The sequence below is a fragment of the Rhinoderma darwinii genome, chromosome 1 (assembly GCF_050947455.1).
Source record: "Rhinoderma darwinii isolate aRhiDar2 chromosome 1, aRhiDar2.hap1, whole genome shotgun sequence".
NCBI lineage: Eukaryota > Metazoa > Chordata > Amphibia > Anura > Rhinodermatidae > Rhinoderma > Rhinoderma darwinii.
Genome location: NC_134687.1, coordinates 318,277,002 through 318,421,180, shown reverse-complemented (window position 1 = coordinate 318,421,180; position 144,179 = coordinate 318,277,002). Strand labels below are relative to the sequence as shown.

The 144,179-nt window shown below is 42.7% G+C and overlaps 2 protein-coding genes across 2 annotated transcripts; one reads left to right on the top strand and one right to left on the bottom strand.

Moving 5' to 3' along the window:
• Positions 1-32,285: 32,285 nt before the first annotated feature.
• LOC142649807 (THAP domain-containing protein 1 B-like) lies at positions 32,286-50,207 on the bottom strand. Its single transcript, XM_075825556.1, has 6 exons — positions 50,055-50,207; positions 49,798-49,848; positions 48,490-48,588; positions 47,380-47,470; positions 35,001-35,196; positions 32,286-33,987 (listed from the first exon to the last, which is right to left on the bottom strand). Exons 4-6 carry the CDS (start codon positions 47,445-47,447, stop codon positions 33,697-33,699), a joined length of 555 nt encoding a protein of 184 aa, XP_075681671.1. The 5' UTR covers positions 47,448-47,470; positions 48,490-48,588; positions 49,798-49,848; positions 50,055-50,207; the 3' UTR covers positions 32,286-33,696.
• A 114-nt stretch (positions 50,208-50,321) lies between these two features.
• On the top strand, positions 50,322-121,459 carry LOC142649791 (uncharacterized). The gene is made up of 6 exons (XM_075825555.1): positions 50,322-50,390; positions 72,562-73,710; positions 78,840-79,009; positions 100,974-101,100; positions 107,426-107,534; positions 117,534-121,459. The coding sequence occupies exons 2-6, from the start codon at positions 72,638-72,640 to the stop codon at positions 117,882-117,884; spliced, it is 1,830 nt and encodes a 609-aa protein (XP_075681670.1). The 5' UTR covers positions 50,322-50,390; positions 72,562-72,637; the 3' UTR covers positions 117,885-121,459.
• Positions 121,460-144,179: the final 22,720 nt, after the last annotated feature.

The window sequence follows — 144,179 nt, the reverse complement described above, 5'->3', positions numbered from 1 at the left end:
TCCTTTCGGGAGAGTTGTAGGCTTTACTTTCGTTTAAAGCCTCATTCCTCAGGTTCTGAGAGCCAGCGGGTGGGTATAATTATGTCCCGGCTCCAGGAAGGGCCCCAAGAGTGGGCCTTCTCCTTGGCTCCTGACGCCCCTGAACTTTCCTCCGTTGATTGTTTCTTTTCTGCTCTCTGACTTATTTATGACGAGACTGACAGGACTGCCTTTGCCGAGAGTCAGCTGGTGACCTTACGTCAGGGTAAGAGACCTGTTGAGGAGTATTGCTCTGACTTTCGGAAGTGGTGCGTAGCTTCTCGGTGGAATGACCCTGCCTTAAGGTGCCAGTTTAGGTTGGGTCTGTCGAATGCCCTGAAAGACCTGCTAGTTAGCTATCCCTCTTCTGACTCCCTAGACCAGGTTATGGCTTTAGCGGTACGACTTGACCGACGTCTCAGGGAACGACAACGTGAACGTTTATGTGTTTTCTCCTCCGACTCCCCCATGATGCCTCCCGAAGCTCCGTTGCTTCGTTCCTCCCCGAAAGATTCAGAGATACCTATGCAACTCGGGGCCTCCGTGTCCCCCCAACAACGTAGAGAATTCCGCAGGAAGAATGGTCTCTGCTTCTACTGTGGGGACGACAAGCATCAAGTGAACAACTGTCCTAAGCGTAAGATTGCAGCCAGAGAACTTCCGCGTCTAAGTGATCATCGGGGAGGTCACATGGGCGCACAGGTATTTCCCGTAAATATGAAACGTACTAAGATCTTGCTTCCCTTTCAGGTCTCTTTTGGTGGTAGGTCTGCTACCGGCAGTGCCTTCGTGGATTCAGGGTCCTCTACTAATATCATGTCTGTGGAATTTGCTATGTCCCTTGCTATGCCTCTGATTGATTTGCCTAAACCTGTCCCGGTAGTGGGTATCGACTCCACTCCTCTTGCTAATGGTTATTTTACACAGCATACCCCTGTTTTTGAACTCCTTGTTGGCTCCATGCATTTGGAGCAATGCTCTGTACTGTTGATGCAGGGATTATCGTACGATTTGGTTCTAGGTCTTCCCTGGTTGCAGTTGCGTAATCCCACGTTTGACTGGAATACTGGGGAGCTAACCAAATGGGGTAATGAATGTTGTACGTCATGTTTTTCTGTTAATTCTATTTCTCCCCCTAAGGAGGCGAATACGCTACCCGAGTTTGTTCAGGACTTCGCTGATGTTTTCTCTAGGGAGGCCTCCGAAGTGTTACCTCCTCATAGAGAATACGATTGCGCTATCGAATTGGTACCAGGAGCTAAGCTTCCTAAGGGTAGGATATTTAATCTTTCTTGTCCCGAACGTGAAGCTATGAGAGTGTATATCCAGGAATCCCTGGCCAAGGGTTACATTCGTCCCTCTTCTTCTCCGGTAGGTGCTGGCTTCTTATTCGTGGGGAAGAAGGATGGTGGTCTTAGGCCATGCATTGACTACCGTAGCCTGAATAAGGTCACGGTAAGGAACCAGTATCCCCTTCCTTTGATTCCCCTGATCTCTTTAATCAGGTTCAGGGGGCCCAATGGTTTTCTAAATTGGATCTACGGGGGGCGTATAACCTTATTCGCATCAAAGAGGGGGATGAGTGGAAGACTGCGTTTAACACGCCCGAAGGCCATTTCGAATACCTCGTCATGCCCTTTGGGTTGTGTAATGCCCCTGCGGTCTTCCAGAATTTCATAAATGAGATTTTGAGAAATTACCTGGGGGTTTTTCTGGTAGTGTACCTTGATGACATACTGGTGTTTTCCAAGGACTGGTCCTCCCACATTGAGCATGTCAGGAAGGTGCTCCAGGTCCTTCGGGAAAACAAACTGTTTGCCAAAACCGAAAAATGTGTGTTTGGGGTACAGGAGATTCCATTTTTGGGTCAAATCCTCACTCCTCATGAATTCCGCATGGTCCCCGCCAAGGTTCAGGCTGTGGCGGAATGGGTCCAACCTGCCTCCCTGAAGGCGTTACAGTGTTTTTTGGGGTTCGCTAATTATTACAGGAGATTTATTGCTAACTTCTCGGTCATCGCTAAGCCCCTTACGGACCTCACTCGCAAAGGTGCTGATCTCCTCCACTGGCCTCCTGAGGCTGTCCAGGCTTTTGAGGTCCTTAAGAAGTGCTTTGTCTCGGCCCCGGTGCTGGTTCAGCCCAACCAAATGGAGCCATTTATCGTGGAAGTTGACGCATCTGAGGTGGGAGTGGGGGCTGTCTTGTCCCAGGGTACCAGGTCCCTCAAAAACAGGGGAGTTGGATCCAGCGCTGTGAATGCGATGTCTGTTAAAACGGGAATCTGTTCCCAAGTTTTATTTTGTCTTAGTTAAAATCGTAGCAGATGAGCTACGAGCAGCAGTTTAGTGACAAGTGGGTATCGTCCAAAGTGCAGAGGGAAGAAGAAAGATAGGCGGTAGCCTACGCGTTTCAGACCTTCGCTAGGTCCTTAGTCATGGCTTATGGTAAGTCTGACTATGCAGTCTTCACCTTTTATATCCTGTCTGTCTTGTGTGTAATTAGTTAATTGCGGTTCAGAGCCGAAGGGACAGGGAGGAGCCCCGTGGAACGCAATCTTTTATCCAATTTCCTGGGAGAGATGTCCGTATTTATTTGTGGATAAGATATTACTTTTTTTTGCATTATAATCCTATATCAGGAAAAACGGAAAAAACGCTCTGTATTTTAGTCATATCTGATGTTTTCCTTTTTGCAGATTCAAAAGAATAGATGGAGATGGAAAAGTTCGGAAGATTTTATTAGATCGTTGTTCCTCTTAGGTAACTATGTTTATTTACACATTGTTTGTCTGAGATATTGTTATTTTAGTAGAAAAAATATCCTATTATAGTGACCTCAGAGACGTAATACGTCTGAAGACTGGCTTAAAAAGTGAAAAAACGCCTATTATTGACTTGGATGAAAAACAATAGATTGTGTATAGATGTAGAAAAGACGTACATTTAAAATAACAGAAAAAACACTGGTATTAAACATCTTGATATACATTAGTTTTTAATTTTTCTATTTTCGGGTTTTCCTTTTATGAATTATTTACTTTTTTAATAGTTTTTTTTCCCTTGTGCATTTTTTATAGATTTTTGTGTGTGAATTGACGGAATATCTTAATACAACAACTATATATCTGGATATATTGAGATTTATTGAAGTTTCCGATGAGACTAAGGAACTTCTTGTTGATTATATATGTCCAGATGTATTTTATTTATAATTGGCGGCTCTGTTTTAAAAAAATATGTGTAATTCCGAAACGGACAAATAGAGGTTTTATTAGATACTGTAAAGGTAATCTATTAAATGGTTCCCAGTCCATATTATTTCTTTGGCATTTTAATTCATAACTTTTGTTATTTAATATAATATTTTTAAATATAACATAAAATAATTTTTTATTTATACCATGGTATTTTTTATATATTATATAGACTATTATGAATATATTTTTATTTACTACTGATCTAATTATTTAGATCGGATCTGTCTCATTGAATCAATTTTAGTCCTGTCACTGTATCCCTAGGGTCTATTTGAAAACATTTGGTTGGCATGAATGTTAACTGTGTTTTAAATGCTGGATTGCATATTGTAGATAAAAACAACGAAGACCGAGATGTCACCGTTTTACCTCTAATAGTGGAACATAAGATCTTTTCTTAAATTTAGGCCTTTTGGGACCCTTGTTTGGAGGCTGAAAATCCAGAAGGCTTCTCTTGTTTGTGTTATGTGTTTAATATCACCACCTCTTTTTGGGTTATATATTTTTTCAATCGCATAGCAGGAAAAACTGTTAATTGTTCTGTTATGTTGAGTTATAAAGTGTTTTGCTACATTTGATGTGTTAAGGATGTTAGGGTTACGGATGTAGCCAAGGTGTTCAAGGATTCTTATTTTAAACTTCCTGTTTGTACATCCTATATATTTTAGGTCACATAATGTGCATTCAATAATGTATATGACCGAGTCGGTGTTACAATTCATATAATTTTTAATAGGATGTGTATCAGTGTTAGTTGAATTTGTAAATACCTTTTTTGGTATTACATGTGAACATACTTTACATGGATTGTTTCCACATTTAAAGAATCCTTTTTGTTCTAGCCATGAACCTTTTGTTTTGATGGGGTTGAAAAACGATGGAGAAAGTGTCGTGGCCAAAGATGGAGCTCTACGTGGGACTATTCTACATCCGTTCCTGAGGATGTCTTCCAGAGCTGGATCTTCTCTGAGCATAGGTAGGTGTTTATTCACAATTCTTTTTATACTGTTAAATTGACTGCTTTGTTGCAAGACTAGTGTGGGTGTATTAGATGTTGGTTTTAGATGTTTATTTAGGGACAGAAGGATGTCTCTATTTTTCTTAGCTGTTATTTTGTCTGCTCTGTCTAACGACCAACGTGGGTACCCCCTGTTAGATAGTCTATTGTGTATAAGTTGTGTTTCAATTTTGAATTGTGCGTCTGAGCTACAGTTGCGTTTTGCTCTGCATAGTTCGCCCACTGGGATCGAGACAATAGTCTGTTTGGAATGGTTGCTACCTGCATGTAAGATGGTATTACCAGCTGTTGGTTTTCTATAGGTTTTTGTTTGTATTTGTATACCATCTTCGCCTTTTAGTTCCAGGTCTAAAAATATTATGTTGGTTTTAGCAGATGTATGTGTAAACCTGAGGTTGTACTCGTTAGAATTGAGGAAATCCATAAACTCTTTGATGGTAGATACATCTCCCTCCCAGATGAACAGGAGGTCATCGATGTATCTACCATACCAGTTGATATTGTCTCCAAAAGGATTTTCTGTAGAGAAGATAGTTTTTTCCTCCCACCACGCCATAACTAAGTTCGCCAAGGACGGAGAAAATTTTGCCCCCATTGAAACCCCCCTTAATTGGAGGTAATATTTGGTATCAAAGTAGAAATAGTTGTGTGTTAATAGAAAAGTGAGGATTTCCAGGATGTATATTTGTAATGAATCACTGTAGTTGCTATGTTTGTTCAAGTGATGTTTTATGGCAACATGAGCTATATTGTGAGGTATACTCGGATAAAGAGATGTAACATCACATGTTAACCATGTGTAATTATTTGACCATGTCTTGTATCTGAATGCACATAGGACATCTTTGGTGTCTTTCAAAAAACTTGGTGTATTTTGTGCAATGGGTTGTAAGAGGGAGTCTAGCCATTCCGAGATTTTTTCAGAGAAAGACCCTATTCCCGAGACTATTGGTCGCATGGGGAGAGGGATAATATTTTTATGCGTTTTAGGCAGGGCATGTAGTATTGGCGTGATAGGATGTTCTACAAACATGTATTCTGCCTGCTTTGGTGTTAGGGAACCATTATCCAATCCTATCTTTATCAAATTTTTTATTTCTTTTTGAAATCCAATGATTGGGTTTTGTTTTAGTATTTTATAGGTGCTTTGGTCTGATAGTAGTTCCTCTATTTGCATTTTGTAGTCTTCCCTCTTCATAATGGCAATGCTGCCTCCCTTGTCCGATTTTTTGATGATAAGGTCCTTGTTGTCTTCAAGCGATTTTTTGGCTTTTCTCAGTTTGCTTGGGAAATTGTTAATTCTTTTTTCTTTATTGGTGGATTCAGACAGTTGTTGTAAGTCCTTTTCTATCAAAATCTGGAAACGATCCATTGTTTCAGTCCTTGATGTGACCGGGTAAAATTTAGAGTTGATGGTTTTGAAATTAGTTGACGTGTGTATGTCCTTATTTGGGGGTTCTGTATCTAGAGTTTCCAGGCATAGAAGAGTCTTAGATTCTTGGAAAGATAGTGTGTGTTCAGACCGGTCTTTTGCTTCCAGAGGTTCCATTTGTGGATGAAAATCTGCAATTGGATCAGTCGTTGTTGGAGTTGTACATTTGTTCGTTTCAAAACTATCCGTCTCATGAGTGTGAAAATGTCTTCTTACGGTTAAATTTCTGACGAATTTATTAACATCTAATAATGTACTAAACAGGTCGAAGTTTTTAGTTGGTGCAAAATTGAGGCCAAGAGATAAGACTTCAGTTTGTTCCTCTGTAAGACTGGTTGTGGAGAGGTTAGTAATATTTAGGTTAGATTGTAGTTCCTCCGGGTGCGGGGGCGAACGCTCTGTTCTTGATTTACAGGGTTTGTGTTTACGACCACCCCTCCTGCCTCGTTTTTTGACGTATATTTTCTGTCAAATCTGGGGTTGTTTTTTGATCTATCTTTGAGATTGTCAAAATTTGGATCATCATGTTCACCCTCTCCTGAATCAGGTTCAGTGGAGCTGAAGCTCACTCTATGTTGGTATTGGCCGTATCTTCCTGAGTTTTTCCTTTGTTTTAAAATCGGTCTGAATTTGTTGAAATTTCTCCCCTTATGGTTCCAATTATAAATTTCCTGATTAGCGTAGTCCCGTAGATCTCTTTGGAACTTGGTTCTTTTGATTTCTGCCATTGACTTATCGACTTTGTCGATACTGTTGGAAGTCCGTGTTTCTAGTGTGACATAATTGGGTGAGCTGGCAAATACTTCCAACTTTTTTTTGGTTGTTGAAATTTCGTCTTTAAGTTCAATTAATTTGAGTTCTTCCTGTGAGATAATTAATTTCATTAATTTTAACGAACAATCAGAAAGGGTCTGATTCCATTCGGTACTGAATGCTTCCGAATATTTGAATGTAGGTGTTTTTTTCATACGTAACCCTCTTGGAATCATGTCTTTGGCACAATAATTTTTTAAGGTTGTAAGGTCCCACCAGACCTTTGTTTCATGAATCATAGATTTCTCCAGTGTATGAAACAGGTCTTCCATTTCATAACAGTTTTCCTTTATGTTATCTATGGTACCAAAAACCCTTGCTGCCAAATCGGCACGAGTATGTTGTATTTCGTTCGTCATCTCTTTTTGTACAGTAGGGAAACCCAAAGTATTTTCAGAAGAAACCAGTGTGCATAAATTTAAAATATAGAATTAAGCCTTTGACAAATAACTTAAATATTATCCTTGTTCCAATATGTCATGGATATTGTTACTCTTAGGTCACCTCTGTACTAAAAAGTGAATTTCCACTGATCATCAATAATGCAGAAAAAAGATGATAAATATGGGGGTTTGGACACCCATCAATATCCAGATAAGATTGAGACACGTAAGGAAAATTTTTCAACCGATAGTAAAGTACAGAAAAAATGTAGAAAAAAATCCTCCAGCTCACCTTGTCACAAGAAAGTCAGCACACGGATCCTCGTGTCGGCACACGCGAGAAACACTTCAAAAACAGGGGAGTTGGATCCAGCGCTGTGAATGCGATGTCTGTTAAAACGGGAATCTGTTCCCAAGTTTTATTTTGTCTTAGTTAAAATCGTAGCAGATGAGCTACGAGCAGCAGTTTAGTGACAAGTGGGTATCGTCCAAAGTGCAGAGGGAAGAAGAAAGATAGGCGGTAGCCTACGCGTTTCAGACCTTCGCTAGGTCCTTAGTCATGGCTTATGGTAAGTCTGACTATGCAGTCTTCACCTTTTATATCCAGTCTGTCTTGTGTGTAATTAGTTAATTGCGGTTCAGAGCCGAAGGGACAGGGAGGAGCCCCGTGGAACGCAATCTTTTATCCAATTTCCTGGGAGAGATGTCCGTATTTATTTGTGGATAAGATATTACTTTTTTTTGCATTATAATCCTATATCAGGAAAAACGGAAAAAACGCTCTGTATTTTAGTCATATCTGATGTTTTCCTTTTTGCAGATTCAAAAGAATAGATGGAGATGGAAAAGTTCGGAAGATTTTATTAGATCGTTGTTCCTCTTAGGTAACTATGTTTATTTACACATTGTTTGTCTGAGATATTGTTATTTTAGTAGAAAAAATATCCTATTATAGTGACCTCAGAGACGTAATACGTCTGAAGACTGGCTTAAAAAGTGAAAAAACGCCTATTATTGACTTGGATGAAAAACAATAGATTGTGTATAGATGTAGAAAAGACGTACATTTAAAATAACAGAAAAAACACTGGTATTAAACTTCTTGATATACATTAGTTTTTAATTTTTCTATTTTCGGGTTTTCCTTTTATGAATTATTTACTTTTTTAATAGTTTTTTTTCCCTTTTGCATTTTTTATAGATTTTTGTGTGTGAATTGACGGAATATCTTAATACAACAACTATATATCTGGATATATTGAGATTTATTGAAGTTTCCGATGAGACTAAGGAACTTCTTGTTGATTATATATGTCCAGATGTATTTTATTTATAATTGGCGGCTCTGTTTTAAAAAAATATGTGTAATTCCGAAACGGACAAATAGAGGTTTTATTAGATACTGTAAAGGTAATCTATTAAATGGTTCCCAGTCCATATTATTTCTTTGGCATTTTAATTCATAACTTTTGTTATTTAATATAATATTTTTAAATATAACATAAAATAATTTTTTATTTATACCATGGTATTTTTTATATATTATATAGACTATTATGAATATATTTTTATTTACTACTGATCTAATTATTTAGATCGGATCTGTCTCATTGAATCAATTTTAGTCCTGTCACTGTATCCCTAGGGTCTATTTGAAAACATTTGGTTGGCATGAATGTTAACTGTGTTTTAAATGCTGGATTGCATATTGTAGATAAAAACAACGAAGACCGAGATGTCACCGTTTTACCTCTAATAGTGGAACATAAGATCTTTTCTTAAATTTAGGCCTTTTGGGACCCTTGTTTGGAGGCTGAAAATCCAGAAGGCTTCTCTTGTTTGTGTTATGTGTTTAATATCACCACCTCTTTTTGGGTTATATATTTTTTCAATCGCATAGCAGGAAAAACTGTTAATTGTTCTGTTATGTTGAGTTATAAAGTGTTTTGCTACATTTGATGTGTTAAGGATGTTAGGGTTACGGATGTAGCCAAGGTGTTCAAGGATTCTTATTTTAAACTTCCTGTTTGTACATCCTATATATTTTAGGTCACATAATGTGCATTCAATAATGTATATGACCGAGTCGGTGTTACAATTCATATAATTTTTAATAGGATGTGTATCAGTGTTAGTTGAATTTGTAAATACCTTTTTTGGTATTACATGTGAACATACTTTACATGGATTGTTTCCACATTTAAAGAATCCTTTTTGTTCTAGCCATGAACCTTTTGTTTTGATGGGGTTGAAAAACGATGGAGAAAGTGTCGTGGCCAAAGATGGAGCTCTACGTGGGACTATTCTACATCCGTTCCTGAGGATGTCTTCCAGAGCTGGATCTTCTCTGAGCATAGGTAGGTGTTTATTCACAATTCTTTTTATACTGTTAAATTGACTGCTTTGTTGCAAGACTAGTGTGGGTGTATTAGATGTTGGTTTTAGATGTTTATTTAGGGACAGAAGGATGTCTCTATTTTTCTTAGCTGTTATTTTGTCTGCTCTGTCTAACGACCAACGTGGGTACCCCCTGTTAGATAGTCTATTGTGTATAAGTTGTGTTTCAATTTTGAATTGTGCGTCTGAGCTACAGTTGCGTTTTGCTCTGCATAGTTCGCCCACTGGGATCGAGACAATAGTCTGTTTGGAATGGTTGCTACCTGCATGTAAGATGGTATTACCAGCTGTTGGTTTTCTATAGGTTTTTGTTTGTATTTGTATACCATCTTCGCCTTTTAGTTCCAGGTCTAAAAATATTATGTTGGTTTTAGCAGATGTATGTGTAAACCTGAGGTTGTACTCGTTAGAATTGAGGAAATCCATAAACTCTTTGATGGTAGATACATCTCCCTCCCAGATGAACAGGAGGTCATCGATGTATCTACCATACCAGTTGATATTGTCTCCAAAAGGATTTTCTGTAGAGAAGATAGTTTTTTCCTCCCACCACGCCATAACTAAGTTCGCCAAGGACGGAGAAAATTTTGCCCCCATTGAAACCCCCCTTAATTGGAGGTAATATTTGGTATCAAAGTAGAAATAGTTGTGTGTTAATAGAAAAGTGAGGATTTCCAGGATGTATATTTGTAATGAATCACTGTAGTTGCTATGTTTGTTCAAGTGATGTTTTATGGCAACATGAGCTATATTGTGAGGTATACTCGGATAAAGAGATGTAACATCACATGTTAACCATGTGTAATTATTTGACCATGTCTTGTATCTGAATGCACATAGGACATCTTTGGTGTCTTTCAAAAAACTTGGTGTATTTTGTGCAATGGGTTGTAAGAGGGAGTCTAGCCATTCCGAGATTTTTTCAGAGAAAGACCCTATTCCCGAGACTATTGGTCGCATGGGGGGAGGGATAATATTTTTATGCGTTTTAGGCAGGGCATGTAGTATTGGCGTGATAGGATGTTCTACAAACATGTATTCTGCCTGCTTTGGTGTTAGGGAACCATTATCCAATCCTATCTTTATCAAATTTTTTTATTTCTTTTTGAAATCCAATGATTGGGTTTTGTTTTAGTATTTTATAGGTGCTTTGGTCTGATAGTAGTTCCTCTATTTGCATTTTGTAGTCTTCCCTCTTCATAATGGCAATGCTGCCTCCCTTGTCCGATTTTTTGATGATAAGGTCCTTGTTGTCTTCAAGCGATTTTTTGGCTTTTCTCAGTTTGCTTGGGAAATTGTTAATTCTTTTTTCTTTATTGGTGGATTCAGACAGTTCAGCCCAACCAAATGGAGCCATTTATCGTGGAGATTGACGCGTCCGAGGTGGGAGTGGGGGCTGTCTTGTCCCAGGGTACCAGGTCCCTCACCCATCTCCGCCCCTGTGCCTACTTCTCCAGGAAGTTTTCGCCAACTGAAAGTAACTATGATATTGGCAACCGCGAACTCTTAGCCATTAAATGGGCATTTGAAGAGTGGCGCCACTTCCTGGAGGGGGCTAGGCACCAGGTAACGGTCCTTACCGACCACAAGAATCTGGTTTTCCTAGAATCTGCCCGGAGGCTAAACCCGAGACAAGCTCGATGGGCGTTATTTTTTACCAGATTAAATTTTTTGGTTACCTATAGGGCTGGGTCTAAAAATATTAAGGCTGATGCACTGTCGCGTAGCTTCATGGCCAGGCCTGCTTCGGAGGAAGATCCTGCTTGTATTTTGCCTCCAGGTATAATCATTTCCTCGATCGATTCTGATTTAGTCTCTGATATTGCTGCTGATCAAGGTGCAGCTCCAGGGAACCTTCCTGAGAACAAGCTGTTTGTTCCCCTGCAATTCCGGCTAAGGGTACTTAGGGAAAATCATGACTCCGCACTATCTGGCCATCCAGGCATCCTGGGTACCAAACACCTCATTACCAGAAATTATTGGTGGCCTGGGTTGCCTAAAGACGTTAAGGCCTACGTCGCCGCTTGTGAGGTTTGTGCTAGGTCCAAGACTCCCAGGTCCCGAGCAGCGGGCTTACTGCGTTCGTTGCCCATTCCCCAGAGACCTTGGACACATATCTCCATGGATTTTATCACCGATTTGCCTCCATCCCAAGGCAAGTCGGTGGTGTGGGTGGTGGTGGACCGCTTCAGTAAGATGTGCCACTTTGTGCCCCTCAAGAAACTACCCAACGCCAAAACGTTGGCTACCTTGTTTGTCAAACACATCCTGCGTCTCCATGGGGTCCCTGTCAATATTGTTTCGGACAGAGGGGTACAATTTGTTTCATTGTTTTGGAGAGCCTTCTGTATGAAGTTGGGGATTGATCTGTCCTTCTCCTCTGCCTTCCATCCTGAAACCAATGGCCAAACGGAGAGGACTAATCAATCTCTAGAACAATACTTAAGGTGTTTTGTCTCTGACTGTCAATTTGATTGGGTCTCTTTCATTCCCCTCGCCGAATTTTCCCTTAATAACCGGGTCAGTAACTCGTCAGGGGTCTCTCCTTTTTTTTGTAATTTTGGGTTTAATCCACGGTTCTCCTCCGTTTCACCTGGTAGTTCCAACAATCCCGAGGTAGAGGTCGTTCATCGGGAACTGTGCACAGTCTGGGCCCAGGTTCAGAAAAACCTAGAGGTGTCCCAGAGCGTACAAAAAACTCAGGCTGATAAAAAACGTTCTGCTAACCCCCTGTTTATGGTCGGGGATCTGGTGTGGTTGTCGTCTCGGAACTTGCGTCTCAAGGTTCCGTCCAAGAAGTTTGCTCCCCGGTTTATTGGGCCGTATAAGGTCATTGAGGTCCTCAATCCTGTCTCCTTCCGGCTGGAGTTACCCCCGTCTTTTCGGATACACGACGTGTTTCATGCCTCCCTCCTCAAACGCTGCTCCCCGTCCTTGGCTCCCTCGAGACCTCCTGTTCCCATCCTCACCCCTGAGGGGGTGGAATTCGAGGTGGCCAGGATTGTGGACAGCAAGATGGTCCAAGGCTCCCTCCAGTACCTGGTCCATTGGAGAGGATACGGGCCCGAGGAGAGGACTTGGGTACCCGCCTGGGATGTTCACGCTGGGGTATTGGTCAGGAGGTTCCACCTGCGTTTCCCCAGTAAGCCAGGTCCACTTAGAAAGGGTCCGGTGGCCCCTCATAAAAGGGGGGGTACTGTAAAGGATCTGCCAGGCACAGCTTCGGGGTTAACTTCCAGAACTAATCAGTCAGCACCTGAGAATACATCCCTGAGACTGACTCCTGCTTCCACCATTCAGGCTGGCAGGCTTAGGAGTGGGAGAACCTATCGTAACCTGGCCAGACTCAGCTAGCTCCCGCCCTCGGTCTATTTAAGCCTGCACTTCCTGTCCCTCGGTGCTTGTGATTCTTTCCTTGTGGTTTCCTGGCCCAGCTACAGCTCCTGCTATTTTTGATCCTGCTCCATACAGACCCTGGCTTACCGACTACTCTTCTGCTTTTCGTTTTGTACCTCGCACACTCCTGGCTTGACTCGGCTCGTTCACCACTCTGGTTGCTCACGGTGTTGCCGTGGGCAACGGCCCCTTTTTCTTGCTTGTGTTCCTTTGTATGTTTGTCGTGTTTGTCGTGCACTTACTGAGCGCAGGGACCGCCGCCCAGTTGTACCCCGTCGCCTAGGGCGGGTCGTTGCAAGTAGGCAGGGACAGAGTGGCGGGTAGATTAGGGCTCACTTGTCCGTCTCCCTACCCCCTGCCATTACAATAGGAGTCTGAGTCCTGAAAAACTATCCATTGAGAACAAGTTTGGCAAAACCTGGAGCTTGAGTCGTGAATAACGGATGTCAAGTCCTCCATATGCATAATGTCGTTAAACTGTGAAGCCCAGAGGGATAGCGTGGGGGGAGAAGGATCCTTCCAACGTAGTGGGATGCAATGACGTGCTGCCATCACTAGAAAGTGAAGCAGAGAGCGTTTATATATGTTCGCTGGAATGTCGCAGCGATGAAGAAGGAAGAGGGCCGCATCCAATGTTATACCTGTATCTGTGACTTCAATTATCACCCATTTTATGCCTTCCCAGAATGGGGTAAGAAGGGGACACGACCAGAAGGTGTGTAGGAGGGTACCAATGTCTTGCCCACATCTCCAGCACATAGGGGACGCTGTAGGGAAGATGCTATGTAGGCGGGCTGGGGTCCTATACCAGCGAGAGATGAATTTGAAGCTTGCTTCTTGGTATCTTGAACTGATTGAGGTCTTTTGGGCCATGAGGAGTATACGCTGGCCTTGTGTGGGAGAGAAGGAGATCTCCAGATCCGCCTCCCATTTAGAAATGTATGCAGGGGTAAGCAAATCATGGGGATCCATAAGGAGTTTGTAAATTGCGGACAATGTATGTCTAGCCAACTCTGAGCCAGTACAGAGGTTCTCTAATGGGGTCTTGTCCACTTGGTAGGAAGCAGGAGCTGAGATAGAGGCGAAAAAGTGTCGTAGTTGCAAAGATCGCCAATGTCCCAACGGGGGGAGATCAGGAACCTGGGACAAATCCGCAATAGAGAGCCATTCATTGTCCGTCAGGAACCGATCTGCTCGAAACCATCCCGAGGTCTGCCATGTACGGAAAACTGGGTCCGTCATGCTAATGGGAAAGGATGGGTTGCCCAGTATCGGATACATTGAGAAGTGGAGTGGCAGGCAAGATGTCCTTACTGAAGGGAGAAAGCAGCACAATAGTGTTGGGCCTATAGTGGGATGATGGTGGAGGTGTTTGAGTCGGCTACGGTGTAGCCAAGTGAGAACCGATAATGGAATAGAGGAGAAACTCTGCTCCAGGACCACCCATAATTTAAAGGCCGCATGTCTGCACCAATCAACTACCCGAGCAAGGTGAGATGCAATGTAATAAGTGCGGACGTCAGGGAGTGCTAGCCCTCCTGATGCCCTGGATCGACACAACAGTGTGCGGGAGAGTCGCGGAGTCTTACCATTCCAAATTAAGGCAATCTGAAGAGAATTGACCGTTTTGAAGATGGTACAGTGACCCATCCATGTAAAGGTGCCTTTGGACCATCTGGCGCAGTCCGCCTTGAGTTCAGCAAGGAGTGGAGGAAAGTTCAGGTGAAAGAGATCTCTCAGATCTGATGATAAGCGAACCCCAAGATATTTCAGAGCTGACGGAGTCCATTTAAAACTGAAAGATTGTGTCAGGGCCGCAATAAGGTGGGACGGGAGGGAAACATTCAGAGCTTCTGATTTAGAAAAGTTAATCTTAAAGTTGGATAAGCTTGAAAAGCGATGAAATTCTCGCATGAGATTAGGAAGGGAGACGGTTGGATTGGTAAGGAAGAAAAGCAGATCGTCCACGTAAGCAGCCACCTTGTTAGCTGAGATATTCGTTTCTAGTCCCGTCACATCTGGATTCGCACAAATATGGTGGAGAAAGGGCTCCAGTGTCAGTACAAAGATCAAAGGTGATAGGGGACATCCCTGTCTGGTGCCATTGTGTGTAGGGAACCCATCTGAAAGAAGTCCATTCACTCGAACTCGAGCGGATGGGCATGAGTACAGGGACATTATCCAACCCATCATGTGGGATCCAAGACCAAGGCGTGAAAGGGTTTCTTCCATAAAGGTCCAGTTGACTCTATCGAACGCTTTTTCCGCGTTTTGAAGATGGTACAGCGACCCATCCATGTAAAGGTGCCTTTGGACCATCTGGCGCAGTCCGCCTTGAGTTCAGCAAGGAGTGGAGGAAAGTTCAGGTGAAAGAGATCTCTCAGATCTGATGATAAGCGAACCCCAAGATATTTCAGAGCTGACGGAGTCCATTTAAAACTGAAAGATTGTGTCAGGGCCGCAATAAGGTGGGACGGGAGGGAAACATTCAGAGCTTCTGATTTAGAAAAGTTAATCTTAAAGTTGGATAAGCTTGAAAAGCGATGAAATTCTCGCATGAGATTAGGAAGGGAGACGGTTGGATTGGTAAGGAAGAAAAGCAGATCGTCCACGTAAGCAGCCACCTTGTTAGCTGAGATATTCGTTTCTAGTCCCGTCACATCTGGATTCGCACAAATATGGTGGAGAAAGGGCTCCAGTGTCAGTACAAAGATCAAAGGTGATAGGGGACATCCCTGTCTGGTGCCATTGTGTGTAGGGAACCCATCTGAAAGAAGTCCATTCACTCGAACTCGAGCGGATGGGCATGAGTACAGGGACATTATCCAACCCATCATGTGGGATCCAAGACCAAGGCGTGAAAGGGTTTCTTCCATAAAGGTCCAGTTGACTCTATCGAACGCTTTTTCCGCGTCCGTAGATAAAAGCATTAAGGGTACATTGGAGACTTTTGCCTTGTGAATAAGATTGATGGCTCTAGTTGTATTATCACGTGCCTCTCTACCTGCCATAAACCCCGCCTGGTCTGTGTGCACAACATCTCCAAGCAGGGGTGCAAGCCGAACCGCCAAAATCTTGGCAAACAGTTTGATGTCCGTATTAAGGAGGGATATTGGTCTGTAGCTAGCACATTGCGTGGGGTCTTTACCAGGCATGGGAATCACCGCAATATGTGCCCTAAGAGCGTCGGGAGGGATGGGGGAGGAGGCGAAATAGGAATTGAAGGAGGCTAAGAAATGCGGTCCTAGTGCCGTCAGAAATTTTTTATAATATTGGATTGTAAATCCATCTGGGCCAGGGGCTTTGCCTACACGGGAATGTTTTAGAGCGTATGAGAGTTCTTGCGTAGTAAGTGGTTCTTCCAGGCTAGTAATATTATCTTCCGATAGGGCGGGTAGACCAGAGTCTGCAATATAGGTAGAGATATTAGACCTGAATTCACGGGATGCTACGGAAGGATTAGTAGAGTCCGTATTATAAAGAGCAGCGTAGAAGTCCCGGAATGCAGAAGCTATATCCAACGACAATCGGACCCGTGCTTGCGAGGGGGATACAATAGAGGGTATATAATTCTGGGTTTGTTGAATGCGCAAGGCTCTAGCCAGCGATTTGCTACTTTTGTTGCCATATTCATAATAGTGACGTTTACATTTAGAGAGCGTAGCTTTGGCTCGGGCCATCAGCAAGGTACGAAGTTCCTCTCTTTTGCGGAGGAGGGCAATCCTAAATTCCGGGTCACGGGAACGTTTGTGTGAGATCTCAAGGAGCTCAATCTCGGACAACAAACGGACAGTGGCCACCGCCCGTTCCCTCTTCAGACGGGCTCCATGTTTGATAAACATACCCCAAATCACGCATTTATGAGCCTCCCAAATAATGCGAGGATTGGTGGTCTCTGTGACATTAGTCGCGAAATAGTCAGCTATGGAGCGCTGAATATCCGCAATACCGACTGAATCCGAAAGAAGAGCCGGGTTCAACTTCCACTGAGATTGGCGGAAAAGAGGGGAATGTAGCGAGAGGGTCAGGGTGACTAGAGCGTGATCCGAAAAGGAGATTGAGTCGATGTCCGCAGAACATCGAAAAAGAGGTCAATTCGTGCACTGCGGAATAGAAAGAAAAGTCCCTATCTGTTGGATGTAGGAGCCGCCATGTGTCCACTAATTGGTGTTCATGAAAGGATTTCAGAATGCGGCGAAGATGTGCCATCGAGAAGGATGATGACCCACCGGATGTGTCTAGAGTGGGATCTAGCGCTACATTGAAGTCCCCTCCCAGAACAATGGTACCCTCCCCAAACTCCTCCAGAGTGTTCAAGAAACCAATAAGGACTGTGCCTTGACCGGAGTTGGGCAGGTAAAATGAAGCAAAGGTGTATACTTGAGAGTCAATAGCTCCTTTGATCAAGAGCATCCGTCCCAATTCATCACTGCGAGACCCCTTGAATTCCCATGGGAGAGATCTGGAGATCAAGATACTTGTCCCCCTGGATTTCGTGTCAGGAGAAAAACTATGGTATGCATTGGGGAACCATGCATTAGAGAGTTTGAAAGGTTTTTGCTGGCATAGGTGAGTCTCTTGAAGGAACGCCAACTGTATATGCTTGCCTTTCAACAGATTGAAAAGTATGGATCGCTTTCCAGGGCTGTGTAAACCCTTGACATTCAGTGAGCCTATTCTCAGGTCTGTTTCTGTATGTTGTGCCATGTCCGCCTTGGGATGCAATGGAGGGGGGGGGGGGGAGAGGGAGGAAGCAAGGAAGGGACAAGGAGAAGGCAGGTAAGAACAAGAAAGAAAGAGACTGAGACGATACGCAAGAAAGAGGCCCAAAGGCCGACTCCTAGAAGGTACGAAAACCTGCAAAGGAAGGGTGTTAGATTCGTGGGGACCTGGAAAACCACGGGGGGGGGGGGGGGAGCCCCGGACAGCAAACACAATCATCAAATAGTAGACCATTTCTTCCATCGCTTGCCTAGAGGAAAGCGACGGAGGCACAAACATTTATAGAACCGACGTCCACCTCTCAGTTTCTAATATACCAAGGCGGGTTATAGAAATCCTGCGCTAATAGCCATGACCGCTTATGATCAACATAGAGTTGAAGCACCCGTCCAGGTAAGTATTAAAGGCTGCCATAACCGCATATCGGACAGAAATCCATCCTTATACCTGTTATGGGAGTCTGAAAACATGGCAAGCAACAGGTGTATAACTGGCATCAACAGTATCTTAAAAAAATAAGAGCTAGAGTAAGCATATAAGAATCCCCCTGTATCATAGCGCATCAGCTGTCTAATAGAACAATACAATGAAAGGGAGGGAATGAGGGAGGTAGCAGTAGGCTTGGTGAATCATAAGCTGCAGGTGGTAACACGCCCCGCAATCATCCTCGGACACTACCCATATTTATGTCGGTCTGTACGAGACACTTAAACCAACTCGGTACGATCAGCTCGCAATCCCAGAGGGCTAGGTAGATAACTGCGGCAGCCACAATATTTATACAGGAAACATGGGTGTCTTATGGAAAAGCTGAATAAAAATATTTAGCTGCAAGAAAACCTTGTTAGAAACAGAGAAAAGCATTAATAGGACAAAATAACTGAGTCCATTGGGCGACAATGATGCAGGCGGCCTTGCAAAAATAATAAGTAAAAGGATATCAGCGTGTATGTCCTCTTTTAGACCTCAGGCGGGACCCAGCGGGAGAGGTCGACTAGCGGAAGATGTGGTGCCCCCGGGATGGACCTGCTGACAAAAGGCTGGCTGGATCTGCTGGAGCGACGGCGTTGAGGTTGGTCGACTCTATCCAATGCTAGCCAGTCCGGAACTGGGAAAGGATCAATCTGAAGAAAACGAAATAGGCCCTCAAGATCCGATGAGTGGCGCAGGAGGTAGAAGCCAGAGTTGTTCTTGACGACAACATGGAACGGGTGTCCCCATCTATAAGTGGCGCCTTCAGACTTGATCTTTTCCAGCAGAGGATGTAGAAGCCGTCTCATATAGAGTGTTCGTGGTGAGACATCAGGGTATATAGTGACCGTACTCCCTTCCACTGATACCGGCCCAAGTGACCAAGCACACCGGATAATTGCATCTTTATCGGTATAGTAGTGCAGGCAACATAGCACGTCACAAGAAGACAAATCGAGCGGGCCTGGGCGCGCAACTCTGTGAATACGGTCCAAAAGGAAAGTCGCTTCTGGTGGCCGGTTTGTGAGTTTGTTGAATATGATAGAAACTCTAGAAGCTAGCTCGTCTCGTGGACCCAGGTCTGGAAGGCCCTTCAGGTGCGCGTTGTTTCTGCGTCCTCTGTTCTCCTGATCATACAACTGAAGCACCAAGGATTGCAAATGTGTTCTAGTGCCAGTGGCAGCCCTTTCCAGAGCAGTTACTCTGGAGTCAATAGCAGAAACAGTATGCTCAGTAGTAAGAGCCCTAGAGTCTATTCTGTCCACTTCCTGACGCAGGTCAGCTATATCTTGCTGGTGTGCCTGCTCAACCCTGGTCACCAGAGTGTCAAGGTCCTGCCGGGTGGGGAGGGCTTGTATCATCTCCCTCAGTAACTGTAGGTCAGCATGTAAGCTCGATGGCCCAGCCTGTACTTCAGGGGCACGTGTGTGCAGTAAAATGGCGGGCGATTCCCTCACTGGGGACATGTTGAGGGGAGAAGCAGAGCTTACCGCATCCTGGGCGCTGCTGCAAAAAGGCTCGGTATCGGCAATCGTGCCAGCATGTGCCGACTTCAGTAGAGGAGCAGGAGGAAGGGAAGCTGAAATTTCTGTGGCCGGATGTGGCGGCAATGCGTCCGCCATTACTGCTCGCGGGTCCACTGCCGTTTGTGAGGAGGAGAGGAAGTGGTCCATGCTTTTGCAGCGGCCGGAGGAACGAGGTAAGGAACGGGACGTTCATGGGCAAGTTCCCCTACGTTTTCCTGGCATCGCCTGCCGGGTTCACCCCGGGATAAATTGCTGTTATTCAGCTGCTAGTGCGGAGCTCCCCCAGAACGCGTGCTCACGGCTCCATAGCTAAGCCACGCCCCGTCACTCCAGTACATTTTTTTTTAAGCGCTAAGGTGTCCAAAAAAATTGGCGGAATTTTGTGGAGGTTATAAGCACCGCCAAGTGCATAACTAAGCTCCCCTCCCTCTCCCTGTGTTCAGCACTGCCAAGCACACAATGGAATTGGAGATCGGGAGAGTGAACTGTGCCAGAAAACTATGCCCCACGTGCCGGCTGTGGCACTGGTGCCACTGGTTGCTGACCCCTGCCCTAGGGGATTTGAACCAGCGATTGTCAGAGGCCGCCCCTCTCTTTCTAACGGTTTAGACGTCACGGTCGCTATTGGCTGTTGCAGTTACATCCAGGTGCGTGAAGGGTTTGATATTTTTTTGTATATAAACAAAAAACTTTAACTGTTTCTTACTTTTTTATGAATCCTCCTATGGGACTTGAACCAGCGATTGTTGGTTCCACTTGCACAATATACAGAGATACCAATGTATTGCAGAATACAGTGTTTTTATTTGCTTAATAGGAGCACAAAGGTGGGTACTTTCATTAGGCCCCCAGACTGCCATGAGAACCATCGGCACCCCGCGATCGCCATTGGCAGAGGTAATGGGCTATCGAAAAGGGGCCACCCCCTCTATCTAATGTCTAAGATGCCACAGTCTCTATTGAAAGTGGCATCTAAGGGGTTAAATGATAGTAACATACAGCAGACACCCACATCTTATAGATTGGGCTCAGCCCGTGAGCTCGCTCAATACTTTTCCTCCTGACTAAAATTTCCTGGTAGACGGCTGCGTTGACTCTGGACTTGATATAACACAGTGGACCAACACCAGCAGATGACATGGCTCCCCAAACCATGACTGACTGTGGAAACTTTACACTGAACCACAAGCAACTTGGATTGATGCCTCTCCGCTTTTCCTCCAGACTCTGGGACCTTGATTTCCAAATTAAATGCAAAATTTACTTTAATCTGAAAACAGGACTTTGGACCACTGAGCAACAGTGTTGGTCCACTGTGTTATATCAAGTCCAGAGTCAGCGCAGCCGTCTACCGGGACATTTTAGAGCACTTCATGCTTCCCTCTGCTGACAAGCTTTATGGAGATGCGGATTTCATTTTCCAGCAGAACTTGGCACCTGCCCGCACTGCCAAAAGTACCAATACCTGGTTTAATAACCACAGTATCACTGCGCTTGATTGGCCAGCAAACTCGCCTGACCTAAACCCCATAGAGAATCTATAGAGTATTGTCAATAGGAAGATGAGACACCAGACCCAACAATGCAGACGAGCTGAAGGCTTCTATCAAAGCAACCTGGGCTTCCATAACACCTCAGCAGTACCACAGGCTGATCGCCTCCATGCCACGCTGCATTGATGCAGTAATTCATGCAAAAGGTGCCCCGGCCAAGTATTGAGTGCATATACTGTACATACTTTTCAGTAGGTCAACATTTTTGTATTAAAAATCATTTTTGAAATTGGGCTTATTCAATATTCTAATTTTCTGAGACACTAAATTTTGGGTTTTCATTAACTGTTAGCCATGATCATCAACATTAAAAGAAAAAAAAATGCTGGAAATAGATCACTCTGTGTGTAATGAATCTATATAATGTATGAGTTTCACTTTTTGAATTTAAATACTGAAATAAATTAACTTTTTGATGATATGCTAATTCATTGGGAAGGACGCTGATTTTACTAAATAGTCGATGCAAATGACAGTCAGTATAATCTTCAAGCCATCAACCGTTGGAGTATAATGCAAATTTTATTGAACAAATCTCCTAATGATAACAGATTTTTTGATACAAGTAAAAAACTCAAAATGCACTGTTTCAAATTATTATGCACAACAGAGATCAAAACATTTTAACCCCTTTAGGACACAGCCTGTTTTGGCCTTGTGGATACAGATGATTTTTTCAAATCTGACATGTGTCAATTTATGTGGTAATAACTCCGGAATGCTTTTACCTATCCAAGCAATTCTGAGACTGTTTTCTCGTGACATATTGTACTCTATGTTAGTGAAAAAATTTGGTCGATAAATTCAATATTTATTTGTGAAAAACTTCAAATTTTAGCAAAAATTTGCAAAAATTAGCATTTTTCTAAATTTAAATGTATTTGCTTGTGAAACAGATAGTAATACCACACAAAATAGTTACTAGTTAACATCCCCCATATGTCTACTTTATGTTTGCATCATTTTTTATTTTTCTAGGACGTTACGAGGCTTAGAACTTTAGCAGCAATTTCTCATATTTTCAATAAAATTTCAAAAGGCTATTTTTTCAGGGACCAGTTCAGATCTGAAGTGGCTTTGAGGGCCTTATATATTAGAAAGTCCCCATAAATCACCCCATTTTGAAAACTGCACCCCTCAAGGTATTCAAAACCACATTCAGAAAGTATTTTAACCCTTTAGGCGTTTCACAGGAATTAAGGCAAAGTAGAGGTGAAATTTACAAATTTCATTTTTTTTGCAGAAATTCATTTGTAATAAAAAAAAATCTCTAACACAGAAGGTTTTACCAGGGAAACGCAACTCAATATTTATTGCCCAGATTCTGCAGATTTTAGAAATATCCAACATGTGGCCCTAGTGTCCTAATGGACTGAAACACAGGCCTCAGAAGCAAAGGAGCACCTAGTGGATTTTGGGGCCTCCTTTTTTTAGGAATATATTTTAGGCACCATGTCAGGTTTGAGGAGGTCTTGTGGTACCTAAACAGTCGAAACCCCCCCCCCCCCAAAGTGACCCCATTTTGGAAACTACACCCCTCAAGGCATTTTTCTAGGGGTATAGTTAGCATATTGACCCCACAGTTTTTTTGCAGAATTTAGTGGAATTAGTCTGTGAAGATGAAAATCCCCTATTTTTCTGTGGAAACATAGAATTTTTTCATTTTTACAAGGAATAAAGGAGAAAAAGCCGCCCAACATTTGTAAAGCAATTTCTCCCGATTACGGCAATACCCCATATGTGGTCTTAAACTGATGTTTGGACCCACAGCAAGGCTCAGGAGGGAGGGAGCGCCTTTTGGATTTTGGAGCGCAGATTTTGCTGGATTGGTTTTCAGTGCCATGTCGGGTTTGCAATGCCCCGGAGGGACCAAAACAGTGGAAACCCCCCAAAAGTGACCCCATTTTGGAATCTACACCCCTCAAGGAATTTTTCTAGGGGTATAGTGAGCATTTTGGCCCCTCAGGATCTTTTTTAGAGCTAAGGTGACCAAAAAACAGAGATTTTGGCGCTTTAAATTCTTTATTTATTACAGCGTTCACCGTGCGCAATAAATTAAGTTTTAATTTATTCTGCCGGTCGGTACGATTACGCTGATACCATATGTGTATAGTTTTTTTTAAGTTTTGCAGCGTTTGCACAATAAAATTAAATTTCTATAAAATTATTTATTTTCTGAGACACGCTATTCTGAGCCGTAACTTTTTAATTTTTTCGTCAAAAAAGCTGTGGGAGGTCTATTTTTTTGCGGGACGGGTTGTAGTTTTTATTGGTACCATTTTGGGGTAAATGCGACTTTTTGATCACTTTTTATTCTATATCTTGGGAGGGGTGGTGACCAAAAAATAGCGATGCTGACAGTTTTTTGTTTATTTTGTTTGCGGCGTTCACCGTGCGGAAAAATTAACATTATAGTTTCATAGTTTGGGTCGTTACGAATGCGGCGATACCAAATATGTGTACTTTTTTTTAACGTTTTCATTTTTTCCCTATAATAAATGACTTATTATAGGAAAACAAAACCTTTTATTTTTACACTTTTATAAAACATTTTTATGAACTTTTTTTTACTTTTTACACTTTATATTCTTGTTTATTAACTTTTTTTTTACTTTTTACACTTTCTTTTTTTGACCTGCAGCTCTGATCGCTGCTAGAATACATTACACTACCTAGGTAGTGTAATGTATTCCAACTGTCAGTGTGACGTCAGTCACTCTGACAGTTGGTCTACGAGGATCAGCAAAGGCTGATCCTCATAGGCTGACATACATGGCAGACTTGGGGGCCGTTGTCTGGCCCCCGGGTGCCATCACAAGCATCAGAAGCCCCCACGATTGCATGGGGGCTGCTGATGCGCTACAAACCCGCTACATGCGGAGATCGCAATCGAGCCCCGCATGTAACGGGTTAATTGCCGAAATCAGCGGCGATGAGCCGCTGATCGGCAACACTGGAGAGTGTCAGCTGTCGGGGACAGCTGATCTCCAAGTTCCCGATGCACAAGGTCGCCGACAGTGTGCATCGGGAACGACGCAGTGACTTCCTGTTACTCTGACAGGAAGCCTATCAGGACCAGCCGAAGGTTGGTCCTGATGGGCTTCCGTCCATGGCAGACCTGGAAGCCATTGTTTGGCTTCCGTTTGCCATAGTAACTATCGGCAGACCCCGCGATTGCGGACAGGGGTCTGCCGATATGCTAGAAACCCCTAAAATTCGGCGATTGCACCCGATCGCCGAATTTAAGGGGTTAATTCGCCGAAATCAGCGGCAAAGGACCGCTGGCCGGCAAGAGGGGATTGTCAGCTGTCGGCGACAGCTGACCTCCCGATTTCCAGTGCACACTGTCGCCGACAGTGTGCACCGGGAAAAACTCAGTAACTGTACGTCCTCGTGCGGGAAGTAACCTCCCGCGAGGACGGACAGTTACGTCCTGGTGCGGATAGGGGTTAAAGGTTGTAAAGAGAACTAAAATGGTAATTTGTTGCATTTGCAGCATCAGGAGGTCATATTTACAGAAATCAAAAGCTCTTTCAATAAAAAAAAACCGTAGCAGGCCAAGTTACATGTTAACATAGATATCACCTTCACAATTCTTGTATCCATTGAATTTGTGAGTATTTGGACAGTTTCTACTTGAATATCTTTGCAGGATGTCAGAATAACCTCCCAGAGCTTCTGTTTTGATGTGAACTGCCTCCCACCCTCATAGATATTTTGCTTGAGGATGCTCCAAAGGTTCTCAATAGGGTTGAGGTCAGGAGAACATGGGGGCCACACCATGAGTTTCTCTCCTTTTATGCCCATAGCAGCCAATGACACAGAGGTATTCTTTGCAGCATGAGATGGTGCATTGCCATGCATGAAGATAATTTTGCTACGGAAGGCACGGTTCTTCTTTTTGTACCACGGAAGAAAGTGGTCAGTCATAAACTCTACGTACTTTTCAGAGGTCATTTTCATACAGTCAGGGACCCTAAAGGGGCCTACCAGCTCTCTCCCCATGATTCCAGCCCAAAACATGACTCCGCCACCTCCTTGCTGACGTCGCAGCCTTGTTGGGACATGGTGGCCATTCACCAACCATCCACTACTCCATCCATCTGGACCATCCAGGGTTGCACGGCACTCATCAGTAAACAACATGGTTTGAAAATTAGTCTTCATATATTTCTGAGCCCACTGCAACCGTTTCTGCTTGTGAGCATTGTTTAGGAGTGGCCGAATAATAGCTTTATGCACACTTGCAAACCTCTGGAGGATCCTACACCTTGAGGTTCGCGGGACTCCAGAGGCACCAGCAGCTTCAAATACCTGCTTGCTGCTTTGCAATGGCATTTTAGCAGCTGCTCTCCTAATCCTATTAATTTGTCTGGCAGAAACCTTCCACATTATGCCTTTATCTGAACGAACCCGTCTGTGCTCTGAATCAGCCACAAATCTTTTCACAGTACGCTTAAGTTTTCTTGAAATATCCAATGTTTTCATACCTTGTCCAAGGTATTGCACTATTTCACGCTTTTCGGCAGCAGAGAGATCCTTTTTCTTTCCCATATTGATTGAAACCTGTGGCCTGCTTAATAATGTGGAACGTACTTCTTAAGTAGTTTTCCTTTGATTGGGCGCACCTGGCAAACTAATTATCACAAGTGTCTAAGATTGATTACAATGATCCAAAGAGCCCTAAGACACAATACCATCCATGAGTTTAATTGAAAAACTAATAATGAAATGTTTATGACACTTAAATCCAATGTGCATAATAATTTGGAACACGGTGTGTGTGTATATATATATATATAATAAATTTGGTATAGTTGAAATTGTAACAACCCGCAAATGAACATCAATATGTCCGTTTTACCGCAAGGTGAATGGCGTATAAACGGAACCCAAAAACAAAATCTTGGAATAGTTATTTTTCCACCCCCCCTTAAGACTAGACGCACTAAATTGATTACAGTGGCTCATGCTAGATGATCAATTTGGCACAAGTTTACGCACTTCTGTCTAACATTATGCTACATCTTGGTTGGCTTACTTTAAGGCTGGGTTCACACGTCCATGTTATGTCCGTAACGTACGGAACGTATTTCGGCCGGAAGACCCGGACCGAACACACTGCAGGGAGCCGGGCTCCTAGCATCATAGTTATGTACGATGCTAGGAGTCCCTGTCTCGATGCAGGACAACTGTCCCGTACTGAAAACATGATTACAGTACGGGACAGTTGTCCTGCAGCGAGACAGGGACTCCTAGCATCGTACATAACTATGATGCTAGGAGCCCGGCTCCCTGCAGTGTGTTCGGTCCGGGTCTTCCGGCCGAAATACGTTCCGTACATTACGGACGTAACATGGTCGTGTGAACCCAGCCTAAAGGAAACCTGTCGCCAGCATTTCACCTATTAAACCTGCAATAACTGGTGGAAGTAGGTGAAAAATCATTTTTATTTAACCTATTACCTTCTAAGTAGGCTCTGTAACTTTAGTATTCAGTTTTTAGTGTCCTGTGCCGCATGCCAACGAGCATAAAAGAGTCATATCTTAATTTGAAAAGAGTCAAATCTGCATTCCTCAAGCCTTTCTGAGTTTAACTTGCCTCCTTACTTTTGATTGACAGCTCCTCGCCTCCCCACAGCCAACACGAAATTCCGCACAACGGGACACCATAACGGCGCATGCGCAGTAACTAAATGTGAGGCCCGGATGAAGCAGGGAAGGGTGTCGGACCATACAGGCCGTGCGCATGCGCGCTAACTCAGACAAGATTTTGGAATTCAGGGCGGGCCAGTTTTTGGCAGTGGGCGGGCATATGAAGGGGAACGAATGAGACTGCCGGATAATTACCATAAAAGGTTTAGTACGATCAGAGGAGGAGTTTAGCAGAGGGGATAACGGCAATGGACTTTTGACAGCAGCGGCCAGTGAGGGGGTGAGAAGAGTTCAATAGCTGAAATGCTGGTGATAGGTTCCCTTTAAATCAATTTTGGCGCATCTTAAAGGCTATGTACACCTTTGAAATCGGTTTTGTTTTTTTAATAAAAAAAGGTCTATCAGTGTGTCTGGTGCAACTTTCTAAATACTTTTTTTATTAAAAAATAATTTAACATTTTGAGATACAGCTGCTTTATATCCTGTATACAGAGCAGCTGTATCTAGCGCGGAGACCTGTATGGGTCAGGTCAGCAGCACTGATGGGTTTAGTGCGTGTCTGACATGCAGGATCCACCAGTTATCGATCACATCTAAGTTATAAACTTAGATGTGATCGATATCAGCTCGATCCTGCGTGTCATAGACACACAGGAACCGCTGTCACCGAACCCATCAGTCCCACTGACCTGATGCATACAGATCTCAGCGCTAGATACAGCTGCTCTGTATACAGGATATAAAAGCAGCTGTATCTCAAAAAGTAAAAATTATTTTTTAATAAAAACTGTTTAGAAAGTTGCACCAGACACACTGATAGACCTTTTTTTTTATTTAAAAAAAACAAAACACTAAAGGGGTGTACATAGCCTTTAAGCTACGCTTTTTATTTTTTTACTAAGCCACACCCCTTGTTGAACAAATTGCAAACATCTGTTCTTCTTGGTGAATTTCATTGATAAAAGGTGTCTAAAATCATTTGCACCAAAAACAAGGCACAGCACAAATAGTAAATTTGCCCCATAGTCAGTTCATGTACCGTAATAAGGCATGGTGGCAGTTGAGGGCCCAAAATTAAACTTAGCCTCGTATTATTCACTTAGCTAACATTGGGGATTTCAATAAGAAATATATACATTTTTAGTAGGCTAACACTTGGTTTTAATATCCAGTTGACATTTTAGGCCTCCAGAGTTACAACCCATTAGACTCAGATTTCACTGCTGTTTTGGCACGTTTTCTTTTGCTGCAATTACTGCAAAATCGCAAAAACTTGCCATGGTTTTTGCGAAATTATAGCGAAAATCCACCCACCAAAACCAGTGGAAACACTCAGTCTTAGGCCTTATTCACACGGACCTGTCCATATTGCGCGCGCAAAAAATGCTGCGTTTTGCGCGCGCAAAAGGTCCGTGTGGCATCAGCATTAGGTGCGCGGCTGCATGATTTTCGCGCAGCCGGCATCATTATGACACTCTGGTTTTATGCTTACAAACAGAAAAGCACGTGGTGCTTTTGGGTTTTCATTAATTTATTTTCCTACTGTAGCGCGCATCACCCGGAAGTGCTTCCGTGTGCCGAGCGCGATTTGCACGCACCCATTGACTTCAATGGGTGCATGCTGCGCAAAACACGGCCAAATATAGGACATGTGAGTTTTACGCAGCGCGCATGCGCATACGCTGCGTGAAATTCACTGACAGTCTGAACGGCCCCATTCACTAACATAGGTCCGTGCGACGCGCGTGACAATCACACGCACAGCACGGGCGTATAACACGTTCGTGTGAATAAGGCCTTACAAATATCTTGATTTCATTGGTAGCCCAACACTCTTGTTTTTACAAACCCATTTGGGACTTGAAAATTGGGATCATATAACTACTTCTAATAAGTCATTAAAAATTATATTTAGCCTTAGTAATATCCATTCCTGGAAAGCGGGCACCATTAAAGCTTCCACAGGGGTTGTCACCCAGACTTTAATGGCAAACCTGACGCTCTTTTAATTAGCAGATTTAATCCATATGCAAAACCATGGTGACAAGCCCAGTGGAAGCTCCAATAGTGGCCATTTCCTATTGTCCTGTTGGGAAAGAGCGAGGGAAAATAAAAGATATAAGCTCAAGAAATGGCTAAATAGAATTGTTCACAACTTGACAAAAAACAAAGACAAAAAAAAAAAATTCACTTATTTTTACTGGTGATTGTTTTAAGGGGAAAATACGCTTTAGGCCTCATGCACACAAACGTAAAAACGACCCGTAATTACGAGCCATAGTTACGGGCCCATAGACTTCTATTGGCCACGGGTACCTTCCTGTTTGCTTACGGGAAGGTGCCCGTGTCGTTGAAAAATATGGAACATGTCCTATTTCAGGCCGTAATAACGGCACGGGCAGGCCCAAAGAAGTCTATGGGGCTCCCATAATTACGGGTGGCTACGTGTGTGCACCCGTAATTACAGAAGTGTTGCTAGGCGACGTCAAAGGATAGTCACTGTCCAGGGTGCTGAAAGAGTTAACCGATCGGAAGTAACTCTTTCAGAACCGGGACAGTGACTACCGCTGGAGTTAAAGAGGCTCTGTCACCACATTATAAGTGCCCTATCTCCTATATAAGGAGATCGGCACTGTAATGTAGGTGACACAAGTGCTTTTTATTTGAAAAAAAACCCGATCTATTTTCACCACTTTATTAGCGATTTTAGATTTATGCTAATGAGTTGCTCGATGGACAATTGGGCGTGTTTTACTATTGACCAAGTGGGCGTTGTAGAGGGGAGTGTATGACGCTGACCAATCAGCGTCATACACTTCTCTCCATTCATTTAGGCAGCGCATAGGGATTCTTTTAGATCAGTATGTGCAGTCTAAGGCTGGATTCACAGGAGCACATTACGTCCGTAATGGACGGAACGTATTTCGGCCGCTAATCCCGGACCGAACACACTGCAGGGAGCCGGGCTCCTAACATCATAGTTATGTACGATGCTAGGAGTCCCTGCCTCGCTGCAGGACAACTGCCCCGTACTGTAATCATGTTTTCAGTACAGGACAGTAGTTCCACGGAGAGGCAGGGACTCCTAGCATCGTACATAATCCCGGCTCCCTGCAGTGTGTTCGGTCCGGGATTAGTGGCCGAAATACGTTCCGTCCATTACAGACGGAATGTGCTCGTGTGAATCCAGCCTTATACTAACACATTAACGATACTGAATTGTTTAGACAGTGAATAGACATTCCACGGGATGTCTATTCACAATCCCTGCACTTCGTTACTGTTTCTGTGGTAGTTACAGCAGAGCAAGCGTGATCTCGCGAGATTACGCTGTAAATGACAGGTTACAGCAGGATTACGCCCCTTAAATGAATGGAGAGAAGTGTATGACGCGTCATACACTCCTCTGTACAACGCCCACTTGGTCAATAGTAAAAAACGCACAGTTGTCCATTGAGCAACTCCTTAACATAAATCTAAAATCGCTAATAAAGTGGTGAAAATAGATAGTTTTTTTAAATAAAAAGCACTGCTGTCACCTACATTATAGCGCCGATCTCCTTATGTAGGAGATATGGCACTTATAATGTGGTGACAGAGCCTCTTTAATAGTATTAAAAGTTAACTTACCTGCTTCTTCCTCCAGTCCGGCCTCCCGGAATGACATTTCATCCCATGTGACCGCTACAGCCAATCACAGGCTGCAGCGGTCACATGGACTGCCACGTCATCCAGGTTGGTCGGACTGGATGTCAAAAGAGGGACGCAAGATAACGGTACGTATGAACTTCTTTTACTTTCAATCGCTGCGGAAACTCTGCCCGAAAGGGCTGCCCCTTCTCGTTTTCCAGCACTGATAGAGAGAAGGGGCTGCCGATTAGTGCAGAGAAAACAGGTCCGTAAATACGGGTGGCATACTGGTGACACCGGACCCGTATTTACGGGCACGGGTCCGTAAATACTGGTGGAATACGGGTCGAATACGTGTGACAGGATGCCAGTATTCACAGGAGAAAAAAAATACGTTTGTGTGCATCAGGCCTTATTCTGATATTTTATTAATGATAAAGAAATATAACATTAGATTTATATCCATGAAATAAATAATTGAGATTAAAGGGTAGATAAGTTAGGTTAGCCAGACTGGCTTTACTGCTGAATAGGAGTCACAGATGGAGGGTATATTACTTTATATACATATTTATTGAGCGGGCTGTGTCTGGTATTGCAGCTCAGCCACATTCAAGTAAACGAACAAGAGTGGCGCTGTTTCTTTTAAAGAAATCTCATAAATCCGCTTCAAATCCTAGCATTACACACCATATTACTAAACGTTTTTGGGCAGATTTATAAAAACTAATAGTAAAACTGTCTTTATTGTCCATAGCAACGAATCAGAGCTCAGCTTTCATTTCTTAAGCTGCTGAGGGAAAATGAAAGTTGTGCTGTTTGGTTGCTATGGGCAACAAGCCCAGTTTTACTCTTAGACAGTTTTGATAAATCTTCCCCTTTGTCCCAAAGTAAATCAGGACATATAGAAATAACATACTGTACGACACGGATGCATTACCAATTATGCATTGTGAATGCATGTTTGTTTCAGGTTGGCACGCACACACATGCATTAAATCGGATGTATGAAAATAAATTAAATTCACATTACTTCAATTTTGCAGATTAAAAGAACTAAAAAAACAAAAACAGATTAAACCATCGTTAACAAGCCAGCTTTAGGCTGGCTTCACACTGAGTTTTTTTTACGAGTTTGACGCGGAAACCACGCCGCAAAACTCGTCAAAAACCAGCCAAAAAGGCCTCCCATTGATTTCAATGATAAGCGGAGGCGGTTTTCTCCCGCGAGCGGTAAAACAGGCTCGCGGGAGAAAGAACGACATGCCCTATCTTCGGGCGTTTACGCCTCTGACCTCCCAATGACATCAATGGGAGGCAGAGAAAGCGTATTTTGCGGCGTTTTATGCCCGCGGCGCTCAATGGCCGCAGGCGAAAAACGCAGCAAAAATCGGCGTTTAGGCAGAGGAAAATCTGCCTCAAATTTCCAAATGGAATTTTGAGGCAGATTTTCCGCCTGCAAAAAACTCTGTGTGAACCCAGCCTTAAAGAGAACCTTTCACCTGCCCATACATGTGCAGAATGTAATAGGCAGGGCTGCATAAACCCTGAGGCACTTTAAAAAAAATTCTACCCTCCTCCGTTATTTAGATATCGGTGCCGCGCGCACGCTCTGACTCTTCAGCTATCGGCAGACAAGGACAAGACTGTGATCTCTGCTGAACAGGCAAGGGGCGTGTCACTGCTACGGACAGCGTAACAGCTGGAGAGAGGAGAGCACGCATGCAGACAAGTACAAGACTGTGATATCTCGCGAGAGATCAGTCTTGTCCTTGTTTGCCGACAGCTGAAGAGTGAGAGTGTGCGCGCGCACGCACACACGCTCTCCTCTCTCCAGCTCTTGCTGTGATACTGTCCATAGCTGATTGGACAGTGTCAAAGCCATGTAACACGCCCCCTTGCCATTACACGCCCCATTGACAGATCAGGGGGTTATTTAAATATCGGGCGCCAAATATAACAGCACCGATATCTAAATAACGGAGGAGGGTAGAATTTTTTTTTTAAAGTGCCCCAGGGTTTGTGCAGCCCGGCATATTACATGCTGCACATGTATGGGGAGGTGAAAGGTTCTCTTTAAAGGGCTATGTCCACTTTAGCAAATACAGAACTATGTGTAGGCTTATACCGCAGTTATATTCCCTGCCACCTGTACCCTACATTTAGATCAGACTACAAAGAGTTTGTGTGTAGTCTGTAAGCATGGAGACACATAGCAGGCAAAACAATAGTACATTTTTGATCAAGACTATTTTCAAAGTTTTTCAACTTTCATTTTCAAACTCTTTGGAGCAATATAATAATACAAACAAAAAAAAAAGATTTATGGAAAGTGCTGCAAAGGAAAAGAGCAGTTCCCTATGGCGACCAATCAAGTTAGGTGGAATCCGATTGGTTGCTATGGACATCTTCACCACATTTCCATTGCACCAGTTTTCATAAATCTCCCATTAAACTTTTTTTTTTGTGACATTCAACTGAAAAAAATAAAATCCTGAAAACTGCACAGTGGAACCCATATACTTTGTTTTTTTGACTATCCCAAGACAGCACAAATATTTTGCTTTGTTGTTTCGTGCAGGTTTCTACGGTGCCAATATAGGAAGCCACGGTATGGACAGTATTATTGTAAGATTAAGACATTTACTTTATTGCTTAACAGAAGTAGTCGAACCATATAACAAAAAACTGTTTGAAATGCTTACTTGTAAGGCTTCTCGTGCCGGGGTTCCGTTCATGGGTTTCGTCAGACCTTACAGTCAGGGGAACCCATAGCTTTCAGTTTGCATTACCATTGATTTCAATGGTAATGTTTCCGTTGCCAATGGTTTTTGTCTCCGTTCTGTAAGGTTTCAGGGTTTTTTTGGGGCGGAATCAATAGCGTAGTCGACTACGCTACGGATTCCACCGAAAAAACAGAAGCCTTACCGAACTAAAACAAAGGGAAACTATTAGCAACAGAATCATTACCATTAAAATCAATGGTAATACAAAACGGAAAGCTATGGTTTCTGTTAATGGGTTCCCCTGACTGAAAGTTCTGAACAGAACCCTGACGCAGATGTGAATGAAGCCAAAGATATTATTTTGCCCAGTGTGACTCAGTAACTTGATGATGCGATGCCCCTCTTCATACAGCCAAGATGAAAAGCATGGTTCACAATTTCATTGTGACAGCAAAGGTGGAATTATTAATTGGATATCATAAAAATGAAACACTATATTCCATAATTCCTTATTTTCCTTCAAAAAGTTTGACCGGTTGGTACAGTACAGAACACAAAAAGTAATCAATAAAAAGTATAAAACTCTGTATATACATAGCCTTACTAAGGAGCTCATTTCAACAAATGCATATAAGTACAGATGAAGCAGGGTATCAAAGCACTTGTACACTTTGTAAGGACAAAGGAAAAGGGAACCATCTCTACACAGGATCTTCAGTTAAATCAAGTGACTGAACCTTAAATTTCAGCCTCCTGAACTTCTGCTGGGTGATTTTCAGCCTCCTTTTCACATTGTGAAGGCTGCTTAAAGCCTCATCAAGCCTCTTTTTTAGAGCCTTAGGACTGTCTGTAATACAATAGTCATGTTCCACTGTAACACGTTTGTCAGCTGGCTCTGGAGTAGGGATCTTCTCTGGAAGCGAAGGGAGTGGAATAAATAACTTCTCCTCAACATATTCAAGCACTGGAGCAGAGATTTGTGGTTTTCGATCCTGTAAGAGAGATAAGCCATTCAGGGTCTGTGAAAAGCTAGATGACAATCCCTATCAGCACTAGGGATGCACGATGCATCGAAACTTCGATACGGTTTCGATACTTTGCACCCCCAAACGGTTCTATACCGTTATTTCATGTGTTTCGATACTAAGCTGCGCAGCCTCACAGCTCAGTATAGTAACACATGAATGCATGATAGCGGGGCTGCGGCTGTGTAATACACGTGTGATACAGTCATTGCCCCGCTCCTGAGTCCTGATAACAAGTGCACGGGGTCAGGATGATGCGATGTGACCAGCGCTGCACTAATGAGTGGCGGCACGGAAGACAGAACATGGCGGGTGCGTTACAAAACACCCCCCATGTTCTGTCTTCAGTACCTCTTAGTATTGCAGCACCGGCCGCATCACCTCATGCTGACTGCGCACGCACTTCCTGTCAGGAGCGGGGCAATGACTGTATTACACAGCCGCAGCCCCGCTCTATAACCGCGGAGATCAGAGAAACCTCTCATCTCCGCCGTTATTCCCGTGAATGCTGCGATCACAGCGGACTGCAGCATTCAAGAGGAAAGCGAGAAGGGGCGGGGGATGCCCCTTGGATCACGTCACAGGAATTCCTGTGACGCGATTGAGGGACATACCATATATGGGCAGACAGCCAAGGGTCCATTGAAGGACCCCAGGGCTGTCTGACCATATTTCCTGTTAGGGCATACTTCAGCTCATACTCGATACTTAATTAACTTAAGATGTTTGGAATATGTGGCTTCCTTCTTTTTTATCATTTGGATATCATTATCATGTCTATCGATCCTGTGATTGCCACAGTTCTAAAAGAGGAATATATATATATATATATATATATATATATATAATGCACACAACCATGCAGTGTTTATGGTCAGACATTATCCTGTAGGCATTAAAAACAGTCGACCTGCCCCCTACATGCACTTGTAAAATAGTTTGGTGTGATGATAATGTTTTAGGAACAAACAATTACATACCTTTCTTGTTTTCCCAGGGAAAGCAAACACTGTTGGCACAGCATCCACCCTCAGCCGAATGGTCTGACCAGTCCGGTCAAAGCAGTATTCCTCAAAATGGTCAGAGCACAGCACCGCTTTAGAAGATGGTTTAAAGGTATCACGTCGCATGTTTGTTACCCATTTTTTCAGAATTTCTGGTCGTCCATGTGGAAACCTTTTTAACAAAAAAAAATTAAATAAAAAAAAAAAAAAAAAGGGTTTTATCGTCGAGTGGTTTCTGCAAATTTAGGAGAAATTGTAGGGAACAGCTTAGATTTAGGGTTGCACCATGCATCGAAACTTCGATACTGTTTACATACCGTGCCCCCTGAGGCTGGGTTCACACGACCACATTAACGTCCGTAATGGACGGACGTATTTCGGCCGGAAGTCCCGGAGAGCCGGGCTCCTAGCATCATAGTTATGTACGACGCTAGGAGTCCCTGCCTCTCCGTGGAACTACTGTCCCGTACTGAAAACATGATTACAGTACGGGAAAGTTGTCCTGCAGAGACTCCTAGCATCGTACAGAACTATGATGCTAGGAGCCCGACTCCCTGCACTGAGTTCGGTCCGGGACTTCCGGCCGAAGTACGTCCGTCCATTACGGACGTTAATGTGGTCGTGTGAACCCAGCCTAAAACAGTTAAGTACTGTTATTTCATGTAGTTAGATACCAAGTTGAGGGGCCACACAGCTAAGTATAGTAACACATGAATGTTGCAGGTAACGATACAGGGCAGGTTCCAGCGAAAGAAATTTCATAGAAGATAAAGCGATTAAAATGGAAAATATTCCAATTTTATTTAGACCGTAGTAAAACTGGGAGACATTATCCCACGGAGAGAGGTGGATGTAAAAAATACACGCAGCGTGGGGTCTAAATGCTCACAATACCCCTAGAAAAATTCCTTGACGGGTGTTTCCAAAATGGGGTAACTTGGGAGGTTTCCACTGTTTTGGTCTCTCCAGGGTGTTGCAAACGTGGCATGGCACCGAAAAACAGCAATCCAGCAATCCAAATGGCGCTCCTTCCCTTTTGAGCACTGCCATGGGTCCAATCAGCAGTTTATTACCACATATGGGGTATTGTCGTAATCAGGAGAAAATGCTTTACAAATGTTGTGGTTCTTTTTTTCCTTTATTCCTTGTAAAAATTAAAAATTTCTATGCTTTTTCAGAAAAAAAAAATCTATTCTCATTTTCACTGCCTAATTCCACTAAATTCTGCAAAAAACCTGTGTGGTCAAAATGCTAACTATACCTCTAGAAAAATTCCTTGAGAGGTGAAGTTTCCAAACTGGGTTTACTTTTGGGGGATTTCCACGGTTTTGTTCCCTCCAGGGCGTTGCAAACGCGGCATGGCACCAAAAAACAATCCAGCAAAATCCGTGCTCCAAAATCCAAATGGCGCTCCTTCACTTCTGAGCCCTGCTGTGGGTCCAATCAGCAGTTTATTACCACATATGGGATATTGCCGTAATCGGGAGACATTGCTTTACAAATGTTGGGGTGCATTTTCTTTATTATTCCTTGTAAATTTTCTATGTTTTTTTCAGAAAAAAAAAGTCGATTTTCATAGACTACTTCTAATAAAGTTAGCGAAAAACCTGTGAGGTCAAAATGCTAACTATACCACTAGATGGTGTTTCCACTGTTTAGGCATCACAAGACCTCTTTGGCTGGGTTCACACGTGGCAGAATTTCACTTGAATTCCGCTGCGGACACTCCGCAGCGTTAATCCGCAGCGGAGCCGTTTCTCCATTGACTTCCACTTTAATTTAGAAGTGTTCGTTTAGACGTTGAGTAAAATTCCGCTGCGGAGCATAGGCTGCAGAGCGGAATTTGGTGTCCGCAGCATGCTCTGTCTGTTGCGGAGCAGTGGCGGACTGGTTGCGGACTCATGGCGGAATTTCTCCATTGACTTCAATGGAGATTCTAAATTCCGCAATGAAGTCCGCAGCTGTCATGCACATGTTATGTGTGCTGCGGATGCGTCTTGCTTTTTTAACATGACATTTCTTCATTCTAGCTGGACCTATGTATTTCTAGGTCTACAGCCAGACTGAGGAAGTCAATGGGGCTCCCGGAATTACGGGAGCGTTGCTAGGAGACGTCAGTAAATAGTCACTGTCCAGGGTGCTGAAAGAGTTAAGCGATCGGCAGTAACTGTTTCTGCACCCTGGACAGTGACTACCGATCCCAATATACAGCAACCTGTGAAAAAATAGAAGTTCATACTTACCGAGAACTCCCTGCTTCTGTCTCCAGTCCGGCTTCCCAAGATGACGTTTCAGTCTAAGTGACGGCTGCAGCCAATCACAGGCTGCAGCGGTCACATGGACTGCCGCGTCATCCAGGGAGGTAGGGCTGGATGCCGAAAGAGGGACGCGTCACCAAGACAACGGCCGGTAAGTATGAAATTCGTTTACTTTCACTAGGGAAAGTGCTGTCCCTTCTCTCTATCCTGCACTGATAGAGAGAAGGGAAGCACTTTTACCGCAGTCCGCAGCAGCTAGTCCGCATCAATTTACTGCACATTTTGTGCAGATCCGCAGCCGTAATCCGCAACCCGGATTAGGTGCGGCATTGATGCGGACAGTTGCGGAGGAAATCCGCCACGTGTGGTCATGCCCTTCAAACCTGACAAGGTGCCTAAAATATATTCTAAAAAAAAAAGGAGGCCCAAAATCCACTGGGTGCTCCTTCGCCTCTGAGGCCTGTGTTTCAGTCCATTACCACACTAGGGCCACATGTGGGATATTTCTAAAAACTGCAGAATCTGAGCAATAAATATTGAGTTGCATTTTTCTGGTAAAACCTTCTGTGTTACAAAAAATTTTTTTTATTTGAAATGAATTTCGGCAAAAAAAATAAAATGTGTAAATTTCACCTCTACTTTGCTTTAATTCCTGTGAAACGCCTAAAGGGTTAAAACACTTTCTGAATGCTGATTCGAATACCTTGAGGGGTACAGTTTTCAAAATGGGATGACTTCTGGGGATATTCTAATATATAAGGCCCTCAAAGCCACTTCAGAACTGAACTGGTCCCTGAAAAAATGGCCTTTTGAAATTTTCTTTAAAATATGAGAAATTGCTGCTAAAGTTCTAAGCCTTGTAACGTCCTACAAAAATAAAAGGACGTTCAAAAAACGATGCAAACATAAAAGTAGACATATGGGAAATGTTAACTAGTAACTATTTTGTGTGGTATTACTATCTGTTTTACAAGCAGATACGTTTAAATTTAGAAAAATGCTAATTTGTGCAAATTTTTTCACAATTTTGGTGTTTTTCAGAAATAAATACCGAAATTATCGACCAAATTTTTTCACTAATATAAAGTACAACATGTCACAAGAAAACAATCTCAGAATCGCTAGGATAGGTAAAAACATTCCAACGTGATTACCACATAAAGTAACACGTCAGATTTGAAAAAAATCGGCTGTGTCCTGAAGGCCAAAACAGGCTGGGTCCTGAAGGGGTTAATTTTTTTTTTTTACTTTACAATAAACATTAAAAGGAGTCTCAATACATAAAATATACACATATTCGGTATAGTCAGGACCGTAATAACATTTATAGCGTCATTTATATTTATGCTTTCATAAAATAAAAAACTGCTCTCTTTCACTTTTTAATGTGAGGCACGAGGTATTATGAATTTTTAACCTTCATGTGCCTCACAGTAAGGGTATGTTCACACGGCCTATTTTCAGACCGTAAACGCCCGAAAAATCAGTAGCAGAACCCCAACAAACATCTGCCCATTGAAAATCAATGGAAAAAACGGCATTATGTTCTGATGGGCGGTTTTTCTACGCGGCCGTTTTGAAAAAAACGGCAGCGTAAAAAAACGGTCGCGAAAAAGAAGTGCAGGGCATTTCTTGGGACGTTTTTGGAGCCGTTTTTCATAGACTATTGGAAAAAGCTCCAAAGATGGCCGTATAAAACGCAGCGAAAAATGTAGCGAAAATCGCGAGTGGCTTAAAAAACACGTCTGAAAATCAGGAGCGGTTTTCGCCTGAAAACAGCTCCGTATTTTCAGATGTTTTTGGTCACTGCGTGTGAACATACCCTAATAGTAATTAACCCCATCATGTACCTCACACATTAACCCAACGTTGTCCATTATGACTGGGGAACATGATGGGGTTAATTACTATTAATGTGAGGCACATGGAGATTCAAAATTCATCACATCACGCGCCTCACAACAGAAAATGGAAGAACTTTTTCTTTATTATTATTGTTGGCAAAGTATTGTTTTGGTATCTAGTATCGGTATTGAAATCCAAATTCTGGTATCGTGACAACCCTACTTAGATTAGATGGGTCTTATTTTGAAACTCATTTTATTGACTTCTGTTGCAGTAAGCAGGTACAAGACAATACAAGTCAAACATCTGACATCGAGATAGTCCAGAAAATAAATCAAGGCTTCCTGCAGGAAGGCAAAAAGCATATCAAATTACATCTACATATCTGTAGAGTGAACTTGACCATATGCATTCCATTAATGTCAATATGACCAGTAAAAGTATACATAAAAGTTAGAAATAGAAAACGAAAAAAACATAGCCAAAGAGAAAGGAAGGGACTTTTGTGCTTGCTCAGAGGGGAGTTATTCCAAACATCACAGACTTTAGAGAATTTATCGGGGCAGCGGGTTTTGATACACCAGTTTTTCATAAGGAATGTCAGAAATAACCAAATTTTCAATTTTCTAAAATTTGGAAAACTTTTATTCATCCATTGTTACATAGTCTGTACGGTTGAAATACATATGCCCATCAAGTTAAACCAAGGGACGGGTAAAGGGAAGCAAAAAATTTTTACACATAAGAGCCTATATTTTTTTTTGTTCTAGGAATTTGTTTTTTGAGGGGGTTTTACAAGGAACAGGATTTCACCATATTTTTTGTATGTGCCATTAATATATTTATATAAAAGTTAATCATGTCCCCCCTTAGTCGTCTTTTTTCAAGGCTTAATTCTTTTAATCTTTCCTCATAACTTAAATTCTCCATGCCCCTAATTAGCTTCGTTGCTCTTCTTTGTATTTTTTCCAACTCCAGGGCATCCTTTCTATGAACTGGAGCCCAGAACTGAACTGCATATTCTAGATGAGGCCTCACTAATGCTTTGTAAAGTGGCAATATTACATCCCTGTCCCGCGAGTCCATGCCTCTTTTAATACACGACAATATCTTGCTGGCCTTTGAAGCAGCTGATTGACATTGCATGCGGTTATTTAGTTTATTATTTACAAGTACACCCAGATCCTTCTCAACAAGTGAATCCGCCAGTGTAGCTCCCCCTAGGACATATGATGCATGCAGGTTGTTCATACCCAGGTGAATAACTTTACATTTATCTACATTAAACCTCATTTGCCAAGTGGGCGCCCAAACACTCCGGCAAGTGAAACGAAATCTCGTTTACCTCCATAATCTCGAGAGATTTCGTTTCACTTGCCGGAATCTCACAAAAAAGATTCAGAAGTGTCAGGATTCTGAATACACATGACGTCCAGGCTGGATTTCATGTGTATTCATTATCAGGACACTGTAGTAATGTTAGGGTTTGTGTATGTAGCTGCACATAGTGATATATCTATATCGCTAGTGCAGTGTAAATGAATGGAGAGGAGTGCATGATGCCGATTGGTCAGCGTCATACACTCCTCTGTACAACGCCCACTTGGTCGAAAGTAAAAATACGCCCACTTGGGCATTAAAGAGGCTCTGTCACCAGATTTTGCAACCCCTATCTGCTATTGCAGCAGATAGGCGCTGCAATGTAGATTACAGTAACGTTTTTATTTTTAAAAAACGAGCATTTTTGGCCAAGTTATGACCATTTTCGTATTTATGCAAATGAGGCTTGCAAAAGTACAACTGGGCGTGTTGAAAAGTAAAAGTACAACTGGGCGTGTATTATGTGCGTACATCGGGGCGTGTTTACTACTTTTACTAGCTGGGCGTTGTGTATAGAAGTATCATCCACTTCTCTTCACAACGCCCAGCTTCTGGCAGTGCAGACACAGCCGTGTTCTCCAGAGATCACGCTGTGACGTCACTCACAGGTCCTGCATCGTGTCTGACGAGCGAGGACACATCGGCACCAGAGGCTACAGATGATTCTGCAGCAGCATCGGCGTTTGCAGGTAAGTCAATGTAGCTACTTACCTGCAAACGCTGATGCTGCTGCAGAATCAACTGTAGCCTCTGGTGCCGACACGATGCAGGACCTGTGAGTGACGTCACAGATCTGCACTGCCAGAAGCTGGGCGTTCTGAAGAGAAGTGGATGATACTTCTCGTCAGAGCGCCCAGCTAGTAAAAGTAGTAAACACGCCCCGATGTACGCACATAATACACGCCCAGTTGTACTTTTACTTTTCAACACGCCCAGTTGTACTTTTGCAAGCCTCATTTGCATGAATACGAAAATGGTCATAACTTGGCCAAAAATGCTCGTTTTTTAAAAATAAAACCGTTACTGTAATCTACATTGCAGCGCCGATCTGCTGCAATAGCAGATAGGGGCTGCAAAATCTGGTGACAGAGCCTCTTTAAGAAACTCATTAACATAAACCAAAATCGCTCCTAACGTTGTGAAAATAGATTGTTTTTTTAAATAAAAAGCATTACTGTCACCTACATTACAGCGCCGATCTCCTTATATAGGAGACAGGGCACTTATAATGTGGTGACAGAGCCTCTTTAAATCCGCTAGCAATTCACGAACATCTTCCATAGACTGAACTATACTACATAGCATGGTGTCATCTACAAATCTAGAAATAGTGCTATTAATCCCATCCTCTATATTATTAATAAATAAGTTTAATAATAGTGGTCCCAACACGGAACCCTGGGGTACACCACTCATAACCGGGGACCATTCAGAGTAGGAATCATTAACCACAACTCTCTGGATACGGTCCTTGAGCCAATTCTCAATCTAATTACAAACTATACTTTCTAAACCTATAGTCCTTAATTTACCCATTATACGTCTATGAGGGACAGTGTCAAATGCCTTTGCAAAATCCAAAACACTATATCCACAGCGGCCGCCCAGCGTCTTGTTTTTATGAAGAGGTGAGCAGAAGCCTAATCAGGTTGGTTTGACAGCTTCTGTCCTCAGTAAAACCGTGCTGGCTGTCACTTGTAATACTATTTATTGTCACATAATTCTATATATAGTCCCTCAATAGCCCCTCAAACATTTTCCCCGCAATGGATGCTAAGCTTACTGGTCTATAATTACCCGGGTACGACCTAGAGCCCTTTTTGAAAATAGGCACCACAATTGCCCTGCGCCAGTCCCTTGGCACTATATCAGTCACTAGTGAATCTCTGAATATTATGAAGAAGGGGACTGAAATAACTGAACTAAGCTCTTTAAGAACTCTAGGGTGTAACCCATCTGGTCCCGGGCCCTTGTGTACATTTATTTTGTTTAATTTAGCTTGGACCGTATCTACATATATCCAATTCAGTATATCAACTGATATATTAACAGCACTGACACCGGCTACATCAGCTGCTCTTTCTTCTGTTGTATATACAGAGCTAAAGAACGCATTTAGTAACTCTGCCTTCTCTTGATCCCCTGTGACCAACTCCCCATTACCAATATCTAGGGGTCCTACACGTTCAGACCTTGGCTTTTTTGCATTTATATACTTGAAGAATTTTTGGGGATTTCTTTTACTATCCTTGCCCACCTGCCTTTCATTTTGTATTTTTGCGGATTTTATTACCTTTTTACAAATTTTATTAAGCTCTTTATATTTTACAAAGGCTAGAGCTGTACCCTCAGATTTGTATTTTTCAAATGCCCTTTTTTTGTCACGTATTGCCCTTTTTACAGAAGGTTTAAGCCATGTGAGTTTTAATTTGAGTCGTTTATACTTGTTACCTATAGGAATAAATTTTGCACTATAATTACCCAAAGTAGATTTGAAAATCTCCCATTTATCATTTGTACCATTATTTGACATTAGTTCTTCCCAGTTTATAACCTGAATTGCAGCCCTCGTCCTCGGGAAATTGGCCTTCTTAAAATTAAGTGTTTTTGCCCTCCCAGCCTGTGTTTGTTTTTTACAGTATAGGTAAAATGTAACTATATTGTGATCACTGTTACCGAGGTTTTCACGAACATTGACATTCCCAACAAGCTCTGCATTATTAGAAATGACCAGATCCAGAGCTTCACCTCTAGTCGGGTCTTCCACAAACTGGCCCATAAAATTTGCCTGCAACAGGTTGAGGAAATGTCTCCCCTTTGCAGTTGAAGCCGAACCATGACACCAATTAATATCCCAGAAATTAAAATCTCCCATTATCACTACAGTACCCGCCTGTGTAGCCCGCTCCATCTGTTTATATAGCTGACCTTCCATCTCCTCCGTTATATTGGGGGCCTATAGATTACACCAAAAGTAATTTTTTCAGTGTTTACCTCCCTTTGTAATTCCACCCACAAGGTTTCAACCTCCTCACAATCTTCACCCTCTTATGTCTCTTTCACACTCACCTTCATATCACTTCTCACATACAGACATACACCGCCGTCTTTCCGAAAAAGTGTAAAACCCTGTAGATTTACAGCCCAGTCATGAGAAGAGTCTAGCCATGTTTCAGCAACACCCACTATATCTATATTTTCCTCCAGTACCAAGGCCTCCAGCTCCCCCATTTTGCTTGCTAGACTTCTGGCATTTGTGAACATACACTTTAACTGGCCTTTAAATATTTCACTTTCAGTATCAGAAATGTGATTATTTGGGCATTTTTATTTTCATTGCAGTTTTGTAACGAAAGGATCTCCTTATCTTGTTGCTTAGTCCTCTCCCCACATGTAGAAAAAAAAGGAGGAGAAGGGAGGAAACTTCCAGCTCACCAATCCTGCATCCCACACTCGATCCCTCGCTCGGATCCCCGCGACGGCCCACGGTGAGTAATATGAAATAGGAAAGAAGATTTGATCCAGCGCTGTTTGAAGATAAAAGGGAATACTGTGTTCCCACTTTTATTGGTACGAAAGAATTGTTAAAATTGGAAGGAGATGCAGGCATCTGGCCGGATGAAATTCACCTTGTTACTGCGTCTCCTTCCAATTTTAACAATTTTTACCACAGAAACGTTAACGAAGTGTCGGGATTGTGAATAGACATCACGTCCTGGCTGGAAGGAATGTCTATTTACTGTCTAAACACTTCAGTAACGTTAATGTGTCAGTATAAGACAGCACATCGTGAACAATGCAGTGTCACTATGCGCGGAGTAAATGAATGGAGAGAAGTGCATGACACTGATTGGTCAGCGTCATACACTCCTCTGTACAACACCCACTTGGTCTAAAGTAAAAACACGCCCAGTTGGGCATTAAGAAAGTAATTAGCATAAAGCTAAAATCGCTCCTAACGTGGTAAAAATAGATTGTTTTTCTAAATTACAAGCACTGCTGTCACCTACATTATAGCGCCCATCTCCTGATGTAGGAGATAGGGCAATTATAATGTGGTTACAGAGCCTATTTAAGCCATGCATTTAACTCCCTGAGCTCCCGCTGTCTTTCCTGTGATGCGCATGGCACAGGCAGTATTCCTGAGAATACAACCTTGGAGGTCCTTCCCTTCAGCTTGTAGCCTAGTTCTTTCAAATTATTCTTAAGGCTCCTCCACCTACCATTTATTCGGTCGTTGGTACCCACATGGACCACGACAGCTGGATTATAACCAGCCCCTACCAGCAATTTGTCCACCCGTTCCACCACATGCCCTACCCTGGCACCAGGGAGACAGAAAACCATTCGGTTGAGGCGGTCTTGGCGACAAATTATTCTATCCGTAGTTCCCGATTATAGAATCCCCTACAACTATCAATTGCCTTGGCTTACCTGCATTACCATCCCACCGACTACTAGCTGGGCTGTTCTCCCGGCTATAGGGAGATCAGTATCCACTAGGGCTGCCATTTCTGAGACTGACACCCTCGCATCATCACCCAACTTGGCAATTTTGCTTGGAATATCAGAAACAGGATTGGCCTTCCTTTTCTTGAACCCCTTTCTACTGCCCCGAACTACATTAACCCAGCTACTCGACTGATCCTTCTGGCCCATGTCTTCACCCTCCAATTCTACCCCACTAACGGCTTGTTCCGTCAGCAGTATGCTCCGCTCAAGATGGTCGATCGTCCTCAGTGTTGCATTCTGCTCCTCCAGATCTCGAATTCGAGCTTCCAGGTGACCAACATGCTCACATCTGCCACAGAGATATTCACCCTGGAACTCTGGCTCCACTCGTGCATACATATGGCAAACGGTGCACTGAAGAAAACCTCCAATCTTGCTATCCATTATCCCAGTTACAAAAAAAACTGTGAACAATTGTTAGGGTATGTTCACACGCACTGTTTTCAGACGTAAATTGTGCGTTTTACGGCTCGAATTACGCCTGAAAAAACGCCCCTAATACGCCTACAAACATCTTCCCACTGCTTTCAATGTGTTTTTACGGTGTTCTGTTCCCACGAGGTGTAATTTTACGCCTCGCTGTCAAAATACGGCGCGTAAAAAGACGCGTGCGAAAAAGAAGTGTATGTCACTTCTTGAGACGTTTTTGGAGCCGTTTTTCATTGAGTCCATTAAAAAACAACTCCAATAACGTCCGTAAAATACACCGCGAAAAACGCAAGTTGCTACAAAAACGTCTGAAAATCAGGAGCCGTTTTCGCCTGAAAACAGCTCCGTATTTTCAGATGTTTTTGGTCACTGCGTGTGAACATACCCTTAAAGTAAAAGAAAATAAGAGTATTTACAGGTGCTTTTGATCCTCTTTATAACTCCGGTTTTATAACTCCACTTATATCACAAGCCACTTAATACACCAAGCTCAGAACAGGGGGGTTATTGTTATCCTTGCCAAAAATAAAGTTTCTCTCAGAAAAATTAAAACGTGGTTTTGCCATAATTCTACGTCTATTAGAAAGAGACAGATTTGGGAGGGATTGGAATATGTAGCAAAGAAGATAGGAGAGAAACCACGAGGGCAAAAGTCCATATCATGTGCCAAAAATTAGCACCAGGAGGAAGTCTGAGGAGGGCAGTCTACGCATACGTAACAGTCTAGAAGGGGTCAAATAAGATTGATGTATAATACATAACTGGACCATTTTATTGTTCGTTGAAGGACACACACAGAGGTGCAATTCTAGTACATCATTCCAATCATCCTGTTGGAGATCTGGAATCAATCATTTCCATTTAGATTCTATAGGGAGATGGGAGGAGTTAAGCGTAGCTGATAAAAGATAGGTATAAAGCGCTTAGATGGGACTTTTGCTTTGTAAAAGCTCCATACAATTTTTATGTGGCTGCCAGGGATAGTGCTCGGCTATGAATAGAGCACTGGCCGAGCATGCACAGTACACTCCATTCACATAGGGCATCCCAGTTCTCGGGCATCGGTGGGGGTCCCAGTACTCAGACCTCCACCTATCAGACATTTATCACCAATCCGGTGGATAGGTGATAAACGAGGATTATAGGAAAAACTCTTTTAGCAATAATCAAGGAGGCCAACTGTCACAAAACAATGAGGCCATCAGAATTTCTTCCTTCACTGATAAATCACGTTCACATTGGTATTTTCTGGCCACCTTGCCCTATTTTGAGAGATATGACAACCTATGTATTCCATTTCTGCTCAGTTGCTGCCTGCTTATTAAAGCCTGGACCAAAAAGACCAGAAATAGATCCACAGAATGGCACCCGCACAATTTCCTCTTTTCACTTCACCTCACAATGGTGTCGATTTTTATTTTATACTTCAGCCGCCAAATGTGGAGATTTATGGAGTTTCCATAGTAAAACAAACTAGAACAAGCTCTCTATAGACTTTCCTTACAATGTTCTATGCAAGGCTGAGAAGGCCAACCTTGCTACCTGAAGTACCTTCGATTAGGACCTTGTAACTCCTACTTTTATAGAGCCAGAGCCATGGTTGCCACCTTACAATGATAAATGCTAAACAGTTGTGTGTGAGTTGAAATAAATGGCGCTGTACTTATTAGGCTGGATCTGTGCGACAATGCAGCAGTTCTGGGTGCATAGTTTGCTACCAAGTGGATAAAGGAACACGTCGCTGGTCTATGCCCATTGTCCAAGAAGGAGTATCAATGTCCATGTGGTGTGGATATGTGATGGAAGGAATTATGTGAATACCTGGTGTTATAAAAACGCTTTGTTGTGTCTTACAGTGTTCTGAAACAGTTTCACACATGGATGGGAATCTACCAGAAAGAATTACCACTTTGTAGCTATTTTACACATACCGGTGAAACGACTTTCCACATCCACGAGTCTGCCGGCTTGTGCAATTGATGGCAGCACATGCGGGCATTGTTAGATGCCATATAAAGCAACCTGCAGTGAAAATGAAAAAAATATTGAACACTCAAGTAATATTTTTTCTTTTTGGAATTGGAAGATTCGAGATGAAACAGATTTGTATGGAGGGAAAACAATACAAAAATTAAATGAGTGCATGCCGTTGACAACAGCGAAGGAAAAAAAAATTATAATAAAAAAACCCTGTGATGTTAAGATACATTGCCAAAGCCATATAAAATCCCTCTAAGTTCTGGAGAACACATAGATTTGATGCAGTTTTTGTCTGTTTTTTGAGCCAAAGCCAGAAGTGGACCCAAAAGGAAGGAAAGGTATAAAGAAAAGACCGATGCAATTTCTTTCTAGTGTGTCTACTCCTATGTTTGCCTTAAAAAACAAAAAAAAACCTGAGCCAAAAACTGCGTGTGTGATTCTGGCATAACAAGGTTTAAAATAAATTAAAGAAGGAAGAAGAAAGTAAAAAGGGAGATGGGTGGGAGAAGGAAAAACGTGCAACCTAGACAGTTTAGGGCACTAGCTAATATATTGAGAAGAAATCCAAATACGAACTTCTGAAGAATCTTTGAAGTGGAACAATCCGGACCATACCCTATATAACATTTCAGCGGTGCCTCTCTCCGTCGCTATCATGCTTTCCCTTCTCATGCTATAGTTCAACGTATCAGCCCGTTGGGCCTTAGAAGGGCGATCCGGTCACCTCTGCCGCAATGGAATTGCTAACTTACTTTGTCATTTTATTATCGCTAGCAGTATCAGTTTGATGGGGCCAGCAAATATGGAGTGCAATGCTATCTCAAGCAAGGTTAGACCCTGTGATTTGCAGACTCATTGTATAGGGGGAAACATAGTGCACCCTAGAGGATGAGCCTTCAGACAACTCCGCCAAATATGTCCCATTGTGCCCGATTTTCAGAAAGGCACCAAAATACCCTATGAAGCCCAAAAAAAAATTCTGCAACAAAACTGCCGCAGGTGAACATTATTTTTATTGTACAATGTATGTGTAGATAAAGCTGGATAACTCAAACACGAACCTGTAATATATGTATTTAGAATTCCTGTTGTGCTGTCCCAATATCAACCATATCTTTTATTCCTTTTGCGGAGCCGCAGAGTTGGTCGAAGATTCAAATCTATTCAAAAGAAAAGAAAGATATATAGGGGAAGATGGTGCAAAGAAAGTCAAGGAATTGCCTATATCAACCAGAATGCACATTTATTTATTTTTTTAAATGGAGCTGGAATCCGATTTGTTGCTATAGGAAACGGTTCCTCTTTTCCCTTACACGCAATGCTTACGATTTTGTTAGAAAAAAGCTTAGCTAATTTATTGACATATGTTGTGACAGATTTAGGACTGCATGTACCCTATTTGATAAATCTGTCACAACCGCCGTTAACTTTCACATTGGCTAAAATTATAGTGCTTTGTGAAGTAGAGATGTGATTTTTTTTTTGTTTTGTTATAAACGTGTCTAAATTCTGACCAAGAAGTAAGCCGAGTCCAGTTTTCACTTCAGTTTTACAAACTATCCTACATGGCGCAAATAGCAGTAAATTCTGTTGCTGATGGTTAATAAATATGTCACACAGCAGATCAGACACTATTTTAGAGTAAAATACACAGTCATAAAAACAAACAAACCTCAAATACAATGATAAACGTGGGCCACTATGATCTCCCTCCTAGAAATGACGGATGCTTGAGGAGGTTTTCTAACTGTAACCGAAAACTACCCCTATTTAAGAAGAACAAGTCGGCGTTGCTAGGTCCGGCTTCCCTAACCCCAGACAATCACCAGAAGAAGCAGCATCTGGCCGCACATTCCCCCGGCCGCAGCCGCTGAAGGTTACATGCCAGCCACTCCAATTAATGGCCGTTCACGTAATGCATGGACGCGCCAAGTCTGCCAGAGCGGCTCTTCGTCCTAGCTCTTAGAAGGAGGGGGGTGTCTATCAATTTCAAAAGGGATTTTCTCTCGACACCAAGCCCTGTCCATATACCATAATAACGCGTATGGACAGCGGTTGTCGTCATGATTCAGCTATGTATAAAGGATTTTTTCTCATGACAACTCAAAGGTTATTCTGCCTTCCCAGATTCCAATATGGTAGGTAAAATCAATCACTACAATATTGATTGTAACCCGGCTTTCCCAGAAAAAGATAGAACTAAGAAGTGGCTGAAAGCCAATCGACAGATCAATACGTGGATTTCGTTTTTTTTTTGGGGGGGGGGGGGAAGGGGTTACAATTTTAATAAGTGTTCTACATCAAATCTTTTTTTCTGCATCAAATGTCACACAATATTTATAAAGATAAAACATAAAAGATGTATTTACCACATGATCATTCTTCGCATCCCAGGAAGATGTGGAACTGCTTGGACACTGCTATAGGTTTATAAGACACGTAAAGCACATAATACATTACACACACGTATTATATGGCTTCATTGATATACACACACACAACTATATTTACATTATTACCAACATTAAGAGAAGCATAATCCATATATCCTATTACACATTACATACTTCCACAGCCCGTTTTGTACGGCGCCCGCACCTACTGTCCCCACCCACAGCTAACTCACCTCCCGCACAGTAGCCCCTCACGGTCTAAATTGTACAGTCGCTTTCCTCCTGTATTATGACAAGAGATTCAATTTTGGGGAGCCTCAGCGCAGGAGAGGGTGTACCAAAATGGCGCCCGAGATCAACTAAAAAGACCTAAATGAGACGGCAATGGCGCTATCACGTCACTGAAAGAGAACAGCGAATCAGCTTTCCTTGAGACTTATGATGTCACTGAGCAAAATATACTTTTTTTTTCTTCAAACTTTATTTACAAACAACTACTGGTACAACGCCCACCTGATTGCGTCAGTGGTCTAGTGTGGTAGCGAGGCTGCAATAAGAAGTGAACAGAGGTGAGTCCATAACATGTAATATATGTGTGTTCTGACGCTAGAGGCCACGGGACTGGATATGCCTGTATGTACGTACCGTTTGTGTGCCGCTGTTCTTCTGCGTTTGAAAATATTTTATTAATAAATATGGAAATGTCATTGTTCATATGTTTTATTCTTATATTATTCCAAATACAGTTTATTATCATAAAAATTTTTATACTAATGCTTTCTGTGGAGAATAACCATGCAACCAATCAGATTCAAGTTCTAATTTTTAGGAGGCAAATTGGAAAATGAAAGTGTCAACCGGATTGGTTGCTTTTGGCAAGTTCTCCAGGTTAGGTCTGCACTAGTACATAAGGCCCAGGATCACGTACTATAGAGCTGTCATCAGTACTACCATACCTCCCAACTTTTGAATTTGGAAAAGAGGGACATTTTAAGCCACACCCAATATCCCGCATCAACACATCAAATAGCGCACATTCTCACTGCGGATCTCTAGACTGTCTGGATATCACAGATATTATGGATCCGGTTATATCGTCTTTATGTTACTTTTCCTATCTTGGGTATAACATTTGCTCATCACGGCAGCAGCTGCAGGACAAACCAAAAGGCTGAGAACAATGAAAGTCAAGAGGGAGACCCTGTGGTGGATGACTTTTCAATTGACAGGTAGCAGAGTTACATGATGGGGATTTTTTTTTTCCAGTTGTGTAACTCTGCTACCGGTCAATGGAAAAATCATCCACCAGAGCCCCCCTGTAGATCGCTCCACACACAGCCCCCCCCCCCCTGTAGATAGCGTCAAACACAGGCCACCCTGTAGATAGCGTCACACACAGGCCCCCCTGTAGATAGCGTCACACACAGGCCCCCCTGTAGATAGCGTCACACACAGGCCCCCCCTGTAGATAGCGTCACACACAGGCCCCCCTGTAGATAGCGTCACACACAGGCCCCCCTGTAGATAGCGTCACACACAGGCCCCCCTGTAGATAGCGTCACACACAGGCCCCCCTGTAGATAGCGTCACACACAGGCCCCCCTGTAGATAGCGTCACACACAGCCCCCCTGTAGATAGCGTCACACACCGGCCCCCCTGTAGATAGCGTCACACACCGGCCCCCCTGTAGATAGCGTCACACACAGGCCCCCCTGTAGATAGCGTCACACACAGGCCCCCCTGTAGATGGCGTCACACACAGCCCCCTGTAGATAGCTCCACACACAGGCCCCCCTGTAGATAGCGTCACACACAGGCCCCCCTGTAGATAGCGTCACACACAGGCCCCCCTGTAGATAGCGTCACACACAGGCCCCCCTGTAGATAGCGTCACACACAGGCCCCCCTGAAGATAGCGTCACACACAGGCCCCCCTGTAGATAGCGTCACACACAGGCCCCCCTGTAGATAGCGTCACACACAGGCCCCCCCTGTAGATAGCGTCACACACAGGCCCCCCTGTAGATAGCGTCACACACAGGCCCCCCTGTAGATAGCTCCACACACAGGCCCCCCTGTAGATAGCGTCACACACAGGCCCCCCTGTAGATAGCGTCACACACAGGCCCCCCTGTAGATAGCGTCACACACAGGCCCCCCTGTAGATAGCGTCACACACAGGCCCCCCTGAAGATAGCGTCACACACAGGCCCCCCTGTAGATAGCGTCACACACAGGCCCCCCTGTAGATAGCGTCACACACAGGCCCCCCTGTAGATAGCGTCACACACAGGCCCCCCTGTAGATAGCGTCACACACAGGCCCCCCTGTAGATAGCGTCACACACAGGCCCCCCTGTAGATAGCGTCACACACAGGCCCCCCTGTAGATAGCGTCACACACAGCCCCCCTGTAGATAGATCCAGATACAGCCCCCCTGTAGATAGCTCCAGATATAGCCCCGCTCTAGATAGCTCCACACACAGCCCCCCTGTACATAGCTCCAGATACAGCCCCGCTGTAGGTATCGCCAAACACAGCCCCCCTGTAGATTGCTCCACGCGCAGCCCCCCTGTAGATTGCTCCACGCGCAGCCCCCCTGTAGATTGCTCCACGCGCAGCCCCCCTGTAGATTGCTCCACGCGCAGCCCCCCCTGTAGATTGCTCCACGCGCAGCCCCCCTGTAGATTGCTCCACGCGCAGCCCCCCTGTAGATTGCTCCACGCGCAGCCCCCCTGTAGATTGCTCCACGCGCAGCCCCCTGTAGATTGCTCCACGCGCAGCCCCCTGTAGATTGCTCCACGCGCAGCCCCCTGTAGATTGCTCCACGCGCAGCCCCCTGTAGATTGCTCCACGCGCAGCCCCCTGTAGATTGCTCCACGCGCAGCCCCCTGTAGATTGCTCCACGCGCAGCCCCCTGTAGATTGCTCCACGCGCAGCCCCCTGTAGATTGCTCCACGCGCAGCCCCCTGTAGATTGCTCAACGCGCAGCCCCCTGTAGATTGCTCCACGCGCAGCCCCCTGTAGATTGCTCCACGCGCAGCCCCCTGTAGATTGCTCCACGCGCAGCCCCCTGTAGATTGCTCCACGCGCAGCCCCCTGTAGATTGCTCCACGCGCAGCCCCCTGTAGATTGCTCCACGCGCAGCCCCCTGTAGATTGCTCCACGCGCAGCCCCCTGTAGATTGCTCCACGCGCAGCCCCCTGTAGATTGCTCCACGCGCAGCCCCCTGTAGATTGCTCCACGCGCAGCCCCCCTGTAGATTGCTCCACGCGCAGCCCCCCTGTAGATTGCTCCACGCGCAGCCCCCCTGTAGATTGCTCCACGCGCAGCCCCCCTGTAGATTGCTCCACGCGCAGCCCCCCTGTAGATTGCTCCACGCGCAGCCCCCTGTGGATTGCTCCACGCGCAGCCCCCTGTGGATTGCTCCACGCGCAGCCCCCTGTGGATTGCTCCACGCGCAGCCCCCCTGTGGATTGCTCCACACGCAGCCCCCCTGTGGATTGCTCCACACGCAGCCCCCCTGTGGATTGCTCCACACGCAGCCCCCCTGTAGATTGCTCCACACGCAGCCCCCCTGTAGATTGCTCCACACGCAGCCCCCCTGTAGATTGCTCCACACCCAGCCCCCCTGTAGATTGCTCCACACCCAGCCCCCCTGTAGATTGCTCCACACCCAGCCCCCCTGTAGATTGCTCCACACCCAGCCCCCCTGTAGATTGCTCCACACCCAGCCCCCCTGTAGATTGCTCCACACGCAGCCCCCCTGTAGATTGCTCCACACGCAGCCCCCCTGTAGATTGCTCCACACGCAGCCCCCCTGTAGATTGCTCCACACGCAGCCCCCCTGTAGATTGCTCCACACGCAGCCCCCCTGTAGATTGCTCCACACGCAGCCCCCCTGTAGATTGCTCCACACGCAGCCCCCCTGTAGATTGCTCCACACGCAGCCCCCCTGTAGATTGCTCCACACGCAGCCCCCCTGTAGATTGCTCCACACGCAGCCCCCCTGTAGATTGCTCCACACGCAGCCCCCCTGTAGATTGCTCCACACGCAGCCCCCCTGTAGATTGCTCCACACGCAGCCCCCCTGTAGATTGCTCCACACGCAGCCCCCCTGTAGATTGCTCCACACGCAGCCCCCCTGTAGATTGCTCCACACGCAGCCCCCCTGTAGATTGCTCCACACGCAGCCCCCCTGTAGATTGCTCCACACGCAGCCCCCCTGTAGATTGCTCCACACGCAGCCCCCCTGTAGATTGCTCCACACGCAGCCCCCCTGTAGATTGCTCCACACGCAGCCCCCCTGTAGATAGCGCCAGACGCAGCCCCCCTGTAGATAGCTCCACACGCAGGCCCCCTGTAGATAGCGCCAGACGCAGCCCCCCTGTAGATAGCTCCACACGCAGGCCCCCTGTAGATAGCGCCAGATGCAGCCCCCCTGTAGATAGCTCCACACACAGGCCCCCTGTAGGTGCCACATTGCCGCCAGAGCGGAGAGCGGTAGAGGTAGCCGGCCCTACTGTTGCCACTCTCCGCTCTGCTTTTGACGTCACTCACCGTCAGAAGTCAGGAGTCTTGCAGCGGCGTTTTCACTGGTGTCGATGCCGGCCCGAGAGTGGACCAGTCCAGTCACCTGACCGGTGAGTTCAGATGACAGGTCAGGTGACTGGACTGGTCCACTACCGGGCCGGCATCGATCGCAGTGAGAACGCCGCCGCAAGACTCCTGCCTTCTTCTGATCGCTGCTGCAGTCAGCAGCGATCAGCTGTTTGGATGCAACGACCAGCGGGACATTTTGCAGACCGGCGGGACAGCGGTGAGAAACAGGAACTGTCCCGCCGGATCCGGGACGATTGGGAGGTATGGTACTGCTTTTAATTATATGATACCTTTTCACATTTTAAGTAGTCCTGTAAATTTAAATAGAATTTCCACAGTTAAATAAAGTATATGTCACTGAGTAATGTTATTTCCCATTATATACCATATACTGGAGCACTGTACACAGATTATCATTACTCTCCAGTCCAAAACACACGCACATGCACTCAGATCTAAAAACTTCCCTGAGCACACTCACCTTCTGTATCACACAACCTTGTCCAACCCAATACACCCACAATTACAAATCAGTTTCTGGATCCCTACGATGATGGCACAAGAGTGGCCTATACCTCACAGAGCCACGAACTCCCGATAGAACTGATAAAAGCCTCACCCTGTCACCAAGTGGCTCTGTCTGAGACGTCACAGTCCTGCTTTTATGGCCCTAGTATGGAGACCACACCCCCAACTAGTACTGGAAGATACACAACATCCGCTGCCTTCCCTGCTTTGTAGCTGCAAGGTACACTCACACCTCCAAACTTATTTTCAAGGGCGAAGGGAGATTCTGCTTCTTGGAGGGGACTTTTCTGTTCCAGAGCTTTCACGTGAGGGTATCTACCTGAACTTCGGGGCGTCTCCTGACCCACCCCCAGTGCAATCTCCGGATGTTGCACCTTTGACCCCGACCACCACCAGCCTCCTTGCCCCTCTTCCCTTCAAGGCCTTTGTACCTCACTCTGTGATAGAGGCCCATGGCCGAAGCATTGAAACCCATGTATTGAGAGGTTTTACCGCCTGCAGGACACTGAAAAGGCTATTACACCCAAGCTGTGGCAATGTTTTGTACCATATCTGCCTTTCTCACTATTATCCTACCGGTAGATGCTAACAACTCTTTACTGCTGAGAGCCTACTGCCACCTCTGATTCAAGACCTTGTCTATTACCAGATCTCAACTGACACTATGGGGGAGATTTATCAAAACTGGTGCAAAGGAAAAGTGGAGTAGTTGCCCATAGCAACCAATCAGATTCCAGCTCACAAGGTCTTTTGGAAAGTTAACTGTTTGGTGACACATGACGAGTTTGCTCGTCATGAGTGGCAGGACATTGCCGCATCATAAAGAGCAGACACGTCATTCTAATCGCACGGACACAGCAAGTGTGCCGGTGTCATCAGGAGTGAGGCAACGGCTGTGAGGCAACGGCTGTAATACACCGTCGCAGCCGCGCTCTAAACGGCGAAGATCAGAGTTCACAACTTTGATTGCGGCATTCAAGGGGTTAAGAGGGAGATCCCCCTTTGATGCCTTCTAGACAGCCCAGGGTTTCATTGGAGGACCCCAGGGCTGTCTGCCCATATTTCCTGTTGTTAGGGCATACTTAGGTATGTCCTAACAACTGCCTCTATATTATCAGTGTATAGGCTAATGTATTGGCATATACAGTTAGGTCCAGAATTATTTGGACAGTGACACAAGTTTTGGCAATTTAGCTGTTTACCAAAATATATTGAATATACAGTTATATAATCAATATGGGCTTAAAGTACAGACTCTCAGCTTCAATTTGAGGGTATTCACATCCTAAGGAAGGGTTTAGGAATTACAGCTCTTTAACCCCTTCAGTACTAAGCCTGTTTTGGCCTTGTGAACGCAGCCAATTTTTTCAAATCTGACGTGTCGCTTTATGTGGTAATAACTTGGGAATGCTTTTACCTATCCAAACGATTCGGAGATTGTTTTCTCGTGACATATTGTACTTTATGTTACTGGCAAAATTTGTTCAATAAATTCCGTATTGGTTTTTGAAAATCACCAAACTTCAGAGAAAATGTGCAAAAATTAGCATTTTTCTGAATTTAAATGTATCTGCTTGTAAGACAGATAGTAATACCACACACAATAGTTACTAATTAACATCCCCCATATGTCTACTATATGTTGCATCGTTTTTTGAACATCCTTTTATTTTTCTAAGACATTACAAGGCTTAGAACTTTAGCAGCAATTTCTCACATTTTCAAGAAAATTTCCAAAACCTATTTTTATAGGTACCAGTTCAGTTCTGAAGTGGCATTGAGGGCCTTCTATATTAGAAACCCCCATAAGTCACCCAATTTTAAAAACTGTACCCCTCAATGTATTCAACACAGCATTTAGAAAGTTTCTTAACCCTTTAGGTGTTTCACAGTAATTAAAGAGGCTCTGTCACCAGATTTTGCAACCCCTATCTGCTATTGCAGCAGATCGGCGCTGCAATGTAGATTACAGTAACGTTTTTATTTTTACAAAAACGAGCATTTTTGGCCAAGTTATGACCATTTTTGTATTTATGTAAATGAGGCTTGCAAAAGTACAACTGGGCGTGTTTACAGTAAAAGTACAACTGGGCGTGTATTATGTGCGTACATCGGGGCGTTTTTACTACTTTTACTAGCTGGGCGTTCTGACGAGAAGTATCATCCACTTCTCTTCAGAACGCCCAGCTTCTGCCAGATCACGCTGTGACGTCACTCACTTCCTGCCCCAGGTCCTGCATTGTGTCGGCCACATCGGCACCAGAGGCTACAGTTGATTCTGCAGCAGCATCAGCGTTTGCAGGTAAGTAGCTACATCGACTTACCTGCAAACGCCGATGCTGCTGCAGAATCATCTGTAGCCTCTGGTGCCGATGTGTCCTCGCTCGTCCGACACGATGCAGGACCTGGGGAAGTGACGTCACAGCGTCATCTCTCGAGAACACGCTGTGTGTCTGCACTGCCAGAAGCTGGGCGTTGTGAAGAGAAGTGGATGATACTTCTCGTCAGAACGCCCAGCTAGTAAAAGAAGTAAAAACGCCCCGATGTAACACATAATACACGCCTAGTTGGACTTTTACTTTAAACACGCCCAGTTGGACTTTAGAAAGCCTCATTTGCATAAATACAAAATTGGCCATAACTTGGCCAAAAATGCTCGTTTTTTAAAAATAAAAACGTTACTCTTATCTACATTGCAGCGCCGATCTGCTGCAATAGCAGATAGGGGTTGCAAAATCTGGTGACAGAGCCTCTTTAACCCCTTAGTGTCTAAGCCTGTTTTGGCCTTCAGGACCAGCCCCATTTTTGCAAATCTGACATGTGTCACTTTATGTGGTAATAACTCCAGAATGCTTTTACCTATCCAAGCGATTCTGGGATTGTTTTCTCGTGACATGTTGTACTTTATGATACTGAAAAAATTTCGTCGTTAAATTCAATATTTATTTGTAAGAAACGCCAAGATTTAGAGAAAATTAGCAAAAATTAGCATTTTTCTAAATTTTAATGTATTTACTTGTAAAACAGATAGTAATACTACACAAAATACTTACTAGTTTATATTTCCCATATGTCTACTTTATGTTTGCGTCGTTTTTTGAACATTCTTTTATTTTTCTGGGACGTTACAAGGCTTAGAACTTTAGAAGCAATTTCTCATATTTTTAAGAAAATTTCAAAAGGCTATTTTTTCAGGGACCAGTTCAGTTCTGAAATGGCTTTGAGGGCCTTATATATTAGAAAGTCCCCAGAAGTCACCCCATTTTGAAAACTGCACCCATCAAAGTATTCAAAACAGCATTCACAAAGTGTTTTAGCCCTTTAGGTGTTTCACAGGAATTAAAGCAAAGTAGAGGTGAAATTTACAAATTTCATTTTTTTCTTCAAAAATTCATTTCTAATACATTTTTTATGTACCGCAGAAGGTTTTACCCAAGAAATGCAACTCAATATTTATTGCCCAGATTCTGCAGTTTTTAGAAATATCCCACATGTGGCCCTAGTGCGCTAATGGACTGAAACACAGGCCTCAGAAGCAAAGGAGCACCTAGTGGATTTTGGGCCTCCTTTTTTTAGAATATATTTTAGGTACCATGTCAGGTTTGAGGAGGTCTTGTGCTGCCAAAACAGTGGAAACCCCCCAAAAGTGACCCCATTTTGGAAACTATACCCCTCAATGAATTTATCTATGGGTATAGTTAGCATTTTGAAACCACAGTTTTTTTGCTAAATTTATTTGAATTAGTATGTGAAGGTGAAAATCTACTTTTTTTGTGAAAATACGTAGAAATTTTAAATTTTTACAAGGAATAAAGTAGAAAAAACACCCCAACATATGTAAAGCAATTTCTTCCGATTATAGCAATACCCCATATGTGGTAATAAACTGCTGTTTGGACCCACAGCAGGCCTCAGAAGAGAAGGAGCACCATTTGGATTTCTGATTTTGCTGGAATAGTTTTCAGTGCCGTGTCGCGTTTGCAATGCACTGGAGGGATGAAAACCATGGAAACCCCCCAATAGTGACCCCATTTTGGAAGCTACACCCCTCAGGGCATTTTTCTAGGGGGTAAAGTTAGCATTTTGACCCCACAGTTGTTTTGCTGAATTCATTGGAATTAGTCTGTAAAGGTAAAAATCTACTTTTTTTCTGAAAAAAGGTAGCCATTTTTAATTTTTACAAGGAATAAAGGAGAAAAAGCACCGCAACATTTGTAAAACAATTTCTCCTGATTACGTAAATACCCCATATGTGGTAATAAACTGCTGTTTGGACCCACACCGGGGCTTAGAAGGGAAGGAGCGCTATTTGGCTTTTGGAGCTCAAATTTAGCTGGAATAGTTTTTGGGTGTCATGTCGAATTTGCAAAGCCCCTGAGAGACCGAAACAGTGGAAGCCCCCCAAAAGTAACCCCATTTGGGAAACTACACCACTTAAGGAATCTATCTAGGGGTATAGTGAGCATTTAGGCCCCACACGTCTTTTGCAGAATTTATTAGAATTAGGGCGTGAAAATTAATATCAACATTATTTCCACTAAAATGTTGATTTTTTTCAATTTTTTTCAATTTCACAAAGGATAAAGGAGAAAATGCACCCCAACATTTGTAAAGCAATTTCTCCCAAGTACAGCTATACCCCACATGTGGTCATAAAAGTTTTTTCATTCGAAAGTAATTAACCCTTTACAAACTGATTCATGTTTTGCTTTTTCGTTTTTCCTCCCCGCTTTCCGAGAGCCACCACTTTTTTATTTTTCTGTCAATAGAGTGGTGTGAGGGCATATTTTTTGCGGCACGAGCTGTAGTTTTTATTGGTACCATTTTGGGGTACATGAGATTTTGTTGATCACTTTTTATTCAATTTTTCGGCAAGCCAGGTGACCAAAAACCATCAAGTCTGACAATGATTTTTATTTATTTTTGACGGCGTTTACCCTGGGCTATAAATGACTATTATACTTTATTCTGCGGGTCGGTACGATTACGGCGATACCATATGTATATATGTTTTGCAGCGTTTGCGCAATAAAATAACTTATTTAGAAAATAATTTATTTTCTGTGTCACCATATTCTGAGAGCCGTAACTTTTTAATTTTTTCAGTCAAAAAAGTTGTGTAAGGGCTTGTTTTTTGCGGGACGGGTTGTAGTTTTTATCGGTACTATTTTGGCGTACATGCGACTTTTTGATCACTTTTTATTGTATATTTTGGGAGGGGTGGTGACCAAAAAATAGTGATTCTGGCATTGTTTTTCGTTTATTTTTTTTGCGGTGTTTACCGTGCGGGAAAAATAATATTATAGTTTTATAGTTGGGGTCGTTACGAACGCGGTGATACCAAATATGTGTACTTTTTTTTAACGTATTCATTTTTTTTCCTATAATAAAAGACTTATAATAGGAAAAAAAGCAGTTCTTGTTTATAACTTTTATTTTTACACTTTTTTTAAAACATTTTTATCCTTTTTTTTACTTTTTTCACTTGTCCCACTAGGGGACACTTAGACTTGCAGCTCTGATCGGTGCTGGAATACATTACACTACACACGTACTGTAATGTATTCCAACTGTCATTGTGACGTGACAGTCACACTGACAGGAAGCTTACAACGACCACCCTCGGGGTGGTCCTCATAGGCTTCTGTACATGGCAACCCGGAAGCCATTGTGTGGCGTCCGGTTGCCATGGGTACCATCGCCAGCCCCCGTGATTTCACATGGGGGCTGCCGATCGGCGCTAAAGACCTTAATTGTGGCGTTCAAAATCGAGCGCCGCAATTAAGGGGTTAACTGCCGATATCAGCGGCGACAGGCCGCTGATCGGCAACGGGGAGAGCAGGGCTGACACCCTGCACAGTTAACCGCCGCTGCGGTGTAGCGCCGCGCGGCGGTTAACTGTCAAAGCACTGACGTAACTGTACGTCAATGTGCGCAAACTTACTGCTCACCTTGACGTACAGTTACGTCATGGTGCGTTAAGGGGTTAAAGCAAAGTAGAGGGGAAATTTACAAATTTATTTTTTTTGTCGGAAAATCCATTTTTAGTTTTTAGAAATATCCCACATGTGGCCCTAACGTGCTAACGGACCGAAGCACCGGCCTCAGAATCAAAGGAGCACCTAGTGGATTTTGCGGTCTTCTTTTTATTAGAATATATTTTAGGCACCATGTCCAGTTTGAAGAGGTCTTGTAGTGCCAAAAAAGACCCCATTTGGCAAACTACACACCTCGAGGAAGTCATCAAGGGGTATAGTGAGCATTTTAACCCCACAGGTTTTTTGCTGAATTGAGTGGAATTAGTTAGTAAAAATTAAAATGAAAAATTGTTTCCAATAAAACGTAGAAATTATCAACTTTTACAAGGAATAAAGAAGAAAAAGTGCCCTATATTTGTAAAGCAATTTCTCCTGATTACGGCAATACCCCACATGTGGTCATAAACGGCTGTTTGAACACACGGCGGTGCTCAGAAGGGAAGGAACACTATTTTACTTTTGGAGCTCAAGTTTACTCAATTGGTTTTTGAGAGTCATGTCGCATTTGCAAAGCCCCTGAGGGAACAAGTGGACACCCCCCAAAAGTGACCCCATTTGGGAAACTACAGCCCTAAAAAGAATTTGTCTAGGGGTATAGTGAGCATTTTGATCCCATAGGTTTTTTGCTGAATTTAGTGTAATTAGGCCGTCTACTGTTTTTTTATTCTTTTTTGTTTACGGCGTTCACTGTGCGCTATAAATGACATATTTAATTTATTCTGTGGGTCGATGGGATTACGGCGATACAATATGTATATAGGTTTTTTATGTTTTACGGTGTTTGCACGATAAAGGCACAGTTTAAAAAAAAATTATTTCATTTTTGTGTCACCATATTCTAAGGGCCACAACTTTTTTATTTTTCGATCAGGAAAGCTGTGTCAGGGCTTGGTTTTTGCGGAACAAACTAGTTTTCATTGGTACAATTTTTGGGAGCTGAAGTGACTCAAAATAGCGATTCCGGTATCGTTTTTTTTTTTTTTTATGGCGGTCACCGTGCGGGATATATCGCTGGATGTCAGCGGTGTTACAGCTGACTGTAATGGCGGGGAGCGAAATGAGCTTCGATCCCCACCATTAACCCTTAAATGCAGCGCTCAAACGCAATCTCTGTCACCACATTATAAGTGGCCTATCTTGTACATAATGTGATCTGCGCTGTAATGTAGATTACAGCAGTGTTTTTTATTTAGAAAAACTATCATTTTTGATTGAGTTATGACCTATTTTAGCTTTATGCTAATGAGTTTCTTAATGTACAACTGGGCGTGTTTTACTATATGACCAAGTGGGCGTTGTGGAGAGAAGTGTATGACGCTGACCAATCTCCCCATTCATTTACACAGCACATAGTAATATTACTAGGTCACTATGTACACACACACACACACACACACACACACACACACACACACACACACACACACACACGTCCTGACAATAAATAGACCTCACTACCAGCCAGGACTTGATGTCTATTCAGAATCCTGACACTTCGGTAACGTTTGTGTGAGATTTACAGCAAGGCAATTTCGTTTTAAATGACAGTTTACAGCGTAATCTCGTAAAAAAAAAAAACTTAAAAGAACTATAGCAGAATTTCAGTTTTTTTGGTCACTTTGCCCTACAAATGTTGGAATAAAAAGCGATCAAAAAGTCGCACGTATCCAAAAATTGGACCTATAAAAACTAAAGCTCGTCTCGCAAAAAACAAGCCCTCGTACAGCTCCGGCGACTAAAAAGTTAAAGATATGGTTCTCACAATTTAGAAAAAATACATTCTTTTTACAAAAGTAATTTTATTGTGCGTTGTAAAACATGAATAAGTGCTATCAATTTGATATACCAGCAAAAAACAGCCCTAATACCACTACGTCTGTGAAAAAATTAAATTAGTTAAGGCTACAATAAGTCAGGAAATAAAAAATATGCAGTTGTGCAGGTCCGAGGGGAACATTTCTTCTGTTTCAAGAGGCGATTTATCAAGGCCCTAAAATTAGGGAACCAGGAAGGGTAGGGCCCAAACATAACCGCTGGAAGCGACGGTGCCCGTATTATACCAGGACAACACTTTCCCAGCAAAATTCCCCAAACTGCAAAGGTGCGGAGTGTGGATCAAAAAGGGGATAAGAAAGGACACCATTTATCAGTGCGACACCGGCCTGTGCAGAAAGGATTGCTCCGCAGCGTAACACGCATATATGGATTATTTTATTGTTTTTTTTTACCCCATTATTATACCACCTGACTATGCCCCTGATATACTCTGCCCAGCTTACATGTACCCCCACATTATAAACGGAAACACCAGCAATACTCAAACAAAACTACTACCAAGCAAAATCCGCCCTCCAAAAGCCAAATGGCACTCCCTCCCCTCTGAACCCTACAGCAGTTTACTTCCACATATATGGCATCGCCATACCCGGGAGAACCCTTTTAACAATTTTTGGGGTGTGTGTCTCCAGTGGCCCAAGCTGGGCACAACATATTTGCCACTGAAATGGCAGATCTAGAGAAAAATATAAATTTTTCATTTGCACCATCTGCAGCGCATTCATTTATGGAAAAGACCTGTGGGGTGTAGTTTCCAAAATGGGGTCACTTTCTTTTTATTATTTCACATCGGAGCCCTGCAATTGTGAACCAATACTTTGTAAATCGCCAAATTAGGCCTCAATTTTACATGGTACTCTTTCATTCCTGAGCCCTGTCAAACGTCCAGGCAAAAGATTAGGGTCACATGTAGGGTGTTTCTAAAACCGGGCAACACTGCATAATAATTAGAGAGCGGTCTTGTTATGGTAGCACAAGCTGGGCCCCACATATTGGCATATCTATGGGAAAAATCCCAACATCGAGTGCACACTAATTTCTACAAAACACCTGCGGGGTTAACATGCCCACTACACCCCTAGGTGAATGCATTGAGGGGTGTAGTTTCCAAAATGTGGTCACTTGTGGGGGGTTTCCACTGTTTTGGTCCCTCAGGCGCCCAGAAACCAATCCAGCAAAATCTGCACTCCAAAAGCCAAATGCCGCTCCTTCCCTTCTGAGCCCTACTGTTTGCCAAACAGCAGTTTATGACCACATATGGGATATTGCCGTACTCCGGAGAAATTGCTTTCCAAATGTTGGGTTGAGAAAATGAAATTTTTTTAGCTAAAGCTACGTCTTATTGAAGAAAAAGGATTGTTTTTATTTTCACTGCCCAATTCTAATAAATTATATGAAACACCTGTGGGGTCAAAATGCTCACTACACCCCTAGATGAATTCCTCAAGGGGTGTAGTTTCCTGGAGTCACTTTTTGGGCGTTTTCATTGTTTTGTCTCCTCAGGTGAATAGCAAATGTGACCTGCCCTCCGCAAATCATTCCTGCTAAATGTGATCCCCAAAAGCCATATAGCTCTCTTTCCCTTCTAAACCCTGCCGTGTTTCCAAACAGTCGTTTATGACCACATGTGGGGTATTGTTTTACTCGGGAGAAATTCCTTTACAAATTTTGCTGTGCTTTTTCTCCTTTAGTCCTTGTGGAAATGAGAAAAAAAATCGCTAAACCTACATATTCTTTGAAAAAATGTCGATTTTAATTTTCACGGCCTACTTTCAATAATTTCTGTAAAAAAGCTGTGCGGTCAAAATGCTCACTATACCCCTAGAGGTGTGTGGTTTCCCAAATCAGGTCACTTTTGGGGGGATTTCCACTGTTTTGGCACCGCAAGAGCCCCTCAAACCTGACATGGTGCCTAAAATATATTCTAATAAAAATAAGGCCCCAAAAATCCACTAGGTGCTCTTTTGCTTCTGAGGCCGGTGCTTCAGTCCAGTAGCACGCTAGGGCCACATGTGGGATAGTTCCTAAAACTGCAGAACCTGGGCAATAAATATTGAATGCATTTCTCTGGTAAAACTTTCTGTGTTACAAGAAAAATGGATTAAATATAAATTTCTGCAAAAAAGTATGAAATTTGTAAATTTCACCTCTACTTTGCTTTCATTCCTGTGAAACGTCTAAAGGGTTAAGACATTTTCTAAATTCTGTTTTAAATACTTTGAGGGGTGAAGCTTTTAAAATGGGGTGACATTTTTGCGGGTTTCTAATATATAAAGCCCTCAAATCCACTTCACAACTGAACTGAAATTTTCTTGAAAATGTGAGAATTGCTGCTAAAGTTCAAAGCCTTGTAACGTCCTAGAAAAATAAAAGGATATTCAAAAAATGATGGCAATCTAAAGTAGACATATGGGGGATTAATTAGCAACAATTTTGTGTGGTATAACTGCCTGTCTTACAAGCAGATACATTTAAATAGAGAAAAAATGCAAATTTTTGCATTTTTTTCGCCAAATTTTGGTGTTTTTTACAATTAAATACTGAACGTTTAGAGCAAATTTTGCCACTAGCATAAAGTCCAATGTGTCACGAGAAAACAATCTCAGAATCACTTGGATAGGTAAAAACATTCTGAAGTTATTACCACATAAAATGAAACCGGTCAGATTTGAAAAATGAGGCTCTGTCAGGAAGGTCAAAAGTGGCCAAAGCGGAAAGGGATTAATGTAGATAACTACTGTTAGTTTTTTTGACCAAGCGATAAACATTTTAAGATTTATGCTCATTTCATCTTATTGCCCAGCGGGGCGTTTTCTTAAACTTTTGTCCAAGTGGGCGTTGTAAAGAAAAGTGTATGACACTGACCAATCCGCGTCATACACTTCTCTTCATTCCAGCCCAGCTTGATCCACAGCACAGCGTGATCTCGCGAGATCATGCTGTGACATCACTTCCTCCCGCAGGTCCTTTACCGGAGCGACGGAAGAGTGAACAGACATCGTCCATCGCCAGGACGTTTATCCGAATCTAGCGGCTGGAGGCGATGTCTGTTTAGCCTTCCATCGCTCCGGTGAAGGACTCGCGGGATGAAGTGACGTCACAGCGTGATCTCGCAAGATCATGCTGTGCTGTGAATCGAGCTGGGCTGGAATGAAGAGAAGTGTATGACGCTGATTGGTCAGCGTCCTACACTTTTCTTTACAACGCCCACTTGGTCAAAAGTAAAAAAACTCCACGTTGGGCATTAACCCGTTAGTGACCGCCAATAAGCCTTTTCACGGTGGCCACTAATGGGCTTTATTCTGATGCATACGCCTTTTCACGGCGCTACATCAGAATAAATAAACATAGCAGGGAGCCGTTAAATCTCCCTGCTCTCCGCTACCAGAGGTGGCTGGGGGCATCCCTGCTCTAACGAGTGTGAGCGATCTCACCCGTTTAACCCCTCAGATTCGGCGCTCAATAGCAAGCGCCGCATCTGAGTTGTTTTGGGGAAGGATTTGATCGCCGAGTGTCTGTGTCTCCGATGGCAGCCGGGGGCCTAATAAAGGCCCCCAGGTCTGTCTTTACTAAATGCCTGCTAGGTCATGCCAGAGGCATGGCCTAGCAGATGCCTGTCCGTTTTACACAGACAGGCATAATACACTGCAATACAAAAGTATTGCAGTGTATTATTAGGGTATGTGCACACAACCTATTTTCAGACGTAATGGAGGCGTTTTACGCCTCGAATTATGCCTGAAAAGACTGCTCCAATACGTCGGCAAACATCTGCCCATTACTTGCAATGGGTCTTACGATGTTCTGTGCAGACGAGCTGTCATTTTACGCGTCACTGTCAAAATACGGCGCGTAAAATGACGGCTCGTCAAAAGAAGTGCAGGACACTTCTTGGGACGTTTTTGGAGCCGTTTTCTCATAGACTCATGAAAACACATGAAGACTCATGAAAACAGCTCCAAAAACGTCTGTAAGAAACGCCGCGAAAAACGCGAGTTGCTCAAAAAAACGTCTGAATATCAGGAGCTGTTTTCCCTTGAAAACCGCTTCGTATTTTGAGATGTTAATGAGTTTGCTTGTGAACATACCCTAAAAGCGATCAGAGGATCACATATTAACCCCTTCCCAACCACCCCACGTAGATTAACGGGCTGCAGCACTGGTCCTTGTCCCTGCAGCCTGTTAATCTACTTGTGCTCCTAACAGAGCACACAGGCTTTCCCCGCAGCCCGGCATCTCCCAGTACAGGCTGCTACTAGCAGCCTTAGTACTGGGGGAAAATATCGGGTCGGATCACAGAGGTGATCCGAACCGATTAACCCCTTAAATACGCCAGTCAATAGCGACCGCCGCATTTAAGTTGTTATAGCAACATCGGCACTATGCGATTGCGAGGGCCAGTTGTTGCGCGGGGGGCTATTGCTATGGCAACCGGAAGCCTAACAAAGGCTTCCGGTCTGCCATCTATGGAAGGTGATTACGTCCTGCCAGAGGCCTCCTGTCAGTGTGTAACTGACAGGTATAATACCCTGCAATACATAAGTATTGCGGGGTATTATAACAATGCTCTAACAATTGGATCTTCAAGTCCATAGCGGGACTGAAAAAAAAAATAAGTTAAAAAAAATGTACAAAAGTACAATGTCAAAATAATAAAATTTCAATTTCCCTTATAAAGACCTTTTATTATTAGAAAAAAATAAAATAAACTATGCATAATTTGTACCGCTGCGTCCGTAATGGCCTGAACTCTAAAAATATAATGTAATTTATCCCGCACGGTGACTGCCATAAAAAAAAATATCAAAAACCGATACCGGAATCGCTATTTGTAGTCACTTCAGCTCCCAAAAAATTGCATAAATAGGGATCAAAAAGTCGCATGTACCCAAAAATGGTACCAATAAAAACGACACTACTAAAAACCTATATATATATATGGAATCACCGTAATCCCATCGACCCACAGAATAAATTAAATGTCATTTATAGCGCACGGTGAACGCCGTAACAAAAAAGGAATGAAAAACTATAGAAGATTTGACGGCCTTATCTAAATTCAGGAAAAAATGGGATCAAAATGCTCACTCTACCCCTTGACAAATTCTTTTTAGGGCTGTAGTTTCCGAAATGGGGTCACTTCTGGGGGGTGTCCATTGTTTTGGTCCCTCAGGGGCTTTGCAAATGCGACATGGCACCCAAAAACTAATTGAGTAAACTTGAGCTCAAAAAGCCAAATAGTGCTCCTTCCATTCTGTGCCCTGCTGTGTATCCAAACAGCCGTTTATTACCACATGTGGGGTATTGCCGTAATCAGGAGAAATTGCTTTACAAATCTTGGGGCTTTTCTTCTTTATTCCTTGTAAAAATTGATAATTTCTACGTTTTATTGGAAAAAAATTAGATTTTCATTTTTACGGACTAATTCCACTAAATTCGCAAAAAAACCTGTGGGGTTAAAATGCTCACTATACCCCTTGATGAATTCCTTGAGGGGTGTAGTTTGTCAAATGGTGTCTTTTTGGGCGTGTTTCCACTGTTTTGCCACTACAAGACCTCTTCAAACCTGACAAGGTGCCTAAAATATATTCTAATAAAAAGGAGACCGCAAAATCCAGTAGGTGCGCCTTTGCTTCTGAGGCCGGTGTTTCAGTCCATTAGCACACTAGGGCCACATGTGGGATATTTCTAAAAACTGCAAAATCTGGGCAATATATATATTGAGTTGCGTTTCTCTGGTAAAACCTTTTGTGTTACAGAAAAAAAATAGATTAAAATGGATTTTCCGACAAAAAAAAGACATTTGTAAATTTCCCCTCTAATTTGCTTTAATGCCTGTGAAACACCCTAAACGGTTAAGAAACTTTCTAAATACTGTATTGAATACCGTGAGGGGTGCAGTTTTTAAAATTGGGTGACTTATGGGGGTTTCTAATATATAAGGCCCTCAAAGCCACTTCAGAACTGAACTGGTACCTATAAAAATAGGTTTTGGAAATTTTCTTGAAAATGTGAGAAATTGCTGCTAAAGTTCTAAGTTATAAAACGATGCCAACAAAAATGAAAAGCGTAATCAAGCGATTTTTGATGTGGTTTTTGGCACGTCAAATACACAACGTGTGAACCTGTCAACTGAAAAGTCATTGACTTCACTTTCATCATTCTTAGGGTATGTGCACACACAAAATCAAAAACTTCTGAAAATACAGAGCTGTTTTCAAGGGAAAACTGCTCCTGATTTTCAGACGTTTTTTTAGCAACTCCACGTCAGAACAGAACGTTGTATTTCCCATTGAAATCAATAGGCAGATGTTTGGAGGCGTTCTGCTTCCGATTTTCATGGCCTGGAAAACGGCCGAAAATAAGCTGTGTGAACATACCGTTAGGGTATGTACACACGTAGTGTTTACAGCCGTTTTTCAGCCCATAAACGTCCCGAAAAGCGGCTGAAAAATCGGAAGCAGAACGCCTACAAACATCTGCCCATTGATTTCAATGGGAAATAAGGCGTTCTGTTCCGACAGGGCGTTTTTTTACACCTCATTTTCAAAAAACGGCCCGTAAAAAGACGCCCGCGAAAAAGAAGTGCATGTCACCTCTTGGGACGTTTTCGGAGCTGTTGTTCATTCACTCTATAGAAAAACAGCTCCAAAAACGGCCGTGAAAAACGCAAGTTTGATTAAAAAACGGCTGAAAATCAGGAGCTGTTTTCCCTTGAAAACCGCTCCGTATTTTCAGACATTTTTTTTTAGTAAGCGTGTGAACGTACCCTTAGCCTTTTGGTGTGTGCTATAGGTTCTGCCAGCTGCATTGTACAATCACTCCCAAAATGGCAGCCGGACAATGCTTAGCAATTTGAAGACAACTTTTCCTGGCTTGTAGCCAAAAATAGGGGGGGGGGGTGAGATTCCCTCCCAAATTTACGACAGCTGTGAATCAGGTTGCTTTGCCTTATTCACCTTGCTGTAATTCTGGGAAGTGCTCCCTCTGGTGGCCAACATTGGAAAACTTGTCAAATTATTATTTAATTTTTAATACTTTCCAACATGTAGAAAAAAAAAATACAGCAAAAAACGTAAAAAATATAATAGAAATAAGTAACTTACTTAAAAGAAAAAAAAAGGTTTCATTCGCGACACATTCCCTTTAAAGTCAAAACACAGAAAAAACACAGTCTAAAGTTTCTTCCAAATACATTACCAGTTATGTGTGTTCCTGGTACTACAGAACTATTACATTGCTGGAAATGACCAAACTCTACCTGACAACTTCATAATTATATCATCCGTAGCTAGATTTTTTTTTTTTGTATAAGAACACTAGAGGGCACAAAAACTATATTTCAGTATGTGTAGTCCTCATCCTTGCTGTGTGATTTCTGAGATCCGTGGTCTGAAAAGCAAATTTTACACAGTGCCCTTTATTGGCTGCCTAATTCTGTGTACATGACCATTCTACTTTACTCCACCGGGGGACTGGGTGGAACGTTTGACAAAGTACAAAATTTCAAATGTGACACACAGGGTCAACCTTTCACGACTTTGGATTAACCATTTACAAAATTTTTTGAGCTTCTATTAAATTACAGCGTTGCTTTGCAAAAGAGACCATGAAAATTATATGTACTTTTATTACATGTGATCCTTCTGTACCTGCATGTATTGACTATTATTTCCTGATATGCAACTGATGACAAGAGCAAGAAAAAAGTGATCTAAGTGGTATATATTTCCAAAACTGTTTGTGTATCTGCTTAAAGGGTTTCTGACAAGTCCATGAGAGAGAGCCTGGCTGTTGAATTTTAGGAAGGGTTGGACAGGTCACTACTGCATTAGGCAACTATAGGGTTTTGGAATAGTTTTTGCTAATGACCTACACCAGCTTTAGTGGTCACTTGAGACAGGCCCATTTTAAAGAGCAGCATCTACATGAATCCCCTAAAGTGTTAAATCAGCAGGTGCTGAGAAGACCTCCTGCTCTACCACCCAGATGCCCAATTCAACAGGATGGCAAGTTTTTTGGGGTATAATGATTGGGCTGCATGAAAATACGAAAAATGTAATGTATCACTTTAACTCGCATTGAATTTGATTCATTATCGTACTCCGGCTTCCTGACGTAACGTGATGCCCCTGCAGTGTCATGATGGATATTCTTTAACTCATCACTTTTATCCTGGGGAAAAGATTATGGAAAATTATTGAAGCGAAGTACCGTCTGAGTGCAAACAACTGTTGGTGTCATCATGTTGGGCGGTGAGAACTGGGCTCATATCTTGATAGAAGGAAATGGTGATTCAAATTTTTTGCGTCATTGAGACATGTTCGCTCTTTTATTAAGCTCTGGTAATACTGGCATCAAAGTTTTGTGTGGTCAGGTTTCCATTTGTTATGACAGGAAGAAAAGTGTAGCCTGATAGACCCTTCATAATTTACAACCGGAAGCCATAATGCCTACGAGACCAGAACCTTAAAAGAATAATCTGGGCAAATCTGATACTGTTATTCTTTTGTGCAGAGCCTGAGGGAGTTGTGTATTATACAGAAATTATCTTTTTTTGGGATATTTGAATTTTTGTGTCATGCATCACCCCCTTAGGCCCTGCACAAGGTATAACACCGAGCACCCAGAGTGTTCCTTCACCTATTCTCTACTTTTCTAAGAAATCAGAATCTGTCATTGTACAGCGGAGTCAAACAAGCTTTTTTAGAGCATGACAACAGTCCGAAATGAAACCAATGCAAATATGAGAGCAGCACCAGACTGGTCCTATAAAGTGGGAAGAGACTGCAACACACTGTCAGAATGGGTCAGTCCTCACCCATAGAGCAATATCCAGAAAAATGCAAGGATCGACATCAGCATGTCTTCACTCCTTCTACCCCATACAACACAAACACCACGTTTCGGCCTTTATCAAGCAGTATCATGGTAGCAAATGTCACATATTTATAATACAAGGTGTATAGAGAAATGTCTTCCACCACATTTTTTTTACTATAATCACGTTGGCATATTAGTGCACACATGAGTGTAAACCTATCTATTCCAATATATATAATTGATAGTGATAGTCACTGATAATATCGTAGCTCTCTACAACACTTGAGTGGCTGGACCGTAGAACCTAGAAGCATTAGTTACCATAGACCGCTATGTATAGCATAGTCTAAGTATCTGAGCATGCTCCGTTCTCGCCTCCATTCACACGAAATTTGACCTGTACTGTATGTGTTTAATGGAGCCATAAAATAAATTGTGTTCAGTATAGGTTGGATCCATTTGATGGGTCTATTTTTTTCTAAAGAGTAAAATTTATTTTTTTTCTGTCTTCAGAAGAAACCAATACAGGAAAGTGCAAACCGAATCATGTTTGGATCAATCTGTTCATTGTCAATGTCGTAAAAGAGTATGTCATGTATACCTTTGTTGCTGTAAACAGCAATTCAGTAGGCTGCACTATTCAGTACCTTAAAAAAAATAAAGTATCCAGACTTGGCAAATGTATGGCAAGTGTTTCCCTATAGACACCTATGACCATGTTGAAGTATACTTTTGCATATTTTATTTTTGTATACAAATGTTTGTCAAATATAAAGCATGAATGTGGTGTCAACCGATCGTAATAGAAAATATCATAAAACAATGGCTGTAGACTTTTATTGCATTTATGGTAACAATTGTATAATATTGGTTTGTAATTTGCTTGTCTTTCTTTCTTTTTTTTTTTTGTAGGACTAGTTTTTTTGTTTTTTACCTATTTGCCATTTTTTTCTACCTCATCCTTTTTTGAAATCAGACAAAAAACAGGATGGACCCTATGTCTCCGGAAGCACATGGGTGGTCTATTCTCCAAAAATTGAATGAACAGAAATCAATGGGCCTTTTTTGTGATGTTTCCTTGATGGTTGAGGGTAAAATATTTCTTGCCCATAAAAATGTTCTTTCTGCTTGTAGTGAGTATTTCTACGCAGCACTAAGCAGAAATGAGCAGCAGCAATTTTTAGTTTTGGACAATGTTAGCTTGGAGGGCTTTAGTCATCTTCTAGATTTTATATACACCTACAAAATCCCTACTTGTCATGTGCAAGACTTTATGCAGGCTGCTCAGCTTTTGCAAGTCAGTCTGCCACTCACGGTCCAAGTGGTCAATGTATGTAGCAGTCCACATAACACTAGTCCAAAAGAAAAAAATTGCATCCCAGATGATGATTATGAGGTGCCAAATAAGGATTCAGAGTTAAGAGAAATGGAGAGCCAACCAAGACGAGAGAGAATACGACCAGATAACCTTCAGAGTATTAACAACAGTCTGTATAATGGGGAAAGAAGACGGTTGGAAACTATGAATCAGATAAAAGAAAAAACAAAAATACACAAAAGGCCTACATTTTATAAAGAAACATATGTTGTTCGAAAGCCTGGATATTTTATGAGGAAACCACTTCCTAAGAGTGGAAGGTTGGGAAGAGAAAGTCCTGTGGATAACGGTACTGATAACGCCTTTATTAACACTGGTTATTCCCGACCGGTCCCTATTACCATTCACAATGATGGTTCTTCCGAAGAGGCGGATGATGAAGCAGCAGATATTTGCATTAATTTATGTGATGAGCCTGACATTCCTGATAGTATAGAACCTATTAACGACTTGAGATTACGTGGCGAGTCACTCAAACCTAAGATCTATTCTACTATAGTTGGGTTGGAGAATGCTATTGTGATGGAAAGAGTGGATGGAAAGAGTGGAAACCTTGCGGAAGTTGTGCACAAATGTGACCGATGTGAACTACTGTTAACATACCCAGACTTTCTAAACCACCAGGATGATCCAGGAGTAAATATTCTCCAGTGCAGCTTTTGTGATAAACAGTTCAATTACAGGTGAGAGATATGTATAATGGAAGTATCATTGATATTCATGTTGACCTAGTTAAAGAGGCTCTGTCACCAGATTTTGCAACCCCTATCTGCTATTGCAGCAGATCGGCGCTGCAATGTAGATAACAGTAACGTTTTTATTTTTAAAAAACTAGTATTTTTGGCCAAGTTATGACCATTTTTGTATTTATGCAAATGAGGCTTGCAAAAGTACAACTGGGCGTGTTGAAAAGTAAAAGTACAACTGGGCGTGTATTATGTGCGTACATCGGGGCGTTTTTTACTTTTACTAGCTGGGCGTTCTGACGAGAAGTATCATCCACTTCTCTTCAGAACGCCCAGCTTCTGGCAGATCACGCTGTGATGTCACTCACAGGTCCTGCATCGTGTCAGACGAGCGAGGACACATCGGCACCAGAGGCTACAGTTGATTCTGCAGCAGCGTCAGCGTTTGCAGGTAAGTAGCTACATCGACTTACCTGCAAGCCCCGATGCTGCTGCAGAATCAACTGTAGCCTCTGGTGCCGATGTATGTATTAGTCAAAGGTACATTTAGGAGGATTTCTTTTTTTTTTTTTTTCAGTATGTGAAGAGCATTACAGAGATTTATAACAAATTTAACCAATTTGGTAAACTGAATCTTTACAACTCCGATTAAAAGAGCTAAGGTGGTGTCAGCGTTGTGTTCCGTCAGACCTTTCCGAGGAACCCATCAATGGAAAGGCAAACGGAAACCATAGATTTCCGTTAGCGTTACCATTGATTTCACAAAGCTTTGGTTTCCGTTTGCCTTTCAGTTGATGGGTTCCCCTGATGGAAAGGTCTAATGGAACCCATCAACGGAACCTAATGCTGATGTGAACAGGCTCTCAGTGGCGTAGTAGAGAGTCTGAATATCTAGTGATCACTGTCATGCTGTGGACAATTTTAGTGAGTATAGCAAAAATATTTTGTGTTTTTATGAACCTTCAACATAACCCAAGCCAATATCAGTAATTCTAAAAAAACAAAAGTGTTAAATTACCTCTTTTTCCATATACAAACAATCAGTTTATTAATATTCACATTAAAAAAATATTAGATAAAAAGTAAGAAAGTAGTAGAGGTGGTTAGTGTATCCTAAAATCTAGGCACACTAGTATATAGAGTAGTAGTACCATATTACCCAACATGATTCACACTTGTTGAGGACTATGGTGAATGCTATTGAAAAACTCCAGGTTCTTACTTGAAAACAGCCCTTTTTTTCAGCACAACTAAATTCCATTCTTTTGGTTGCTCTTATTCTAGGAAACTTGTAATTGCATTGATAAAATGTTCTCCATAGTCCAGTTATAGAAGAAAATATAAGTCAGTGACGACAAATTTCACAACCTGACAATAAATAAGTAATATTGCATAGAAGTGTAGAAAATAATTAAAAACACACAAAAAAAAAATATTAAACAAAACAACTTGTAATAGCAGAAATAAAAACAGTGGACTCTGTTGCGTCCGAGGAAAGCTGAGAGTCTCATACATACATATTGGGCCATGTACGTATCACGTTTGTGATGTATGTTTAGCATTCTTTTGGCCTCTGTTAGGCCGGTATAGGTCAGTATGTAAAAAAAAAAAAATCATGGAATAGCATAGTAGCCTACGCCATTCCTTACAATGGTATCCGGTAAAAAACATATACCACGCTGTATATGTTTCTTAACATGATAACCTATGGGTCACAGATTTCATTGTATGGCATTTGTCTCAGGCATCCATTTAACACATACACTACTGTGCAAAAGTTTTACGCAGTTGTGGAAAAATGATGCAAAGTAAGAATTCTTTCAAAACTAGAAGTGTTAATAGTTTTTTATTTATCAATTAGCAAAATACAAAGTGAATGAACAGAAGAGAAATGCAAATCAAATTAATATTTGGTGTGACCACCCTTTGCCTTCAAAACATCATCAATTCTTCTAGGTACACTTGCACAAAGTAATGGATTTTGTAGGATTATAGTCAGGTGTATGATTAACCAATTATACCAATCAGTTGATAATGGTCATAATTTTCATATGTAGGTTGAATCACAGTCATTAACTGTAACAGAAACAGCTGTGTAGAAGGCTTAAAACTGGGTGAGGAACAGCCAAACTCTGCTACAAATGATGAATACCTATATAGTTACAGACCAAACGATAACGTTTACAATGAACGTCCACATATCACAAAAAATATAGAATGAATACCTATAACTGTACATGTGGACCCATCACACATCCAAAACAGGAAGAAAATAGAACAACAAGTACAAATTTGTACCTTGTAATAATCACAATGCTTTATTGAAATACATATAAAAACATATTGGCCATCAAGACCTAAAATAGAACAAACAGTTAAAATGCACAGATGTGGGGAGCACTAAGGCTATGACAAATGAAGTATACTCAGAGGAAGATCAAACATCTACAAAAAGGTAGCTCAGAAAGGCATGCTATATATGAAAGAATCCAAAGACCACAAGTGTGATGCGAACTGCCATGCCTATACAATAGAAAAAAGAATGAACCAACGGCGAGTATACAGAGAAGACAGCACACCACACACACTGGTATGTGTGTGAGTGTAAACATATAAGGTGTCCAGGGAGTAACCGCAGTTCAAACCCGGTCCCAGGGACTATACCAACCAGTATGTGTCATAGTTAGCCTCAGGTGAGCCCCACACCGCGAGCGTCTGATTGGCTCCAAATTTATTCTGCAGCAGGATCACGACACCAAACAAACAGCCAATGTTATTAAGAACTATCCTCAGCGTAATGAAGAACAAGGAGCCCTGGAAGTGATGATATGGCCCCCACAGAGCCCTTATCTCAACATCATTGAGTCTGTCTGGGATTACACGAAGAGACAGAAAGATTTGAGGAAGCCCGCATCCACAGAATATCTGTGGTTAGTTCTCCAAGATGTTTGGGACAACCTCCCTGCCGAGTTCCTTCAAAAACTGTGTGCGAGTGTACCTAGAAGAATTGATGCGGTTTTGATAGCAAAGGGTGATCACACGAAATATTGATTTGATTTATGTTTTTGTTCATTCACTTTTCATTTTGTTAATTGATATAATTATAATGTAGTCGTGTATTGACTTACCTGGTGCTGTATTTCACGGGACTGTGTTCTGGGCCACCATGGGTGTCACGTGATCTGTACTCTGGCAACCCGAATCTTACAGCGTCTTTTGTAGAAATCGGAGGTTAGGCTCTTAATACAAGCCTCTGACACACCGAGGCCCTCACAAACTTGCATTGAGAGCCTGACTTTGGGTCGCTACTGCAGACGCTGTGGGATACAGGGAGTCAGACTGAAGATCACGTGACCCCATGGCGGCCCGGAATTGTGCGGCTACCCTTGAAACACACGTTGGATGGGGTTGAAAAACCTGGAGTACTTTAATAAATTCTCCTTAGGTTATGTGCTTTCCCCTTAGTGTATGTGCACACTGCATTTTTTGGCAAGCAGAAAAAATCTGCCTCAAAATTCCTTCAGGGTTTTGGAGGCCGATTTTGAAATGCGAGCTTCTTTTGGTGCTTTTTTTGCCCCTTCTTCTTTCTTTTTTTTGTTTTTTTGTTATTTGCATGTTTTTATTAAGCAAATGCAAAAAAACACGTAAAAAAAAAATGCTCCAAACGAACGCTGTTTACTTTCTGCCTTCCGTTGATTTCAATGGAGGTTTAGAGGGGGAAATCGCTCCAAGATAGGGCATGACACTTTCTTCTGCGAGCAGTCCAAAAATATACAGGAAAAAGAAAAATCTCTACCTCCAGTTGAAATCAATGGAGGGAGAGTTGGGGCATTTTGGCGCTGTTTCCAAGACGGTTTTTCTCGTCAAAATTGGTGCCAAAAAACGCTGTGTGAACTGGGCCTTACACTTCTCTATTACTGAGTACCAGTTTGAAACATGATTGAAGTCATTCTGTTCTGGTCACATTGATATCCATATTTATTCTGTACATTTTTGTACCCCCTCCCTTGAAACCACCTTTTGATATCGGTTTATTCTGTTTCGGATAATAAATCTGTTCAGCAGATCCTTCTCATTTATAAAATTTAATACGTCTGTAGTTACAATCACCTCAATATGATATAAAGTATTGATGACCCCAAAAAGCTTTTTGATTACAACTATATTTATGAGCGAGTTTAATACCAAAATAGTTGCTCAAAAATCCACTAGATCAATAGGATTTTTTTGCAAGATAAACAATGTCATCTCAAAATCTCATCTGTCGGGTTCAAAGATCTGGGGGACAATGGCAAAGTTGTGACTCCCTAAAAAGTAGACACAGGAGCTGTCTGTATAGGACAATATGCCAAAAGCTGTTGGAAAGTCTGCTGGCAGACAGTGGCGGCTGGCATCCAGGAGTGGCACTCACAGACTGGTTAGACATCAGCTGGAGCTTAGAGACAGCTGGTTCAGAGAAAAAAGCAAAGTCTGCATCAAGCCATGTCCGAAACAGGAAAGCTGTCTTCTAAATCAGTAAACGCCAGGCACACAGCACAGTGGGGTTAGTAGAAACGAATATTGGAAAGGTTTTTGGTTTAAATTTGTAGCATCTTCTAGGCTCATGATGACGCCTGCTATAACAATCTCTGATCCCTCATGAGACTTTGTCTGGATCTCAAAAAGGAGAAGCGTTGGGGACGGTTGGATCCAGTCTTGTCGGGCTTGCACCCTTATCTTTTTTGAAATTCTAGTGCTGTTACCTTTTTGATCTTTGTCTGAATCTCAGTCACAAATTTCTCCCATAGCTCAGACATTGGTGGATCAGGGACAGGTAAGTATTGTGACATTGCTCCCCATTTAAAGTAGTACTTTGTATTAAGGTGGCATGCAGAGTTAATTTGGTTACTGCCAGTCTTTGCAGCATTATTTTACTTTTGACTAGCTAATGCTTAAGCAAACTGTATTAGAGATGAGGTTTTCTACCAAACGGGAATGGACATAGGATTGCTGAATGTTAGTATTGCGTTTGGATGGTGATTAAAATAAAATTATTCTACTGTAATATTGGGAAACTGTCATAATATCTTTTATAATGTGCAATACTTTTTGCTATTCTATAATACTTCTACTTGCTCACTTCTTAGTTGTCAGCTGTCTTTGCACCAGTCAAGCCACCATGACAAGAAGTTTTACCAATGTGACCAATGTGGGAAGGAACTGACTACTCAGAAGAAGTTACATGACCACATTGCATACCACTCTGATGACAGGCCTCACAAATGCCATCTTTGTGACAAGGCGTATAAAGTAAAAAGTATGTATACAAAGAAAGCTGTATTTACCTAATGTCTCTGAATATTTCTCCGAGATAGATAGATATATATAGACATCAGGGGCTTCCTGTAGGAGCGGAATCTTCGGCCAGGGGGATTCCGCCTACAGGGAGCTACAGTGGTGCTATTTACAGGAAGGGGGTGCCATTTACTGGGGAGGGGGTGCTATCTGCAGCGGGGCTATTGCTAAATACAGTGGGGATGTTGCAATCTACAGGGGGGGTGGCGCTATCTATAGGGGGGAGCTATATACAGGGGGTGTGGCACTATCTACTTGAGTACTGTGACATTATATTGGCACTATCTACAGGGGACACTGGCGCTATCTACATGGGCACTGTGTGGCACTATGTGGGCATTATCTACAGGGAGAACTGTGGCACTATGTGGGCACTGTGGCACTATTTACAGTGGGCACTATGTGGGCACTGGCACCATCTATGTGGGCAATGTGGCACTATCTACAGTGGTATTGCGTCACTATCTACATGGGCACTGTAGTGTTTTCAGGGGGTTGGGACAAAAAACCCTAACTAATAAAATTCGTATGGTAAATGGCGGTTAAAAACGGTCAGACGGCCAGGAAATGGATTCAAATTTTGAGATTCATTGATGCAAAACAGCCATGAAAAACTGACAGTTGCTTAGTTGTTGACTACCATTTTTTTCACGGCCGTGTGTATATAGCCCTCTTCACTCTCTCCTCAAAGCGATCCAGAGTGACGTAGAGAGAACAGGACTAATTGTTACAGAGCTCTACAGTGTGTGTGTGTGTGTGTGTGTGTGTGTGTGTATATATATATATATATATATATATATATATATATATATATATATATATATATAGATATACAAAAAAGTGTTGTCTTTTTTACATTTTTAGTGATTTGTCTGCTCATAATAAAAATTAAAACCACTGAATTAATTAAACTAATCTAGAAAATGAGTCTTGTAAAAAAGAAAAAAAAGTTAAAATAGTTGTGATATTCAAAGCGGTTCCAAAGATATTATCGTTTAAAGAAGTGCATATCAGAAATGGAAAATTTGACCTGGACACAGGGGCATCAATGACCCTTGGTCAAGAAAGGGTTAAAATGGTTCTAGTCTGTGTTGTTATAGAATGAAAATTAGATTGTTCGCCATACATTTATTTCAAGAATCCATCTATATGAAACTTGTTTAAAGGAGTATTCCCATCTTAGACATTTATGACATAGGAGGATATTTATGTCATATATCAGGTGGAGAACGAATGAAAAGCTGGCCGGGATTACGGAAACAACTGAACTCACTGTGTGATGTGGTTTCCATAACTGCCATAGAAGTGAATGGGAGTTACGGAAAGACAAGTTCGCTGGATATAGGTGTGGGTCCCAAAGGTGGGACCCTTATCCATCAGATAATTCTGGCATATCTTGTGGATATACCATAAATGTCTAAGATGGGGGATACCCTTTCAGGGCCACAGGCAGGTCTCAATAGCAATCTTCCTATAGCAGGGCTGTGAGCATTCACAAGGCTCCCAGCTGCTATAGGAACATACCGGTGACCGGCCCCGAAGTGAAAGGGGCAAAAAAAACCTCAGATGCTGGAAGTCACATCTGACACCGGCATCTGAGGGGTTAAATGTTTGCGATCAGAAATTTTTCTGATTGCAAGCGTTGCTGCTGGGTCCCTGCTGTGCAAAACAGCAGAGACCCGGCAGCTATGGCGCCCGCTCTGCTTCTGAGCGGGCGCCATATTTGAATACCCTTTTCCGCCGTAAATCACAGGTGGAGCGACGGGAAAGGGTTAATGCACAGGCCAATACATGTTACACCTTTCATATATGCATGGACCAGTTAGATTGACAATGTTTGATTTTCAAGCCAAATCAATTCTTATTCTATTTTATGTAAACTGCGTCATAACTTTATGATGATCTATTAATGGAGGGATCTGGTGAAAACTGCCGGACAAAAGACAACTTTTAAATGTCCGTCTTCCATGGAGCTTGTTATACCAAGTCTCTTTAGGTATTAACATAATGCACCCTTTTATAAAAGGTAGTATCCACAGACTGGTACCTTTCTTGTACTCATGGAAATTGTGAAGATGAAAAAAAACATATAATTCTATACATAAGAATTAAGAAATTGAAAGAGTTGAAGAGGAAATAATGAACTTCTATTTTAGGGACTCTGTATTAGAAAAGTAGGAATTTAAAGAAACATTCAAAATATATTTCACACTATACAAAATCTGCTATGTCCTCCTGGAGCATAAAGCTGGCATATTGGGCTGAAATACTGAGAATCTTGGGAGTTTGTCTTTGAGTTTTAGGATTAGTTAAAATGATTTTATAATTACATTGCCATTCTCTAATGACTGCGGTTTAATTTAGTTCCACTGCATCCCAATAGAACATCTGTGCAATTTTACGAGTAACTGTAGCAGTCAGTGCAGTTCTTGCCGTGCCATATAAAAATTAATATAATAAGTGATAGTATACCGACAAATACTTATATTCAAACTGTAATAGATGGCAATTTGTTGCAATAGTTGATGGATTTATTTAAACTAAGATTACAATGCTTATGTTAAAGGGGTCATATGAAATGAGAAAAATAGGCCTACTTTTCCAGAAACATCGCGACTATTGTCCATAGATCATCTCTGGTAAGCCCTTCAGGGGGGCTGATTGACAAATTATTTTGTAAATAGGCCTACATAAAAATATCTGGTTGTCTTTAATACTGGTACGGTCCCTGCGGCTGTACTGTGGGATGCCCTGAAGGCGTATCTGAGGGGTGTATATATTCGACAGATCACAATTGTTACGACTAAGACCAGACAGCTGGGGATGAATTGACACATAGAGTGATGTCCACAGAGGAGTTGCACATTAGGAATGACACCCCGGACACGCTAGCGAACTGGAAAGACGGCGAAAAATTGCTACAGGACTAAAGCTTGGAACAAGCCGCAAATAAGAGATTATTCTTGAAGCAACAGTACTATGAAGAGGGTGAAACTACTGGTAGACTTTTGGCTACCATAGCCTGACCACAGAGGGAGGGTCCTTTTATCCATCAACTGCAGGACGCTGGGGGGCGGATTTTCATAGAGACTTTTTATAGGTCCCATGGGTACGGAGGACAGCGATATGTTGGAGGGTCACCTGACTATTGAAGAGGTGCAGCAAACGGTGCGTTCCATGGCGAATGATAAGGCGCCGGGGTTGGATGGCCTGCCCACTGAACTATACAAAACTTACAGGGATGACTTACTACCACATCTGTTGGCTGTGTATCTGGATGGTTTTGATATGGGACGGCTGCTTCGGACTATGTATGAAGCTGCCATTGTAGTTCTGCCCAAGGAGGGAAAAGATCTGACGCAGCCTGACTCGTATCGACCTATTTCTCTTTTGATTTCTGACATTAAGATCTTAGCGAAAATGCTTTCTTGAAGATTGGCTATGGTGATTACTTCTGTGATATCTCTGGATCAGACAGGCTTCATGCCATCCAAGTCCACGGCAATAAATTTGCGCAGGGTGTTCTTGAACATTCAGGCGAATCCGGAGGGCCCCCACTCTAGAGCTGTTCTATCCCTAGATGCCCACTCTCCCCGTTATTATTCGCTCTGGCAATAGGGCCATTGGCGAATATCGTGAGACATCACCCATATATACAAGTGTTGAAATATGGAGCTGTGGAGGAACGTGTAGCGTTCTACGCGGATGATATGCTGATGTTTGTGGGGGATGTTGAGAGGTCTCAGCCTGAGATTTTAGATACTCTTGGGAGGTTTGGCAGATATTCGGGGGTGACGATCAATTGGACAAAGTCGGTATTGATGCCCTTAACCACATTAGTGGTACTGGTGATGTGCGGGGATGGCGATCCCATGTGTGCAAGAATTTAAGTATCTGAGTATTAGAGTGTCAGCTAAAGTGAAGGATTTCATAGTTCTTAATGTTCAACCCCTGCTGGAAAAAATGTAAAACTAGAGTACTAGTCTGGCTAAACCCCCTTAAAGAGGCTCTGTCACCAGATTTTGCAACCCCTATCTGCTATTGCAGCAGATCGGCGCTGCAATGTAGATTACAGTAACGTTTTTATTTTTAAAAAACGAGCATTTTTGGCCAAGTTATGACCATTTTCGTATTTATGCAAATGAGGCTTGCAAAAGTACAACTGGGCGTGTTGAAAAGTAAAAGTACAACTGGGCGTGTATTATGTGCGTACATCGGGGCGTGTTTACTACTTTTACTAGCTGGGCTTTCTGATGAGAAGTATCATCCACTTCTCTTCAGAACGCTCAGCTTCTGGCAGTGCAGATCTGTGACGTCACTCACAGGTCCTGCATCGTGTCGGCACCAGAGGCTACAGATGATTCTGCAGCAGCATCAGCATTTGCAGGTAAGTAGCTACATGGACTTACCTGCAAACACCGATGCTGCTGCAGAATCATCTGTAGCCTCTGGTGCCGACACGATGCAGGACCTGTGAGTGACGTCACAGATCTGCACTGCCAGAAGCTGAGCGTTCTGAAGAGAAGTGGATGATACTTCTCATCAGAAAGCCCAGCTAGTAAAAGTAGTAAACACGCCCCGATGTACGCACATAATACACGCCCAGTTGTACTTTTACTTTTCAACACGCCCAGTTGTACTTTTACTTTTCAACACGCCCAGTTGTACTTTTGCAAGCCTCATTTGCATAAATACGAAAATGGTCATAACTTGGCCAAAAATGCTCGTTTTTTAAAAATAAAAACGTTACTGTAATCTACATTGCAGCGCCTATCTGCTGCAATAGCAGATAGGGGTTGCAAAATCTGGTGACAGAGCCTCTTTAAGGACACAGCCTAGTTTTGGCCTTAAGGCTCAGAGCCCATTTTTCAAATCTGTCATATTTCACTTTATGTGGTAATAACTTCGGAATGCTTATACCTATCCAAGCGATTCTGAGATTGTTTTCTCGTGAGACATTGGGCTTTATGTTAGTGGTAAAATTTGGTTGATATATTCAGTGTTTGTTTGTGAAAATGTGCAAAATTTAGAGAAAATTTGGAAAAAATATCATTTTTCTAAATTTAAATGTATCTGCTTGTAAGACCGATGGTAATACCACCCAAAATAGTTACTAGTTCACATTTCCCATATGTCTACTTTGTTGGTATCATTTTTTGAACATTCTTTTTTTTTTCTAGGACTTTACAAGGCTTAGAACATAAGCAGCAATTTCTCATATTTTGAATAAAATTTCAAAAGCCTCTTTTTTTTTTTTTTTAGGTTACAGTTTAGTTCTGAAGTGGCTTTGAGGGGTCTATATATCAGAAATCCCCATAAAACACCATTTTAGAAACTAGACCCCTCAAAGTATTCAAAACAGCATTTAGAAAGTTTATTAACCCTTTAGGTATTTCACAGGAATTTAAAGCAAAGTAGAGGTGAAATGTACAAATGTCTTTTTTCTTTGTCAGAAAATCCTGTTTATTCCATTTTTTTTTTTTCTGTAAAACACAAGGTTTTACCTGAGAAATGCAACTCAATACTTATTGCCCAGATTCTGCAGTTTTTAGAAATATCCCACATGTGGCCCTAGTGTGGTAATGGATTAAAGCACCGGCCTCAGAAGCAACGGAGCACCTAGAGGATTTTGAGGCCTCCTTTTTATTAGGCACCATGTCGGGTTTGAAGAGGTCTTGTGGTGCCAAAACTGAGGATCTCCCAAAACGTTACCCTATTTTACAAACTACACCCCTCAAGAAAATTATCCATGGGGTATAGTGGGCATTTAGGTAAAAAAAAATAATTTTCACAGGAATAAAGGAGAAAAAGCACCAACATTTGTTAAGCAATTTCTCTCGATTACGGAAATACCCCATATGTGGTCAGGGCTCAGAAAGGCAGGAGTGCTATTTGGCATGTCGATTTTTGCTGGATTCGTTTCTGGGCACCATGTCGCATTTGCAGAGCTTCTCAGGTACCAGTACAGGGGGAAACCCCTTAAAAGTGACCCCATTTTGGAAACTAGACACCTTGAGGAATTCATTGTAATTTTCCTGGGGTGCATGCGACTTTTTGATCAGTTTTTATTCTATTTTTTAAGAGGCGTGGTGACTAAAAAACAGCAAGTTTACTATTGTTTTTTTATTTAAAAATTACAGCGTTCACCGTGCGCTATAAATTACATATTCACTTCATTCTGTGGGGCGATACGATTACGGCGATACCATATGTTTTTATAGTTATTTTTATGTCTTATGGTGTTTGCACAATAAAATATTTTTATAAAATTCATTTACTTTTTGTGTTGCCATATTCTAAGAGCCATAACTTTTTTATTTTTCCATCAAGAAAGCCGTGTGAGGACTTGTTTTATGCGTGACGAACTGTAGTTTCCATCAGTACCAAAAATTGTGATTCTAGTATGGTTTATTATTATTATTTTCTTTTATGGTGTTCATCATGCAGGATAAATAAGGAAATACTTTTGTAGTTCAGGCCGTTATGGACGGGGCGATACCAATTATGTATGTTTTATTTGGTGTTGTTTTTTAATAGTGAAGGACTGATAAGGGAAAAAGGGGGATTTTTAACTTTTATTACTTTTAAACTTTTTATTTTTTTATTTTTACTCTACTTTTTTTAACTTTTTTATTTTGTCCCACTAGGGGACTTGAAAGCAGGAGGCCCTGATCGCAATTCTAATACAGTGCACTACAGCTACTAGCTGACAGCAAGCATAGTGGGTCCTGACTTTGTCAGGACCCACTAGGCTTCCGTAGATGACATAGCCGGAGGCCATAGTTAGGCCTCCAGTTGCCACAGCAACCATCGCCGCCCGCTATCATGTAGCGGGCCGACGATGGTGGTTTAACTCTTAAGAAGCCGCAATCGCTATTGAATGCGGCTTTTAAGGGGCTAATCAGCGGGGACACCGCGAACGGTCCCCGCTGAAGGAGCTGCGGCAACTGCTGTACGAGACAGGAGTCGCAGCTCCTGTATGAGCCGGGAGGACGGCCGAAATGGCCGATCTTCCCGTGATGTACTATTAGGTAATGGAGCTCGAACGATGCACTTACCATGACCTAATAGTACATCAAGGAGCGGGAAAGGGTTAAACAACCCTTGTCGGCCCTGGGACGTGCGAATCTGATAAAAAATGGTCCTTATACCCCAGATTCTATACATTATACATAACGCCCCGATGTGGCTACCAAACTACTGGCTTAGGAGGATACATAATTTGTTCAGAGATCTTGTTTGGAAAAGGGGGAGCCCTAGAATTAAACTGAAAAAATTGCTGCTGCCTAAAAAGCAAGGCGGGCTTGCATTGCCGAATGCATTGGTCTACTATTTGGTGGCTCAACTACAGCACTTTAGAGGATGGAAAGATAGAGAACACTGGGACTCTAGTGGGAAGTTGCTGTATTATCTAGGTCAACAAATGGGTGTGATGGAGGTGCTGGAATCTCATAAATTCAAAAGAGCAGCTGGGGGTAAAGAAACATTGTAAATATTGGATACAGGGAGGTCTCCCTGGTTTACTTGAGCTTATAACGTATATGAATAACACAATCTCCTTGGAAAGACGAGTGTACCTCAAACGTGGGGCGACAAAAAAGTTTGAGCGGCAGTGGGGAAATGGTTGAATTGGTCTGGGCTGGCTTCACAGGAATTAGCGAGACACTGGCTAGAAGATGGACACTTGATAAACTGACAGTTGATGAGACTGGTATATGGAAGGAATGATAAGACTGGGTTATAGAGATGTGGTCTGTCGGGGGGAGTGGATTCGGGGGGGATAGTAGGGGAATGTAAAATATTTTTACATGTGACAGTCTATATATGTATGGCTTCTTGTATACATACCTCACTGCATTGGAAGAATGTGACTGTATTGGCTTTACTATTTCCAGTCCAAATGAATAAAATTTAACTGATTTTTAAAAAAAAGACAAATTTGCAAACCACAAAAAATTTAAGCTTCCAACCTTTTGTACTTATGAAGTTCTACCTTAAAGGTTTTGGAAACCTTTGATGGCATTTTTCTCTGTAATGTGTATATTTTGTAATACTAAGCACTTTTCTAATATACTTTTATTTAAAATTGTGCTTTGTTTCTGTTGTGCAACTTCTATGTATCCACTGTACAGAGAAGCAGCAGAACGACGTTGTCAGCCAAATTCGTCAGTGAGCTGGATTCATGGCTCAGCTAACATGATGGCTCAGCGGCTCTTATGTGTCTCCAATACCTCATCTTACCCTTATACTGAAAAAAAAAAAAATGGCACCAAAGGTTTCTATAGCCTTTAACTCCGTTACATAGTTGATTAGGTTGAAAAAAGACACAAGTTCGTCAAGTTCAACCTATAATACTACTGTGGCGGATGCTAATTGTCTCATATTCGGGCAGAAATTCCCGACTACACCTATGGCAATCAGAATAAATCCCAGGATCAACATCCAATCTCTAGAAATCGAGTACCTATAACTTGTAATATTATCTTTAAAGAAATGCATACAGGCCCCTCTTGAGCTTGTTCAATTAATCAACCATCACAACATCTTTTGGCAGAGAGTTCTATAGTAAGGAAGCTCCATCTGTGGTAATGGTGAAATCTTCATTCCTCTACATGTAGGGGATGCCACCTTGTCCTTGTTACAGGCCTAGGTGTAGAAAGATTATTAGAAATATCCCTGTACTGTCCATTTATATATTTGTACATTGTAACTAGATCGGTCCAAAGCTGTCTTTTTTCCAAACGGAACAACACCAAGTTTGATAACCAGTCTTGGCGCTGAAATCCACTCAAGAGGTACTGCAGCCTCTTCATTGTTTATATTGGGTTTCAGGCTGGTTCATACTTGCAAATGCTGTAATTTTCGTAGTGACTGTGTATGGTATTGCAGCATTGACTCATTCACTTCAGTGGGACAACGCTGTAATACTGTGCACAGCCACTATGAAGATTACGGCGTGTGCAAGTACGAGCCAGTCTGAAACCTGATATAAGCAATGAAGAGGCTGCAGCGCTGGCACATGTAACGCTGCCACTTCAAACAGCTGATCGGACTCCACCAATCTAATAATGATGGCCTATCCTAAAAACTGGACAAAACCCTTTATTTACCTTGGTTGCCCTCCTCTGCACCCTCTCAGCTATGTCTTTCTTATATACAGGTGCCCAGAATTGTAAACAATATTCCATGTGTGTTCTGACTAACGATGTGTATAGAGGCAAAAGATTTTATTGTCATGTGCATCTATGCCTCTTTTGATGCATCCCATAATTGTATATACCTTGGCAGCAGCTGCCTGCCACTGGTTGCAAAAGTTACGTTTACTGTCTATTTGACTTTTTCAGTAGCAGTTTTACCCAGTGTTTTACTTCATTATTGTACAATTAGTTTCAATAGACCAAAGTGCATAACCTTACATTTATCCGCATTAGGCCGCTTTCACACGTCTTAAAGTGTAGCTAAACGTTTGACAAACTTCTGACATGTCATAGTGACGTGTCAGAGGTTTGGATTGGTGGGGGTCCGAGCTTGGTGGGGGGGGGGGGCTCAGACGTCAGAAGTTTGTCAAACGTTTAGCTACACTTTAATACGGGTGCTTTTTTTGCGCCTATATTTCAGACGCAGCACCTGCACCTCCCGTGGTTCATCAGAGTTAGAGCACCAAGGCTTTTATGGTGCTCTAACTCCAGTTCTCATGAACAGCGGCGGGTCTGGTTGTTGCGCCTGTAACACAGGCGCAGAAAATAACACGCATATTAAGCTTGTGTAAAAGCGGGCTAAAAATGAATTTGCCATTTCTCTGCCCAAGCCTCTAGCTTCCCTAAAACCCTCTGTAATGTTTTATTATCCTCCTCTGTGCTGATTACTTTACAGACCTTATATAGAAATTATACTCTGTAAACCCTCTACAAGGTCATTAACCCCATACGGCTATATACGTTCCAACTGCCGATGCCCCGTGCAGTTGCCACGTATATAAACGTTGGCAGACTGGAACAGGGTTTAATGAGTGGAGTGCTGCTTCAGTGTGGGGGCTCTGTCTAGGAATTCGCCGGCTGACACTCTGACCGGGGATTCCGCTACTGGAGAAGCCCCTGGCATCACTATCCATATATGGACAGTGACGTAAGGGCTCTCTCTAGGACCCAAATTCCCGACCGACATTCTGACCGGGGATTCCGCTACTGGAGAAGCCCCTGGCGTCACTATACATATGTGGACAGTGACATCAGGGCTCTCTCTAGGAGCGGAATCCCCGCCGACATTCTGACCAGGGATTCCGCTACTGGAGGAGCCCCTGGCGTCACTATCCGTATATAGACAGTGACGTAAGGGCTCTCTCTAGGACCCAAATTCCCGACCGACATTCTGACCGGGGATTCCGCTACTGGAGAAGCCCCTGGCGTCACTATTCATATATGGACAGTGACGTCCGGGGCTACTCCTGGAGCGGAATCCCCGGCCAGAGCGCTGCCGACGCTCAGGCAGGGAATTCCGCTTTTAGATTTAGCAGAGACCTCCGCGGCTCCCTCTAGGAGCAGAATCCCCGGCCAGAGGAATTAAGCTCCTACAGGGAACTACAGTGGTGCTATCTACAGGAAGGGGGAGCCATTTATGGGGGGGGTGGCGCTATCTGCAGGGGGGTGGCGCTATCTGCAGGGAGGTGGAACTATCTGCAGGGGGTGTGGTGCTGTCTACTGGGGGTGCTATATACAGGGGGTATGGCACTATTTACATGGGCACTGTTGCTTTATACGGGCACTAACTAAAGGGGACACTGGCGCTATCTACATGGGCGCTGTGTGTGGCACTATGTGGGCACTATCTGCAGTGGGAACTGTGGCACTATGTGGGCACTGTGGCACTATTTAAAAAAAAAAAACGGTGTTCTCTACATTACAGCGCCGATCAGATTATGTCAGAGATCGGGCACTTATAATGTGGTGACAGAGCCTCTTTAAGAAACGTTCTAATATTTGAGGATAATATTTGTGTTAAGCAGATGACATTTATTGGAGAATTTACTTTATCCTTAACCCTTTATTGACCAAGGGTCATTGATACCCCTGCGTCCAGGCCAAATTTTCCATTTCAGATATGCACTTCTTTAAACGATAATTTCTTTGAAACCGCTTTGAATATCACAACTATTTGTACTTTGTTTTTTTTTTGTATCAGACTTATGAGGCTTTCATTTTTTAGATTTAGTTTAATTAATTCCATATTATACATTTTTTTATGAGCAGTCAAATCACTAAAAATTTGAAATAAAGACACTTTTTTTGTAATTTTTTATATATATTTATCTGTTCTAAATATGTGTAAAAAAAGCAGCACCGTTTCTCAATTCCTAGGACGGTGAAATATTCCCGTTTGGACACGTGACCAATGTCCCAGATACGTAGTCAAGATACTTCAAAATATGAGACAGCACTCCAAAAATAGTGAAAGAATGTGGATTTTTTTCACCACATGTGATGTTTCAGCCCTACTCCATGGGGCCCTTCTCCACTTTCTTTCACTATTTTTGGAGTGCTGTCTCGTATATTGAAGTATCTTAATCCCCCTTCCCTGCTCTGCAACACCGTGTGATCATATAGTATACAGCTTCCATTCCCAAGAGTGTATTCAACTGGTGATATCTCCGGCTGTGTCACAGCTAGAACTGCGATCCTGGTGTCACATGAAAGAATCTCATCTTTCATATGCCACCAGAACCGCTGTTCTAGGTGGTCCACAGCCGGAGATATGGCTGTTTTAAGTGATTCCCCTTCCCTCCAGCCAGACTCTCTCACACTGTGTGAAGCAGCTTGATGCTGATAGGACAGCGTCAGAGGCTGTGAGGTAGCTCCACCTAAGGAGAATCGTTGGTGGTGACGCCCATTTCTGAACTGTATTTGTCATTTGCATATTTACAAAAAAGCTCATAACTTTTAAAATGATAAATCTTTACAATTTTCACTAGCATTATCAATGTGATAGCGCCTATTCGATTAGCTAGGAGATTGGGCATTACTAAACTAGTGACAGATCCTCTTTAAAGCGAATGTGGTCCATTTGGCGCCCTTGGTGTTCATGATGTGACTGATCTGGCGCTACCGTTATCTTAGTTTTTCTGTTCCTGTAACGGAACATAAAAGCGGAATATGAACACAGATTACACACGCCGATTGTACCTAGGTTTATCTTTAATGTGAACTCATAGGAGCCCCTAAGTTGTGTCCATGAAAGCCAGGTTTTAGAGAAGGTGGGAAACCTGCTGTGTTCAACTGCCATCATGTCCTCCATGCGCATAATGTCATGAAGAGAATCCACTCATCGTTATGTCGTTTGGGGGGCTCTGGGGATCTCCATAGCCGAAGTACAGCTAAACTCCTAGCCGTAATAAAATGTTGTAGTAACCCCTTTTTGAAAGCGGATACAGAGCCCTAAATCATGGATTCCGCAGTATTTCTCACTGGTGGTGCACAGTTTTTTCCAAGACCTGATCAAAGAAAAATAAACACTAGCATACTACTTCTTACAGCAAAAGAAGATAATGTGTTCTAACATACAGAAAATTTATTAAAGGGGTTTTCCGATATCGTTTTTTTATTTTTATTTAATGAACATTTATATGTGTTACATCTGTTCAACCTATGTTCCCCACCTGGTTTTATGACTCATTTTTTTCATTCTGCGCTCCCTGAGGTTGTTTTCCAGTTTCTATAATAATTTTTTTAATATGATGTCAGAGCATGTATGCTGGACACTGTGTGTATCAACCACACATGCTCTGAATAGGAGTAAGAGAACATGGTACAACCCCTTAACACAGTGCACAGTTACGTCATTTATGACGTGACCATACACTCGGACTGCCGGAAAACGGAAGTTAGAGCTCATGGACGGGGCTGAGGCGGAAGTTAGAATTTCGGGTTAGCGAGGCATCACGTGATAGAAGATGAGATACGCCACTTGTGGAACATCTTTTCAAACGCAAGTACGTTGCAGGATTGGATTCTTTTTTTTCTGGAAAACCCCTTTAAGCAATCGTAGTGAAGCCGTAATTTGCGCCAAAACTGAGTTTTTTTTCACAAAAATGTTGCGACTTTTGCAATTTTACGCCGCCTCTGCCACTTTTTTAAAAACCTTAGCAAAAGGAGGCGTGGCCTGTTGCTGCCCGACAAATTTACTGTAATTTATGCCAGAGACTGGTGGAAATCTACGCCAGATCGTAATCTGGCATAGATTTTACTTAGCCGTACGTATAGCTAGAGATGTGCTGAATTTAATAAGTGGCGTGTGTTTCTTAATAAATTAGGAGCTTCTTACTGCAATCTTTATATTAAAGGGGTTGTCTATGACCAGGCAACTGATGACCTATCCACAGGATAGGTCATCAGTATCTGATTGGTGCGGGTTCGACACCCGGATCCTGCACCAATCGGCTGCCTCCGGATGCCTGATGTTTGGAACGGTATGCGGTAGTTGGATCTGGAAGCAGAAGGCTCCGACCACCGTATAGCTGCTGTTCTGCAGCTTTGCTCCTATTCACTTGAATAGGAGCAGGAGCTGCAGTACTGCAGTTCGGCCGCTATTTTGTGACCAGAGCCATCTGCTTCTGGCATGGATGTCTGGTGCGCGGAGGCATCTGATCGGTGCAGGGTACGGGTGTCATACCTGCGCCGATCATGTACTGATGACATCAGTTGTCTGGTCGTGGACAACCCCTTTAAGACTGGCGTCTTAAAACAGAATGGCCACCAGTTGCTGTCGAATGTAATGTGATCCCACAGATCTGGCGGCTGTTCTGGAGATGGAGACCATGGAAATGAGCAGGACGCTCTGTCTCCTACTGCAGAGTTATGAGCCGCCGGCAGCACAGACTATAGCCAGTCCATGGCGTATTTAGAAGCAGAATCGCTAATACAAGTCATTTAGAAAAACCATACAAGAAAAGCGGAGTACAGAGCCATATTTGTAAAAGTATAACAAATTTATTGACACAGAAGTAATACAAACATTTAAAATAGGTATATACAAAAGGAGAAGACTCTCAGGTTACTGCACTACCCACTCCTTACATCTCTAATATAATACAAATATGGCTCTGTACTCCGCTTTTCTTGTATGGTATTAGTTTTGGAGTTGCCCAACAGTTGAGAAAGGGAGGGTGCTCTTTTGGGACACGACCTAGCCCGTTATTACATTGTTCTAGGAGTTTATATATTTGTCATTTAGAAAAACGACTATTATGCACACTCCTGCACTATAATCATTTTTCTATATGATGTCAGTTTAATTGAAAGTAATACTTAATTGTCCTTTGAAGCAATACAAAATCTCATATAAATGACTACAGTTTCTCCCCACATGTTTGATAAGAATTTATTAGTGTAGTTAGGGATAGGCCAAAAGGTAAAGTAGTTAGGAGGGGTAACCAGTTTGGAGGGTGTCGGTCTCCACTGCCTTTTAGGGTGCATAATAATGCCCCATCTTGTGGTTGACAGAAATGCTTACACATTTCTCCTGGTGATAACAAGTGGGGCTGTTAAAAATTGTTCATCAAGTGTTCTATCTATCTATCTATCTATCTATCTATCTATCTATCTATCTCATATCTATCTAATGTCCATCTATCTATCTATCTCATATATATCTATCTATCTATCTATCTATCTATCTATCTATCTATCTATCTATCTATCTATCTATCTATCTATCTAATGTCTGTCTGTTTGTCTATCTATCCTATATCTATCCGTCATCCATCCATCTATCTGTCTGTCTCATATCTTTCTACCCTTCCATCCATTTCTCTTTCCTGATATATCTACAATTCTATATCTGTAAGATGTCAGCCAAGCTTTCCAGTTCCCCTTTTCCCTATGTATGACTTGACAGAAAATGAATAAACATTTGTGGTAATGTGTAAAGACTTCCTCTAAAACTCACGGTGATTTTGATCTAATGCCTCAGTACTTGTTCTCTGTTCAAGGATTCCCAGGATGCAGAATTGTAATAGATTCGCAGACACACACTAAAAAACCTCTTTTACGTAGCTTTGGAAAAGCAGTCCAGCTTTACATGGCAAAGGGCAATTAGACACAGTCAAATATTGTCCAGGTTAAAGACTATTTATTTTCCCACATCTGTCACAGTGTAATCTATTTTTTCCTTGCCTATTTAAACAATAATTCATTGTTATACTCCGACTGCCTTTTGATATTTAAGAATTAAATTTGCTTTGGTAATGAACTGAGAAGTTAATAATCATTTTGCATTGCAAAAAAAGGCAATTACAGGCTGTCAAGATGTTTAGTGTCGGAGTTCATCTGAGTACTGCAGATGTCTTAGAAGAACATTTGGTAGGTGAAAGGGTGAATTCTAATTAGAAAAAAAAAAAAAGGGTTTTGCTACAGACATTATAGAGCCACAAAGACAAAGGAAGAACCTACCCCTCCCAATTCCATTTGTCAATTGCATAGTATATTCACTTGTCATGAATGCAGTTTCTTTAACTGCAGTTTTGCCATAGAAAGAATCTGTTCCCTCTGTGAAATTCAGCACAAATTATAAAATCCACATAAATTCCCCTCTCTGGTTTCTTATATGGGCCTCTCAAGGGACTTTATGTGACAGCCTCTTCCCGTGTTAGAAATGGAATCTGTTCACATTCTTGAAGATACAACATCCTTACCTACAACCAAATTAGTGTCTGGTTTTTCAGTAGAATACTTTGAAAATACTACAACACTGGGAAATGTACACGAGAGACCGAATGAATGAGATTTTTTGTTTTTATAAAAAAAAATTGTAGACACACCTAAAAGTATCTCTGTTTTATATGGAGGTCTCATATGTTTTATGTGGTACATGTAATGGTATTGCAGGCCAGTCCTATTCAAGTGAATGGAGCTGCAATGCCTGAGTTGTCCCATGGACAAGAGTGACGTTTCTGGAAAAAATTATACCCTTTTTTTATTTTATTCTTTTAATTATTTTATTTTCCATTTTCAAACCTAAAGAAGAAGGTGCAGACAAACTCAGCACTGACATCGGCTCACAGGCCAGCATTTGTAGATACAAGAAGTGCAAGAGACACAATAGAAAACCATAAGATACATCTGAAATCAAACCTGAAGGATCAGATAATTTATACATCCTGAGCCAGCAGCCATGCATAAAAACCCATATGAGAACAGAATAGAAGTATAGAAAGGTAGGAAAGAAGGGGGAACAGAAAGGAAAGGGGAAGGGGAGGAAACTGACCTCCCACATCAAGTCTAGAAACTATGCTCAGGAGGCCACGATGGTCCTATACTCCACTGACTATTGAAATCGGATCCACTCACACCATGTTTTGAGAAATTTAGCATGAGGCCCTCTCATTGATGCAGAGAGATCCTCCATTCTCATAATCTCCTGAATCTTGCCGAACCACATGCTCACTGTTGGCGGACAGGTTTGTCTCCACAACACAGGAACACACGCGCTAGCTGCATTCACAAAATGGCGAACCACCGAGAGTCGGTATGCAGCCAGGGGGACATCGCACAGATGGAGCAGGAACAAAGCCGCGGAAGGGGGAAGTCCGTGAATTTGGAAGAAATGCGCCACACCTCAGACCAGAAATCTATCAGCTACGGGCAGTCCCTAAAGATGTGTAAAATTGTGCCCACCTGGTCCCCACATCGCCAACACAACGGTGAGACCGCAAGGATCATTGCATGCAGTCTGGAAGGCACCCTATACCAACACGACATGATCTTAAATCCCGCTTCCTGGAATCTGCTAGCCATGGAGGATTTATGTGTCATGGTAAGTAGACGGTCCGTCTGCTCCACAGTGAATGTGAGGCCTAAGTCCCTCTCCCAACTACTCAAGTATGGAGGTGTGGTAAGCGTAGATGGAGAGATCAGCAGCGCATAAAGTCTGGATATCGAGTGACGCACTGTGCCCGTGCCAATGCATAAGAGTTCGAAAGGGGAGCTATCTCGCGTGTATGCCTGTGCGTTCGGTAAAGATGTAAGGAAGTGTCTTAACTGGGTGACCTGCCAGGAAATAAAGGAGACGAGGTCTGACAGGGATGCCAGCTGTGAGCCGGTCATCCATGCCGTATCCTGTATGAAATTGGCGTCGTAGCCCTTACCCTTCCTCAGCCAGTTCAGGAAGGGACCACCATCCAGTCCCGGTGGAAATGAAGGATTACCCAAGATGGGGAACAAGGGGGAGGAAGACGGAGAGATCTCTTTCCAAGAAAGGAGCCGGGATGCGACCGCCAGGGTGGGCCCTATAGTCGGATGTGTTCGCGCCGAAAGAGGGACGTGATTGCCCAACCAGGGCAATGCCTGCAATGGGACCTCAAAAAAGGTCTGTTCCATGGACACCCACTGTTTGACCTCAGTGTGTCTAAACCAGTCCAATATTCGTGTCAAATGTGAGGCCTGGTGATAGGAAACAAAATCCGGGAGACCAATGCCACCGTCACACTTGGCACGAAAAAGCATGGAACGGGTAATGCGTGCTGGTTTCCCCACCCATATGAATCTGTGGAGCAGGGACAACAGGGCTTGGAAGAAGGGGCGTGGAATGTGCACCGGCAAGGCCTGAAAGAGATACAGAATCCGTGACAGAATGTTCATCTTAAATATGGCACACCTACCAAACCAGGTGAAGGTGCCAGTCGTCCTGGAATCCAAGTCGCTCTTCACGCGCTGAAGAAGCGGAGGATAATTCGCCGCGTAAAGGCGAGATAGATCTCCTGTCAGCCGGACCCCTAGGGATTTAAGGAAATCTCTAGCCCATTTAAAGGAGAAGGACTCCGACAGCTCATCAACCAGGGACTGTGGCAATGAGATATTGAGAGCCTCCGACTTCTGGTAATTGATCTTGAAGAAAGACAGTTTCGAGTATCTACTCAGCTCCGCCATCAGGTTGGGCAAGGAGACTGGGGGCGGTGAGAAAAAAGAGCAGGTCATCCGCATATGCAGCGACCTTATGAGACCTTCCTCCCAAAGATACACCCGCTATGTCTGGGTTGGAGCGAATATGGCACAAAAAGGGCTCCAAACACAAAATGAAAATTAAAGGGGACAAGGGACAACCTTGCCTCGTGCCGTTTGAGATAGCGAGTGAGGAGGAGAAGTAACCCTTCACCTTAACCTGGGACATGGGGGAGGAGTAAAGACTCGAAATCCATTGCATCATATATGTGCCCAGCCCCACATGCCGCAATGTAGCCAACATAAAATCCCAGTTGACTCTGTCGAAGGCCTTCTTCGCATCCGTAGACAAGAAGCAAGTGGGCAGGGCCGTGGTGGCCGCCTGATACATCAGGTTAATTGCCCGCGTAGTGTTGTCTCGGGCTTCCCTTAGCGGCTTGAAGCCCACCTGGTCGTTATGTATCACATTATGTAGTAGCGGGGACAGCCTATGGGCCAGGATCTTAGCAAACCGCTTCAGGTCTACATTTAACAACGATATGGGGCGATAGTTTTGGCATATGGATGGGTCCTTCCCCTCTTTGGGTATCACCGTAACGTGGGCCCTCAACGTGTCCCGAGGAAGGGTCCTCCCCTCCGTGAGTGAATTAAAGGCGTGTAGAAAATTAGGGGAGAGCAATTCCGAACAGGCCTCATAATATAAAGGTAACCCATCTGGGCCAGGTGCCTTCCCCGCTGGCGAGTCCTTCAGCGCCCAGGACCACTCCTCCGGGAAAATAGGAGCCTCCAGTGCAGCGATAGCCTCCTCGGGGATACATTTCATCCCTGAGGACCGGAGATACGACTCAATCCTCTCCAAGTGGCCCCCTCCGACCGAGGAAGGCCTCTGAGATGTCATGTGGGAGCTGCAGACGCCTATTTTGTGGGGCTTGAACCTGAGGGACATAGGTGCGCGTACATGAGTCCTACCAAGTTTATTACTGAACTCGTAGAAGTGCCGTCTGCATTTAACTAAGGAGGCCCTAGCCTTGGAAAGATATAGCGAACGAACCTGCTCCCTCAGCTGCCCCAATTCCGCCCCTACAACCCGGTCCTGCGAGACCTTATGTGACTGTTCCAACCTGTGTATGCGGTGCAGTAGGTCCATGAGGTGAGCAGTCCGTTCCCTCTTTAGCTTGGAGCCAATACGAATGAAGGAACCGCACACCACACACTTATGTGCCTCCGAAATGCAAAGCGGGTCAACCCCCGGAGAGGCGTTAGTAGCAAAATACTCCGCAAGATCTCTTCGGATGTCCGAAGCCTCCGTCGAGTCCTGCAGGAGCGATTCATTTAAACGCCACTGCCAGGAGCGAGGGTGGTTCGTTGTCAAGGAAAGGGTGAGAGTTCTAAGAGCATGGTCAGAGAATGTGATGTTATCTATGGACGCGGATGCGAGGCCGGGAAGGTGGCAGTGACGTAAAAATAAGTAATCTAGTCTGGAGTATGAGTTGTGAGGGGCCGAGAAGAAAGTGTAGTCTCTGGTCGAGGGATGCATGAGCCGCCAAGTGTCGACTAGTTGGTGTTCATGCAACAGCCGACGTAAACGACGGTGAGCTGATCTGGACAAGGACGAGTGCCCTCTTGAGTCTAGTGTGGGGTCCAAGGTGGCGTTCAGATCCCCCCCCTCCAATATCAGAGTGCCTTCCATAAAGTCATCCAACTCCACCAAAACCCTCTCTAGAAATGCAACCTGACCAGCGTTAGGGAGATAGTATGAGGCCAGTGTGAACAAGGTATTAGCCAGCCTACCTTTTACGAAGAGGTACCTTCCTGCTCCATCAATGCGCGTCTCCAGATGCTCCCAGGGAAGAGAGCGTGAAATCAGGATGGAGTCCCCCTTAGTCTTTGAATCAGGGGATGTACTATGATTACTCTCCGTGTAGTGGGAGTCGGTGAGTTTCGGTATGTTGTCGGCCCGGAAGTGGGTCTCCCTTGGGGACCAGACAGCAAACGAATTCCCCAATCTGCGGAGTATGATATGAAAGGGGTGTCCCCATCTGTAGGTGGCTCCCACCGCCTTAGTGGCCTCCAGCAATGGGCGGACAGTCCTCCGCATGTAGAGGGTCAGCCTGGAAACATCCTGCAAGACGGTGACCTCCGAACCATTGAAGGAAACGGTCCCCTTCTCCCATGCTCTCCATGCGATGTCCTCTTTCTGTTTCTAGAAATGAACTCTACATATGACGTCCCGTGGACGATTGCCATTTCTAGCCCATGGGCCCGCCAGTCTGTGCACTCTGTCCATCTCAATGGTCATATCACGCGGCCTGTCCAGGAGCTTATTAAAGATATGCGTCACCGCCTCATATAAACCATCCGGAGGCACAGATTCCGGAATGCCTCGTAATTTCAGGTTATTTCTCCTCCCCCTATTTTCGACATCATCCAGATGCAGTGAAAAGTCTAGCATTTGGGTGGACTGAGTGTCCAGGGTCTGGGAAAGGACCGAGATGTCCATGGTGTTAACAGAATTGTGGCGCTCTAATGTCTCTACGCTTGCGGCCAGGGAGCGTACCTTAAGGAGAGACCACGCCAATGGCCTTGTTATGCTTCTCCAACCGCGAGAGGCGTAGGTCCAGATCGGATTTGGTGTGGAGCACCCTCAAGATCTCCCATAGCTTGGCGAGAGTCTGTTCCATTGAGGACGGGGGCCTCGGGTAATGAACCGTCTGAGGGTCCCCCGATCCTGCTGGCGGGGTGAGCGAACCCCTCAAAATTGCAGGCGTCCCCTGACTAAGCTGCTGAAAGTCTGGTGGGAGAGACTGCTGCGGGGCGGCCTGCCAAGATAGCGCGGTGACTGCACTGTCCGTCGAGGCCATGCGGTCCTCGCCCTGTCCCGACACAGGCTGGAGCGGAAGTGGGGGAAAGTCCTCTGTTGGAGCCGGGGGAGCCGACCCCTCAAAGCCCACTACGCCCTGATCTACCTCCGGTTACGTGCTGTCCGATCCGGTGGCCAGGGAGCTGCTGTGCAGACTTTCCAGCCCAGAGAAGCAGGAAGGCGACGAGCGCCCACGAGGTGGCGTGTCCGGCTGCGGGCTGAAGAAGTAATGGAGGCACGCTGAGGAGAGGCACCGTCCTGTGTGGAGCGAAGGTACCTGCTGATCGAAGAGGCTCCAGGAGTGACCGAGTGGCTCTTCCGACTTCTCCCCTTTGTCATCGTGTGCAGGGATCAGGTAAGTGAGCCCGTACAGGCGATTTTCTGCAAGATGGGTCCGGAGCTCCACAGAAAAACGTCCTCACACCGCCATGCCAAAGCCACGCCCCCTACCCTTTTTTTTCTAATCATATACCCCCCTTTAAATCTAAAAATGTAATCTGCTACTGAAAGGAGCAATCGATAGCCAAAGTTTACATACACTTACTGTTTGAGGTTTACAGAAATGGCAGAATAAGTACACACACAAAAGATACATTGTTCTGTTTTTCTACATTGTTTAACTGTACAAATAATTAACATAAAAAGGTGTTTTTTTGAGATTTGAATACATCATAATTACAAGTTTCCGGGGCAGCGGGTTCCACAAAAGGCTGCGTTGAAGTTAATTGATGGTAAGTACCTAAGGCACTAAACGATTAGGACATGTATAATGTAATATAGTCTTCTGACATGCCACATAGTCACATAAGAGTATATTCGTGCTTCAGATATGACCCACCTCTTCACTAAATAAAGAGATTACAACACTGTTTTTACTATCTGGACCCCTTTGATAAAGCTTTGTAATGTCCATCAGTAGATCTTCTGTACATTTGGAATAAAGAATTGAAATCAAGCTTTTCCCTTAATTTTGGGTGGTAGTGTCTACTACTGTATGTGTCGGAGATGTCTGCGTGGTGCAGAAGGTGGTTAGGTGATTAAAATGTTCCTTTTAACTTTATAGGTTAATGTTAATGCTATATTTGTATAAAAGTTAGCTGTAAGTAGTAGTGTAAAATATCTTTATCATTTTTTTTCAGATGATCTCACCCAGCACGTGCGAACAAAGCACATAGAGGCCTCAACAGGGAAACCACCACTGCTCCAACTTTGTGAATTTTGTGGCCAAGCTGTGAAGCATTATAAAAGCCACAAAATCTTTTGCAGGTACTGCAGAATGTGTACAATTATCTATACCTAGGGTTCTGAAAGTCGGGAAATATTTTAGCCAGTAAAGTGGCGTGGGAGCTTTAATATTCAATGTCCGAAACCCCTTTAATGCGTCTTAATGAAAGAAAAGCATGCAGAATAACAAAAGTTTGATGGCTAAATGAAGGCAGTAAACTCTGGATTAAATGACCCCTCAAAAACAAATAATGGGCTGAAATGGGTTAATTAATTTTGTAGTCCTTTTGTACCACCATTGCTGCATTGGTCATCAATGGTATATTAAACAATATCTACCGCTATTCTGTGAAAAAATATGCTTTTAAATATTGGAGCTTTAAAGGCTATGCACCCCTTTGCAAGCGTGTTTTTTGTTTTTTTTGTGTTTTGTGCAATTTTATAATTTTAGTTTTTATTAAAAATTATTTTTACTTTTTGAGACACAGCTATTCTTTATACAGAGCAGCTATATCATGCGCTAAGCCCTGAATCCGTCAGGTCTGCGGGACTGACTGGTACAGCATCAGGGGGTCCTGCGTGATCGAGCTGTTAACGATCACATATAAATTCATAACTTAGATGTGATTGACACGCAGGATCCACCTGTAATCTATCACATCTAAGTTAAGGAATTTATATGTGATCGTTAACAGCTCGATCACGCAGAACCCGCTGATGCTGTACCTGTCAGTCCCGCAGACCTGGCGGGTACAAGACTCGGCGTAAGATACAGCTACTCTGTTTGCAGGATACAAAGCAACTGTATCTCAAAGAAAATTTTTGAAAAATAAAAACTAATTAAAAAGTTGCACAAAACACGCTGATTGACCTTTTTATTAAAAAAATGGCTTTCAAAGGTTTACATAGCCTTTTAATCCCTTCCCGACATCCGCCGTATCTATACGGCGCTGCCGGGAAGGGGTTCCTGCAAAAAGCTATACCATTACGTCGCGGTGATCAAAAGCAGAGCCCGCGCCATCACCGCCGGGTGTCAGCTGTATGTTACAGCCGACACGCTGCTGTAATGGCCAGGACCGGAGCTAGTCACTGCATCTAAGGGGTTTTTAGTCTACCGGCACTCCAGCGACGTAATCGCTGAGGTGACGATGGTTGTTATGGCAACCAGAGGACTAACGACATAACAATGGCCTCTGTGTCTTCCTTGTATGGAAGCCTATGAGGACCTGCCTCCAGCGGGTCCTCATAGGCTTGCTCTCAGTGTGTGACTGCCAGCTCTAATACACTGCACTACATATGTAGAATACAGATCAGCAGTGCAGGGCTTCAAGTCCCCTAGTGGGACAAAAAAAAAAAAGTTAACAAAAATGTTGTCAAAAAATACGTTTCATGTTAAAATTGCCTTTTTCCCATAATAAGTCTATTATTATTGGAAAAAAAACAAAACTATATATAATTGGTATCGCCGCGTCCGTAATGATCCAAACTATAAAACTATGATGTCATTTATCTCACACGGTGAATGCTATAACAAAAAAATATCCTCCCATTAAATGGAATAAAAAGTGACATTTACCCTAAAATAGTACCAATAAAAACAACAACCCGTCCCGCAGAAAAAAATTCCTGACACAGCTTTGTCCACGCAAAAATAAAAACGTTTTGGGGCTTAGAATATGGCGACATAGAAAATAAAAAACAATTTTAAGTGATTTTAATGTGCAATGCATGGACAAAACTATATAAATTTGGTATCGCCGTAATCGTATAAACCCACAGCATATAGTTAATATGTAATTTATGGCCCACGGTGAATGCCGAAAAAACCCCCAATAAAAAAGCAATTCCAGAATTGCTTGTTTTTGGTCATTTCCTCTTCCAAAAAATGTAATAAAAAGTGATCAAAAAGTCGTATGTGTCCTAAAATGGTACCAATAAAATCTACAGCTTGTCTCGCAAAAAACAAGCCTGCACACAGCTCCATCAACCAAAAAAATAAAAAAGTTATAGCACTAGTAATGCAGTGATGAAAAAACATCCCGATGTGCAGGTCGGAGGGGAACATTCCTTCAGTTTCAGTACCCTAGTATTTAGGAATTAGGAAGGGAAGGGACATAGCACATCTGCTGGAAGCGGAAACTACAAAGGAGGAAAAGTCCCCAAAAGGTGCAGTGTTACAAAAGGGGGATAAGAAAGAATACTGTTTATCAGTGCGACACTAGCCTGTGCATTACCGATTGCTTTATAGCGTACCACATATCGATGGATAACTTTATTATTTACTTCATTATTATACCCTCTTATTATGCCCTGATGTACTCCGCACTGATTACATTTGCCCCCACATTATAAACTGAAATACCAGTAAAACTCCAAACAAAACTACTACCAAGCAAAATCCACGCTCCAAATGGCGCTCCTTCGCTTCTAAGCCCTACAGTGTGCCCAAACAGCAGTTTACATCCACATGTATGGCATTGCCATACCCGGGAGAACCCACTTAATAATTTATGGAGTAAGATTCTCCATTGGCACAAGCTGGGCACACCATATTGTGCGGTGAATAGGCATATCAGTGGAAAAATTGCAATTTACGCTTTGCATCATCCACTGCGTATTCATTTCTGAAAAACACCTGTGGGGTATAAATGCTCACTACACTCCTCGATAAATGCCTTTAGGGTGCAGTTTCTAAAATGGAATCAATTTTTTTGGGGGGGGGTTTTGCAAATGTGACATGGCGTCCGCAAACCATTCCAGCAAAATATACGCTCCAAAAGTCAAATACCACTCCTTTACTTCTGAACCCTCCCATATGTCCAAACAGCAGTTTATTACTACATATGGGGTATTACCATACTCGGGAGACATTGGTTTACAAATGTTGGGGTGCTTTTTCTTTATTCCCTGTGAAAATGAATTTTTTTTGTGTAAAACGACATCTTACAACAACAATTTTTTTTTACATTTTCACGGCTGAATTCTAATTAATTCAGCCAAAAGCTTTTGCGGTCAAAATTCTCACTATACCCCTAGATGATTCCTCAAGGGGTGTAGTTTCCAAAATGGAGTAACTTTTGGGGTGTTTCCACTGTACTTGTACTAAAGGGGCTCCGCAAATGCTACATGGTGCCCAGAAACCATTCCAAAAGCCAAATGGCGCTTCTTCCCTTCTGAGTCTTACTGTATGCCCAAACAGCAATTTTTTACCGCATATGGGGTATTGCCGTACTCGGGAGGAATTGCTTTACCCCTTGAGGGGTGTAGTTTCCCAAATGGGGTCACTTGTGGGGGTTTCCAATGTTTTGGCCCCTCAGGGCTCACTACACTACAGTTTTCCGACGGAATCAATAGCGCAGTCGACTCCGCTATTGATTCCGGCGGAAAACCGGAAACCTGCAGGAATGGTGACGAACGGAAAGCATTAGCGATGTTTCCGTCACCATTGAGATCAATGGTGACTGAAACGGAAGCTGTGCTTTCACTTTCCGTTGCGAAGTTCACCCGACGGAAACCTCCGACGGAACCCCGGAACGGAAAGCGAACGGTGATGTGAACAGGCCCTAAGAGAGGTTCGACACATTTAGGCCCCATGCACACGAACTTAAAAACGCCCGTAATTACGGGCCCATAGACTTCTATTGGCCACAGGTACCACCCCGTATGCTTACGGGAAGGTGCCCGGGCCGTTGAAAAATCTAGAACATGTCCTATTTTAGGCCGTAATTACGGGAGTGTTGCTAGGCGACGTCAGTGGATAGTCACTGTCCAGGGTGCTGAAAGAGTTAACTGATCGGCAGTAACTCTTTCAGCACCAGGGACAGTGACTACCGATCACAATATAAATCAACGTGTAAAAAAAATAGAAGTTCATACTTACCCAGAACTCCCTGCTTCTTCCTCCAGTCCGGCCTCCCGGGATGACGTTTCAGCCCATGTGACCGCTGCAGCCAATCATAGGCAGCAGCGGTCACATGGACTGCCGCGTCATCCAGGGAGGTCGGGCTGGATGTCGAAAGAGGGGCGTGTCACCAAGACAATGGCCGGGTAAGTATGAATTTCTTTTACTTTTACCTCGGAAAGGGCTGCCCCTTCTCTCTATCCTGCACTGATAGAGAGAAGGGGCTGCCGATTAGTGCAGTGCAATTTTGCAGCTAAAACGTGCCCGTAAATACGGGTGGAATACTGATGAAACCGGACCCGTATATGCACGGGTCCGTAAATACTGGTGCAATACGGGTCGAATACGTGTGACCAAGGACCCGTATTTACGCCAGTATTTACGGGAGGAAAAAAATACATTCGTGTGCATGAGGCCTAAATGGAGAGCAACGGTTCCGTTAGAATTACCATTGATTTCAATGGTAATTCTTTTGTATCAGTTGATTTCCTTTTGTCTCTGTTCGCTAGGTTTCCGTTTTTATGAAAGGAAACAAAAGTGCAGTCTGCAGAACCTTTGTTTTCATTAAAAAAAAAACGGAAACCTAGCGAACGGAGACAAATGGAAATGAACTGATACAAAAGAATTACCATTGAAGTCAATGGTAATTCTAACAGAACCGTTTCAGTTTAATGTATCGATCCTCTCTTCCGCTGCAGTTTTTTTAACATCATCTGCAGGGAGGCTGTGTGGCATCATCTGCAGGGAGGCTGTGTGGCATCATCTGCAGGGAGGCTGTGTGGCATCATCTACAGGGAGGCTGTGTGGCATCATCTGCAGGGAGGCTGTGTGGCATCATCTGCAGGGAGGCTGTGTGGCATCATCTGCAGGGAGGCTGTGTGGCATCATCTACAGGGGGCTGTGTGGCATCATCTACAGGGGGCTGTGTGGCATTCGCTACCGGGGGGCTGTGTGGTATTATCTACAGAGAGGATTTGTGGCATCATCTACAGGGGGGCTGTGTGGCATCATCTACAGGGGGGCTGTGTGGCATCATCTACAGGGGGGCTGTGTGGCATCATCTACAGGGAGGCTGTGTGGCATCATCTACAGGGAGGCTGTGTGGCATCATCTACAGGGAGGCTGTGTGGCATCATCTACAGGGAGGCTGTGTGGCATCATCTACAGGGAGGCTGTGTGGCATCATCTACAGGGAGGCTGTGTGGCATCATCTACAGGGAGGCTGTGTGGCATCATTTAGAGGGAGGCTGTATGGCATAATCTACAGGGAGGCTGTGTGGCATCATCTATAGGGAGGCTGTGTGGCATCATCTACAGGGGACTGTAAATAGTGCCTAGGTGAACATGTGACCTTCCTTTGGGTGTTTTCAGGGGGTGGGGACAAAAAAAGCCTGACCAATGAAATTCATCAGTTTTTTTAACAGCCATGAAAAACGGATGTCAAAAGGCCATTAAAAACGGACAGACGGACTGGAAATGGATGAAAATTTGGAGACACAATGATGCAAAATGGCCATGAAAGGCTGACAGTTGATCAGTTTTTAATGGCCATTTTTTTTCACTGTCGTGTGAATATAGCCTTACTCAATTTGTATATACGTAATCTGAAAACTACTGAACCCTTTCAAAGATGCACTAATAAATAGAAGCTTGTATATAGGATACTGTCCCTGGGTCTTCCTTTCACCTGAACAGATTCACTTTTCAATAATTATGCAGCCACAAGGACCCAACCAATGTGCCGAGTCTATTTGACGCAGAGGTCTCAGAGAATGTAATATAAACCTAAACCACGACGCAGATGTGAACAGAGCCTAAGGCCCCATGCACACGACCGTATTTTTCATCCGTAATTACGGACCCATTCATTTCTATGGGCTACGGACACCTTTCAGTATTTTTACGGATGGGTGTCCATGCCATAGAAATGATAGAACATATCCTTTTTTTATCTGTAATTACAGCACGGACTCCCCATAGAAGTCTATGGGCGCTTCCGTAATTACGGGCGGATACCAGGGGATTAACCTAGATTCCTCCGGTTTTTTTTGGATACGTAAATACGGATGCACTACGGACCGCATTTACGGACACCCTTCTGTATATGCGGATAATTTACGGATGACTACGGATCCGTATTTATGGATAGTGTTTACGGATGGTTGAAAAATACGGTCGTGTGCATGGGACTTTAGTGAGGAGACATACTTTTTCCTATATCATATGACTATTCTGGCCGAGTTAGTGTAGAATGTGCAGATTATACATATCCATGATATATCCAACATGGTTTGCATTATGCAATAGGTGCTTTCAACTACCTATGATATTTTGGAAAAAATGCATGTAATATTTATACTACTATTTTATTTTTAATTATTATTATTATTATTATTTCCTTTCTGGGAATTGCTGGCGCTGTTTACAGTATTATGTTTTTTTCCTTTATGCTGATCTGCTGTACAGTGGAGTGAAGAAATTTAAGTGTGACTTTTGTGTACAGTCATTCCATCGGATCTCCGAGTTAAAGCGACACACTTGGACACATACTGGAGAACTTCCATACCGCTGTAAAGTAAGTAGGATGATTTTTAAAAAGGAATTTCCAACTTTCTTTGCTGGTTAATGACATAATATATCTTTATAGCAATCGGAGCTCTGTTTGTCTGGTGCAAAGTATCTAATCCTCTCCATAGACCTAATAAATAACACAACACAATTCTGGCTGCCTTCACCCACCATCAGGGGAGTTTAGAAACTTACTACGTACTGTTTTATTATTGAGTTGAATGTGTAAACAGGTAACCAGAATGCAACCATTTGAAGAGGACCTAGCACCTGGATAAGGCCCCATTGACGTTGCGTTTGTGCTATCCGCCGGACGTATACGTTTTTTTATAAAAACGTGGACCATTCAAAACGTATACAAACGTGTACCATTTTTTATTTTACGTCTGTGTTTTTTTATAGCATGTATGTTTAGCATACACTTATACGTCGTTATACGTTTCTGAACCTTTACCTTAAAAAAAAAAAAGTATACTTTTATTTTTTTTTAAAGTGTATACTGATAGAAAAAAAAACGGATAGATTTACTGTGTGTAAACAGATACAAACATATAGCATTACGTTTGTATACATCATCCATTGCGATCGATGTTAAGAAAAAATGTTACGTCGCATATAAGTTGTTTTTTTAAGTACAGAATGCGTAGCAGACTACGCTTTTCAGTACTTTCAAAAAACAGTATCCCCATGTAAACCATGACAAACATAGACCCAACGGGTGCTATTTTGGTCTACTTTTGATCCATTATAGTCTATGTGTACACCGAGCTACACGTTTCAATAATTTTTTAGTGTTTAAAAACGTATACGCCTGGCGGATAACACAAACACGATGTGAATGGGGCCTAAGGTTATATGTTTTAGTAGGAAAACCATTACCCCCCATAAAATACATGACTATGTAACTATAACTCATTTGAAAAAGTGTTTGTTGAGCCTGTGAACATTATGTACAGATGTAGCAAAGTTTAACTTGACAGTTATCTCGTTAAATATGCCGTTGCAGCAAACTTTTTAAAAAGGACCTGTCCTCTCCTTAATTGTCTTTTTTTTTAAATTTATTTTTTTAGTAAATACTTGTATTACCGATTAAATAACAATTCTAGTAGGAATAACAGAGGAACAACGCAACGTAGAGTCCTAAGAAAAGATGTTCCAGAATTGTTATTTTATGTGGAATAAAATTGTTTGCTAAAACAGACCTGTATATAGCATTTATACAACAGTTATCAATGTATTTTACATATATAAATAATTGCTGTTTAAATTTATATACAGCGCTGTTTTTACTCAGAGCTGCAAGATCTGCGAGATGATTTGCGAGATCTTGCATTCTGACCCTATTTCACTTGGGATTATGGAAGGGGTGCCAGGGGCATGATGGGAGCTGCTTAACCGGAAGTTTGGACACGACTGCTGAGCCGGCTCATTTAAATGATGTGCATCGGCTCTACAAGCTACTTTTTTTTAATGCGTTATACTTACAAAGTTTTTTTTTAGTTTTTTTATTGGGGCTAGCGATTTTACTAATAAAACACATCGCCTTATCCAGACGATGGGTCCTCTTTAACTCCATGTCCGTTTATGGGATTTGAAGCCTATTGTTAGTAAAACAGTTTACAATAAAGATATATTAGGAAATTAGCACAGATTTTTGGATCTATTTAGATAAAAAAAAATTATGGTGTTCGAGGGGGGACATTCACTTTCAGGCTTCAACTTCGTAGATTTGTAAATGAATGGAATACTAAAGTAAATTTTAAGAAATAACTTGTAAATGAAACCTGCTGTTCAATATTAACCTAACCAAAAACAAAAGTACTTGCAGCACAGTGTATTGATGTGATCTGATGGAGGTTAAAAACCTAATACCCCTCCGTGCATGAATTAGTCCATTACCACAGTACGGCATAGCCACCCTGTAAATCTATTGCTACCATTCTCATAACATAGCTGCCACTTACAGAGATGGAAAAGAGAACGCAGTAAATCCCTGATTTTGTTAAATATAAGCACTTAAAGTGTTCTTCCCATCCTGGACATTTGACATATCCACGGGATGTGCCATAAATGTCCAATACATGCGGGTTCCATCTCTGGGACCCGCACCCATCTCTAGAAAGGGGCCCCCGACCCCCGTATTACCTTCTCCCACTGTAACTGTAATGACAGGGGGGTAGGGAAACAGACAGTGAGCCCTAATCTACCCACCACTCAGTCCCTGCCTACTTGCAACGACCCACCCTAGGCGACGGGGTACAACTGGGCGACGGTCCCTACGCTCAGTAGGTGCACGACAGACAAACAGACAAGGGGACACAAGCAAAGGGAAATGGGGCAGTTGCCCACGGCAACACCGTGAGCAACAAGAGTGGTGAACGAGCCGAGTCAAACCAGGAGTGTACGAGGTACCAAACGCAGAGCAGGAGAGTAGTCAGTAAGCCAGGGTCAGTATGAAGCAAGGTCAAATAGCTAGAAGCTGCATCAGGGCCAGGAAACCACACGAAAAGAATCACAAGCAAAGGAGGAACAGGAAAGGCAGGTAGAAATAGACAGAGGGCGGGAGCTAGCTCCGTCTGGCCAGGCTGCGATAGGCTCTCCCACTCCTAAGCCTGCCATCCTGAGTGGTGGAAGAAGGAGTCAGTCTCAGAGACATAGAATCAGGTGCAGACTGATTACCCATGGGCGTATACACAGAAGTTGTGCCTGGAAGATCCTTTACAGTACCCCCCCCCCTTTTATGAGGGGCCCCCGGACCCTTTCTAAGTGGTTTATTGGGGAAACGAAGGTGGAACTTCCTGACCAATACCCCAGCGTGAACATCCCGGGCGGGTACCCAAGTCCTCTCCAATGGACCAGGTACTGGAGGGAGCCTTGGACCATCTTGCTGTCCACAATCTTGGCCACCTCGAATTCCACCCCCTCAGGGGTGAGAACGGGAACAGGAGGTTTCCTCGAGGGAGCCAAGGACGGGGAGCAGCGTTTAAGGAGGGAGGCATGAAACACGTCGTGTATACGAAAAGATGGTGGCAACTCTAGTCGGAAGGAGACAGGATTGAGGACTTCAATGACCTTATACGGCCCTATAAACCGGGGAGCAAACTTCTGGGACGGGACCTTAAGGCGCAAGTTCTTAGACGATAACCACACCAGATCCCCGACCATAAACAAGGGGTTAGCAGAACGTCTTCTATCTGCCTGAGTTTTTTGTATGCTCTGGGACGCCTCTAGGTTCTTCTGAACCTGGGCCCAGACTGTGCACAGTTCCCGATGAACGACCTCTACCTCGGGATTGTTGGAACTACCAGGTGAAACGGAGGAGAACCGTGGATTAAACCCAAAATTACAGAAAAAGGGGGAGACCCCTGACGAGTTACTGACCCGGGTATTAAGGGAAAATTCGGCGAGGGGAATGAATGAGACCCAATCATATTGACAGTCAGAGATAAAACACCTTAAATATTGTTCTAGAGACTGATTAGTCCTCTTGGTTTGGCCATTAGTTTCAGGATGGAAGGCAGAGGAGAACGACAGATCAATATCCAACTTTTTACAGAAGGCTCTCCAAAACAAAGAAACAAATTGTACCCCTCTGTCAGAAGCAATATTGACAGGGACCCCATGGAGACGCAGGATGTGTTTGACAAACAGGGTAGCTAACGTCTTAGCATTGGGTAGTTTTTTGAGGGGCACAAAGTGGCACATCTTACTGAAGCGGTCTACTACAACCCACACCACCGACCTGAGATGGAGGCAAATTGGTGATAAAATCCATGGAGATATGGGTCCAAGGTCTCTGGGGAATGGGCATAGAACGTAGTAAGCCCGCTGGTCGGGACCTGGGAGTCTTGGACCTAGCACAAACCTCACAAGCGGCGACGTAGGCCTTAACGTCTATAGGCAACCCAGGCCACCAATAGTTTCTGGCAATGAGGTGTTTGGTACCCAGGATGCCTGGATGACCAGATAGTGCGGAGTCATGATTTTCCCTAAGTACCCTTAGCCGGAATTGCAGGGGAACAAACAGCTTGTTCTCAGGAAGGTTCCCGGGAGCTGAACCTTGATCAGCCGCAATTTCAGAGACTAAATCAGAATCAATAGAAGAAACGACTATACCAGGAGGCAAAATACAAGCAGGATCTTCCTCCGAAGGAGGGCTAGCCATGAAGCTACGCGACAGTGCATCGGCCTTAATATTTCTAGACCCAGCCCTATAGGTAACCAAAAAGTTGAATCTGGTAAAAAATAGCGCCCATTGAGCTTGTCTCGGGTTTAGCCTCCGGGCAGATTCTAGGAAAACCAGATTCTTGTGGTCGGTAAGGACCGTTACCTGGTGCCTAGCCCCCTCCAGGAAGTGGCGCCACTCTTCAAATGCCCATTTAATGGCTAAGAGTTCGCGGTTGCCAATATCATAGTTACTCTCAGTGGGCGAAAACTTCCTGGAGAAGTAGGCACAGGGACGGAGATGGGTGAGGGACCTGGTACCCTGGGACAAGACAGCCCCCACTCCCACCTCGGATGCGTCAACCTCCACGATAAATGGCTCCATTTGGTTGGGCTGGACCAGCACCGGGGCCGAGATAAAGCACTTCTTAAGGACCTCAAAAGCCTGGACAGCCTCAGGAGGCCAGTGGAGGAGATCAGCACCTTTACGAGTGAGGTCCGTAAGAGGCTTAGCGATGACCGAGAAGTTAGCAATAAATCTCCTGTAATAATTAGCGAACCCCAAGAAACACTGTAACGCCTTCAGGGAGGCAGGTTGGACCCATTCCGCCACAGCCTGAACCTTGGCGGGGTCCATGCGGAATTCATGAGGAGTGAGGATTTGACCCAAAAATGGTATCTCCTGCACCCCAAACACACATTTTTCGGTCTTAGCAAACAGTTTGTTTTCCCGAAGGACCTGGAGCACCTTCCTGACATGCTCAATGTGGGAGGACAAGTCCTTGGAAAACACAAGTATGTCATCAAGGTACAATACAAGAAATTCCCCCAGGTACTCTCTTAAAATCTCATTTATGAAATTCTGGAAGACCGCGGGGGCATTACACAACCCAAAGGGCATGACGAGGTATTCGAAATGACCTTCGGGCGTGTTAAACGCAGTCTTCCACTCATCCCCCTCTTTGATGCGGATAAGGTTATACGCCCCCCCGTAGATCAAACTTAGAGAACCATTGGGCCCCCTGCACTTGATTAAAGAGATCAGGAATCAAAGGAAGGGGATACTGGTTCCTTACAGTGACCTTATTCAAGTTACGGTAGTCAATGCATGGCCTAAGACCACCATCCTTCTTCCCTACGAAGAAGAAGCCAGCACCTACCGGAGAAGTAGAGGGGTGAATGTAACCCTTGGCCAGGCATTCCTGGATATACTCTCTCATGGCTTCACGTTCGGGACAAGAAAGATTAAATATCCTACCCTTAGGGAGCTTAGCTCCTGGTACCAAATCGATAGCGCAATCGTATTCCCTATGAGGAGGTAACACTTCGGAGGCCTCCTTAGAGAAAACATTAGCGAAGTCCTGAACAAACTCAGGTAGCGTGTTCACCTCCTCAGGGGGAGAAATAGAATTAACAGAAAAACATGACGTCAAGCATTCATTACCCCATTTGGTAAGCTCCCCAGTATTCCAGTCAAACGTGGGATTATGCAACTGCAACCAGGGAAGGCCTAAAACCAAATCGGACGATAATCCCTGCATCAACAGTACAGAGCACTGCTCCAAATGCATGGAGCCAACAAGGAGTTCAAAAACAGGGATATGCTGAGTAAAATAACCATTAGCAAGAGGAGTGGAGTCGATACCCACTACCGGGACAGGTTTAAGCAAATCAATCAAAGGCATAGCTAGAGACATAGCAAATTCCAGAGACATGATATTAGCAGAAGACCCTGAATCCACGAAGGCACTGCCGGTAGCAGACCTACCACCAAAAGAGACCTGAAAGGGAAGCAAGATTTTATTACGTTTCATATTTACGGGAAATACCTGTGCGCCCAAGTGACCTCCCCGATGATCACTTAGGCGCGGAAGTTTTCCGGCTACTTATTCTTACGCCTAGGACAGGTGTTCACTTGATGCTTGTACCCCCCCAATAGAAGCAGAGACCATTCTTCCTGCGGAACTCTCTACGTTGTCGGGGGGACACGGAGGCCCCGAGTTGCATAGGTACCTCCAAGTCTTCCGTGGAAGAGCGAAGCAACGGGACCTCGGGAGGCATCATGGGGGAGTCAGAGGGGAAAACACAAAAACGTTCAAGTTGTCGTTCCCTGAGACGTCGGTCAAGTCGTACCGCTAAAGCCATAACCTGGTCTAGGGAGTCAGAACAGGGATAGCTAACTAGCAGGTCTTTCATGGCGTTCGACAGACCCAACCTAAACTGGCACCTTAAGGCAGGGTCATTCCACCGAGAAGCTACGCACCACTTCCTAAAGTCAGAACAATACTCTTCCACAGGTCTCTTACCCTGACGTAAGGTCACCAGCTGACTCTCGGCAAAGGCAGTCCTGTCAGTCTCGTCATAAATGAGTCCGAGAGCAGAAAAGAAAAGATCAACGGAGGAAAGTTCAGGGGCGTCAGGAGCCAAGGAGAAGGCCCATTCTTGGGGCCCTTCCTGAAGCCGGGACATAATTATACCCACCCGCTGGCTCTCAGAACCTGAGGAGTGAGGCTTTAAGCGAAAGTAGAGCCTACAACTCTCCCGAAAGGAGAGAAAAGTCCTCCGGTCCCCTGAGAACCGGTCAGGCAACTTGAGGTGGGGTTCAAGAGGTGAGGTGAGGGGCACTACCATGGTAGCGTCAGGCTGGTTGACCCTCTGAGCCAGGGCCTGGACCTGTAGGGAGAGACCCTGCATTTGCTGAGCCAGGGTCTCAAGGGGGTCCATAGTAGTATGAGGGACCAGGGTAGCCTAGGTATATGGGCTTGTGATTATGTAATGACCGGGGGGTAGGGAAACAGACAGTGAGCCCTAATCTACCCACCACTCAGTCCCTGCCTACTTGCAACGACCCGCCCTAGGCGACGAGGTACAACTGGGCGACGGTCCCTACGCTCAGTAGGTGCACGACAGACAAACAGACAAGGGGACACAAGCAAAGGGAAATGGGGCAGTTTCCCACAGCAACACCGTGAGCAACAAGAGTGGTGAACGAGCCGAGTCAAACCAGGAGTGTACGAGGTACCAAACGCAGAGCAGGAGAGTAGTCAGTAAGCCAGGGTCAGTATGAAGCAAGGTCAAATAGCTAGAAGCTGCATCAGGGCCAGGAAACCACACAAAAAGAATCACAAGCAAAGGAGGAACAGGAAAGGCAGGTATAAATAGACAGAGGGCGGGAGCTAGCTCCGTCTGGCCAGGCTGCGATAGGCTCTCCCACTCCTAAGCCTGCCATTCTGAGTGGTGGAAGAAGGAGTCCGTCTCAGAGACACAGAATCAGGTGCAGACTGATTACTCATGGGCGTATACACAGAAGTTGTGCCTGGAAGATCCTTTACAGTAACAGTTCTCCGGCCACTGCCTTACAAAGTGGTTAGGTTAATTGAAATCAGCAAATCGCGTTTTGCTGCGCTATTTCCGGAACTCTCTTAGATGTGAATGAAAGTCATGCAAACCTAGAAGCACAGCGAGCTATGCTGTTTTCATAGTTACCGAGTTCCAGAAACAGCGTAGCAAAACTCACTTGACTTTTTCCAGAAAACCAAACCACCTCGTTAGACAATGGCCTGAGCCCAACGGCAGATATAGGTCAGGGGGCCCCATTCCAGAGAAATGTGCGGGTCCTCTGGATATGCCATAAATGTCCAAGATGGCCATAAATTTAATTTATGTATATTAACTTAAGAGTATTCCTAACTTAAACATTTATCATGTGGATATGCCATAAATGTATGACAAATGTGGGTCTCCGAGGTGGGACCCGAATTTATCTCCAGAACGGGGGTCAACCGACCCCTGCCCCGCCTTGTAAAGCAGTCATTGCATCCAGATGGAGAATAAATGGAGAGGGGACCCCTGTTCTAGACATACAAGAAAACAGAAGTTACAGAAGCACTGTGATTTCACGCCAGCAAGGCCGGTACTAAGCTTCAAACCAAGGAGTCACCCCTCCTTGTACGATGGATATCAAATAGAGAAAAAGCTAAGCAGCACTCAAAATCAAATGGGTTTATTCATCCAATATCCAATACTGTTTTTGACATAGGTGCAGGTCCCAGAGTTAGGACCTGAATCTAACAAACAATTAGAACATATCCCGAGGACATGCCATATATGGTTAAATTGGAAATACTTCTTTATAAATGTTTAATGAATACAGTAATGTTACAGCATAGGCTGACTTTGACGCTGCTTTTTTGTTTTTTTGTTTTTCTTTTAAAAAAAAGAAAATTATTGCAATTGGGGAAATTCTTGAAGCTTACCTATTGTTTCATAACAAAATCATATCAATAATTTCTTACACAGCTGTTCATGTACGGTATATTAATCACTTTACTACCAAGGGTGTAATGTAAACTATTGCCATGACTAAAATATAAGGGCTTAGGTCTCAGAATGTTAGCTTTCAATTTATACCATCAAAGTTCTAGGAGCAATATTTGGGGTGCAGCACTCATTGGAAGTCTAGAAGCAGGATAAAAAGCTTTACATCCTGGTTCTGTGCATGTAAGGGATGGGTCACACGTGGCATTATTTTCCGTAGTGGAAGAGTCAGCTGCGGAAATTAACACTGTATTCCTGTGGGTGGAAACAAAATCTGTAAGACATACATGGTTTATATTAATTTCTGTGCAGATTTTTTCTGGACGCGTTTTCTTTGTGTTGTGAAATTTGGATGCAGAATTTCCTCTTAGACTTCAATGCTATGTGAAATTCTGCACTGAAATACGCAACATAAATACCCAGCCAATTTGCAACAAAATCTGCAAAACCTTACTGTGATCCTAACGCCTTTAAGGTGTTTTGCACAGGAACTTTTCTTCATGTTACCACCCCTCTTACCAATCAGAGAGGATATATTCTCTCTGGTTGTCAGATATAGGGGTCCTTTTAGAGAAGAGCAGTTGCACATCTAATCACCCCCTGCACCTAATCGGGGCATTTGTCAAATCAAATGTCGCAAATGTTTACTGCCATCTGGATCATAGAGATTTTCGGTCTTTTCTGTTTTGGTGAACTTTTATTTTCACGAGATGTTGAGTGTCTCCGACTCTGGTTTGGTCACATTTGTAGCAACAACATGAATTTTTGGGCTTTTTTTTTAAGCAAAACATTATGCTTTGATTAAAAATTCCATGAAGGCGTTTATGAGAAGTCCCTTGTGGCAATTCCACAATGTGCCAAGTGTCTACTTAAGAAAATATATGGGTGTAAGTATAACATGATTTGTTTCTATAATTCAGGTTTTATTTGGATATGTTAAAAGTGTAAAGATTGTCTGGAAACCCCTGACTGCGAAAGGTTTAAATGTCTCTAAAGTGTTTTGAGTCTTTTTCCATCCACCTGCATGCCTTGTGAACTTTTTTTTTTTTTTGATGCGTGCTGAGCGAGTGGACTTGTCCTGATGTGATACTTTGGCTGTGCACAGCAGTCTGAGCCAGTCCGATGTCTTCCCACTTCTGCTCCCCATCCCCTATTACAACATGCAGTCATGCGGCTGTAAGACCTCATACACACGGCCGTGCCCATAATCACGGCCCGCGATTGCGGGCATGGCTGGCCGCCGCGGGCCGCATTTTCGGGTACAAAGAATGGGAGGACAGCACGTAAAAAATTAAAAGTAGGACATGCTCCATAATTCCCGGCAAGGACACCCTTCCGTAGCGATGCGGAAAGGTGTCCGCGGCCAATAGAACCAGGCGGCTCCGTAATTCTGGATCGTATTGCGGTCCGCAATTACGGAGATTTTTCACAGTGTGCATGGGGCCTTAAGGTGGACAATTACTTTAACCATTTAACCCTGTGAATAGATGGCATTGTTGGCCTACTATCTTTGTTTTCCTTGCAGATCTGCGGGAAGGGATGCAGACATCCAAGTAATATGAAGAAGCATATTCGTACGGTGCACAAAGCAGATATGCGGGTGCAAATAAACAGAGAGCATGCATCTCCACGATTCTTCAAGAATAGGAGGCCAGCAGCTAAATTTTCAGGGCACACACTGCCACAGAGTCTGCCTTCTAATCATGCCTTGCCAATTCCAGCAGCAAGTCGAGATCACAGCATGCAGACAGACTCTTCATTATCTCCGGTGTCACTTTCCTACATCTCCATCTTTACAGGTGATGAAACTGCAACCAATGATTTTACTGTGGCTGACTCACAGAACGCATCACCTCAGACTGCGCGGTCGCAGTAACAGCAACATCATTACGAACTGCATAACGTTCTTTTAGGTCTTGGAAAAATATTGATTTTGAGGACATCTTATTACAATGATTATTACAAGACATTATCCAGCACATTAAAAAGTATATTGTAAAAGGATATGTTCACATTTAAACAGCATTTACAGTTTATATATTGATGGAATATACATAAAAGGTTAAGCATTACTCATCTTGTACTTATCCTAAGTTACAGCTTGTATTCTAGCCTAGAGCTGTATTCACAGGTTACATATAGTAAACACATACCTGATCTTAACTAAATTACTATAATGACTGTAAGTATCAGATTATAGATGACTCTTCCTACAAAGCAAATCTCCAGCATAAACGGGAATGATGGGAGATTTCTGCTCTGAAGCCAGCAAAATTACACTAAAGCGATGCATTTACTGTTTAGGTGAACATAAGTGTATATAAAGTTTTCCTCTTGGAGATTTTCATGTTTCACTGAGGAACAACATTAAACCACAGTAGATCCAATAAGGCTTTTTTTTTTTTTTACACTGATGAACAGAAAAATATTATTTGTTGTTGAAGTGAAGCCAAACCTCTTCAAAATGAATGACATTTGTTACAATTACTAGTGTGTACCTACAGTTATAGAAAATTTCTGACATGTCTTAAAGATAGTTTAAAAGTTCTAATCAATGGGGGTCCGTGAACTCTGACCCCCCATGTCTCTTCGCTTCTCTTGGCTTTATTCAGAAGAGGTCATACACCTGTCGCCTGTCTTCACCTCTTTTGAATGAAACCTAGAGTCAAAGGCAGACACAGAGCAAAGAAGCTCCTTCGTTCTAGCTATTGTGAGGGTCATCGCACGGACCCCCATTGAAGTTTATTATAACTTGAAGTTATATGTGAGGTTATACTTTAAACGCAAAATAATTGAATGCAGAACTATTCGCTTTCTTGTAGTCAGTATGAAGTTGAGCCACCTTCGATCGTAGTTGCAGGCTTAAATGGGGGTGGGGGTGTCTCTAATAGCTTCACACATAATGACAATACAAGGACTCCAAGTTTTTCTGTAGATTGAGGTCTGGACTTGGCGCTCCAGGACTTTAGCTGTGAATCTTTAAAGAGGAATTGTCACCTCCCCAAAAAACTGCAGCTGCCTAGATTTCCGGCACCTTACAGATTCTGGGGTTTTTTGTTTTCCTTCTAGCCCCCACCGTTCCTGATATATCAGTGCCCGATATGCAAATGAGGCCTATGACTGTTAAGTGGGCTGTTACCCCTTGGCAAGTGAGCAGTGTTAACTGCCCATTTGACAGTCAAAGGCCTCATTTGCATATCTGGCATTAAAACTAAAGGCACCTATATCTCAGGAACGATGAGGGCTAGAAGGAAAAAAAAAAAAGGTGCCAGAATATGTGAGGTATCGGCAATCTAACTGAGATGTCTGCTGTAATTTTTTGGTCAGGTGACCGGTCTTCTTTAATCCAGACCCAGTGTAGTTTTAGCATTCTATTTAGGTTTACTGTTGCTCTTTCACTACACTACTACTTTGTATTTTGCATTTAGCATTTGTTTTATGCTCTGCCTTCAGAAGCCTTTCAAGGTGTGCTGCAGTAAAGCATGCCCACGGTATGTTGCTGCCACTACCATGCTTTTACCCCTCCCTCCACAACACATTAATGGCACAGTGGGATGAGACTTAACGTGGGGTCCTGATAGGTTGCCAACGCAGCACGGGAGCCTAACAAAGGCCTCAATGTCTGCCATGGATGTAAGCCTATCAGTCCCTGCCAGAGGCATAACATAATAGGCTGCCTGTCAGAATTATCGTGACATTCATAATGCACTACACAAGTATCGTGTGGTGAAAAACTGGTCATTTACAGTGGAACTGTGTGGCACAATACCATTAGGTGTGAAGGCACCCTTAAACCAGCTCCTGCATGTCTTAGAATAGGGGAGTATATATATTCAACTATTTTGTGTTGAATAACTTAGTAAATAATTTTCTTTCATATTATTATGTTCTGTTTGTCAGTGTCCAGATTCCACTGTGAACCAACACACAATAAAACAGAAATAGTCCAATGGGGTACACATTTTCTGTAAATTACTGGTAAATGTAATTGTTCTAGCAAGTCTTCTTAATCAACACTGGACATGTTTAGGCTTAAGACTACCAAAGATTGCCAGACTGATGTGATAAATACACTCCTCTACTTTTTCTATGCTAGTCCCAACATTTTGTGGCCTGGTTGGGCAATCTATCCTCTGTTTACCTACTGTGAATGTATACGGCATTGTATGAGTTGTTTCCTGCATAAAGTATACTTTTTATTTTAACAGATGTTAAAGTGAATTTCCACCTGTTAACACCATGTCATTTTTACATCCAACATTTTGTGCTGATACATTTTAATAATATATCTTTATACCAGTTGAAGCACCTTTACCCGAGCTACAATTCGCCTGCATAGAGCTAAATGATACAATTATTACTGCATACTGTTTATACCTTGTAATAAATGATAAATCGGTATGCAATAAGCTCCACCTAGAGGTAGCAGATAGAATTTAAAAATTGTCTATGTAGGGAGTTTAGGTGTCTGAGTCCAAAAACGTGATCTCTGCTATAGGGATATATTAAAAAATAGTGTAGTACCGTGTTAGCCAGAAACAATATGCAATGTTAAACACTTTTGTGTCAAAAAGACAAAAGTATAGTAGGTATGATAACTTTATTGGCTAACCATAAAAATTATAAATGCAAGCTTTCAGAACACAAAGGCCCCTTCTTCAGGCAAGTAAACTGTTTGCCATACAGTTGTATATGTCATCCCATTTAAAAAAAAAATGCACCAAGCAGTATATGTTATTTTGCGGAGTCCAGCTGCATAGGAAAGAACTACAGGCTGCATTTTTCATTTAAACTTAATAATCCTACAGTTACCATTTTTTGGGGGTATTGGGCCCATAAGAGTCTATATACATGCATATGTGCCAGGAGCATTTCCAATTGCATACACTGAAGTGTGAATAGGCCGTTACAGAGAGCCTGCGGGAAAGTGGAACAACAGCCTGTTGAAAGCTGAGGAAGATGCCACTTTCTCCATATAAGAGATATTACAGTGAGTATGTATTCACATGTACTACTGATAATGCATACAAAGTCAGAACGACAGGTAATAAAACTTATTACATAGTATAAATTAGATGTATTTTATTTATCCATGGGAAACATTATTGTTATGGCTAAAGTAATTGTATTTTCTAATTGTTACAGTGTGAGATGTTAAATTTACAGTTTTTTTTGTAACAAATTGTAGAAGTTTATTGTAATAGTGTTCTCTTTCTGATGAAAACTGCTATGGGGATTGCATCTCCAGCATTTAATCTGCCATTAAAGTGGAGTAACTAGATTCAGTCTAGATTATTAATTTGTATTATTGGAAATGTATAAATTGCAGGTGCTTTTGCTTTAAAACAATGTTGCCTTGTGAAATAGTTTGTAATATAAATGAGGAGTCTATCTCTCAGTTTTCATCACACAAAATGTTGTGCTAATCAAATCTTTAAATAAATGATCATAGAAGCAAGTGAATTGTGTTTTTATCATAAATACAGATCTCATGAAACTTATTCGACCACTTGAACGGTTTCCTAATTCATTGTGTAACATTTAGTCCAGTTCTCTCATTGTGGATGCACAGTGGAAGATTTGTGTGCAAATTGACTGCAGGTAAAAACACGTTACCACCCAACCATTATTTTTTTTTGCGGGATTTCAGATAGTTAAATGGGTGAGGCTTATATAAATTTTACATAAATGTGGCCGTACATGATACTGTTTTGTCAGCATTCCCAGCAGTATGGGGAGTGGGCCTTAACAGTGAATGGGGATGCAAATGTTGGGAAGTAGTTAATAGCTGTGCAGTTATGCAGCTAAAAGGTAGTTTACCGTGTGGCCGTCAACCATGAAAGTTCTTTCACCTGCAGTCCATTTGAAAACCGAGCCGATCTACACGTCGGCGCAGGTTTGTCTGCGGTGCATCCGCAACGTGAGAACTAAGCCTAAATAACAGAAGATTTTATTCGGATTCTTCACGCTGATCAACATAAAAAGACCCTCTAATGTCAAATTGAAAAGAAATATCTAGAAAGTACAATTATTAAATGCAAAATAACTGAAGGTATAACTATCCATCACCAAAATCATAAGGGGAACGGGCAACTGGTTTTAGAAGTTACATAATTATTAAAATGGAGATCACCTGGATAAAAAAAACAAGGTTATGGAAAGTGCCAGTCAGGGAATGGATAGAAGAAAATTCAGAGACCCACCGGCCCTTGGTCCAGTAGAACACTCTAGGTTCAAATCCATTTTATTAACCCAAATTAAGTGTATGATGGTTATAGTGGTTGAAAAGGAGGCCATGACCTTTCCTCTCCGGATCCCAAATTCAGTCTACCTTTTTGTATACTGGCAAGCAATTTGTTTATTTTTTGTTCCAATTCCCAGTGCATGAACTGAACTTTGCAGCATCAGATAAACAAGATAATAGGTAACACAAACCTACACAATACATTTTGTTACAAGATAACTCTGTTTTGGGGTTCCCTTTCTTCTATATATGCCAATGATTTCTCACCATACAAGTGGATAATTTGTTGTGCCCTTTAAAGACTATGAACACATTTGTACTGAATTAATTTTTTTTTACTGTTCATTTGCTTTTCAAATGCAAAGTTAAGCAACTATCTAAAAAGTCTTCATTAAAAGAGAATTGCGGCCCCATTCATTCCTATGGGGCCATGCACACGACCGTGGTTTTCACGGTCCGTGCATGGACCAGGAGCCCGCACCGCAGAAAGAACGGACATGTCTTATTACAGCCGTGTTCTGCGGTCCGGGCTCATTGAAAATAATGGCCGCGGCCATGTGCACAGTCTGCGATTTGCGGGCGGCTCGCAACTGTCACTCCGCGACCGGCCGACCCGAAAATCACGGCCGTGCACAATGTCTACGGGCGTGTGCATGAGGCCTTGGAGATAGTAGCAGGGAGGGGGAGGAGATTTTACATGGCAGATCAGATAGTGGAGCAGATCACACAGGCTGTACTGTACCATGTAGAGAGGGAGAAAATCGCACACTACAGTCTGCAGGGGAGGGAGGAAGATAGCACAAGCTGTGTATGAGTAAGGAGAGCACCCACTGCAGACAGTGCAGGGAGTGGGAGATCACACACTCCTCAGCTTTAGGGTATGTTCACATGGAGTTTTCAGGCATATTTCGGAGCGTATACGGCTTGAAAAATGCTAGCTAAATACCTACAAACATTTGTCCATTGAATTCAATGGGAAAAACGGCGTTCAGTTCAGATGGGGCGTTTTTTTACGCCGCTGTTTTAAAAAACGGTGCATATAAAGACACCCCGTAAAAGCAGGTATTTCACTTCTTGAGCCGTTATTGGAGCTGGTTTTCATTGTGTCAATGGAAAAACAGCTCCAAAAATGGTTACAAAAAAGCCGCAAACAAACTTTATCAGCTACAAAAACTAATGAAATTCAGAGGCCGTTTTCCCTTAAAAACCGCTCCGTCATTTTCAGCCATTTTTGATTTTGCGTGTGAACATACCCTTAGTGTTTGTCTCACCTCATTGGCTGTAAAGCAAGGAAGAAATACAGTGATGTAGCTATGCTGATGCATGAGATCTAGTGAAGTCAGCAGCATCCCGAAGACACAGAATTCACATCCATCATGTATTACTGGTAAAGAACACCATCAAATAAGAAAACTGAAACTAGGAGCAGGTTGTAAACTGAACATCAGGGGTCTGAAAAATGAATGGAATTGCAGCCTGAAACTTAGTGCAACCTTTTTTTTTAACTCCAGGTAACAACTAACATAAAAAAGAAAAAAAATCAAAAACTTAAAAATCCCTTTATACTGTCAGGGATCATTACCATTTATAATGTATATTGTTTGCAAAAATATCCTTACATACATATGTATATTACACAGAGAGATTGGATCTATGGAACACAAAGGAGCCTGCATGAGGGACACGCCTTTGGAGACACCGCCCCTGGAATGCAAGAGTGTACAGATGGACTTACAGCTGAGGAGCCAATAGGGCTTAAGCACGTCCCACTTTACTACAGGGAAGATTTTTGTAACTCTTTGTTCAATAAAAAGTTAGTTCTTACTTCCTACTTGACTGAGGGAGGATGTGTACCAACTTGTCTCCTGGTATATTTTCTCCACGCATGCCCTCAGATTCCAACTTACGGAGGTGGTTACTCGGTGTGAAATAACAGGGAAAAGGACGTTTACCCTGACAATTGGCACCCAAACGTGGGGCCATACTCGAGGGGATCTCGGAAACCGGACAACCGACAATCACAGGGTGAAACAGACGACCCAGGACTGCCCACTGAAGGAGCCTGTTCACCTCCACAATAACACGGTAAGTCAGTTGATTTTTATTAATCTTCGACTTATCTGTGTTAGTGGACGGTCTTGTGGGAATCTGTATAACCCTTGTCGGTTGGCTGGATTAGCTCAGGCGACAGGGGCGACATCCCCGCTGTGTGGTCACGTACCCATAAGAAATTAGTCGCGCCCGACTAACCATCCTCTGGGTAATTAGGAACTAGACAGAAAATATAACCTGTTTTATACAGGGGCACGATAAGACGTGTGAAAAGTTGTGGGTAATATATCGGCCAGACCAAGAGAGTTGCAGTCCGAAAATTGTTACTAGATAGAGATTGTTATATTCCAGCGAGATTTAAAAAAAATTGCAGACTGGGAGATTGTTATATTCTAGCGAGACTTCATGAGTTGCAGACTGCAAAATTGTAATATGTTGGCCAGACTACAGTGAAACCGGTCACCAGAGAGTTGCAGACCAAACATTGTTATATAAATTACGTGAAGAATATATACGGTTAGAATGGATGGTTTACGGTCCATATTCAAATCATCAGGATCACCCGTACCCGGACGATCCTATTCGTATGATTTGGTGAAGCGTAGGGAAGTTAGAAATAAGAAAGGCATTGTATGTTATATGTATTAGAAAACACAGGACCAGCCGCCGCCCTGTAATGGCGTCGGTCCCTCATGTTGAGTGTGTCCTCATTGTGGGCAGCAAAACCCCACTCACAGCTGAGCAATGTGCTACCTGTGGGAGAGGCTGCCCCCCACTCCCTGATGAGGTCACGCCCGGCCCAATCAAATCAGTATGAAATTATAGCCTTGTTAATTTTGTCATTTCCCTCAGTAAAGAGTTGCCCGTAACACATGCTGCAGTGTTTTCTTCTATTCTAGATTCCGTCCCAGGGGTGCAGGACGCTGTGCACTTGTGAAAAGACACGTCATCATAATATAGAGATGGTGGCCGACATATTGGACACTGTTACAGATGTGTGACTCTTGAAAGTTCATTGTATGGGAGAATTTTTGCCGGCATTAAAATTGTTAAGATTGTGAGAACAGAAGCTGTGAGGAGTGAGTGTGTGACCCCCTCCTGTAGAATGCCATAAGGGATATTGATTGTGTGGGGGAGGGGGGCTGTGTGCAGTGTGAAGCAGACTGTTGTAAGCTTGTATATAGAGCGTGAACTGATGAGACAAATGATTACAATATTGCACTGATTATAGCTCTATATTGTATGCTCTTATTTTTAACAGCCGTAATATCAAAAAAAAAAAAATTCTTAGTGTTTTGTCTATGGGGTAAAAAATCAGTTTATTTTTTCTGTGTAGTGGAAAATTTCTTCTCTTTGCGCATGCGTTGTTGTCCAGTAACTTCACCAAGCGAGAAAAATATTACAGACTGCTGGATATGTCTAAAAAAAAAAGTTACGCTGCAGATTTATGTGTTATGATGTGATAAGATTTAATGTTGGAATGTTTTCATGTTAATTCAGATGTATTAAACTACAGATATTCTGAGACACGGGGTCTTGAACATGTATGTGCCCCCACTGTTCCCTATTCTTATATATAGTTTATTGGTTTGCAGTAATTAATATTACCAGATATATTATTTTCAGTTTTATTGAATAACTAATTACAATTGTTTTGTTTTCACACATGAGGCACGTGCTATAGTGCTGCCTAAATGTTATTTTGGAAAATGTGAGATGTTTTACAGGTAAATGGTTGCAAGTTATTTTAAAGATAAAATGTATTTTTGTCAGGAGAAAGTCATTTTTGTTCCAGGCTGTTGTGTATTACAGGGGGCCAAACTAGTGCCCCCCAGATAGAGTGCCCGACCTTATTATATTGACATGTAGTTTTGAACCCTGCTACATTACTTTCGCAGAGTCCAAAAAGGGGGGAATGGTGAAGGAACTGATCAGGTACAATTTTGGTTTGTTTTGAATTAATGAATTTGGTTCCAGGAGATCTACAAAATGTGTAAGAGACCATCCCCCTCCAGCAAATTTACACAAGAGGCCGAGGTCACTCACAGATGAGACTTTACAGATTTGGTAGGGAAGGAGGTGAAAATTATCTGAATATTGTTAATTTTATGTAAAGATTTTAGTAATTTTTATTTGTTTTTGTATTAATCAAGTATTTACAGAACCTGATAAAAGTGAGATTCTCAAAGTGTTCTGGATTATCAGATGAGTGTGGAGAAGTGTATAACATTTGTTTTTATTTTAGAGAATGAAGATGCCCCCCTTTGAAATGTTCTATCTATATGTGACATGGGTTTTAATGTAAATTTGTAATGTAGAAATATTTCATACAGTATGTACAAGACAGGATACGAGGCACAAGGTAAATCATGCAGAAACCACTCTCACCTTCTCATTCATCTCAAGGAGCGGAGCTGGAGGTGCTCGCTGAGGCTGTAACCTGGCAGAAGGTAAGACGGCCGACATTTACACTGACTCTAGGTACGCTTTTGGCATCGCCCACAATTATGGGCCCATTGGTAGTAGGAACTTTATTGGATCATCGGGTAAGCCAATTGAGAGAGCAAGAGAAGACAGAACTGACAACAAGGGTATGTGCAGCCAGGTATCAGTAAATTTGCTTGTCCCTGGATACAATAATGCCACCGCTAGGTCTGTAGCAGACGGCATGACATAGGTAAAACAGTAAAGGTACCTGTGAAAAGTGCAGCCCGGCCAGATTACCCGTCCCAGCGACTGTAGAACATACAACTACCCGAGGTAGAAGTGTATGACTGTGCTCGTGTGTGTAGACCTGTTCTCAGGGGGGCCTGAAGCCCGGCCGGTATCTTCCCCACTGCAGACATTGTGTGTAGTGACAGGGGAACAGTGTTATCCCAAGTATTGAACTGGTGTTTGTACAATGATAAGATGTCAGCAGTTCTCCAGATGTTGTTCCAAAGTTAGTTTGTTTAATAACAATATTTAAAAAGTGTTGTAGGAATATTAAATGCTGAGGTTAAGTTTTATGTAAAGTTCTGGACCAGCCTTCGCATTGGACTATTGGAGGCGTCAGTATTATGTTTGTGTAAATGATAACTCCTCAGTTCAAGTAGATTCCCATTTGAAAATATTTTTGTTGTGAAAGGAAAATTTTAGAGCAGAGAATTCTGTGCAGTGTATATGTGTATGTATAGATATATATATAAAGAGAAGAAGAATCAGTTTGTATATATCAGGTTTAGTTACTGCCCAGTGTGAACGTTTAATGTAAAGATGTTATTTGTTAATGTTTTTCTTCAACTCAATTATCTGATTAAGATCAATTACTGATTATGCGATGAAAAGCTTGTTCTCCACAGGAAGTGTCCAACTGGGAGCGAAAGGCGTGAGAACCAGATTCTAACAGAATGTGGACGGATAAAGGAAGGTAAACCGGTAGCACCCAAGGCACTCTTGATGGCACTTGCATTGATGGTGTATGACCTCACATATGCCCCAAGACTGCAAGGATTGATGTGGTGAGATCTAATTGGTATGTCCCAGGCTTTACAGCTGACGCTGCTAAATTCTTTTAGAGCTGTTTGATTTGCCTACAGAACAGTCCTGGCAGACCGGTGCCAACCTTATCATACCCGCCTCCCACGAAAAGAACAGACCTTGAGAGGCCTTCCCAGGTAGAACGAACCAGAGTAGGGGGGGGGGGGGAATTTGTTTGAGACACTTGTCAGATAAACATGTGGAATCTGTGTATATTTCTGTGAATAGGAGTTGTTACAGGTAATCAGCTGAGATCAAGGTATAAATCCTGCTGGAAAGTGTGACACAAAGTTCAAATACAATGTACCCAGTAATTACACGTCCTCTAGGTGCCCTGTCCAGTGGAACAGAGAAGTTTTTCTTACATAAAGGTGTTTGTTTGATGTCGTTTAAGGGCCTGTCATTATTATTGTATGTACTTAGAACAAGGTTTATAGTGTATGCGGATGATGTTATCACCAGATTAGTATTTATTTTAACAATTGACAAGGGTTGGGGGTCCCCGGCAAGTGCCAGTAAACATGAACTAGAAGACTTTTAATATGATGAACTCCATCACTGAGTCAGCCTGAGGCAGTACAACGCGTTTATCATGAACTGACGGCAGTGTCACAATTCTAAGCAGCGGCCCAGACAAGTAACTTACCGGAGGAAGAGGACAGATGCAGAGGGTTTGTGGTAGTCACAATAAAACTCCACTACTCCGTCTAAGATGGAACTCACCCCAGACTCACAACATGAGGTGCTATGTACAGCCCGGTGACGTATACTCAAAGAGACGGTGTCTGACAGATGAGAAGGACCAAACCAATTCCTGATGACATCAGCAAAGATCAAAGTAAAGACCAAAGACCTGAGTGAATACGTCAGCAGTATCAAGTGTTTTAATAAGTAAGTGACCAGGTGGAGGATAATAATAAATCCCCCACTGGTCACCACTGTGCAGTCTGACTCCACAGAAGACAGAAGAAGAAGAGGACGATGATATACAGGACTGGCAATGAACTGATGGGACCCAAGACCTGAGGGTGATAGCATGAGATTGGTGATAGCATTATATTATTAGTTGAGGCCCTATGGTTTATATTGTCTGAGGTTTATAATTATAATGTGTGTAAATATGCCACGGTGCTGCAAATTACAACCTGAGGAGTTTATGTGGAGGTGTGGAGTGAAGGTCACTGGTTGTTGTCACTCATAAGTACATGGCAGCAATGAGAGCCCGGAGGTTATGTTACCCGGGTTTCTTTAGGTTTGGGGAAGATGCTGCCCATGACCTGTTATATCTGCAGGGGTAAAAGTCCCATTAAGACAGTAAGTGACAGTGCGACAATTATTACCATTAATAAAAATGTAGTCTGGATTAATTATATATATATATATATATATATATATATATATATATATATATATATATATATTACAACCAGCAGCGGTTTGTAGATTATACCAAGACAACCATCCTGTATCCTCAGGAGAATAGGGAAAGTTAGGACCACTCCGAAACCTTGGAAGTCCAGGTACAAAGGGGGGTTACTCATAAGGAGTAGCTCGTCTTGTGTAATATATATGTATATATATATATATATATATGTATTACAGCTGAGGAGCCAATAGGGCTTAAGCACGTCCCACCTTCCTACAGGGAAGATTTTTGTAACTCTTTGTTCAATAAAAAGTTAGTTCTTACTTCCTACTTGACTGAGGGAGGATGTGTACCAACTTGTCTCCTGGTATATTTTCTCCACGCATGCCCTCAGATTCCAACTTACGGAGGTGGTTATTCGGTGTGAAATAACAGGGAAAAGGAAGTTTACCCTGACAATACCATGTCAAAGGTGTACATAGCCTTTAAGGTCTGCCATTCAAGGGTGACGATCAAACATAATTCAAGATGTTGAGTAAACTTTTTTGGTTTCACAGAACACCATCTAATTCACTAACTATAAGTGCTTTACTCCTAATAAATGACCTATAGAAACGAAGATAAAACAAAATTGAGTAAGATCTGACCTTAACATTACATCATAAAAAACTCACTAGGACATATTTTATATATTTGTTAACTTTTTATATTGGAAAAGTAGCATTAAAGTGCAAAGAAAGCAAACCATACTTGGCCGTGCTTAAAAAAAAAAAAAAAAAAGAAAGCACGTGTCATAATATGAATTGCAGAAATATCATGTGACAAGGTTGAGATAAATAAAAAATGCATATAAAAGAAAGTCAACAACCGATGAATTCCTGAAGACTAAGGCAAAGTACATGATATTCCAAACCGTCTGCAATGACAAAAGGTCATAGACATAGCAGAAAAAGCCATTGGGGCAAAGGGTAAGCCATCCCAGTTTGACACAGTATAAGCTGCTCTTTTTCTAAGAAGATCTTGCATAGCAGAAACCAAAGTTTGGGTAGAATAGGCAGTAAGCGGTGATTGGCACCACACACACACACCATACTTTGTGGAAATATATATTACAGTAATGCAATAAAGACTCAAACTGGTTAAAATCTCAGTAAAATTGAATCATACTCCCATACATCAAATTAAAAATGGCAAATAACAATGTACATAATCCACGTGACGTCCAGCTAAAAACCGCCTGACTCAAGTTTCGCCAGGACAGGCTTTTTTGGGGCATGAATTACTGTATGATGCCACAGAAATCCATTTATATCATTAGGTAAGTATTATACAAACCCTCCAGGTTATCAATAACGTTCACAAAATACCCTTATGTGGGATGGATTAGGATGGCAATTAGCGTTACACACAGTTCAAGATGATCCAGATGATATAGTACTTTTGGCGTTTTATTGTCTCAAAAAGAAAGAAAATTAAATTTAATCCGAATATAGAGGAGCTAAAAACAAAGCTAGATCCATTTAACGATTGTGAGGATTATCAGGAGTTGTCAAGTAAATGTCAAGGGATGCTAATTAAGGCAGATAATGAGACCAAAAATAAACGTAATAAATATATCAAAAGTAAAGAATAATTATCAGACTGATAGTTTTCCAATAGAAAAAAATGAGCGTAAGAGCAAAAATGATAAAAATGGTGATATGGAAAATGTTAAAAAAGGGAGGATCCAAGGGGGTACAGTTCCAGACAGAATATTTTCCTATATAGGGAAAGTGACAGTCTAGGAAGAGTTTTTGGTTGGGATAAAAGGGGATAGATAGAGAATAGAGATTATCAAGGCTATCCTCGTAATAGAAAATATAATGGATAAAAAAAAATCAGGGAAATAATGTATATTTTCCCACAAGATACGCTCCTCAACATTGAAATTGCAACACCAAGAAAGGCAAGCTGTAAGGTTATTCAAATCGAGGAAGTATCAGGTGTCGCTAAGATCTGCATATTAAATTGTCAATCACCTAGCTCCAATCTGTGGTATGTGGAAGGGGCATAAAAGCCAGATTGAAAGCAAAGATGTTTTTAGCCACATGAAACCTCAAAAATCGGATCAAGTGGTGTGGGATGATTGTGCGATGCCTCCTGTTCGTCGACGTGCCAGTTATCACCACTTGATACAAACTGAGGGACAGAATCTGTGAACTGAGAGACCTTGGTTTGTCACTCCGGCAGCTCGCTACGTGTCTAGGCAGAGATGTCAGCACTGTTCAACGTTGCGTGTCCTGGAGTTTCGGAGAACAACGACGAACGGGAATGATAGTAAGGTGCGCGGAGGCGAACCTCTGCATGGACGGATCATCTGATTGGAAGAATAGCGCGTAGTGATCCATTCTGTACTGCAAGTGAAATTAGACTTCACATCCCAAGCCTAAGATGGCAACCAGTATCGACACAAACCATCAGAAGGCATTGGACTGCGAGCCAGACGTCCAGCTACAGGTGATCTATTGACCACACGCCACCACTCTCAAAGGCTATCGTGGTGCACAGCAAGACGGCAACGGAGGCTGGAATGGAGGTCTATCCTCTTCAGCGATGAGTCACGCTTTTGTCTGGGATGCAATAATAGTCGGAGATTGGTCTGGAGACCACGTGGGCAATGCCATGAAGAGGTCTTCACAAGGGAACGTCACACCTGTCCTACTCCCGGGATTATGATGAGTGGTGGCATACTGTACGGTTGCTGACCCCTCTAGTCTTCATTTCAGCTCGGCGTTACATTGATTTGGTCGTGGAACTAGTGATACGGCCATTTCTCCAAAGTGTCCCAGAAGCCGTTTTTCAACAAGACAACGCCAGGCCACATGTTGCTCGTGCTACTGTGAGCAGCCTGATACTGAATAAATCAAGATGTTTGGAATATTTTGTTTCCATTTTTTTTATCATGTGATTTCCACAATTCCAAAACTTTTCCTTATTGTTGTTGCAATTTCAATGTTGAGTCTGCTGTAGGGATCAGAAGTCAGGCTTTCAAAGCAAGCCTGTGAGAGTCTTGATGTGAGTCTCATAGACTTGCATAGAGAGACTGACATCTGGTTCCTACAGTACAGATCACGTGACCTCAGGGCGGCCCGTGAAGTACAGCACCAGGTAAGTCAATACAGATCACTACATTACATTTACAAATGGGGAGAAGAAAAACACAAAGCTGGAGTGCTTCTTTAAGGGTATGGAAGGCCCTATTTTGAACAAAGGAGTTATAATAGAGAATTAAACTATGGAGTTCTGGTTAGTTACCATTATTCCCCTTTTCAAAATTCCTGAGAGGAAAAAGTAAATTCTCCTCACTAGGGTATAAAATGAATAAATAGAGGGAATATAGAATGACAAGTGATAGAGCAAAAAAGGAGAAATGAAACAAACGCCAAAACCTTAAAGGGAACCTGTCACCAGCATTTCACCTATTGAACTTTATTTATCCCTCACTGCCCGCTGCTATCAAAAGTTCATTACCGATATCCCCTCTGCTAAACTCCTCCTATAAATAACGGTCTGCAAACATTTCGCGCTTTTTATCGTAATAATCCGGTGTCCCTCTGTGCGCACACACCAGAATAGGACATCAATGCACAAGCGCGGGATTTAGTGTGCTGGGGGAAGGCGAGGAGCTGTCAATCAAAAGTAAGGAGGCGGGGTAAACTCGGAAAGACTTGAGGAATGAAGATTTGACTCTTTTCAAACGAAGATCTGACTCTTTTATGCTCATTAGCATACGGTGTGGGAACACTGAAAGACGGAATACTAAAGCTACAGAGCCGACTAAGAAGACGATTACAGGTTATATAGTAATGATTTTTCACCCACTACCACCAGGTATTGCTGGTTTAATAGCTGAAATGCTGGTGACAGGTTCCCTTTAAGTAAAGAGAAATTTGGACGAAGAAGGGTGAGAAGAGGAAAAGGTCTTTCTGATAACAAAAAACGAAACACGAGTAATGTAAAATGAACATATAGTATTTTTAATTTGAGTAAAGTTGTATTGTCCAATACACAGAAGGAAGTTTTAAATAAAGGGATGTAAGTTACTCCTGATTGTGGGGTTAGCAAATTTAAAACCTATGTTGATGTGAACAAAAATGCGAGTAAAGTCAATTTAAGGAAGTATTTTCTTACCAATACTGCACCATTAAAAAAAGTGAATGAATAAGAGTGAAATTAAATATGTATATACTGAGCTTAGGGATAAATCTGTCTTTATGCCCAAAAAAATAGCAGCAGTGAACATATTGAAGCTGTTAGTGAATTAAAAACCACTAACAAAGATGTATAGGTTAGAATTAGAAAAAAATAAATAGGAGTTTGTATATATGAATGTAAAATACCCAAAAATTCCAGTACGATACTATATTTCTAAAATACATACACTACCGTTCAAAAGTTTGCTGTCACCCAGAAAATTTTGTGTTTTCCATGAAAACTCACACTTAGGCCCCATGCACATGACCGTATTTTTTTCCACCCGTAAATACTGGCGTAAATACGGGTCCTTGGTCACACGTATTCGACCCGTATTGCACCAGTGTTTACGGACCCGTGCCCGTAAATAGGGGTCTGGTGTCACCCGTATTCCACCCGTATTTACGGGCACGTTTTTGGCTGCAAAATTGCACTGCACTAATCGGCAACCCTTCTCTCTATCAGTGCAGGATAGAGAGAAGGGACAGCCCTTTCCGTAATAAAAGTAAAAGAAATTCATACTTACCCGGCTGTTGTCTTGGTGACGCGTCCCTCTCTTGACATCCAGTCCGACCTCCCTGGATGACGCGACAGTCCATGTGACCGCTGCAGCCAGGGATTGGCCTGTGATTGGCTGCAGCGGTCACATGGGCTGTAATGTCATCCCAGGAGGCCGGACTGGAGGAAGAAGCAGGGAGTTCTGGGTAAGTATGAACGTCTTTTTTTTTTTTTTTTTACAGCTTTATCTATATTGTGATCGGTAGCTACTGTCCAGGGTGCTGAAACAGTTACTGCCGATCGTTTAACTCTTTCAGCACCCTGGACAGTGACTATTTACTGACGTTGCCTTGCAACGCTCCCGTAATTACGGGTGCACACACGTAGTCACCCGTGATTACGGGAGCCCCATAGGCTTCTATGGGCCTGCCCGTGCCGTAATTACGGCCTGAAATAGGACATGTTCTATATTTTTCAACGGCACGGGCACCTTCCCGTAAGCATACGGGGAGGTACCCGTGGCAAATAGAAGTCCATGGGCCCGTAATTACGGCCCGTAATAAAGGGAGTTTTTACTGTCGTGCGCATGGGGCCTTACACTACTGTTCAAAAGTTTGGGGTCACCCAGACAATTTTGTGTTTTCCATGAAAACTCACACTTATATTTATCAAATGAGTTGCAAAATGACTAGAAAATATAGTCAAGACATTGACAAGGTTAGAAATAATGATTTTTATTTGAAATAATAATTTTCTCCTTTAAACTTTGCTTTTGTCAAAGAATTCTCCATTTGCAGCAATTACAGCATTGCAGACCTTCGGCATTCTAGCTGTTAATTTGCTAAGGTAATCGGGAGACATTTCACCCCATGCTTCCAGAAGCCCCTCCCACAAGTTGGATTGACTTGATGGGCACTTCTTGCGTACCATACGGTCAAGCTGCTCCCACAACAGCTCTATGGGGTTGAGATCTGGTGACTGCGCTGGCCACTCCATTACAGATAGAATACCAGCTGCCTGCTTCTTCCCTAAATAGTTCTTGCATAATTTGGAGGTGTGCTTTGGGTCATTGTCCTGTTGTAGGATGAAATTGGCTCCAATCAAGCGCTGTCCACAGGGTATGGCATGGCGTTGCAAAATGGAGTGATAGCCTTCCTTATTCAAAATCCCTTTTACCTTGTACAAATCTCCCACTTTACCAGCACCAAAGCAACCCCAGACCATCACATTACCTCCACCATGCTTGACAGATGGCGACAGGCACTCTTCCAGCATCTTTTCAGTTGTTCTGCGTCTCACAAATGTTCTTCTTTGTGATCCAAACACCTCAAACTTCGATTCGTCTGTCCATAACACTTTTTTCCACTCTTCCTCTGTCCAATGTCTGTGTGCTTTTGCCCATATTAATATTTTCCTTTTATTAGCCAGTCTCAGATATGGCTTTTTCTTTGCCACTCTGCCCTGAAGGCCAGCATCCCGAAGTCGCCTCTTCACTGTAGACGTTGACACTGGCGTTTTGCGGGTACTATTTAATGAAGCTGCCAGTTGAGGACCTGTGAGGCGTCTATTTCTCAAACTAGAGACTCTAATGTACTTGTCTTGTTGCTCAGTTGTGCAGTGGGGCCTCCCACTTCTCTTTCTACTCTGGTTAGAGCCTGTGTGTGCTGTCCTCTGAAGGGAGTAGTACACACTGTTGTAGGAAATCTTCAGTTTCTTGGCAATTTCTTGCATGGAATAGCCTTCATTTCTAAGAACAAGAATAGACTGTCGAGTTTCACATGAAAGCTCTCTTTTTCTAGCCATTTGGAGAGTTTAATCGAACCCACAAATGTAATGCTCCAGATTCTAAACTAGCTCTAAGGAAGGTCAGTTTTATATCTCCTCTAAACAGCAAAACTGTTTACAGCGGTGCTAACATAATTGCACAAGGGTTTTCAAGTGTTTTCTAATCATCCATTAGCCTTCTAACACAGTTAGCAAACACAATGTACCATTAGAACACTGGAGTAATGGTTGCTGGAAATGGGCCTCTATACACCTATGTAGATATTGCATTAAAAACCAGATGTTTGCAGCTAGAATAGTCATTTAGCACATTAACAATGTATAGAGTGTATTTATGTTTAATTTAATGTTATCTTCATTGAAAAAAACTGTGCTTTTCTTTAAAAAATAATGACATTTCTAAGTGACCCTAAACTTTTGAACGGTAATGTATATGTAATGAGCTTTGTTCTGGTGCTGTATATATGTACTGAGCTTGGTTCTGATGTTGTATATATTTAGTGAGTTTTGTTCTGATGCTGTATATATGTAATGAGCTTGGTTTTGGTGTTGTATATATGTAATGAGCTTTGTTCTGGTGCTGTATATATGTAATGAATGAGCTTGGTTCTGGTGTTGTATATAGAACTATATTGCTTGTAAAATGTACAAATGGCTTTATACTCGCGTTACATTAAAATAATGTGGAAAAAAAAATGATACCTCATTGATTAGTAGAGAAAACAAATATGTCGAGGGGGAAGGAGATGTCGGGAAAGAGGTTCGGGGGGGGGGGGGGTTGCGCCAAACTGAATCTTTGCCCCGGGTGCTGGAGAACCTAGCTACACCTCTGCATAAAGGTCTCTGGTCCACGGTCAGAGATGAATTTTTCGAGATCTTCTAGATATGCTGCAATGTCACTTTCAGAGTATCTCAGTCTCGTGTCAGAGTTATTGGTAGAAAGCGGTGAAGCATTCCAGCATAATTTAGAGACAAAGATGTCGCCAGTGACCAACCTAATTTTAAGGATAGCAGGAGAGGTGTTGTTCTGATGTATAAGTCGAGCCAGGAGGCTGCTAGCCTGAATGTTTAGTTCAAAGTATTTTTGGTTATCGAAAAGTTTAGTCTTCTCTGGTTAATGGAACAAATGTCTTTGTCCGACCTGGAGCTAGGATAATCTATTGGACTTAGATGGATGAGCCACATATGTTTTTTCAAGGTGTACACACTTTGAAGCCATCTCCAGATCTTTTCCGGCAGACTCTCTTTTTATAAAAGAATTGGAGGATTGAAGACCGCTTCGTAGATAAGCTTTGAAAGAGGGTTTATTGTCTGCTAGGAAGATTTCGAGTTGGTCAGGAATTCTATCCTGTTAAGCCAAAAGGGGTGTATGTTGATTGGCATTGGATAGTATTGGATTAAGTCTGCAACTAGGGAAGAATGGTCAAACACTGCCCTGGGTTGGTAACTCCAGAGCTGAGCATGCCCTGGCATTTCAACATACAGTTAATTCTCGAAAATGAGTTTCTCCCAGGAGTGAAACGTGTACTCTTTAGAAAATGGGTGGTGATACCTCCACATACAGTGAAGGAAATAAGTATTTGATCCCTTGCTGATTTTGTAAGTTTGCCCACTGTCAAAGTCATGAACAGTCTAGAATTTTTAGGCTAGGTTAATTTTACCAGTGAGAGATAGATTATATAAAAAAAAAAAAAAAAGAAAATCACATAGTCAAAATTATATATATTTATTTGCATTGTGCACAGAGAAATAAGTATTTGATCCCCTACCAACCATTAAGAGTTCAGCCTCTTCCAGACCAGTTACACGCTCCAAATCAACTTGGTGCCTGCATTAAAGACAGCTGTCTTAAATGGTCACCTGTATAAAAGACTCCTGTCCACAGACTCAATTAATCAGTCTGACTCTAACCTCTACAACATGGGCAAGACCAAAGAGCTTTCTAAGGATGTCAAGGACAAGATCATAGACCTGCACAAGGCTGGAATGGGCTACAAAACCAAAAATAAGACGCTGGGTGAGAAGGAGACAACTGTTGGTGCAATAGCAAGAAAATGGAAGACATACAAAATGACTGTCAATCGACATCGATCTGGGGCTCCATGCAAAATCTCACCTCGTGTGGTATCCTTAATCCTGAGGAAGCTGAGAGCTCAGCCGAAAACTACACGGGGGGAACTTGTTAATTATCTCAAGGCAGCTGGGACCACAGTCACCAAGAAAACCATTGCTAACACATTACGCCGTAATGGATTAAAATACTGCAGTGCCCGCAAGGTCCCCCTGCTCAAGAAGGCACATGTACAGGCCCGTCTGAAGTTTGCAAATGAACATCTGGATAATACTGAGAGTGATTGCGAGAAGGTGCTGTGGTCAGATGAGACTAAAATTGAGCTCTTTGGCATTACCTCAACTTGCCGTGTTTGGAGGAAGAGAAATGCTGCCTATGACCCAAAGAACACCGTCCCCACTGTCAAGCATGGAGGTGGAAACATTATGTTTTGGGGGTGTTTCTCTGCTAAGGGCAAAGGACTACTTCACCGCATCAATGGGAGAATGGATGGAGCCATGTACCATCATATCCTGAGTGACAACCTCCTTCCCTCCACCAGGACATTAAAAATGGCTCGTGGCTGGGTCTTCCAGCACGGCAATGACCCGAAACATGCAGCCAAGGCAACAAAGGAGTGGCTCAAAAAAAAGCACATTAAGGTCATGGAGTGGCCTAGCCAGTCTCCAGACCTTAATCCCATCGAAAACTTATGGAGGGAGCTGAAGATCCGAGTTGCCAAGCAACAGCCTTGAAATCTTAATGATTTACAGATGATCTGCAAAGAGGAGCGGGCCAAAATTCCATCTAACATGTGTGCAAACCTCATCATCAACTACAAAAAACGTCTGACTGCTGTGCTTGCCAACAAGGGTTTTGCCACCAAGTATTAAGTCTTGTTTGCCAAAGGGATCAAATACTTATTTCTCTGTGCACAATGCAAATAAATATATATAATTTTGACAATGTGATTTTCTGTTTTTTTTTTATATAATCTATCTCTCACTGGTAAAATTAACCTAGCCTAAAAATTCTAGTCTGTTCATGTCTTTGACAGTGGGCAAACTAACAAAATCAGCAAGGGATCAAATACTTATTTCCTTCACTGTATCTTGCCAGTCTATTTCTATTAGGAATTGTTGAAGGGAAGACGTGCTTCGAATAAAACAGCTAACGATGCCAGGGTGGTAGGAATACTCCAATAAGAACATATGCGATACTAACTATCCATGCCTGGATGAATACATATTTGCTGTCAGAATCCTTGTGTGTTAGGCATCATTTAGACGAGCGTAATATACGCGTGTGCTTTTCACTCGTGTCGTATGCACCTATATTAGGCTATGGGGCAGTGCAGACAGTCCGTGAGTTTTGCGCAGAGTGAGTCCGCTGCGTAAAACTCACGACATGTTCTATATTTTTGTGTTTTTTGCGCATCACGCAGCCATTGAAGTCAATGGGTGCGTGAAAACCACGCAGGTCGTACGGAAGCACTTCCTTGCGAACTGCGTGGTTCGCGCAACAACTGTCATTCTCTGAATGTAAACAGAAAAGCACCACGAGCTTTTCTGTTTACAAACATCCAAACGGAGTGTTAAAATGATGTCGGCTGCGAGAAAATCTCGCAGCTGCGCATCCTACACTGATGACACACGCAGCTGTTAAGTGCCTTTTGCGCACGCAAAATGCAGTGTTTTTTGTGTGTGCAAAACGCACACGCTTGTGTAAATCAGGCCTTAGGGTCAGTTCACACGTTGCGTAAATACTGCGGAATTCGTTGTGGAAAATCTGCAGCACATACAGTAGCTGCAAAGTGGATGAGATCAAACAAATCTCATCCACATGCTGCGTAAATACAGAGCGGAAAAAACGCTCAGAAATTGACCTGCGGTGCGGAATTCTATTCCGCAGCATGTCAATAGTATTTGCGTAAACGCTGCTTATTTGTTGCGTGTTGGGAGGTAAAACCCGCAACAAATAGCAGTTGTTGCGTTCTTTGCTATGGGTTTGCAGCAATTCTGCCGCAAAAACGCTTTTCAGAAAAAAAAAAAAAATCTTAGACTTACCCAGGAGTCTGTTTCTTTCTCCAGGCCAGCCTCCCGGGATGACGTTTCATCCCATGTGACCGCTGCAGCCAATCACATGCTGTAGCGGCAATCATATAAGATGAAACATCATCCCAGGAGGCCGGTCTGGATGACTTCAGAAGGCCAGCCTCCTGGGATGACGCTTCTTCCCATGTGACTGCCGCTGCAGCCAATCACAGGCTGTAGCGTTCTCCTCTGATGAAACGTCATCCCTTGAGGCCGGCCTGCTAGCAGGCTAGCTAAGTGCTGCAGTTTTTCGCAGCGCACATTCTGGGCGAAAGACTGCACAACAGTTTGGTGCGGTTTTTCGCCCGGAATTCCCTGTGGCGCACAGAGCGGATACACTGCATGCTTTTATGCAGCGTATCCGCCTCGTGTGAACTCAGCCTTATACCGGGTTCCCTTCTAACTGTTTTGTGAACTAGAAAAGAGACTGCTTTGGTGTATGAGGTGTGGGTGGCGTGTATTGACCATTAAATCCAGGGTTTGTTAACATATTTGGCTGTGCTTGGTTGAAGATATGTCTATTGGAGACAGATTAGGTGAGGGTGCTGTCCACATATGTAGGAAAAAATCGGGCACCACTTTACGGCACCCCCCATGCCCCTTACATTCAAAGACATTATATGTAATGACATAGCACAATACAAGCGCCTAAGTTATAACTGGAAAAAAAAATAGCTAAATAATCCCAACTAATAATTCATGTGTTGAGCCTATGCTTCTAGCAAATTGGAGAGCTAGAAATGTAACAATACTATTAAATAAAAACTTATTGTATTCAGTGAACACTGTATGAATTAAGAATAATACCTTTAAGGTGAGAGTGCAAAAAATTACAGCACAGTGGTGAACAAGTTACACGGACTATCATACTGTCTTATAGAGATTCAACAATAGAAAAAATGCATATTACTAATGCTGCAAATGGTTAACAAAAGTTGTCCACCAAAGGTAGGAATCTGAGATTTAACCTGTCATGCAGTTTAATGGGGCAGCTCAGGCATACTATATGAAGTGTTTCGTATAATAAATACATAATGGGGTCTCTCTAGTGGCCCCATTCATCTTGATAAAACTATTTGCAATGAAATTTAACTCATGAGACTTGGAATAAATTGGTAAACATATTGGCTTTATTCCGAGGTAAAATAGTATAAAATTAACCAGTCAGGTAGAGTTCAAATTAGAAGGGCAAATTAGATCACAGTGTATCCGCACACTATGCCAAAATACACAATAAAGATCCGAAGGATACCAAATATCTAGCTATTGAGATAATTCATAATCATTGGAGAGGGAAGGATTACATTAAATGAGCAAACAAGAGAGTTTCTGGAATAATGTATGTATACTAAAACTTTTCAAATATTTTCTAATCCTTGTAAACATTTAGCCAACCATGTTACTTCGAATCTAATTAGGATAACCTATGGACTTTCTGTTCATTACCTACATTATTACATAAATATCCCTTTTTGTTAGATACAGTAATAATATAGCAAGGATAGCAACGTAGTGCTGAAAGCGCGAATGCGTCCTGTTTGTGATGTAACAACGATATATCAATTCATCTCTTTGTGGATAGTAATGTAATGCTAAATATGCCACTGTACTCATTCATAGTGGTGTAGAAAGCGTGATTATGTTCTTTTCCATCTAGATGTAATAACTAAATATCCACTATTAAACTTGTTGATAGCAGTGTGGTGCTGAATATGTTACCTTGTTCTCACTCAGTAGTGCAGAATGTGCTACTTTGTCTTTTCATATCTGGATTTAACAATAATATTTCTATTTCATGTGGACAGTAGTGTGGTGCTGAATGTGTCACTCTTTTATAACAGCGCTGAATGCGTGACTTTATTTCTTTCCATTAATGTCTATGTGGACAGCATTGTGGTGCTCAACTCACCACTCCATTCCCTTAGGGTATGTGCACACGACCTCTTTTCAGATGTAATGGAGGCGTTTTATGCCTCGAATTACGCCTGAAAAGACGGCTCCAATACGTCGCCAAACATCTGCCCATTGCTTGCAAATGGGTCTTACGATGTTCTGTGCAGACGAGCTGTCATTTTACGCGTCGCTGTGAAAAGACGGCGCGTAACATTATGCCCGCGGCAAAAAAGTGCAGGACACTTCTTGGGATGTAATTGGAGCCGTTTTTCATTGACTCCAATGAAAACCAGCTCCAATTACGTCCTTAATAGACGCCGCGAAAAACGCGTGCACTTGTAAAAACGTCTGAAATTCAGGAGCTGTTTTCTCCTGAAAACAGCTCCGTAATTTCAGACGTATTTGGCGTTGTCGTGTGCACATACCCTTATTGTAATCTCACGGCTGTGATAGATTGCTGTTGATGATCTGTTTTTTCTCAATGAGAGCAGTTGACTTTTTGAGCTGGCTCGTGATTGGTCTAGGTATTTTCTGATTCTAATTGGTGGGGAGATCATTATTGGGTCTGCTTGTAGTGGCAAATTTGAAAGTGTTCAGTTTAGTAGTATGAATAAAAAAATATGTAATTTTTTTTAATTAACATTTTATTATATGACAAGTTGTTGTCAATTTGTATACATAGAAGATATGGACTAGGAGGATTTTTAAAATCTATATTTTTAAATCTATATTTTAAATATACATTACCGTTCAAAAGTTTAGGGTCACTCAGAAATTTCCTTATTTTTGCAAGAAAAGCACAGTTTTTTTCAATTAAGATAACATTAAATTAATCAGAAATACACTCTATACATTGTTAATGTGCTAAATGACTATTCTAGCTGCAAACGTCTGGTTTTTAATGCAATATTTAAAATGGTTGTATAGAGGCCCATTTCCAGCAACCATCACTCCAGTGTTCTAATGGTACATTGTGTTTGCTAACTGTGTTAGAAGGCTAATGGATGATTAGAAAACACTTAAAAACCCTTGTGCAATTATGTTAGCACCGCTGCAAACAGTTTTGCTGTTTAGAGGAGCTATAAAACTGACCTTCCTTTGAGCTAGTTGAGAATCTGGAGCATTAGATTTGTGGGTTCGATTAAACTCTCAAAATGGCTAGAAAAAGAGCTTTCATGTGAAACTCGACAGTCTATTCTTGTTCTTAGAAATTAAGGCTATTCAATGTGAGAAATTTCCAAGAAAATGAAGATTTCCTTCAGAGGACAGCACACACAGGCTCTAACCAGAGTAGAAAGAGAAGTGGGAGGCCCCGCTACACAACTGAGCAACAAGACAAGTACATTAGAGTCTTTAGTTTGAGAAATAGACGCCTCACAGGTCCTCAACTTGCAGCTTCATTAAATAGTACCCGCAAAACGCCAGTGTCAACGTCTACAGTGAAGAGGCGACTCCGGGATGCTGGCCTTCAGGGCAGAGTGGCAAAGAAAAAGCCATATCTGAGACTGGCTAATAAAAGGAAAATATTAATATGGGCAAAAGCACACAGACATTGGACAGAGGAATATTGGAAAAAAGTGTTATGGACAGACGAATCGAAGTTTGAGGTGTTTGGATCACAAAGAAGAACATTTGTGAGACGCAGAACAACTGAAAAGATGCTGGAAGAGTGCCTGACGCCATCTGTCAAGCATGGTGGAGGTAATGTGATGGTCTGGGGTTGCTTTGGTGCTGGTAAAGTGGGAGATTTGTACAAGGTAAAAGGGATTTTGAATAAGGAAGGCTATAACTCCATTTTGCAACGCCATGCCATACCCTGTGGCAGCGCTTGATTGGAGCCAATTTCATCCTACAACAGGACAATGACCCAAAGCACACCTCCAAATTATGCAAGAACTATTTAGGGAAGAAGCAGGCAGCTGGTATTCTATCTGTAATGGAGTGGCCAGCGCAGTCACCAGATCTCAACCCCATAGAGCTGTTGTGGGAGCAGCTTGACCGTATGGTACGCAAGAAGTACCAATCAAGCCAATCCAACTTGTGGGAGGGGCTTCTGGAAGCATGGGGTGAAATGTCTCCCGATTACCTCAGCAAATTAACAGCTAGAATGCCAAAGGTCTGCAATGCTGTAATTGCTGCAAATAGAGCATTCTTTGACGAAAGCAAAGTTTGAAGGAGAAAATTATTATTTCAAATAAAAATTATTATTTTTAACCTTGTCAATGTCTTCACTATATTTTCTAGTCATTTTGCAACTCATTTGATAAATATAAGTGTGAGTTTTCATGGAAAACACAAAATTGTCTGGGTGACCCCAAACTTTTGAACGGTAGTGTATATAGGGAATGTTATAGGCCTGTCTAAAAATATGTGTTTTCAGGGCACGTTTAAAACTGTGGATATTGGAAATTAATCTGATTGTCTGTGGTAGCGCATTC

Coding starts and splice junctions, on each gene's coding strand:
- LOC142649807 (XM_075825556.1), bottom strand. CDS start 47,447: ATGCCCGCATGTGCTGCCATCAATTGCACAAGCCGGCAGACTCGTGGA. Junction 35,197..47,379: donor TGTGGAAAGTCGTTTCACCG/GTATGTGTAAAA, acceptor TTTGTTAAAAAG/GTTTCCACATGGACGACCAG. Junction 33,988..35,000: donor TCCCTGGGAAAACAAGAAAG/GTATGTAATTGT, acceptor TCTCTCTTACAG/GATCGAAAACCACAAATCTC.
- LOC142649791 (XM_075825555.1), top strand. CDS start 72,638: ATGGACCCTATGTCTCCGGAAGCACATGGGTGGTCTATTCTCCAAAAA. Junction 101,101..107,425: donor AGCCACAAAATCTTTTGCAG/GTACTGCAGAAT, acceptor TCTGCTGTACAG/TGGAGTGAAGAAATTTAAGT. Junction 107,535..117,533: donor AACTTCCATACCGCTGTAAA/GTAAGTAGGATG, acceptor TTTTCCTTGCAG/ATCTGCGGGAAGGGATGCAG.